This window comes from Motacilla alba, chromosome 28, assembly GCF_015832195.1.
Source record: "Motacilla alba alba isolate MOTALB_02 chromosome 28, Motacilla_alba_V1.0_pri, whole genome shotgun sequence".
NCBI classification, from domain to species: domain Eukaryota; kingdom Metazoa; phylum Chordata; class Aves; order Passeriformes; family Motacillidae; genus Motacilla; species Motacilla alba.
This window is the reverse complement of record NC_052043.1, coordinates 5,214,092-5,358,270: the sequence shown is the minus strand read 5'-3', so window position 1 is coordinate 5,358,270 and position 144,179 is coordinate 5,214,092. Positions and strand designations below refer to the sequence as shown.

The following is a 144,179-nucleotide window of genomic DNA, read 5'->3' as shown; positions in this document are numbered from 1 at the left end:
TTGTCAAAATCCATTCTAGATAAGATTTCAAAAGCTGCAGGTAAAGCTTTTAACCAGTTACCAACCGTTGAAAGTAAAGGTAGTTTTCTTGATATTAAACAATCTCCTTCAGAAAGTTTCTTGCAGTTTGTTGACTGACTTCGTGCTCAGGTTGAAAGACAAGTTCAGGACCCCAAGACACAAGTGGAAATGGTGAAAAAGCTGGCACAGAGGAATGCCAATGAGGTCTGCAGCAGGGTGCTCCTGGGACTGCCTCTCAACCCTCCACCTACACTGGGAGAGATGATTGAAGCATGTGCCAGGAAAGCGGAACTGTTCGCTGCACGAGAGCCGTGGTCAAAGCCTGCAATCCCAGTGACTGTGGCACCTGTTTCTCCAGAAGTCATGAGGACACAGATGTCACCAGAGCAGCTTCAACATATCATCTGCTTCATATGCAAAAAAACCTGGACACTTTGCCCAAAATTGCCCACAAAACCAGCAACAAAAGACACCCTTTCCTCCAAAAAACCAGGACATCAGCGTGGCCCCCCTGCCCCGTGCTACGACATAAATGCAGCAGGCTTCCCTGAGGGGAAAACCTCCCCCAAAGCAGAAAAGGGGGAGGCAGGGAAGCGGGGTGCGGGGAAACTAAATAACAGTGATCAGGATAACATCTGGCAGCCTCACAAGCGTTTCAAGCTTGTGACCACCAAAGCTTTTTTCAGGTCTACCCAGTGGACGGTCATTGGACTTGCCGGACTTGAGAAAAGATCGCCCGAGACTGGACAGTGAGTACTTTGTTATTGGGGACACAGCACACACACCCATGGAGATTGAGGTGGCTCCCATGACCATCAAGGGGGACATACCTAATCTCATTCTTCTAGCGCGCTGTCCACAGCCACCCTTCCATTTGGCCAAGGGGCAAATCATTGCCCAGGCCATTCCTGTTCCTGCAGAAATATCAGTAGATGACAAGGCCCCAGGTGTATACTGGGCGGAAGTGGTTGGTGAGGACAAACCCATTATGGGATGCAACCTGATGCATGGAGAAGAACATCTCCACATGGAAGGGCTGCTAGACACAGGGGCAGATGTGACAATCATACCTGAAAGGTTGTGGCCATCACATTGGGATTTGCAGCCCGTGGCTGGTAGAATCCAAGGTGTAGGAGGAGTCACATTGGCAAAGATATCAAAAAGCATCGTGCAAATTGAGGGACCGGACGGAAGATTGGCCAGTGTCCGCCCATTTGTCACTGACTATAAAGCTCCCTTGTGGGGTAGAGACACCATGTCGCAATGGGGGGTCAAATTGGTCATCCCTAAAAGCCCCCAGGATTTTTAGAAGCGGCCACTGTGGAGCGCCCTGCTCACAAGTTAACATGGCTGGATAATAATCCAGTCTGGGTACATCAGTGGCCGCTCAGTAAGGAAAAGCTGAAGGCGCTCGAGGAGCTTGTGAAAGAACAATTGGCTAAAGGGCACATTGAAGAGACAACTAGCCCGTGGAATTCCCCTGTATTCGTAATAAAAAAGCCGGAGAAGGATAAGTGGCAGCTCCTCCATGATCTAAGAGAAATAAACAAGGTTATTGAAGACATGGGGTCTCTACAACCAGGGATGCCCTCCCCAACCATGCTCCCCCAAAATTGGAAATCGGTTGTCATAGACATAAAGGACTGTTTATTCCATATTCCCCTACACCCGGAAGATGCACCATGGTTTGCCTTCTCGGTTCCTACCATCAATCGAGAAGCCCCAATGAAGCGCTACCACTGGAAAGTATTGCCTCAAGGCATGAAATGCTCTCCTTCCATCTGCCAGTGGTATGTGGCTTCATTGCTGTCCCCAGTGCGCGCTCAAAAAAGGAAGGCAATCATCCTACACTACATGGATGATGTGCTTGTGTGTGCCCCCGATGACATAATACTCCAAGACACACTTGACCTAGTGGTTAATGTTTTAACCTCTGCTGGATTCCAACTGCAGGAAAGCAAGGTTCAGAGGATGCCACCTTGGAAGTACCTGGGCCTGGACATCACTGCGCGGACCGTGGTTCCGCAGAAATTGGAAATCATGAACGATCCCAAAACCCTTGCAGATCTCCATTCCCTGTGTGGGTCTTTGAACTGGGTCAGGCCTTGGCTAGGCCTCACCACCGAGGACCTAGCTCCCCTTCTCAATTTACTGAAAGGGGAGAGAGACCTAGCTTCTCCCAGGGAACTGACCCCAGAGGCAAAAACCGCTCTCCAAAAGGTGCAGAAAGCTTTGGCCGAGAGGCAGGCTCATCGTTATCGGCCCGAGCTGCCTTTCAAATTCATTGTTTTAGGGAAGTTGCCACACATACACGGGTTAATATTCCAGTGGTCTGAGGGGCAGAGTGATTCACTTCTAATCATAGAGTGGGTTTTTCTTTCCCTTCAGTGGTCCAAAACCATCACACAGCCACAGGAGCTGATAGCTCAGCTGATCCGGAAGGCCAGGGAAAGATTGCGTGAGCTGGCTGGTTGTGACTTTCAGTGTATTCACCTTCCAGTTAAACTTTCTAAGGAGGGAAGGAACTCTCCTGAGAGGTTCTCCAAGGAGATGCTCGAGAACCTGCTCCAGAGCAATGCCAGTCTCCAGTTGTCTCTGGACAGCTACAGTGGACAGGTATCTGTCCACACCCCGTCACACAAGCTGTTCAACGAGGAATTCCAGCTCATAGCTCCTGAGATAAGGAGTCGCAGGCCTCTCAAGGCGCTTACAGTGTACACGGATGCGTCCGGGGCCTCCCACAAGTCGGTGATGACTTGGAGAAATCCACAGACCCAGCATTGGGAAGCTGATGTTGAGTTTGTGGAAGGGTCGCCCCAGATCGCTGAACTGGCTGCAGTTGTGAGAGCCTTTGAGAAGTTCTCGGAGCCAATTAATTTGGTTACTGACTCAGCATATGTGGTGGGAGTAGTGTCCAGGGCTGAGCAGGCAGTTCTCAAAGACATCGAGAATGAACAGCTCTTCAGATTGCTCTCAAAACTAATTTATTTAATTTCGCAGCGGGAGCATCCATTCTTTGTGATGCATGTGAGGTCACACACCGATCTGCCAGGCGAGATCGCAGAAGGTAATAGCAAAGCAGATTCCCTTGCAGCTCCAGCAGGAATGGCACGCCTTCCGGACATCTTTCAACAGGCAAAGCTAAGTCACCAGCAATATCATCAAAACGTTCCAGGTCTAATCCGCCAATTCCATTTAACAGGGAGTCAGGCTCGAGCCATTGTGGCCACCTGTCCCAATTGCCAGCTTCAGGCAGTCCCATCACTGGGTGTTGGGGTTAACCCCCGAGGCCTTGGGAGCTGTGAAGTTTGGCAGACTGATATCACACACATTCCCAGTTTTGGTCGCATGAAATATGTACATGTCAGCATAGACACATACTCAGGTGTGGTTTATGCCTCTGCCCACATAGGGGAAAGGGCTGCGCATGCCAAACAGCATTTAGTGCAAGCCTTTTCAGTATTGGGGATCCCTAGGGAGATCAAAACTGACAATGGCCCAGCATATGCCTCCAAGGAGTTCCTAGAGTTTGTCCAGCAGTGGGGAGTGGAGCATAAGACAGGCATTCCCCACTCCCCCACAGGTCAAGCTGTGATCGAGCGTGCCCACCAGACGCTCAAGCAAGTCCTGGCTCGGCAGGGCAGTTCTGCAGTGTGGATGACTCCACAACAAAAACTCTGCAAAGCCCTTTTTACAATCAACTTTTTAAACTGTTTATTTGAAAACATGAATCCTCCGGTAGTACATCATTTCAATAATAACAATCGGTTTAAGTTGTCACAGCGTCCACCAGTTCTCATTAAGGACCCAGAAACCTGGGAAGTCAAGGGTCCTTATGAGCTCGTCACCTGGGGGCGTGGTTACGCATGCGTGTCCACCCCCTCAGGCCCCCGATGGATACCCCAAAAGTGGGTAAAACCTTTCATTCCCAAAAATCCAGCTCCAGCAGACACCGAGGAGAAACAAGCAGCTGTCGCCTCAAAGAGAAGACGCCGCCGGAAAGAGAAAGAAATTTCCAAAAAAGAACTGGCTGCATTCTGGTAGACCCATGAACTTAAGGACACTCTTGAAAAATAAATGTTTTTTTTTTTTCTTTGTAGAAGAAGAGAATCTACCTCCCACCTGTCCTCGCGATGAACCATGTCCAACCATGTTGTCATCCTGCTGGACTGTTCAAAGATTGGGGACTCTCGGGGTGGTGGACTTCTATAATTAGGTCAATTCTGTTGTTTTTGTTGGTTTTTTTGGTTTTTTTTTTAACAGAAAGGGGTGAGGTGTTGTGATGCACTAGATTGTTATTTGGATGCTGCACTGGGTGTTGTGTTATACAAATGTTTCCCCCCTTTCCTCAGATGGTAGTTCCCTTGGTACGGTGGGTTGTCCCTTGTAGCACCTCCCTTCGCCCCTCCTCACTGGTGTCCCCTTGGCTGCGGCCTTCCGTCTCTGCCTCCCATTCCGCGGGTATAAATGTCCCTTGAGTTTGGAGCTCTCTCTCTTTATTCACCTGGAAACCCTACGATACAGATGTCCCCTTCCAGCTAATAAACAGGACATCAGAACCACGTGGAGAAAGAGCGCCTCTCGTCCTTTACTTCGTCCATGTAGGATCCGTGTGGGCTTAAATCCTAAGCTAGCCGGGGGGATTTACAGCCCGAAACCCACGGGTTCCTTCAATGCGGTTCTCTCTCTTTGTGAGGATTGTGTCATAAAAATAGTGTTTGTGCCTGAAAAACTCAGGGTTAAATCTGAAAAATAATCATTTGGACCTTGAAAATGTGGTGTGGGATCTGATTTTTTAATTTTTTTTTTCGTATGTCCTTGGGATTTAGATTAAGCTTCTGACCCTAATAATGAGGGAGCTGGAACTAAAATATCCCTGTGCTATAAACCCTGTTCTCGGCACAAATCCAAAACATAGGCCCCATAAAAGGTATTATGAAGAAATTTAACTTAATTGTAGGCCAAACTAGTATGTCTTAGGTTAGAAAGAAGAGTGTGTATTCTATTCCTATCTGTTAGGGGTGGGGCAGTTTTCTGATAATTTCTGTTAATTAAATAACATAGTTCTGTTAATTGGGCAGTTTTCTTTATCTCTTCCACAACCAATCCTCCCTCCAGGGAGATATCTTCTGTTATTAGTCCATTGAGTCTCACTGCATGACTGAAAAAATTACCCAATCATCCCATTGTGAGATGCTCTGCCCAGAGGGAGGAGCCAAGCATTCCTACCTAGATATAATCAGAGATTTAGAAGACCACAAGCAGCCTTTTCCCGCTAGATTCCCAAAAGACCAGCTTTCTTCTCTACTGGATTCCCAGAGGAAGAGCTGGCCCATCTAAACCACCACTAGACATTCAGAAGAAAACTACAGCCTTCTACAGGATCACTGTTCAAGAGAAGCACATCTGCCACTCCAGGAGGACTGTAGCCACCATATAATTAGACTGCTACCAGCCCCCTGACCCACAGGGTGTCAGGTTGTATTCTGACTCCGTCAGTGAGGGTTGTTTTTTTTTTTGTTTGTTTGCACTATTGCATTTGTTTGGGTTTTTTGGGTTTTTTTTTTCCCTAGTAAAGAACTGTTATTCCTATTCCCATATCTTTGCCTGAGAGCCTTTTAGTTTCAAAATTATAACAATTCAGAGGGAGGAGGTTTACATTTCAGGGGAGGTTCCTGCCTTCCTTAGCAAACACCTGTCTTTTCAAACCATAGACATAGTACTACTGTTCCCCATAATCCCTTAGGCCCCTTTAAGAAACTGATAGGACTCAGGGATGGATCTGGTTCACATAGGTCGCCAGATGACAGCTCTAGTTCTTTCCTCTGTAGCTAGTATGCAAAAGCCCAAGGTATGGGGTTTAAGAATACATGCCATATACTCCACCCCCCTGCCTCCCCAAAATGTAAGAAATGCTAGAACACTGACAATCCAAGTCTTCTGAGATGGGAACAAATCATACCCTTATTTTTAATAATAAATACTTACTACACTGTGTACCTGTAGTTACCATAAATGGAGTAAAAGCAAACACAAACAACAAGCAATGTCTTCATGTAGAGTGTCCTGGGTAACCCAAAATGTTATTGTTGTCTGCATTGATCCATGCCAAAAAATCACTACTGCCTCTTAAAGAGCCTGCAGGCTAGAACACGGGCTGGGGCTGGGCAGCACCTGGATTATTTAAAGTCGGAGTGCACAGGAGGAGCTCTATCTCTCGCCTTGTGGTTTGCTGCTTGTATTTTTCTTGCTGCTTGTCAGTACTCGCAACAGTAGCAACTCAAGAAGCTCCATTTCCCAATCAAAAAGTGCTTCAAAGTAAATTTTGCAACACCTGCCTGCAGTCACAGCCACATGCTCAGGGAAGTGGAGCGGCCCCTCTCTGTCCGGTCCACCACAGCCTCCAGCAGTGCCCAGCCGACATGAGCAGACATGGAGAAGCACCAGCCCAGCTGCCTTATTTTGCCTTGCTGTCTTCTGCCGAGAAGAGAAATCCCTCCACTAGTTCTAGCCCTTGAGTATCAGCTGCCAGCCACCTTCGCCAATGGAGCTGCCACTGCCGGAGAGATAAGAGGCTTGGCTGCCACCATTTTCCCTTTGTCTCCACACACGTGGCTGTGGGGGCCACCATCTGGGGCAAGGGATCACTCTGTCATTTTGAGTTTCTTTGTTCCTGGGAGTCCCTGAGACTTCAGCAACTTTGTAACTAGTGACTATTACTGTTAATTTTTGCCCATTGTAGTTTCACCTGGTTATTTTTTCACTTTGTGTACCTACTTGTGTTCATTTCTCCTTATTGGTGGAAAGGGACTGATGAAAACTGTAAGGGTAAGAAGCCATCTGAGGGCATCCACATCTTAAATTGTCTTAAACCAAGACATAAAGGAAACAGGATCTCCAACTTGGCTCTTAAAAAAAATCAACCCCAAGACCAATCCAATAGAATTGTACAGAAAAATTCACAATGCCAGAGGTTTATGTCCAAAATTCAGACACACAGAGAATTCCTGTAATTTTATTTGAATAAAGGGAGAGGCCATGAGGTATTTCCCTGGGGGTCTCTCAAATTACTGGAGCATGAAGCCTCCTTTTAATCCTATTTTCCTGGCCCTATCACCCTTTCTCTTTCCACATTGGCTGTGGTACTCGAGGGATATGGAATTCTTGAATTGCTTAACATATTACACCACCCACCCCACCCCCCTTTCTTTTGTTCACCATCTTTAAATTCAGGAACTTAACATGGCCTTGGTTGAGCAACATTTCCTTGTAAAACGGTAACATTCCTTTCTTACCTATTAGTCTTTGGTTTTACCAACAAGCAGGCTTACACAGACTCTTACTAAAGACACACTCATTACTTTCAGAATCACCTTAAAAGTTGCCATTTTAAAGGTTTGAACCACCTAAAAATGTAAGTTTTGAGAGGAAAGATGTGTGCTAATGTCTTTACAAATAGATTGGTGGGTGAAGATTATGGGTGTTAATGTCTTTCAAATGGGTCCTAAAGTTTCTACTGATTTTGGGCTGCAGGTTTGTTACCGGGCCCTGACAGTTTGGCTCCTGAATAGACAAGGGTCTGAACTTCTGAACTTCGGTGTAAAATAACAGATTCAAGAGGAGATATCTGGTAGTGGTTTGGGAAGGCTGTACCTTCCTAGTACCTCAGCCAATAGGGAAAGGAAGAGGGCAACATGCAGCTGGGAGTTTAGGAAAAAAGGGATGCTGCATCCTCTGAAACCTCAAGAGAGAAAAGATCTGTGGGTGTGTGCCCCAGTGGGCTCTCTCCCTTTATTCAAAGAAAGTTGAAGGACTCCTCTGTCTCCTTTTTGAACATAAACATCTGGTATTTTGTGCATTCTTCTGACAACTGGAGGCTGTGTCCAGGATGCTTCCACTCTCTGGGTCCAGCACATGGTAAGAAGAGCTGGAGGCATGCCTCACCCAGTTTTGGTGATCAGCTCCCTTTGGTGCTAGTTGGCCGGCATCAGCTGGCCAGCACCGGGTGATAGATTAGGTACCCAAGATTGTCCACAAGACAGACAAGAGGCAGACCAGAGGGGTCCATGAAGGGGTCTTCAGGGAGAGGTGAATCAGGGAGGGTCCATGAAGAGTCCATAGGAAAGGACATGAATGCCCGTAGGGGGTAATAAAGGAGAGTCAAGAAGGGTCTTGGCAAATCTCACCAGTAGGTACTTTGGGATGTGATAAACACATAGTTTTGGCTTTTGCAAATATTAAACTGGATGCTATGTGCTGTGCATTATAATATAATGTTAACTTTTGCAGAAGTAGCTATAATTGTGAACTGATAACTAATGCTTTTACTTTCGTAACTAACTGACAATAACTAAAATAACTCAGACATATTTGTGAAGTTGATTTATATTTGTGATGTTGATTTAGAGTATTTGTGGTTAACTTGCAATGACTGAAACAGCTAAACTGTCTGCATAGGCAGATAACATTTGAGGAATGGGCATGATGAGGACCCCTACTACTGACACTTCAACTATAAATAGCTGTCACCTGCTGAAACCACGGAACAGGGGACCATTGTGAGGAGATGACACACGACCCTCAAAACCACATCCAAGATTACTGCACATGCTCGAAAAAGGCAGATCAGAGGGAGGACCATGCTAAAAAATTCCTGGAACATGTAAATTAGTTCAAAGAAATGTTTGAATATGTATAACCATTTATGAATATGCATTTGACTGATGCAATAGAAAGAGTATTTAAGACGAGTTGCTATGGTTAGCCAGTGTGCCTCTGGCTACAGCGACGCACCCAGCACAGTTATGTTTTATTTATTATTTTGTCCCCTATTGTCCTTTAAAGGAAAGTTGAAAAAAGGGTCTCGACTATAGGGCTGAGAATCCCTAAACACGTCTGACGGGTCCTTTAGGAGAATGTTGAGATGGTTTGCACATTTTCCTAGAAGTAGCTACAGGGACATGGGCGCCCAGAGTGAGTAATACGATGTATGCCCAGAGGGGGCAATAAGGAGAACATGGATGGCCAGAGGAGACAATAAGAGGCACCAAGAAAGGGTCTCAGCAACCCATGCCCAAAGGGAGAATACAATGTTAGTTTGGGAAAGGATTGGTTGAAGGGGAATGTGGAGAGAAATACAGTTAAGGCAAACAGCAGAGGTGTTGTGGTGTGGATTCACTTCTATTTGTATTGTTTTCCCCGTTTGCATTGTTCTCCCCATTTTGTAATGTCCTCCCCAGTTTGTAATCCCAAACCCTTATTGATGGTTCAGCCCTGGTTTCCCCCTCTTCCTGAGTTGGTTCCCTCCAGTTCTGGGCAAGCTGCCAAGCCCGTGTCCCCACCCCGGTTCCCTCAACAACTGGCCCATTTGTTACATTTTCCTCTCCTCCCGGGCCCTGTCCATCTCCCGAAACCCTGCCCACTCTTTCAGAAACTTCTCCCTTTCCCTGAGGGTGATTGGACGGGGACCCCGGGCCCCTCCCCAGTCCACGTCTCATTTGTTTTAGTCCAGGTCAGTCATATATCACCCCACTCTGTAGTCTTCCCCCATTGGCTCGTGCAATGTATCAATGTCTGTGTGCCACCCCCTTTATATACCGATGTTCTTCCTTCCTCTTGGTCTTCCCTCGTGAACTCCCCCAAGGACAATAAAGCCTCTGGACTGCATTCACTTGTGGAGACCCTCTTTTCTCATAGCTTCATCCTCTCTTCGCCGCTCCCTGCACCGCTGCCACCGCCTGTCGAAGGCGCTGCCCTGACGCCCCGGCGCATTGGGGTAATGCCCCCCGCTGCTGGCTGCTGCTGTGCTCCCAGCTAGCCGGTGCCGCCTCCTCCCCACTGCTGGGGGAGTAGAGGAACTTCGACTCAGCAGCGCGGCACAGAGGGAGGCTATGTGATAGGGAAAGAACAGTGAGGACTGTGAAGTTCCCTGCCTTACCTTCAAAATCTGTGGTCTAATACAGGGCCAGCTGCAAGTCTTTTTCATTCCTGGCTTCCAGGAGAGGGAAAGCAGGGAGGTATTGTTCCTACCCCACCCCTTCCCAGGTCATTATGGAGCCAGAGTGGAGGATTTGGGTTTGTCTGCTTGCTATTCTGGACTTGAGATGGTCTCCGTCCGAGGCTAGGTGTGACTGGCAGCACAGGCTGGGGACTTGTGGGGGAGGCATGGGACTGAGGCGAGGCTGTGGGACAACTCCAGGAGGTCCCCAAAGCCACCACCCCCTCAGGAAGGGGCTGCAGTGGACCCCTGGGCCCATGAGGCTGCAGGACGCCCTGTGGTAGGGAAAGCCACTGTAAAATTGTTCTGTTTTCTGGCTGCAGGGGAGGCTTGGAGTGTCTGAAGGGAAGATGCAGGTGATGGAGAGAAAACTTGAATGTTTAGGGAATATTTTGACCTAATACTTGCAGTGTGTTGGCTCAGAGGGAGTACAGGGTTGCCCATGTGAGAAATGACACTCATTTTCAAAAAAATTTAAAAGGTTTATTAAAACCTTATCAAAAATATAACAGAAGACTGAATAAAGAAAAGAATACAGTGCCAGGAGCAAAGGATTTAGTCACCATGTGCTGGTCTACACAATGGATGTTCTGCCCTTTAGCCCCTCCCAAAGTCTTGTCAATCAACTCCTTCTTTACTATCCAGGGGGGGAGATCACTTTCTTACATCTCGATTGGAGGTCAGGTACTACCATAGTAAGAAGCCATCCTTCCCACATGACCTGACTACTAAGGCTATCCCATGATAACAATGCAAGGGGAAAGGGAAACATAACTATCTACAAAACATAACAGATCTACAAAACTTCTCTTAACATATACTTAATATTCGCTCTTTAATTGTGAGAGTCAACCATCGCATTACTCATCTATAACACCCAAGGGGAACTGTAACAATTTTTAGGATTATAGGGTATTGCAAGAAAATTAAAAGGTTGATTAATGCCCCAGCTTTAGCTCTCCCAGGCCCAGAAAAGGAATTGAAATTTTATATGGACTGGTTGCAAAGACTGATTTCTCCTATGTGAATTATTAATGACTGTGGAAATACTCTTAGGAAATACTACTTTTCTGGAGGTCCCATGCCCAGACTTAGGGATGGTGAAGGAATTTGCTGAGCAGAGAAAATGCATAGGCTATTTCTACTAAGTTTAGGTTATGCTGAAGGTATCCAGAATAATAAGCAGTGTGGTCCTCTGTGGTCCTCTGTGGCAGGGCTGTGCCAAAGGAATTCTAGTGCAAAAATATTTGCAAAGCAAGGGGGTGCCCCACTGTTTGCTTTAATGGTAACTGAGGGTCTGTTGTCTGCAGAGTCATGCAGCCACAGCTTTGATGATAACTGAATGCAGGATTGTTAAAGTCTGGCACCAAGCTCTGGGTGGATGACTGGCACTAGGCTGTTTCAGTGTGAAATGGAACAGGAGGATTTAGAATTAAGAACTCAGTGTCCTGTTTAACTGGTCCCAAGAAAGGAGCCTTAAAGGAGGCTTGTCTCTGTATCCAGGTAACAGATCTCCCGACTTGAGCTAGGGAAGATTTAAAGGACCCCTCTGCCATATGGGGAAAAGATGTTTGAAATAAATAGCGCAGGAGATCTTTCTCCTTTTTAATGCCTTTACTAAAAAGAAATCAGCTCTGGTTGGGAGAACCGATGAGTCATGCACACACTGCTGCTGCTCCCAGGAGTGGCACCGAGGAGGAGGAAAATTGCAGCTTTGTCCGCTGGTATGCAGGCAGAGCTGGGGCTTCATTCCTCACAAGAACATCACAAGATTCCAATTTTACAGCTTGACATTTGAGGTCCTCTTTCTAGATGACATCTTTAGGTTAGGGTGAAGGGTAAAAAGGATCTTAACAGACACTGGAGTCAGTTCTTCACCTCTAGACATCACTTAGATCTCTAAATTCCATGGTGGCTCATTGTTTTAGGGGTTTTTCTTGCTAGATTTGGTGAGGTGTTTTCACATTTGCATACTGTCATGGTTTGAGAAGAAAGTGAGTTTTTTGGGAAGCAGTGGTCAAACCAATGAGTGCTCAGATGGTGCACCTGGTTGATTGGCACCTGGTGTGGCCACTGAGGATATGGATACGCCTCTGAGAACACAGGGGTTAAAAGCAGAGGACTCCCAGGGGAACTCTCTCATGGTTCTGGTTGGTGAAAGAGGTCGGACCTCCCCTGCCCAGCTGCGGGCTGGGCGGGAGAGGGGAAGTCATGTGGCCTGAGTGAGGTAGGCCGGAGCCTTGGACTGAGACGGGGAGTGAAGGTCTATGCAGGATGGAAGGGTGGACGAACAAGAAGAGACATTGGGCAGCCCTCCACCCCCCACTTCGGGAGAGAGAGACAGAGACAGAGAGAGAGCCTGGGCCACCTTGAAATTTGATAGCACTGGCCAGGCCGAGAAGGTGGGGGCGGCAAGAAGGTGCCTGGCAGGGCCAACATGGGAGTTCTGGACAGGCAGAGCCTGAGATTTTAACCCTTTTCTGGGATGATGAAAACCTTACAAATACTGATCCTCCTAGATCTGAAGGGGAAGAGAGGAGGAAATGAAATTGAGGGAAATGGGCAAGTGTGTCGGAGGTTTGAGCAAGTGAAGGATGCTAGAAGATGTTGAGAAGAATCCTAGGTAGGAGGAGATGATGGAGTGGCCTGTGGCTGGACTCTTTTCTTGTATAGCCATGGACAGACCCATTTTTCCTGTGATGCAGAGACTGCATTTAGGGAGAGGCAATGGCTTGGAGCCAAGAGAGAGCAGTGAAGGAGTGGTGTGAACAGAGATGGAGAGGAAGATCTCTGTTCTCAAGACCCCTCGGCCTCAGGGAGTGAAACTGGGGGGGACTGGCATCCCAAAACCAGAGAGACTGTCGCTTTTTTGGAACTGACCAAAGCATCCTTAAAAGGGGAGCCCTAGAAGCACGTCTGGTCCATGCACAGTGGTGAGAGCAGTGGACATGAAAGGAAGAGGTCACGAAGGCAGATGTTCTCCAGGCGGTGCCATGAGTGACATGGAAACACAGGAGGTTTCAGCGGTGTTTCCAGGGGAAGCCTGTGGTGCAAGAGGGACTGCTCTCTCCTTAATGAACTGAGAGTTGATGAAATGAGAGATGGTGAAGGACTAAGGGTTGATTATCTGAAGGGTGGTGACTGGATGGAAAATCTAAGATTTTAATTTATGCTGTGGTGGAATTTGGGTGGGGAGAAGGAGGAAAATATTTTGAAAGGTTTTCATTTTTAATTTTGTGTGTGTTCATTTTATTATAATTGTAGTTTATTATTGTAATTTTATTATAATTGTAGTTTAATAAAGTTTTTCTTCCTTTATTCCTAAGTTGAGGCCTGCTTTGCTCTATTTCTGGTCACATCTCACAGTAGACACCAGGGAGGATATATTTTCTTGGAGGAACTGGCATTGGTCCAGTGCCAAATCTTGACACATACCAGCTCCCCACATTTGCATACCAGGTCCGATTTCACCTCCTCCTCAGTCCCAAGTACAGCAGGGAGCAAGGGGGATACCCGAGGATTTCTAATCATCAACAACAGGTAATTAAAGAAAAACTATTAACAACAGGTGATTACAACATGAAATTATTAACAACAAATAGTTAAAACTCCAACTTAGCAGCAAAAAAAAAAAAAAAAAAAAAAAAAAGACAACTTTTCTACTCATAACAGTTTATTAATGGATCTTCCAGGATAGTAGGAGGAAAATGAGTTATCTCATCTACTATAGTAAAGGGGAGGGAATTGCAAGAAGTGGGGGAAGGTACCATGCACAAAATTGTATGCCTTAATAAAAACCTGCAAACTGTATCAAGGAAAGGTGGTGACTATATTTTTACAGATTCCAAGTATGCATGTGTGATGGTACATGCATTTGGAAAGCTGGGAGGAAAGAGGTTTGTTAACTTGCAAGGAAAGACATTCACTCATCAGAGCTCAATTACGCGCCTGTTTGAGGTGGTAAATTGACCTAAAGAGGTAGAAATAAAACATGTTAGGGAACATTAAGCAGAAAGCTCAGAAGAGAAAATAGGTAATCAACTAGCCAATGGAGATGTTCAGAAAGCAGCACTTCTGCCAGAGGTCACTGGGATGCACCCTTTGCTCCCTTGTGACTCAGCTGCTGCCAGGGGGAGGTGAGAAGTGGTGGTGGTGGTGCTGTCTTTTCCACCAGAGGAGTTTGGAGATAATTAAATCAGTGGGGCAGAGGAAAGAGGAGAGAATTGTGTAACAAAGGACAGTAAACAGTAGATGCCAGGAGCTTTGACCCTGCAAATATTGGGATGACTCTTGAGGACTGGCAGAGACATTCTTCAAGATGAACTATCTTGGGTCTTTTTGTTTTAGCAAAATGAGCTACTGAGGGGTGCCTCACTAAAGTTAAGAGTGAAGACTACAAAGGAGATTGCTATGCAGGGAAATGACCTTGAGCTATATGTCCTTTCCAGAGATGTTGCGTGTATTTTGCTGAGATGCCTTGGGTGAGAGGACTTAAATATCCTCTAGTAGTAGTGTGCCGGTGGGCAGGGTGGCCAGAAGAGCTTCTAGTTCTGAAAAACACCAATCACTTGTGTTAAAATTTCAGAAGTTCAATAGTAATAAAATAGTAATAAAAATTAGGGCAATAAGAATTTGGGCAATCAAAGTTAGGACAATAAAAGACAATAACAGCCAAGGAATTACGGACGTCTGGGTGTTTTGCTCTGCCACAAAGCATGTTTTGCTAACAAAGGATTTACCCTTAAAAGCAATAGCCTCTTGCATACATGATGCAAACATTCTTTTCAAAACTAAGCGTGTTTCTGCTTAATGTCTACTTCCCCCCCTCATCTTGTAAATCAATGCCTTGGACCCTTGAAGTCTGAGTCCTCCCAATAAGGAGGCAGTAATTCTTCTCTTGAGATCTTGGTGTCTCTTTGCTGTTACCTCTATGCGAAGAATTTCTTGATTATCTTATCCATTTCTTGAGTTAGTTACAAAAAGTATCTTACATCACATAATTTCTATTTTAATATTATGCTATAGCCTAAAAACTATATTTACCACACTACTTAAAAAGATTAATACAGCATAAGTTTCCAACATAACACATATAGTATTCATTTTAATATTTGTGAAGAGACAATCCTATAATATGCAATTTTCACTCAAATAAAGTTGAAGGATCCCTTTGTCTCATTTTTGGACATCAACCTCTGGTGTTTGTGCATTTTCCTACCAGTTTACTTTGGGACAGATATATTAAAATCTACCCAATGACAACATAAATTAACAGGATAGAGTTTGAAGGCTTATGTACACTATCATCCATAATAAAAGTTTGCACACAACATTTGGACTACCTTTGGTTAAAAAGCCACAGAAAAAAAAAGTCCTCAATCCAGGTCCTGCAATACCCTGTTAATTCTAAAAATTGTTACAGCTCCCCTTCAGTCCTGGGCAACGGCACCTCCAAGGTTCCCTGGACCCTATCTGGGCCAACACACTGCAAGCATTCAGTCAAAATATGCCCTAAAACATTCAACATTTCTCTCCATCACTTCTTCCCTCCCTTCTGTGGTGGGTTCAGTGCTGGCCAAATGCCAGTTCACCCAGTAGAATGTACTTAACTAATTTCCTGCTGTGAGATACGATTACAAGGGAGGCAAAGCAGGCTCAAACCTTTAAAATGGTATAAAGAAAACTTTATTAACAGAAACAAAAAAATAAGAAAAATCAGAATAAAACCTTCAGAACACTTCTTCTCCCCTTAGCAATACCCTCCTTTTCTTCCCACTGACAATGTAAAGAGACAAAATCTAAAATTTTCAGTCAATTTACCACTTCTAAAATAATCTTTCTTCAGTTCACCTAGGGAGAGGAGTCTCTTTTGACATGCCATAGAGACTTCTCCACAAGAAAGAATTCTCTTGTGGTTTTAATTTCCATGAATAACAGCCACCCAGGAATCTGCATTTGTGAAGCCCCTCCCATCTTTGGCAGCCTTCCCACAGCTATGGACCTTGTCAGCTTATAGGGTACTGTTTTAAGGACAAGTTTATCAAAAGCAAAAGTTCTCTTCATCTATCCCTGAGATCATCTTAATGTCTGAGAACAGAGGTCTTCTTCTTCCCTAGAGGCAAAGGGTTTTCATCACTCTTCTCACTCTCTGTTCAAACTTCTCATTGAATCACAGCTATTTTAACATTTGTCTGCTTCAGCACAGATGCTTTTGCTCATATCTACGGTTTGAACAATACATCCCCTCATATTTTGAATGAGTTACAGGGATATTTCAGTGTATCGTATTCCGTCACCATGGCTTACAAGAGAATTTTCAGCCTAAAATTAAGGCATCTCCTCATTCACCTTCCATCTGGGATTTGACTCCTTACTGACTTGAGTGTGTCCATATTCGTCCTTTATGCACCTTCATTCAGTCCTTTTCTCTCACTTGCGAGAGGATTGACGTCTGTAGGTCTCATCTGTGCACTGAAATAATTAATATCTCACCCAGGACCTGGAGATGGTCACATGATCCCTGCTGGTCAGAGCTGTTCTACAACAGAGGTTTCTTCAGCTGCTGCGCTGGTGGCTGTGCCAGGATCAGTCGCATGTCTGTTCTTTTTGTTTTAGCTGTGTTCAATTCCAGCTGCGGAGTCACTCTCTGTGAGGGCTGCAGGGCCGCCTCTGGGGTCTTTTTTGGTGGCTACACTGGGAGGAGGGCCAGGATCTCAGCGGCCAGGCTAGGACCCAGCAGCCAAGGGTCTCCCCTCTCCTTGCCCTGCAGACTCTGGGGCCCAGCCTGGCAAGCTCCCTGGAAAGGGGACCCCGTGGCAGGGCCCACCCAGCCTGGCCTGGCCAAGATGTGGGCCAGGCCAGCCTTGTTACCTGTTCAAGGCTGGACGGAAAGGAGAGCTTTGCCTGGGGTCTCTTTGTTTTTTAACATGTGTGTTCACAGAGGCATGTTCAGCTTTCTAGTGGTTTAACAAAGTGTCAATATTCAGAACAAGTCACCGATTGGTTTTATGAGGCACAGAGGAAGCGCCCAGCAGCTCCTCTCAAAAAAAAAAAAAAAAAGAAAGAAAAAAAAAGAAAAAAAAAAAGGAAAAAAAAATCACTTCCATGGTGGCTCCAATGCAAAATCAGCACACCTTCAGACACTCCAAGCCTCCCCTGTAGCAAGAAAATTGAACAGTTTTTCAGTGGCTTCCCCTACCACCTCCTCTCATTCTCCCAATAGGTTCCTAGCAATGTGAGGAGGGAACCTGGCAGAAGGCAGTACAAGGATCTGGGACTGTGGAGTGCCTGGGCTTAACAGTCCCACCTACTATTCTCAGGTCCTGCACCATAACTGACAGGATAGCGGTGTTACAAGGAGACATACACAGCTCCAAAAGATCTGCCTTTAACCAAGATTTAGCTACAGGCTGCAGCCCCTTCCCTCCTTCCTTCCCTTGGAAGAGGGTATTGCTTTTTAGACACCAGTCATCCAGGTTGCTGCAGAGTAATATGGAGATGCTCCAGATCCAGTTTTCTGTATCACAGGAGGACTGGTATCCCCATCATCCCTCACAACCCTAACTCGCATTCCCAACTCCAGTCTTCAAATCTCTTCCTAGCAAACCATAATCACAACTAGGAATAATCAGAAACTCATGCTTTTCAAACCCATCTCTTACATTCACCAAACTCTCACAGGCATCCCTGTGTTATTTTTACACAAATTGCACCCGCTCATCTTTCTTACTTATAAAAACAGCATTACCACAATTGTTGTCTCTTTGGCATAAAACTCAAATTAGTTTGAGAAGTTCCTGTGTCTACCAGGAAACACACCTCTCAGTTCAGTAAGGGTTCCAGTGTGGTGAGCACCCAGCACAATAGCAGATCCTGACACCCTTAACAATCCATATCTAATGTTTTCCTCATCCCTTCTTTCACATCTATATACCTGAGATGTCTTTCTACCCAATTCCTGCAGGGACGCACTCAGCCACCTCTTCAGCCCCTGCTCCTGCTGTTTGTGGGCTCTCACCTTCTGTGAGAAACAACTCTCACTTTTAAAATTTTAAAAGGTTTATTAAACTTTAACAAAGATATACAACAAAAGACTGAATAGGGAAAAATTTCACCACTGAGAGTATCTGTAGCTACTGGCCATGTACTCAGCTACAAAAATTGATGCTCTGCCTTTCATACCCTTAGCCCCTCCCAAAGTTTTGTCAGTCAAATCTTTTTCTGCTGTCCATTGGTGGAGATTACTTTCTTGCATCTTGATTGGAGGTCAGGTGTTGTTACACCACGCCTCCCAATAACAAGCTAGTCGTCTCTGAGTGTTCTGACTGCTAAGGCTATTACAAGGGGGAGGGGAAAGAGGACTATGGGAGGACATATTACAGTAACATCACTGTACATATACATAATATTCACCTCTTAAATGTGAAAGCCAGCATTACATTACTCATCTATAACACTTTCCACAACTGCTAAACTCTCTGCAAAATCACTCACCTCCCTGGTGATAACCTTGCACTGCTCACCAAAGCTGCTCCCTGTATCTTATAATGTACACCAAAGCCAGTGCCTGTCAAGCTGCAGTGTTTAAATGCACCCCTGCAGCACATGTGGGCTGTTCTCCAAGCACCACAAACTCTGTAAAGCACCAGGTGCCAGCACAGCTCAGTGGGTGGGTACAGCTGACAGTGCTACAGGAATGGGCAGGTGAACGGAACATCCTGCCAGCCTCATGGGGTTTGGGAGGCCCCTGCCCATGGAGGTGGCAGTGTTGGACACAGCCTCAGCTCAGTCCCACACCTCCCCAACAGGTTCCCAGCCCATGCTGCCAATCCTGAATATCCGCACCTGTCTTCAGCATTCCTCACCATAGAGAAACCATCTCAGGTCCTGAGAAGCAAGGAGACAAACCCAAATCATCCACTCTGACTTCATAATAACCCAGGGAAGAGTGGGAATGTAGGAACAATACCTGCCTGTTTTCCTTCTCCTGGAAGCTGGGAATAAAAAAGCCTTACAGCTGGCCCTGTATTACACTGCAGATTTTGAAGACAGGAGAAGATGGAGAACATCCCAATCCTCACTGTTCTTTCCCTATCACATAGCGTCCGTCTGCTATTTGCCTTAACCATATTTCTCCACATTCCCCTTCAACCAATCCTTTCCAAAACTAACATCGCAACCCCTCTGAGCATGGGTTGCCTAGACCCTTTCTTGGCACCTCTTATTGTCCCTTCTGGGCATCCATATCCTCAATTACTTCTGGGAGAATGCGCAAACCATCTCAACATTATCCCAAAGGACCCTTTGGAGGTATTTTGGGATCATCAGCCCCATAGTCAAGACCCTTTTTTGACTTTCCTTTGTTGTCCACTCTGGGCATCCTGCCGTGTTTTACTCCCCGAAGTTGTACTCACCAGTGAGATTTGCCGAGACCCTTCCTGACTCTCCCTTATTGCCCCCCTCTGGGCATCCATGCCCAGTGATCCTTTCCTATGGACTCTTCATGGACCCCCCTGGTCCGCCTCTCATCTGACTCCTGGATGATCTCAGATACCCAATCAATCACCTGGTACCAGTCAGTGCCGAAGGGAGCTGATCACCAACACTGGGTGAGGTTATGCTCAAAACTAGACAAGAAAATAAAATTCTAGCGTGAACTTGGCTACAGAGCAGGTATTTGTTTATTCAGTGCTGGGAGTGAGGGAGTTTCAGTTACATTTTAGAAGTCCTTCTGTGCAACATCACAACATATCATTAGCATACTCATATTTGCATAAAGTTTTATTATGGCTTTATAACGGTTACTTTCATGCATGAGTCAGTTCCTTCTGTAGTGGTCGTCAGTCTTCTGGTGGTCTTTTGATGAAGATTTCTATAGTTTTCTTCACATTTCAACTTTTTCCCTCTGTCTTCAAAACATGCTCGGTGTTTCTTGTTTTTCAGTCTAACTTGTTTTTAGCTAATTGAGCAGTTTGCAAGTTCCGTTAAAACTTGCTATCTTGCTTGCTTTTGCTTGCGCATGTTATCTCACTCGCTCTACTCTCTTGCTTGCTTTACCTGCACATCTTGTTACAATATTGCTTGTGTTTAACCTTTTGTTATGCACCACTTAGGTTTCAAATCCCCCCTTTCTTTTTACTTTTGTGAATTCTTTCACAAATTATCATGTGTTTATTCTCTGGAAATGTTCCTCTTTTTACTCTATGTCTCAGTTTATATCTCTTCCAATCATCATAATAAGACATGTGGTTCGATGACAGCACCACAAAAAGCACTTTTGTGCTTTAGTAGATATGTATGCACACAAAATTATTCTTCCTAACAAGAAGATTCCCATGAATAATTGTTTCAACCAATTTAGATTAGGGAGCCAAGACATAAATGTCTCCCACAAGTCAGTTGACCAAGATTATAATCCTTTGTTACTTCATGGAGTATTTTTGCATGTTGCCACATTGTATGTATATCTGTTGTTATTTGCCCTAATTGATCTATATAAGTAAAACAACTGGTATTTATCAACATACAGACTTGGCCCATTTGTGCTATGTGATCATATCTAATACTATATCAAAACTGTATAATAATTTGATCTTGCCCTAATTGATCTATATAAGTAAAACAACTGGTATTTATCAACATACAGACTTGGCCCATTTGTGCTATGTGATCATATCTAATACTATATCAAAACTGTATAATAATTTATTTGCAAATAATTGCAAATGGTTTGCAATTATTTCCATCTCTGCTGAGATGTTCACTATTGCTTTTTCTAAGTGTACAATTCCTAAAGTTGGGAACAAAGCTCTGACAAAGCTGTGAAAGCCTGTATTATATCTAGTCAGAGGATTAGAAGGTATACTTTGACTAAATTGGTTTCTCCAAATTCCTCTAAGGATTCCTGTAATTAAAGTATATGATTTAGAGGTTGTATAGGTGAGACGAGATACCCCATAGTACACTGAACTGTCCAATTTCCATGTAGTTGTTTAAGGGCTATTCCATTTCCATACAACCAGCAAAAGTAATCTGGCAAATCACAGCTAGTTGTGATGCTCATGTTGGAATTGTTAGTGTGACTTGCAAACAAATAGTCATGCCATTGAGCAAATTGAACTTTAAAATCTGGTGAGCTACGTGCTGAATTTATATCTGCTATGTTTTGTAGAATGGCAGTAATTCTGATCCAATTGGTAGTATTATTAAACTGGCCAAAGTTTGGTCCTGTAAAGTTTGACTCCACATAAATAACGTATTGATTGATGAGTGATAACTGAAAAACGGGTTTTTCTAAAGGTGAACCTATTTGTTCTCATTGTGTACTAATATTATACAAGGTACATGGGCCTAATTCTATCCAATTACTAGAGGATACCCCTAACAATGGTAATTGTAATTGTTGTACCTCTCCACACAGCCAACAATCTCCTATTCCAGTATGATTAGCTACTGCTTCAGGCAAATCTACATACTTATTTATATCAAAAATTACTACAATCTGCCAAAAAGCAATAAAGCATAACAAAGTATTCATTATTTATGGCTGAATTTCAGCTTCAGTCCATCATTATAAATGATTGTTACTGTCTAAGGTACAACAGGGAATTTCTTCAGTCTGGTGTAATAAATCCAGGTAGGTTCTTCTCACACACAAATTGCAGTGAAGGTTGTCAGGACTTGAAATGATCTGTCCTGCTTCTCCTGACAAATTCTTAACGTACACCCAGTCAGCAGGATCAATCATGTGCAATTTATGATTTTGTTTCTTAGGTTGGTTTTCAAATACAATATTATACTTCTGATGCAACTGAGTGTTAATGGTTTATAAGTATTCATAAATATATTGATTAACAATCTGTGCCAGTTTTTCATCATGAAGGGCATTTGACCCATAAGATCTACCACACAAAATGTCAAATGGGCTAATCTTTCTTTTGGCCTTGGCTTTGGCTTTACCCTGATTCTTATGAGGGCAATTGGTAATGCTTGGTACCAATATAAATTTGTCTCATGACAGATCTTAGCTATTTGTTGTTTAGGCATGTGGTTCATTTTCTCTACTTGAACACTATCTTGTGGCCTGTAAGGAGTATGGAGTTGCCACTCAATTCCCAAGGCATTGCTGACAGCTTATACAATTTATTCCCAAAAATATGATCTTCTATCAGAGGATATTTCCCTATGTACTCCAAATCTAGGTATGATATCATTGAACAGTACAGTTATTACTTTTCTAGCTTTTTATGTCCTACAAGGGAATGCTTCTGGCCACCCAGAGAAGGTATCAGTAAGTACCAGCAAATATCAAAAATCCTCCTTTCTTGGGAGTTCAGAAAAGTCTATCAGCCATAAGTCTTCAGGAAAAGCTCCTCTATTAATAACTCCTTGTTCTAGCCTAACTGTTGTATTTAGATTAATCTTCAAACAAGTCGTACATAGTGATGTTACTTCTTTAATAATGTCTTGCAAACGTGGGCCTGCAATTAATTCCCTTAGGTATTGGTGTAAGAGTTCTGCTCCACAGTGAGTCTTATCATGTTCAGATGTCACATAATGTCTCTTTAATTTTCGTGGTATTATTAGTTGACCTGTTTCTAATTGTCCCCAACCATTCTCTAAAAGTTTTCCTTTATTTTCATTAATCCATTTGTAATCAGTGTATTGGTATTTTACAGGCTGCTTAGTTGATGCTACAGTAGGTATTACAGCTGCCACAATTGGTTAATTTCTTTCAACAGTGATTATAGCTTCATAATCTGCAAATTTATTACCTGCTTCCGGAAGAGTATTACCTTTAGAGTGCCCTCAGCAATGTAAAATTGCCACTTGCAATGAGAGTTTCACTGCCTCAAGAGGTCTGAGGATTTCAGTTGCATGTTTGACAATCTTCTTTTGTGCAGTCAGGAGTCCTCTTTTTCTCCATCACTGGGCATGAACAATTTCATAAGCATATTTGGAATCAGTCCAAATATAAACTTTCTTTCCTTTTGCCAGTTCTAATGCTCAAGTGAGGGCTGTCAGCTCAGCCTTTTGTGCTGAGGTTCCTGCTGGTAATGAGTTTGACTCAATTACCTCTGAGACTGTGGTCACGGCATATCCTGCCATTCACACTCCATGTCTCATAAAACTGCTGCCATCAGTAAACCAGTTGACAGCACCTGGGGGCTGCTCTTCCTTTAGGTCTGCACAGCTGGAGTACACAGTTCTGATAGTCTCTAGTCAGTCATGTACTGCAAGTTCTGCTTCCGACTTTCCTTGCAGAAAAGAGGCAGGGTTAATTATCGGTGATGAAGGGAGAGAGAGACGGGAACTCAGGGTGATGGACAAAGAATCTGAATTTACTGTGAAGTACAACTGTTTATGTAGTATTTTAGGAAGGCTAGTAACATTTTACTACAGGGATTGGGTTAATCATCACATAAACAAATTTATACATTTTTAACATCTCTTGCTTGCAGAAGTCTGATGTAATTTTCTTTTTCCAGTAAACCCATCTCTTGGCAATGGAGACAGATGGAGAGACTGACTCAATGATCAGAATCCGATTTTATTGTGGGATACAAACACTTAAACACTATTTCAGGGAGACTAGTAATGTGTACTACAATGATTAGGTTAAAATCACATACACAAACTTATGCAAATAACAACATCTCTTGCTTGCAGAGTTTAATGGGTTTTTCTTTTTCCAGTAAACCCATTTGATTGAATCTTCTTGCAATCTAGGTCTAATTTTCAAAGTTCCATTTGCTTTTGCCAAGGCATCCTGTCATCAAATCTCTTATGATAACCAGGTCCAAAGTCCATCATCTGTCTTGTGTCCTCCATCATTTCAACATCTCCCCCTTTCCTTTTGACCAAATGGTCTTAATCATTAATGGCCTTATTAATTAATCTCTGCACACATTGAAAGGTATCATGATTAATACAATTATTATCAAAATTACCACATACATACCTATCCTAAAAAGAATCTTTTAGTTAAAAACTCCAGCCATTAAAAGGCTCAGGCTTGATCTTTATAAACTAAAAGCATTCCTGATGGCAGCTGCATTACTGGATGTAATGCAGAAGTGTAATTGCACCAAAAGGTTTTATTCTTACTCACAGAGTGATAGGGAGAAACATTTTTAGACTGATTTCTTCTGTTATAAGTAATTTGGTAATTCATGCTAATTAAAACAGTGTGTATAAAGAATATGTCTGAATTATAAAAATCTTGAGAAATACTGTGGTTGAGATTGAGAGCAGCCACACAGGATGGCGGAGTTGCAGCTGGCAGGAAGGAAATTAACTTACAAACAGAACCTAGCCCGGCACAGGAGACCACCCAGCGAAGATGGCCCATGAAGATGTGCAGTACAGATAATCAGAGCCATCGGGAACACACATCTGATTCTGGTAACCCAGCAATATCACACATTGCTTCCCACATTGCTTCCTGGACAAGGTTTTGTGCAGCACAGGACACAGAATGAAACCAACATGGATATGGAGGGCACTGAAAGAACACAAAGAACTGAGCCTCAGGCTAGAAAAAGAGTTTAAGAACAGACTCTGCCATGCAGCATGTGTGAACCATGGGGGCTTGATGCGATAGAGGTCAGGCCAGTGTTCACCTAGCTCCGATCCCGAGCTCGGCGCTGTCCCTCCATTGTGTGGCTATCGGGACTGTATAGCGGTCGTGAAATAAATTCTATTTTTCATTTTTTATTAAATTGGCTAGCTCAGTTTTTACCTATAACACTTCCCATGTATTTAAAATTAACACAAAAATCCAATTTCACAGAATCTGGGAACTCTAATTCTTGGGGTTCCACCAAGGATGATTCAGGAGTGTAAGAGATCCAATTTAATATGATTTGGTTTGCTTTAAAAAAAATTTAATGTAAATATTAGTGTAAAATTCTGGAGGGGCTATATTCCCCCCTAATTTTTTGTTTTTTTTATAACATGTGTGTTTCTCGTTATGAACATGAAGGTAACATAAAAGCATAACAATATGTAATAAACAATAAACTTATACTAAGTAAAAATAAATCAGATCGTAGACACAATTAGTAGCACATGAAAGATAGAATGGTGATTTAAAACATTGCCTTATCAATTTCTTTAATATTGTACTATTACTTAGAGTCTGTCAAAATTAGCAAGCTTTATTTTTTAAAGTGAGGGCTTAGAAAATCATTCCCAGGTAAGATTTCCAAGTTCACCTTAAAAGGAGGCTTAGCTATTATAGGTCCAAAATTGGTAAGTCAAAATTACTTGAATATAATTTTTGTGCAGAAAATTTTCTCTACTATTTAAGGTCACCTTGGCCAGGGTCTAGGCTTTTAACTGGAAGAGTCTTTTTAATATATTTTAGAAACCTCTTAGTGATAGGAGTTAGAAAAATAATATATGTCTTATAAATAGCTATATAAAAATAAATGAAGGTTTGTAAAGTAGCTGGCTTTCTCGTTTATCATTAGTTAGTCAATGGTACCATAGACTAATAGGAAATGAATAAAGTAGTGCTTGTGTCGTGGTTTGAGAGGAAATGAGTTTTTGGGAGGTGGTAGTGGTCAAACCAATAGGTGCCCAGATGTAGATATTGGCACCTGGTTTGACCATTAAGGATATGGATCCGCCTCTGAGAACACAGGGATTAAAAGCGATAGCTCCCAGGGGGGATCTTCTCTCTTTTGGTTCCGGTCGGAGGAGAGTTCAGACCTCCCCTGCCCAGCTTCGGGCTGGGTGGGGGAGGGGGAAAAGGCCACGCGGCTGAGCGAGGTGGGCCCGGAGCCTTGGGCAGAGACGGAAGAGACGGAAGGGTGGAAGAGCTCGGAGAGGTAGTGGGCAGCCCCCCTTTCTCAAAAGGAGAGAGAGAGAGAGAGAGAGAGGTGCCAGTGCTATCTTGAAATTCGATAGCACTGGCCTGGCCGAGGAGGAGAAGGGGGGGGCCGACGAGGGGAAAAGTGCCCGTCTCCCCCCCCCCCCCCGCGTCGTGTGGGAGTTCGAGATAAGCTGAGACTGTAATTTTAACCCTTCTGTGAGACGATGGAAAACCCTACAAATGTTGATCCTCCGGGAGCTGAGAGAGGAGAGAGAGACAGATAAGAAAGAATGCGCAAGTGTGATCCAGAGTAGTGCAAATGAAGAAAGACTGGGAGAAGCCGAGAGAATCCTAGGTGGAGGAGATGATAGAGTAGCTTTTAGCTGAACTTTTCTTGTATTAGCCATAAATAAAACCTTTCCTGTAATACAGAGACTGCATTTTAGGGGGAGGCTGCGCCAAAGGAGTGATGTGTGCGGAGACGACAGGTAATGAAGAGATAGTAAGACCCCTCGGCCCCAGGGGGTGAAATATTGGGGGGGACTGGTGTCCCAAAATGAGGTGAGAGAGACTGTCGTTCTCTTGTGGAACTGGGCAAGGCGTCCTTGAAAGGGAAAACCCTAAGAGCAGCTCTAGTCCATGTGCAGTGGTGAGAGCACTGAACATAGAAGGAAGAAGTCACGACGTATAGTTACTGAGTGACGGGAATTTACCTGTAGTAGCACAAGGAGGGCTCCTTCTCTCCTTAATGAAATGAGAAGTGATTATCTGAAGGGTGGAGATAGACTGAGTTAATTATCTGAAGAGTGATAGACTGGATTAAGATCTAAGGTTCTGTAATAGTCTGTAAGAATTGAGTGGGGGGAGGAGAAATGTTTTAAAGGATTTTCCATTCTGCTCTGTGTGTTAATTTTATTATAATTGTATAATAATAAAGTTTTTTTTTCCTTTTGTTGCAAGTAGAGGCCTGCTTTACTCTGTCTCTAATCACATCTCACAGTAGACACCAGGAAAGATAAGTTTTCATGGGGGCACTGGCATTGGGCCAGCATCAAACCATAACAGCTTGTTATAAAAAGTCAGTGAATTCACATCATAAAATTAACAGCATAAACAATGTTACTTAATATGTCAGTAGAAATTGTCTTAAGAAATTGAGGTTATATTTTCCTAGACATATATGAAATTAAAGCAAAAAAAAGTAAAAGAAAGCATTCAATAACTCATAGCTAATAACAGTCATAATATGGAATTGTTTCTCATTCTTCAGTATTACTTATTAAAAAAAAGACAAAAAATGTTATTATTTCTATAACAAAATAGTGTTATCTTGTAATTTAAATGAGCAAATTTTGATAAAAATTCATTCAGACTTTGTCATTCACTTGTATAGCAAAGGAATTATATCTTATAACTCAAACAGGTATACTTCAACAAAACTTAAAATCAACTTCACTAAAACTTAACCTTAATAAAGTAGCTCTAAAAGAACCTAAAGTTAGCATCACTGAGACTAAACAAAAATCAATCTTAATAAGAATTAACTTATTTAAACTCTATTATTACAAAAAGGTTACTGAAAATTTGTCATGTAACAGTTAAGCATCAAAGTAAACAACCTGCAAGTAAACAACTGCACTGAAATCTTTACAATAAAATTACCTTGTTTGTGAAACAAAGATTTTTGGAGTTCACTTGAGTTAGCAAAATGAATTAAGCATCTAAATTTTAGCATGTAGAATTATGTGTTGAATTTTAACCTTTTTACCTAAGGAACCTCTGCCATAGTACAAAGGGCATAGGAAAATGCAAATTTCTGAAGCTTCTTGCATAAAGAACAATACCGGAAGAGACCAAGGGATGCAAAGAACCCAGATAAGGGGGCTCCCCTGTCTCCAAGCTGATCAAGACTGACAAACAGATAAGCACCAAAGGACCAAAAGCCCACGTGCACAGAGAAAAGTTCAAAAGTTCAGTCATGAGGAAGACCACAATCTTCAGCTTCAGAGACCACTGAGAGACCCCTGTGTGACCACCACAGCAAACAACACCTGCCCAGAAGGGCGTGGACTTATTTAGCATACAAGGCAAGAACAAGCGGGGCCAAGGGTTGCATGGCAAGGTTGTGCAATGTATTGCATATGGAATATCTTTGTGAATAAAAATGTGGGTCAGACCGAGGTTCAGAGCACAAGTTTTCACGGGACCTATCCCACTTGTGCCGGGCGCTGACATGCATACCCACTTCATAACTACATCTGGTTGTGGAGTCTATTTATTCCGCGTATCGCTTCATTAGAACTATGGAGTGAAAAGCAAGCATTTCGTAAAGCTGACAGTTAAGTCTCAAAAAATCACCACAGATGAAGTTCAAGGCTTGTCTTGAATGTGAGCTAAAGAATCTTGAATTTAAAACTGTTAGGAAAATTAGTCCACAAACATCAGAGGTTTATGTCCAAAAAGGAGACAGAGAAGTCCTTTTACTTTATTCAAATAAAGGGAGAGGCCATGGGGCATTTCCCTCGGGTCTCTCAAATTTTTGGAGGATGCAGCCTCCTTTTTTATCTTAATTTCCCTGCTGCATTTCCCTTCTCTCTTTCCCCATTCGCTGAGGTACTTAAGAGGTACAGACTTCCTGATACGCCTGATACCAAAGATTTCCCTCTAATGTATAACCCTCCCTTTTCATTTTTAATTCTTATGGAATTAAGGGGGGGGGGGGGTTTCCCCATTGTTTCTTTCATCTTTCAATGTCTAATATCATTTATCAGCAAACCTAAAGTTTATTTGTAAAAGCAAATATCTTTTTCCATTCATCAATCAGTGGAATCCTTCCCATTGTTTCTTTTATCTCCCACTGCTAGTTTTATCTACCAGCAGACCCACAGCTTGTTTGTAAAGACAAATCCACTATTCCTCTCAAAACTTATCTAATTCCTCTTAGTGAACTATGTAGTTTTGCTGTGTTACTAATATGTGAAAAGACACCACCTCTATACCATCACCTTTGAATTTTTCTAGTAACAATCCTGTTAAAAATCACAAGTTACTAAAATTAGAAGGTAAATCTCAACACTGGCTGGTGCCAGGCAGGGGGGGCACACCCTCTGCAGCAGCTTTAAAGATTGCTTGTAGGATAGATTTAAGTTTGGCTTAGTAAGAGTAATGGCATATAAACATTGAAGGCTAAACCAGAAAGAGATGTAGTTATATAGTACTAAAGAGCCGTACCAAAAAAATTCACAACAAAATACACTGTTAGAAAAAAAGCAAGTAACTGGAAATTTGACCAGGGCTAGGTGTCCCTCAGGGCCTTAGATCTGTGTGAACTGTGGCTTTTGATAGCTGGGCTGCTCCTTCCAGTGCCTGAAAGTGCCTGGGGCACTTCAGCCAGGAGCCATTGTGGGGGTGTTGAGTGTCCCAAATGACTCCTGTACAAAATCTGAATGCATAAAAATTCCTCACTGTGTTAACACATCCCTCCCCCACAAAACCAGGGGGACAGACAGCACAAAAAGTTTAACTGTGGTGATCTTCCCATCAGGCCCTGTTATTTGCACCAAGTGTTGTCTTTACAGGCTTTCATGATTCCCACCCATGCCCTGGAGTACCTGAGACACAGTCGTTAGTGGCCACTCACTGGGCCATTGGCTTTTTGAGATAGCAGTCACGTCAGCTCCTGTACCAATGAATCTCGTTAGGAGTATGTCTTTACCTTTCAGAGTCACTTTGCATTGGCATGTTGGATGCTCAGATGTAATATGTTGTGTCCATAAAATCTGCAGGACTCCTGTGGAACCAAAAATCCCCCTCCCTCTGTTCAGTTATGGGGGGTGTAGATAGGGGTAGTGCTGGAAAAAGTATGAGTTAAGATGTCTGGCTCCCAACCGGGACTACACAGGGCAGCTGGGGAGTCCATGCAGTGAGTCAGAGTCAATAGCTCCAAGGAGAACAAATAAACAAAGTATGCATACACTGTCCAGGTGGTCCAGAAACTCCTATGGGAATCAAATGAACAGATTGTTATAGGTAATAAATGATAAGTCCAAATCAGTAATTGAGAGAGCCAAATTAAAATAAAAGAAACAGAATTTATTCCGCGAATCAAAATAAAATATCCGATAGCCACAATCAAAAGGACAGTGTCGAGCCCAGGTCTCAGCACTGGGTGAACCTCATTCCCACCTCTATCACATCGGAACTCCCAATGTTCACAAAGTCCATCTGGTGAGCCTAGGTTTTATACAATTTTTCTTGCCCAGGGCAATGTTCCTCTTGTTCTTTTCTTCTCCTTCACATATTCATGTCTTCTTTCTCTGTCCAAAGTTGGAGGAAGCCTGTCTCCAGGTGGACAAAGCAGTTCCTGGGTGTACAAAAGCAGTGTTATGAATGAGTGTCAAAATTCATATTTATTAGAGTAGAAGAATAGATTCAGAATAGTATAGAATAAGGTAGAAGGAGAGTTACGTTTGGACATGTTCTCAGGGAAATACACTAGAAAAGTCAGTGCAGCAAAGCACCAACGCCTACCACACCAATAGACTCTATTTACATGTAAAAACCCAACAGAGACAGTCAGTTTCACAATTGCAGCCCCACAGGGAATGATGTCATCAGCAGCACACCTGGATCCCCTGACTGAAGGGGGGGAACACACTACTTAGAATTTTAAAACAGTTCTGGGAAACTTCGGTTTGCAAAAGAGATTTCCAGTAAGAACTGAGTATCGGATGATAAGGATATCTCTCTCGGGATGTGATTGTGTACTGTTAAGATTAATCCTGTCTAGCACAAGACCAAAAGTCAATGAATTATTCCCGAAGACATCGAGGACAGGACCACCTTCCATCAGATACCATTCTACTGGACCGGAGAAACCTTTGGAACTTGTTTGGTTATGAAAAGGACAATGGACTTCCTAGCCCGCGGCAAAAAAAATGGGATAAAAAGACCTACATGGAGAAAGCTCGTGTGCTCGCCGCACTCTGAAGCTGCCAGTGCTTAGAGTTGCTCAGGGCGTCACCCAGGGTCTATTCCCGGGCTAGACTCTGTCCGATCCGTGGCTTACCGAAATTTTGTCAATTTGCGCGAAATAAATTTTGTACTTTGTTTTTATATCATAATTTGGCTCTGGCAAATTATTGATAAAATTAAATTGGCAATCGCACCCATAACAGCAGTCTCTGGGAAAAGATGAATGTTAATTTCGACGAATGTTAATTTCAAGTTACGAGAACTAGACATTGGGATGCGGGTTCTGGGTTATCTTGATTTTGAGTCGGTATCAATCATTGATGGCTTGGGTGTTCCTGAAATCGCCCAACATTTCGGCAGTGGCTAGCTCCTTCACTTGCTAATTTGGAACCCTATTCAGTGATCACCTGCAATTTCACAAGGTAGTGAGGTAATCTTCTCTGACCCCCGGTGTGTGATTGCTAAACCTCTGAACTATTTCTGACAGGCATCCTACAGATATATTTGATTTCATACATACCCTTTTATAAGCATGAATTTATTCTTCTATTTATTACCAGATGAATCAATTAATGTGTTATTGGTTGATATATGTCCAGTCCTGTGGTCCCTGGTGTAGCTGGTCATATGTGACAGTCATCTGGCCCAGGGCTGCCTGTGGTCCGGCAAAGGCTTCTTGGAGAGACTGGGCTGAGGCTTGCGGCAGTCCCTCTGAGGCATCAGCTGGGCCTTCAGTGTCTTCGCGTGGTGCCGCTCCGTGCTTCGGCTCTGGTTTCCCGATATAGGATGTCCTTAAAAATCATACTTGGACTGACATTGATTAAGGCACTGAAGGCAAATATTAGGAGTTTTGGATCTGGTCTCCCCCTTTTCGAAACAGTCCTTTTTCAAATGCCGAGATTTCCCACAAGTTTGGGGGGTCCCCCTCCTCGAGAGCCTTTTTCTTTAGTTGCATCAATTTTTCACAAGGGTCAGGAGGGAATGGATCAGTTTCATAATCTATTGGCCCTGGATCGAAGGGGTCTCCCTCCTCACTGCTAGAGCCGAGGTCAGCGATATAAACTGCTAATGATCATGAGAAAGGATGCCTCCCCCTCCTTTGTCTGGGCACGGGTGAGATTGATGGCTGTGGCCACTCTTCAGTATGAGAGGTGCCAGTTTCAATCAGGCAGGGAGAGTCAGAGTGAGGAGAGACAGAGTGGGGTAGGGGGCTGGCAGCATCCGGCCACTCTCACTTTTTCAACATCTTAAAAAGTAGTCACCAGGATGGGAGTAAAAGTGACTTAAGGTCCTCCTTTAGGATGAGGGAGTCATGCTTGTCCAGAAGGGCAAGCATGGTTTCGCAGACGTCTCTCTCTTTGAGCATTTCCTTTCCCATTCCTTTAGTTCCCCTGGTTCACCTGTCAGTCGCAGCAGACAGGTGATTGCAGGCCCAAACGTGGTTCTCTCACCGTCATGATCAGTTCCAGGCGCTCGCCGACTGCCACCAGTCAGGCCGGTTCATTTCCTCACATGGGGCACCAATTGTCAGCAATGGAGAGAGACAAGGAGACTGACTCGGTGATCAGAATCTGATTTTATTGTGGGATACAAACACTTAAACACTATTTCACGGAGACCAGTAATGTGTACTACAATGATTAGGTTAAAATCACATACACAAACTTATGCAAATAACAACATCTCTTGCTTGCAGAGTTTAATGGGTTTTTCTTTTTCCAGTAAACCCATTTGATTGAATCTTCTTGCAATCTAGGTCTAATTTTCAAAGTTCCATTTGCTTTTGCCAAGGCATCCTGTCATCAAATCTCTTATGATAATCAGGTCCAAAGTCCATCATCTGTCTTATGTATCCCAATAGTTAACAATATTGGTCACTTTAATTTCATTATCATCAGATTTGGCCAGGACTGCTTGGTATTTTAGGAACCTTGAAGGAGACAGCCAGTGACAGCCCTTTTGTTCTGTAACAGCTTACACCATGTGCGACACTAAGTCATCTTTTGTCCTAGTGTAAACTTCCATTCCTCTTCAATGTTCACAATCACTGCTGGTACTGCCCTAAGGTAGGTGGGCCAGCCCTTGCTCACAGTATCAAGTTGTTTAGGAAAATTGACTACTGCCCTTTTGTAAAGACCCATCTGGTGTTGTGCCAGCTCCTAAGCATAATCCTTGTCTGTTGGGGAGAATGAAAGTTCGACACGAAAGTCTCACAGATATGTATGCTTAGCAGAAAGATTTTTGAATGTAGAATCTGAAGAAGGAATAGAGATGGAAACAAGTTTTGATATAGAAGAAAAGAATTGCTGAGCCAGTCTTACTGGACAACCAACGAGGCAAAGGGTATGTTAGTTAGAAGGAGGGTTTTATGACATAGAGCAAAGGATAAACCCACCTCAAACAAGATGTTTTTACCAAGCAGAAAGACAGAACAGGCAAACAAGTGAGCAGATGTTGTAAGTAGAAAAAAGGTCTCAGAATTTTCCACTGCAAGAAAACTGAAAAACAACTTCTAGCTTAAACTGTAATGTACTGTTATGTTTGCCCAATTATCCAATCACAAAAGAAAATCAAACAAAATTAAATGTAGCAGCAATTTTAATTAAGTAGCTTAAATATATATAAAATTGAATGCACTCAAAATATTGACAATATAATTTGGTTAAAATGAGGAATAATTTGGTTCTTATAATAACGCATAAGCAAAAATAACCGTGTGGGGTATGGAGTGCAGGGCTTTTGGACCACAGCCACCTCACATATAAGCTTATCAGGCCACAATTCCCCTTTTTATGTCATCTGTATGTAATCACCATCTCCTCCCATTTTCAATTCATCACACTTGTATCTCTGCCCTCATCATCACCTTTACTACACATGCTTCATCATTCTTTTAGGGGGTCGCACCACTCTTTGGGGGTCGTCTTGGAGGAAGGCCTATACTCTTCCTCATGTCCTTTCCTCCACCTTTTGGATTACACATGCGCACCAAGCTGGTATAGTATAAGCCAAAGCTAACATAATATAAGCCAATATTATGTTCCAATGTTAAAGCAATAAATCTCATATAATTAACTGCACTCATCCATGACTCTTGCTGACTGCCCCGAGATTGCCAGCAGACAATCTGGACACAGACACACTCTTGGCCCTGATAGGCCAAGGGAAGAAAACATCCTCACTTTGGGTAAACAATCTCCACATTCCATTCTACTTTGGCACAACACAGGCACAGCAAGTGATAAGAACTGTGTTTCTCTTTCTCTGATGTTCAGAGAATGTGAGTCCCAGCTATATTCCTGGGAAAAGCTGTGCCTTGCTTTTCTCCATGAGGACAAATGTGGCAACTACGACCAACATTTAGACCAAGAAAATTCAACAGACTTATTGTCTATATAAGTGTCCTAGGGTGATGTTATGATGCTTGTATCCCCATTTGTGTGTTCTGTTTATGCTGGGTATTATGTTCTGTGCCTTCAAGACTGGCTCTGAAGAGTGAATGTTTTGTTTTGGGTTTTGTTATCTGCCCGCTCCCCCACGGCTGGCGGGACACAGAGACAGGGAGTACATAGTGCGGCTTTTGCTTTTTGCTGGGCTTTTTGCTTTGCTCTTGCTCTGGCTTCTGCTTGCTCCTGCTTTGCTCTTGCTTTTGCTTTTGCTTCTGCTCATTAGTTAGTTTAGCTAAGCAGTCTGAATCTTTTTCTCTGGACTGTTTTTTTTTTCCTTCCCTTTTTGGAACTACTTGAACCTGCTCTGGACTGGGACCTGGAAACACCGAGAGCTTGCACCTCGTGGCTTGTAGCAGCCATCTCCAGCGCTGGAGGGACTGACAACAGAGCAACCACCCCCCAAGAGAGACTTTCTGAACTTGTCATCCTTTTTGGAGTGGTGAAGGAGTGTTATCATCTGGTATTGTTCATTCTGTGTGCTGGGGGTGCTGTGCCTGTTAAATAAACAGGTTCTTTCCACTTCTCTCTGGGGAATCCTTCCGAACTGGTTGGGGGGAGGGGCTGTGTGGGTTTGCTTTTTGGAGGGGCCTCCTTTTGCAGGTTTTCTCCCAAATTTGCCCTAAACTAGGACAATAAGGCACTCTTTGATAGTTTTTGTAGTAATTAGTAGATCATCTACATATTGTAGGAGTGTTTCTTCCCCAGGCAGAGACTGCCATTGTTCCAGTTCTTTGCCCAATTGAGTCCCAAAAATTGTGGGACTGTTTTTGAACCCCTGAGGTAACACTGTCCAGATAAGTTGATTTTTCCTGCCTGTGCTAGGGTTCTCCATTCAAAAGCAAGTATGTTTTGACTTTCTTCTGCAAGTGGCAGACAGAAGAAAGCACCTTTGAGATCTGTCACAGAGAGCCAAATGAGATAATTGTGGAGTTTAGTTAGCAAAGTGTAGGGATTTGCAACCACTGGGTGGATACTTTTAGCAATCCCATTGACTACTTGCAAATCTTGCACTGATCTATAAGTTCCATTAGGTTTTATCACTGGTACAGAAGTATTACATTTGGATTCACATTCTTTCAACAATCCTAGTGTCAAAAACTTGCTAATAATTGGTTTGATCCCTTTTCTGTCCTCTATTCTCAAGGGATATTGTCTCCTGAATGCTGGCCTGGCTCCTGTCCATAATTCAATGTTAATAGGGTCAGACAATTTTGATCTCCCAGGAGAGTATTCCATACTCCTGGGTATACCTGATTCATTATTGCTGCAAATAATTGCTATTGTTTGCTGGTCCTCTATCAATTGCCAACCCTAATGCTAAAATCAATTTGCCTTTGGGTACTTTAAATTTAATTTTTCCCTCTCTAAACTCAGTTGCTGTGTCTAAATTTTCAAGGTGATCTCTGCCTAACAGGGAGTTTGGCAAATTTGGTAGATAGAGACATTGATGTATTCCCATCCTTTTCCCAATTCTGTATTCTAACAGTTTTAAGAAAAAAAGCATTCTCTGGTTGGCCTGTGGAATCCATTACCTGGATGTTTTTCACTTTTAGGCATTAAAGCTTAATTTAAAACCAAAAATGTGATCCCTGTGCCTTTTAAGAATTCAACTTCTTTAAAATTCCCTACCTGTATCTTAACCAGTGGGTCCACTGGTTAAGGAAAGATCTGTGGATCCCTGTCACTCATTGTTATCTATTGCTGCAACAACAGCTTCCTGTGGAGTGTTCAGTAACTCTGGGCACTGGCATTTCCGGTGCCAGTGCTTTCTTACAATAAACACACTGATTTGGTCCTAACCTCCCTTGGGATTGATTTGAGCCGCCTCTCTTATTTCTACCTTTACCTCTGCCTCGTCCCTCATCCTGCCTCGTCCCTCATCCTGACCACGTTCTCCTCTTTGATGTTGCTCTAAAGCTGTCACTGGCTCCTGTGAGTTTTTTCTTCTCTTGCTTGTCTCAGTAGTTATATACCCTCCATGTTTCTTCTGTGATTGCTTCTAAATTTCTATTATCTGTCTCTTTTAATCTCTGTGATGTATGGGCTGGACTGTCCTAGCATCAAGGAGACTAACTGCTGCTTCCCCATTTCTGAAGCAAGATCGAGGGTTGTAAACTTTCACATTGTCGCTCAGAGCCTCTCTACAAAGTCAGTAGGAGACTCATGCTATCCCTCTTTAAAATTATACATTAATGCCCAATTTACTGCTTTCAGAATGGCATTCTCTAATCCAAATTTTACGAACTCCCAGTATCTGGTTATCAAGGCATATTCACCTGGATCATTCAGGCCCCACAGAGGATTTGTGGTAGGGAATAGCATGTTCACGTTACCCTGTAGGGCTCCACTAGCAATTCATCCTTGCACATGCGCTTTAGCTGTTCTAGTCAGTAATTGTTTTTCAGTTTCTGAATTCTGTCAGCATTAAATCGATATCACCCCAATCTGGGTCCTGGTTCTTGACTATCAAATAATGTTGCCACTTTACTGGGGTCTTCCCTGAAACTTTTAAGCTCTTCTCTCCAACTGTTCAAATCGCTAGGGGAAAAAAGTACTTTTATGCGTCTACACTGGCATCTGACAGCATCTGCATTTTCAGTGGAGTCTGTAATGGTATCTTCATCTGCAATGATGCCTCTACTGCGGGTATCCTCATCTGCAATGCAGTCTGCTATGGTGTGTTGGTTTGGCACAGCCTGGTTTTTGATAGCAGGGGAAATGACAAGCTGCTAGAAGCTTCCACCATGTCCAACAAAGCCAATCTCTGATGGCTCTGAAGATGGACATACTGGTGGCCCAGTTAGAGAAGTTGGTAACAACACTGTGATGACATATTTAAGAAGAAAATCAAAACAGTGCTCATACAATTTTTTTTCCAGGGGTGGCGAGGTGCCACTACCGGAGGCCATTCCTGGAGTGGTACACAGCAATATGCCACAGCTGCAGCCATCTCAGTGTGGCCAACAGAGAGCCTTGCCTGCCTGGCCACTCCTAGCCAGCTGTGCCATGGGCAGAAGGGCAGGGCTGGCGGCAGCTTCCCCTTCCCAGTGCCCTGCATGAGGAGAGGCATTGAACGGTGCCAGTGCCACGGCAGCCACCACTGCCTGTGCAATGGCGGCAGAGCCGCACGGCTGGCAGCAGAAGCATGACGAGCGATTCCCAACATGGAACCTAGATGAGATCAACTTCTCAGGCTGCAGGATCCTGCAGGAATCTTTGAATTTGTGGGATTTGTTGGCAGTGGTATCTACAAGCAGTAGTTCTTCTTCTAGTCAGAGAAGAGGAGGAAGTGAGGACTCTGAGGGAAAACAACATGGCAGCACCAAGATCAGTGGTAAAGAGGGGGAAGAAGTGCTCCAAGTGTCAGAGCCAAGATTCCTCTGCAAGCTGTAGTGAGGACTGTGGTGAAACAAACTGTCCCCATGAAGGGACATGTCCCTGGGGGATGAAGAGAGCCACTTGCAGCCCATGGGAAAAGTGCTCACACTGAAGCGGGTGGATGCCAGAGAAAGCCATGATCCAGTGGGAGACCTGAATAGAGAGAGAGGAGGGCCCCAGCTTCCAGAGATAGAGAGAGAGAGCCCTTGCTTCCAAACTAGAGTAACCTATCCTTAGGGGACTGCACCCCTTGGATGAGTGACCTGCACCACAACAGTTTTGGGATGATGGTTTGCTCGTGGGAGGGACCCCATGGCATAGCAGAAAAAAGACTCCTCTCCCTGAACAAAAAGAAGATCTTGAGTAAGAGACGGTCCAAAGTTTCCCTCATTTGCCTCATGACTGTCACAAGAACAGAGACTAAGACCCTGAAGACCCCGACTGGAGTTCTGGCCTGGTTGAGGTGGATGCTTGCCAAGTGATTGTTTGCAGGTGTGCTTGCTGTGCCACCACGGTACACTGCTTCGAGCAGGGACTGGCAAGGAGTGGCTCACTCTGTATGCTTACACCTGCTTCACGATCCCCACTCATCACAATAGCCCATGAATTTCCCCCACCTCTTGGCCAGATGCCACTCGCTTTAGAGAAGGTAAGTTTGGTGATTTCCCATGGAAGATCCCTCATCTGCCTCACGACCGCTGTCAAGGAGAGATTGAAGCCCCCTCCCAAGGACTGAGACTGAGACCCCTATAACTCTAACACAGGGGTGCTGGGCTGACTGAAGCGGGATGTCTGCCAAGTGTTGCCTGCAGGTGTGTTTAATGGACCAAGACTGGTTTCCCATGGGAACCAGTCCTGAAACAATGGGTCCTGCTCATTGCTGGGACTGGTTTGTCCTGTTCAGTACTAGAGTGTCTGTACTTTTTCTCAATAGACTTATTCTCCACTGTCCTGTACCTGTTCCCTCAACATACCACCCTGTTCCCACCCTCCAGTGGAAGACTATAAAAGACCTTTGAGTTAACCAAAGACTTTGCGATTCTCCCCGATGTGACAAGATGGATCTATTGGCCGTACCACAAGGATTTAGTCTTTTCATTGGTAGCTATTTCCCCCCCCTCCCCACTTTTTCTCTCTCTCTCTCTCTCTTTTATCTCCTTTCTAATCCTTCTATCACATTTGCTGTGGGCACTCAATAAAAAGTGCATTTGTTTTGATTAAGTGACAGTGACAAACTGACCAAAACCCCCACGCCCTGTCTCCCTCTGCTGTTGGTGGGAAGGAGGGAGGGGCTGGAGGGAAAAAGGTGTTTTAAAGGCTTATTTTACTTCTCATTATGCTCCTCTGATTCTGCTAATGATAAATTTATACCTTTAAATTTGAACCTGCTTTGCCCTTAGAGTGTTTTTTTTCCTCCAAGTCCTTATCTCAACCCAGAAGCCTGTCGTTCATCTTTTTCCCTCTTCTTTGCCCAACTGTAGCAGGAGAGGGTAAGCAAATGACTCTTGTGGGTGCCTGGCATTTGGCCAGTGTCAAACCATGACATATGGCAACTTAACCTTCAATACTACCTGCATCTGCAATGTTATCTGCACTCGGTTGCTGGACATAACATGTGCTACATATGTCATTCCATAGGCAGATAGCATTGCAAATCCTGTCACGTGTCAATTGCATTACACAATTCAGTGGAGACAGCAACATTATTACAGATGTACACATATAGCACACCAAGGCTAATCACTGCTCAGACCAAATATACACAATAGCACACCACGTATGGTGTTTGCCCCCTCCATACCCACATATTCCGCTCCTCTTTAGTACTGGAGGGACATCAGCCAGTAGGGGTCACTGCTGCAGGGGAATGATGCACAAGCACTCGCCGCCCAGGGAGATGCTAAGGGCACAAAGCACCTCACGCTGTACAGAAGGCTTCAGGGATTTACACAGTCCACCAGGACTGTGTGGGGCTTCAGCCAGGGGCTGAAGGGGTGGCTGGCTGTGGGGTTTCTTTTTTTCTGGTAGTGGCAGGAGGAGACACCATGGATCACCGTGGAGAGGAGATACCCAGCAATGCCACTCCAGCCTACTGCTGCCCTAGCAGCAGCTCCAGCTGAGATGATCACTACAAGATACTTACAGCCCATACTGCATTTGTGGAACATAACCAAGAGAAAACCATTCATTGTATCTGATAGTCAAGCAGCTTCAACATGGACCTGACTACAGCCTTACCTTACTCTCTTGCAGAAGAGGATAAGGAGCCACCAACAACTGCAGTGGAGCCAGTGTTTGTATCTCCAGACCCCACTGGAGAACACACTCTGCACTTGCTTTTTGCAGTGACACCACTGCTTCAGCAGTGGGCAAACAGATGTGAGCCAGGCAATATATAAAACAGAAAAAACAGAGGCAAGCCAGTCTTACTTATCAGCATGCTTCTGCTATCTTTCTGTTACTAAATGCCCCAACATCATCAGGATAAGTAAAACCTTCTAACACTGTCTTTTCAGTGTTAACAAGTAAGGCATTACTTTATCCTTGGTCCAGAGGTGTGTGTATGGCCAACAAAATTACAGCCTCCATACAGACACCAATGCAAAACCTTTTTACTTATTTATACCTTGTTAGCAAACAAAGAAATTAATGATAATTGGTTCTAAATTACTTAACTCTCATAATTAGTACTCTGTCTTCCATTGACTGTTGAATTCTTGCTTCTTATGCTAATTGGTCCTTATTTTTAGTCTTTTCAGTATCTTTTTCCTCCAGTAGTGACTTTCCAACACATATACTGAGTCTTTGGTAGCCCTTTATCTTCTGGTTTCTGTGAAAAGGTCCTTATAGTCCATAATTTCTGCATTCTAGATGTCAAGCTTCAACAATATATCTCCCTCTCCCCAGTTTTGTTCATTGAAGCATATCTGAGTTAGTTTAGCAAAATGTAAAGTTTCAGTTATTTTCCAAAGCTGTGTTCCCATAAAAGGAGCATATGACTTCACTAAATGCTGGCTAAAAGTGATTTAAGACTAACACACTACCTATAACTTACATACTGGTTATGATTAATTTTTTAAAATAATTAGAAGATAATTAAAACCATTAATTTAAAAATTAGAGAGGTTATATAATTTCCAGGATTTGGGTCTAGGAAAGGGAGCAGCCACAGGACACAGGTGTATCTGAGTATAAAAATGAAAAGTAAAAAGAAGGAAAAGAGCCTGGGGAATCAGACGTTCTAGTCAAAATGATACCTCCTGTCTCAATCCCCAAAGATCCTGCCCATGTTTTCTTTGTTTGGATGAGGGAGAATAGAGAAATAAGATAATTTTTTAAAAGAAAAATAAAAATTAAAAGAGGGCAAGACTATTATTAAGAACAACTTATATTCCGAGCTTAGGTAACTCATGTGTTGTAGGCAGACAGAGATGCTGTTGCAATTACTGTTATAAATGTAGGTATCATTTCAGACTCCATTTCTTCTGCAGATACCATTACAGATTAAGATTCCATGGCAGAGGGAAATGCAGATGAGTACCCCAATACACTTACCATCACACATACCATTCATAACTTGCATCTAAGCTCTATCTTCCAGCAACCAGGCATGTTGTGTGACCACCTGCACAGGTTGAACACATTCCTCCTACCAAACTCCCAAGGCAGAATGGTGGACACTCCTTTGAGAGCAAAGGCTGCAACTCCAGTGCAGAGGTCTGCACCATCTACCTTGGCTACTGCCAGTTTCTCCATCCAGATAGAGCTGCCAAATGGAGAGGGTTCAGTGCACTCTCATTGCAGGAAGTGAATAGCTCTTTCTCTAGGGCAGGAACAGGCAGCAAATCTACCTGCAAAGGTGCCCTGGTGGAGGACCACCTGTTGTTAAGAAAGGAAAGAGGCAGTAAGAGGGCTGTATAGTATCAGGAACGCTGAGGAGTTCTTTTCAGGAAGGACAGAGTCTGCTGTTCCAAGCACAGTTTGCAGTAGACCCACAGCATAAAGCCTAACACCAAGAGACTCCCCCAGTGACAAACATAGAAGGGAAGAGGACCAAGAGACCACATAGAAGGGAGGAGGGCTGGTATGGAAGAATGGAAACTTGGAACAGCAAGGACCTGCAGTAAGAACAGTCTTCCCCCAAAGCCACAGGTGCTCTTGTAGAACCTTTCCAGAAGACAGAGGTGCCCTTGCACAGCCTTTCGCTGATCTGTAGAAAAGATTCAGCAGGAGAGGCACTGAAGATGAGTAAGGCAGCCTCATTTACTCCCCATATAACAACCAGTAAGGCAGCATAATCTGTTCCCCATATAACAATCAGCACAACTAGGAAGAGGGTAACAGTAGAAAGAGACTTTTCTGAGAAGCATAAAAGCACTATTTACTGGCCTGCTGCACTCTCCAGATTATGCTGCTTACCATGGACTCCTAACAGAGATATCACTGAGAGACTACCATGCCTCACACAGTCCACCATTACCTGCTGCAGCTGTTTCATGTGGGTGCCAGTGAGCAGCATCAAGAAGGATTACAGGTCCCTGGGAGCAGCAGTAGCTGCTGACTCTGGAGCGCAGGTAGTTTTTTCATCAATCTTCCCAGTCTAAGCAAAAGGGTTTGAAATAGCCAGTCTAATCTGGGGAATCAACAAATGGTTACAGGGCTGATGCCACAGTCAGGGGTTTGGCTGCTTAGACCACCAGACTTTCTGATAGAACCTGGTCTACTGAGGGCAGATGCAGTCCATCTGTCAGAAAAGGCAAAGAGCAGCTTCACTCACATGCTTGCCAAGCTGGAGAAGAAGGCTTTAAACTACAGCTGCTGAGGGAGGAGAGCTTCAGTCCATCCCACTCCTATCACAGACAGCAAGAGATGTCCTGAGCCTCAAGGCATCCTGGTCCAGATGGGCCTGCCTGCATCCAGATGCAAGGACTTCTCCAGCATCATGGGCTGGAGTAATTTTGTTACCACCTCAGCCCCTTCTCAGAAGCTGTGGCCAATGTTCCTGCCCCTTTCCTCTCTGGAAGCCAATGGAATTATTTTCTGCAAGCATTTCTGCAAATTGTAAGGGGAAAACAGGCTTGAGCAGCAGAACAAGAGGATCCAGTGCCGACTGCAGTGGGCCACAACCCTTTGCTGCTGGGGCAATGCCTGCTGATCCTTGACATTTTGAGAGATGGTGATGTGGCAGTGCAGCCAAAGCAAGAGCTTTGTGAAAGGACAGGAGATGGGTTTGGCTGCTCAGGAAACCACGGCTTCCTTCCCACAACTGCGGGTGCTGATAGAGGACTGGGCAGCTCCCCACCAGCACTGTCCCAGAGCACTGCCTGGTCTGTGGGCAGGAGGAGGCAGAGCAGCAGGAGAGCAAACACTGCAAGATCTGCAGGTGAGTCAGAGTGTTCACCTGGCCTGGTTGCTCATGGAAGACACATCTGTGCACAGGAAGCTCCTTTCTCGTGTTTCATGCTCCTACCCTTCAAATCTAAGAGGTCTTACCTGGTGTTGGGTAAGAGCATATTCAGGGGGATTCTTCCAGCACATGATTTGTCTGCGTTGAGCTGGGTGTGGGTATGCTGGGACACAAACATTGCAGAAGCATGGCTTTTACAGTGGTGAGGGCAGCAATGGAGAAGGCATTGCTGTGAAGAAGCCCATCAGTCAGATTCTCCCCTCTATGGAAGAGAACGAGGAGAGCAAAAGGGCCAAAATGTCATCTGCTGGCCTCCAAGGACAAGATGGCAGTAGGTGTGGGATTCATTTCTCCCTCCCACCATCCCAGGGAGGAGATGCAAAGCTCAGAGGGTGCCAGAGGGTCTGGCAGGGGTTACCAGTTTTGCTGCAAATAGTGCTTGTGTTAGAAAACCAATGTGTAGATGCATGCCTGCTTGCACCCACACCCCTCGTTCTCCCCCTCCAGGTCATGGAGGTCCTTGCCCTGACCCTGGTTACTCTTCTGGCTCTGCTGCCCCCAGCCCAGCCCTGCTCCTCAGAGATGAACAAGGTCAAGGACCTCCTGGAGGTGAACTGCACAGGGCAGGCTCTCAGCACAGTGCCTCCAGACCTGCCTGCAGACACAGGCATCCTGCTGCTCAGTGACAATCGCCTGGAGTCCCTCTCCACCACTGACTTTCTGTCCCTCACCCAGCTTCAGGACATTGACCTGGCCAACAATGGGCTGGTGGCTCTGCACACGGGGGCCCTGCTGCTGTCCCTGAAGGAGCTGACCCTCTCCCACAATGCACTGGCAGCCCTACCTGTCCTGGAGGGCCTGCCTGCACTCACCCACCTGGCTGTGGCTCACAACCGCCTGGAGACATTGGCCCCAGGGGCTTTCCGCACAGTGCCACAGCTGCAGAACCTGGACTTGCGAGGGAACAAGATGCAGCAGCTGCCCCAGGAGGCTTTTGCAGGGCTGAAGGCACTCAAGGAGTTGGACCTCTCAGACAACCTCCTGAAAGATCTACCCAAGGAGTTGCTGCAGGACCTGCAGAAGTTGGAGACCCTCTGGCTCTCAGGGAACCAGCTGCAGACCCTGCCAACTGACTTTTTCCCAAAGGGGCACCTCTTCATGTATGTTTTCCTCACTGAGAACCCCTGGCACTGCAACTGTGACCTGCACTACCTCCAGACCTGGATCCAGAAGAATGCTGACATTGTTTATCAGCCAGAGCGGGGTCTGGAGGAAACAAAGGTGGAGGTCGCACCTGAGAAGGTACTGTGCCACAGCCCTGCTGAGCATAGGCAGAAGCCCATCATTCACTTCAAGCTTAACTGCAGCATTGTGGAGGATGCGGATGAGGAAGGAGGGGATGAATACAATTATGGGGAAGAAACAACAGGGAAAGCTACCATGACCACCTTCCCCCCACATCCATTCATCCCCAAAGAGCACACTACCACGCCCTGTGCTACTACCTCATCTTGCCTTCCTACCCTTACTACCACAAGATCTCCCCTCACCAGACCTTCCCTCAGCACGCCTTGTACCTCCACCCTTTCCCCAAACCCTTTGCTTGTGGAGCTGACAAGCATCAGAGCTCCCAGCACCACCATTCCTGTACCAGCCAGTCTCACCATGACACCCACACAGACCCCCAGCACTGCCACCATTCTCATGGCTGCTACCACCATCACCCTGCACAGACCTGCCACTCTTGACAATGCCACCTCACTGCCAACAACTATGAGCAGCAGCCTTTCTAGCACCAGTGGCCATCCCCAAACCACCCTTGCTGCCAGCAGTATCTATGGCAGTCTCATGGGATCCACTGGCACATTTCCCACCACTTCCACAGCAGTGCCTTCCACTGCCATGCTAGAGGCCTCTTCCATTGTCAGATCTCCACGTCCTCCTCTGATGTCAGTCAACACCATGCTTTCCACTCATGCCCCAACACTACCACCTCCCCTGGACACCACACACTTCACCCAACCTGCATGTTCCCCCGTACCAGCTCCTCCTCCCCTCTGCCCATGCTCCATCCCACAACAGGCTGTACCTGTGCTGCGTTTGCAGACAGGTGGGGAGGCTCTGCAGTGGGGGCAGTGGGTGCTGAGGCACTGCTGCCTGTTACACTGGGTGCTCTACCTGGCTTCCTTGGCTCTGCTGGTCCTGACCATGCTGGCTCTAGCAGGTTGGCTGACATGGATGTGTCTGGTGGGACAACCCTCCTGGCACCAGTCCCTGCAGACCCAAGAGGTGTGGTATCCACTGCTGGAATGGAGGGAGTCAGCAGGAAACCCTATGATGCATCTCAGCAGCTTCAAAATCCCCCTCCAGCAACCTACATTCTGTACAATCAAGGAAGTGGAGTTGTGCCCTGAGGTTACCTACTGCACAATTAAAGATCTAGGGATACAGCGCAGTCCTCCTGCAAGTTACTCCTTCTGCACCACAAAGGAGCTGTGGGTTCACCACAGTCCTCTGCATACATCAGTCAAGCCTTTCTCCAGGAAGCTGATGGTCACAGACCTTAACTTCCTGAGGACCCCATCTGCTTACAGCCTAGACAGGGGTGTTGAGGCCGTCGGTGATGTCAGAGTGAAATATGCAGGTAACACCATGTAAATGTGTTACACATGTCTACACTCAGAGAAAGAGATTGAGTCATGGCTCTGCTTTATATGCTTTGTTTTACAAGGGAAATATCTACTTGCCTAGGAGGAAGCCACCCAGCTCCTTCCTCTAGTATTCTCAAACAGCCTGAGGTTTCCAGAACTTAGGTATTTGGCAGAGGAAGATAATGTCCTAAACTGGTCAGTGATAGTCTGGGGCTGCCACTGCCTAGTTTTGGGGTGAGGGCAAGCAGAACTTATGTTGTGCTCTGTCACAGCTGCTTCTGCTCAAATTATGCACTCAAAGATGCAATACACTTTCCACTCAGTGCCGGGTTCTTAATCACATAATAAATATTCTGTGCCTGAATTTAAAAGGGGTGCTGATTTGATTTCACTGGACCTGCCACAAGTCCTGGCAGGGCACTGAATGAGAAATTTGTCTTCAGTATTTGGAATAGTGAAGGCAGGGAGGAAAAGTCTATGGAATCCCAGAATCCTAGAGTATCCTGAGTTGGCAGGGACCCCTGAGGATCAAGTCCAATTCCTGGCCCTGCACAGACACCACAACAATCCCACTCTGTGCCTGAGAGATTTATCTAAATGCTCCTGGAGCTCTGGCAGCCTTGGAGCTGTGACCATTCCCTGGGGAGACTGTTCAGTTTTGGACCAACTTCTGGGGGAAGAACTTTTTCCTAATATTGATCCATTGGGATGCCTCCATGATGGGGCACATGAGGGTCCTACCCCAGGTCTCAGTGAGCAGAGATCAAAGCTGGCCTCTCCCTCCCCTCAGGGGAGGTCTCCCCTCGATGTCCTCCAAACTGAATATGTCAAGTGGCCTCAACTGCTACTCATACCCTTCCCCTCTAGACCCTTCCCCATTTCTGTGGCCTCCTTTGGATATTCTTTAACAGCTTTAGATGCTTTGTGTATTCTGGCATTCAAAACTGCACACTTATACTCCTATTCCTGACTTTGGCCCCAAATGTGTGATTCTCCCTGTGGTACTGAATCATGTGGGAAAAAGCATTGCACTGGCAGGTAATAAGGAAACTGCAAGTGTTGATGCTTCTGCATGACCCTTTATGGAATGGTTGGATATGGAGGAGTAGGGTGGGAGGCTTTGAAGGGCAATAGTTTCAACTTGTAAGGGATTATACTAGGACAAAGCACTCCAGAGCTGGCCAAACTTTGTGACCACCTGTCTAGATGTCACTTAAACATTTTGGGAGGTGTGAGAATGAGGCAACAGTCACCATTGGTGGGGGTTGAATGGCTCACTCCAGAACTTATGCATAAATGCAGCAGCTGGATCCTATGAATCGTTTTTCCAGTCTGAAATGCACTTCCAGTTCTAATTGCCCCAAATATATTGTCAAACTGCTGTGAGTCAGCGTGGCCTTCTGCTAGATTAACTACTGGAGTGTCCACAGGTGGGAGCATGTGCCTGTGCTTGGCCAGCATGAGTATATCTGCTGGTGAAGGTCTGGTGTGCGTGTCCATGGACACACACATACTACATTTGTAAGGAGGTAACTTCTCTGACTGTTGGTGCTGTCCTCTAGCCACGCCATCCTCTCTATCCCTGTTTCCTGAGAAAACAATGAGGCAAGCAGCTCCAGTGCTGGTACAGTCTGAAGGCCCCAACAGTGGGGCACAGACATCTGGGGAGCAGAGGTGTGGAAAAAAATCTGTGTATTCTGGTGGACAGAAAGGTGAACAAGGTCCAGCAGTGCACCTGGCAGCAAAGGGAGGGCAATAAAACTTGAACTGGGTTAACAGAGACAGGGCCAGCAGGCCAAGGGAAGTAATTATCCCCTTTTCCTCAGAACTCTTTAGACTACAATTTTTTGTCTTCTACACGTGTGAAGCCACCCAGTTCTCTCCCCACAGTCACTACTGGTACCCCAGTATTTCTCAGAATCCCATTAACTTTGCCTCTTCTTGCAACTCCTCCCTGGAATTCTCCTACCTCTTCACACAACAAGCATTCCAGGTCACTCCAGGAATCCAAGACCTCTCAAAACCACCTAGGAGCCTCAAAGCCCCCAGGACCCCCTATTCTACCCCACCATCAACCCCCACAAATCCTGGTACTCCTAGGACTTTATTCCCTCAGGATCCCCTGTGCACCCCAAGATCCCTCTCAGTCCTGAGACACACACATACACCCTCATGCCCAGTGAACACAGGCACACAGAGTCCCAGTGCCCAGCATCACCCACCCAGGACACTGAAGTCACTGGTCTCCTGCTCTCCTCCTGTTCCTTGTGAGAAGCACCTGGATGTCTGGGTTCCCCACCAGAAACAAGAAGACCCAGACAGACAGTTCAGGAAACACTTTTATTCAACTCAAGTGTGGGGGGAAATTGAGGGATTCCTAGCTCCCAGTGAAGGGCTCAGGCAAGGGGATTGAGTATTCCTGGAGGTAGAGGGCTACATGTGGGGAAGCTTTATGTTCCACAGGTTCACAACAGTCTAGGTCATGTACCCTGAGGGTGAAGGGTTGCTGGAAACCACAAAAGGAACCCACTCTGGGAAAGGGATCTGGACACTTTTGTCCATTAGAGGTACCCATGGGTGCTAACTGCATATCCCATGGGGTGCAGAGATTACATCTTAAGCATTATTGGGAGTTTCAGTTGATCTCAAGGGGTCCTTAAGGCAGCTGGGGGCACGCAAGGCAGGGGGTACAGTGAGAACACAGGCTTGTAGGTCAGTATAGGCATGGGGCAAGGTGCCTCGGGTGATCCAGCGCCGGGTACCCGGCTGGTAGGCGTGGATCAAGTGTGTGTCCTGGTAGGTCTCATGACTGTACCCTCCCAGTACAAGCAGCTCCCCTCCCAGCACAGCTGCACCCCCAACTACATGTGCACGGGGGAGAGGGCTAAGGAGGACCCAGGTGTTCTGCTTGGGGCTGTAGACCTCAAAGGTCAGCTGGTCCCTGTAGCCAGTCTGCCCAGCCCGCTGACACAGGCCCCCAGCCACATAGAGCTGCCCACCTGCCTCCTCCATGACATGGCCAGCTCGGTGGCCATTCATGGGGGCCAGGAGTGTGACAGGTGCACCTGGGACATAGCGGAACAAGGATGCCTGACACTGGTATGCTTCATCACACCCACCCGACACGTAGAGCTCACCATCCAGGGCACATGCTGCATGCCCACACAGAGCCATTGGCAGGGGCTGGCACCTCCTGGGCAGGGAGAGAAGGAGAGGCAAAGGACAGGTTAAGCAGGGCTGTCCTGCAGTGACTGATTACCTAGGGGTTCTCTGGTGAGCCATGGCTTCATTGACCACTCAGCAGGAAACACTTAGCAACACCCAATGAGTCCCAGTGGACAACATCAGCTGACACAGAATGGATGCCCCTGCAGATGGGGCCATCACTGTTCAACACTTTGTAGTCGCCACACCATTGGTCAACCACAGTGGGCGCCATTAATGGACAACATTGGCCATCACCCCATGAACATTATGCCTATGAGAGGAATCAAACTACTTTTCTCATTGGCAGATGACCAGTAAGACCTGCAATGAACACACTGCTGGCCAAAAACTCATTTGCCACCCACTAGGCAACACTGGCCAACACCCAGTCCCCAAGGGACATCGTTTTTCAACAGCCAGTAGACCTCTCTCAAATACCATTGCAGGTCCATTCTCCACTGGAGGCTTAGTGACACAAAGTACTCAGTGGGCACCATGGCCAAGACAAGGGGCTCTGAGAGAAAAGGAAAACTAGGTGTTGGCTGGAGCAGCCTCACCTCCAGGTGTCATTGGCCAGGTTGTAGCACTCCACAGTATCCGTGCAGTAGAGCTCTCCTGAGCTGCCCCCCAGGGCATAGATGAAATTACCAAGTGCCACAGCAGCAAAGTAGCTCCGTCCACATGTCATACTGGCCAGACGCTCCCAGGAATCATCCATAGGCTGGTACCTGGGTTGAAAGGCAAAGGGGCAAAGGCAAAGGGCCTGTTATCTACAACACCATGAGCTGATGTTGGCACCGCTGAGGACAACAGCCCACCTACAACTTGCCAGTCCCATAATGCCTTGGGGTCACATGGTCACCTTGCATGGGAATATCCCTTCCTTCTGGACAATATCAAACCCATAATGTCCTGGGGCATCTCCAGATAGAAGCCTCCCACTCCTACTCCCAAAAAGCCTGTAACACTCCAAAGTAGGAGGGCACCTCTGAGTCCTACACCCAACCCTCCCAGAATGTCTTGGGGCCACTTCACCAGCTACAATGCCACAGTGTCTTGGATCCACGGGACAGCTCTAACTCTAGCTCTAGCAATACAAGTACCACATGCCAAGTCCTCTGTAGCTCTCACCTGTAGACACTGGCTAAGGTGTCATGGACCCCGTAGTAGTGCTTTCCACCCAGGACGTAGAGGTTGTTGCCCACCACAGTTACAGCATGACGGAAGCGTGGGCCATCAGGAAAGTGTCCCAGTGCCCGCCACTCAACCTGCTTCACCAGCCCCACAGCACTGAGGTAGCGGTCTGCAAACCAGAGGTGTCTGCTCGGCTTTCGGGCAGTCAGGTTGCCCTTTACTTTGTCTCCACCACAAACCACCAACACCTCTTGCAAGGAACGTACCCGGCATGGCAGCTGGGCCATGGGGGTGAAACTTGCTACCATGAGCTCACGAAGAACCTTTGGGTCAGCTACCCCTGCAGTCACAGATGGGACCTTCTTCAGCTCCAGGCTGGACATGAGGGCAAAGCGAACAGATGACAGGATCTCTTTGGCTAGATCCTCCTGGCCATCTGCATTGGCCATAAGCCACCGAGATGCTGCTTCCAAGGCTTCCAGTTCATGGAGGACATTGAGACCATCAGAGCGGAGGAGGCGGATGAGAAGGTGTGCAGGAAGATCCAGGAAGGCCGGTGTAACCACCACACAGGGAAAGGTGGTCAAGATGTAGTTCTCTGCTACATGGACCACCTCATCCAACCCATAGGCCACAGCAAAGGCCAGCACGTCAGGGACAGTTTCTGGGGTCAGGCCATGGGTGAAAACATCCAGGCAGAGAGTGAGGAGCCCCCAGGCCTGGTAGCGCAGGGAGGTCTCAGCTGCCTCCAAGACCATGGGCCATGGCCCTGCTACAGCTCCTGTGTAGGCAAAGGAGAGGAGGAGACGCAGCTCGGCTGGGGACAGCCCCGTGACCAGCGGGTCAGCAGGGTCATGGGTGGCTTCTCGCATGGGGCAGGTGAAAAGGGCCCGGAAGAAGTCACAGGAGCAGCTCAGGGCCAGTCGCTGAACTAGGAGGAAGGAGGAATAATGGTGGGAAGCAGCAGGGGACCCTCTGCAGTGTGCAGCCCCCAGAACTCAGGTGTTCTGGTCCCATGCCCATTAAAGTCCCAGCTCTGCCAAAGGGAGCAGCCCTAGAGCCTGATCCCCACCTGGAGCTGCACTGTTATCATCCCCACCAGAGGACTTGGCTGTCCCAGAGCACCCTGTCCCACTCCTCAACCCCTCATAGGGACCCCCACCTCCTGCCCACCTGGGATGACCTCGTTCCCTGCCTGGAGCTGGAGGTCACAGCCCACACCATTGGCATGGAGCTGCTCCATGGCTCTTAGTGTCTCCCACTGCTCCTCCAGGGGCTTAGGACCTTCTTCCTGGTGGTCAATCTCCAGACGCAGGGCGCAAGCAGCCACCAGCCGGGGGGCACCCAGGGCCCGGGCAGCCTCCTCCACCTCTTTCACTTGGCCATGGGGCACAATTCCACCATAGGCAAAGGTGAGTACAGCCCGCCAGCCCCACAGTGTGGCCCCAGGTGGCAGGGGGACATGGGGTAGAGGATCTTGGCGGAGTTGTCTGGTCCTGCCCTCCAGGAAGCGGTGGAAGAACGAGCTGATGGAGGCCAGGACCACAGCATGGGCCATGTCACCCTCGGGGCCCACAGCCACATCCACCAGCTGTCCTGTGGTGCGGAGATGGTCAGCCACAGCCAGGAAGTGTCCAGCATGAGCCCCATCCCGCAGGCTCCACTGGTCTGGGGCCGGCCCCTCTGCAACCCACATCTTGCCTGTGGAAACACATGGAGCAGGGTGTCAGGGAGCTGTCTCCACAGCTGGAGTCTCTGGCCCATAGCAGGAGTACTGGCTGGGGACATGGGGTCTTGCTACTGGCACTGCCACAAAGCCACTGGATCCACCACCAAAGCCTCTACCCCAAAGCCAGGGCCACCATGCTCTGCTACTGCTCCATTACTGAATTTCATGCTTCTTGGCAAAACTGCAGCTCTATAGGTGAGAACAACAGCCCATTTCACTGCCCCATAGGTAAGCCTGATCTCACCTGCTTCATCTCTGAACCCTTAGCATGAAGCTACTGACCCACAGCCAATCCTGCTGCCTCACAGAGCTCAGGCCACTGTCACCACTCAGACCTTCAGTCCTATAGCACACACAACCACTATGTGGTTCAGCTATGGGGCAATGGCCCTTCCTCAGCCATTGCCCCATAGCTGAAGCTACTGATGGTCCAACAAGCAACCAAGCCGCTGGCCCCCAGTGAAGCACCTGCCACACCTGCTCGGTGCGTGGCAGTGCTTGCTGTGCACTGCCTGTCATGTGTCACACTGCCCGTCACACATTGTGATGCGTTATGCTGCTAGTTGTCTGCAATGTTACATATCATGCTCCCCTGCACTGCATACTGTCCAGGTGTGCTGACTATGATGATATTACTGCCACCCCTTGGCCCCACCGTGTTGCTTGTCCTTGCTCAGGCCATGCACCGCAGCCCAGTGAAGCGCTTGTTGTATGCCGTGCCCCTGCATTACTGTGTGGCCTGTTATGCTGCGCCGTGCACTTGTCCCCCTTACCGCCTGCTGCTGCTCTGCAGAACTTCTGTGACCCCCTAGGAATGTGCCTGGGTAATTATAGACTGGACAGAACACGTGGCCCCACCACGAGCTGGGAGAGGCTGAGGCAGAGGGAGGTCCAAGGCCCCAGAGTCCCCAGGCTGGGACAGTGGTCACTGTATTCTCTGGACAGGCAGCAGGGCCAGCTGAAGCTGACAGGAGCTCCGTAAACCCTGTGCTACCCTGGGCCGGTACTGCTGGGGATCCCTGGCCCCTCAGGCCCCTCTCTAAACCTGGATCTTCTCCAGAGCACAGGGTGAAGCAGAGCCCCCTCTCAAGCCCTTGGGTAGGAAACAGTTGCCTCCTCCCCCACCCCCATTAGGGGGTAGACAGGTCCACCACCACTTGCTGTGCTCCTGAGAGCTGTGCTGTGCTACTGACTCCCAAAGCACTGTGGGTCTCATCTCCAGGAGGATACCAGCCCCTTGGCTCAGCCTCAAGTGCCCCCAGGAGCACCCCGCAAACACCCAGGACCCCAGCAGCCCACACAGAACACACACCAGAGGAACACAGCCTGCCATGGCTGTGACTGTGTCCCGGTATGACCGTCCCTCCCTCTGCTGTCCTCTGGTGCCCCAATCTCATCTTGTCCCCTCCCCTTGGACCCCATGTTCCCCTCTCCCACACACCTGCATCCTCCATGCCCACATTCCCTGTCTCTAACTCATGCACCCATCCCCTAATGTCCCATCTCTGTACTACACTGTTCCCACATGCCCACTTGAATTCTGTGTCCCCAAAAATGTTCTCACATCCTCTACAAGTCCATTTTTCAGCACTTACCTATCCTGCTTGTGAAATTTTTTTTCTATCTAGTTAGAATTTCCCTATCTTGTTATTTCCCATCTGTCACTGCACACCTGAGCCTCCATGTTCTGTGGCTGCTAAATAGTGAAAAAGTGCTATCACATCAAATCTTGACCTTTTCTCCAGGCAAAACGATCCAGTTCTCACCTTTCTTTGTGCATCCTGTGCCTCCATGCTCTCCATCTCTGTAGTGGATTTGCAGGACACATTGTTTGTTCATAGAAAAGTCAACCAGATATAGCTATAAGCAACCTGCTCCAGTTCTCAGCTGGCATTCAGGGGTCCTTTCCAGCCTTAGATATTCCTCACTTTCAACCCCAAAGCACTTAGCTCTGGACCTCCTGAAATGCTTTTTGGAGAAAGACCCCAGGCTCCCAAACACGTTGTGAGCAACCAACAACTTCGCTACCCCACCTTCCCTATCTTCAGCTCAGAGCCAAGCACTTCTTCAGAAGCTTTGGCTCCAGACCCTCACTGATGGGCTCAGTGCAGTGTAATCCCACACTTTGTCAAGAAGCCCTACAGGGCCCACTCAACTACAAGAACCTCACTGAAGCTACAGCATAGTGCTCACACTTGAGCACACAATACTGAGACATGGAGGCAAAGTAACTTCTGCACAGAAATCGCAGCTGGACCAGAACATGCTGCTTCCTCTTCAGCAGCTCCAGCTTTCTGCACCTCAGCCCAAATGCCAGGAAACAGCCGGATGACACCACCATGTTGTGACAACTGCTGATTGGACCAAATCTTTATTACATGATGTCCTAAGTACATACAGCATTTGGAAGCCAGCTCACAGGGGGAAAGGTGACGTTTACAGCTTGGGAGGTCCCGTCAGCCTCCAGCCCTCCTTGTTACCGATCTTCATGAGAGCCGCAGTGATTCCGAACCCCAGACATGCTGTGGTGCCAGTGAGGTAACTGTGAGCTGAAGAAAACACATCAAACCAGAAAAGATTTATTAAGGTGCAAGCCCTTTGCAATAGATCTTGATAGACTGCCATTTTTCGTAAGTCCTTTGACCATCAGCAACATTGTCTGGCCAGAGGAATTGGAAAAGTGACCTTTTTATAAAATTGAGTTCTCATGCTTATGGCTTGCAATTTGAAATACTGATTTCAGTAATCCACTGCCTCATCCCCTTAAGTGGGCAATCTTAAATGGCTCATTTGAGTGACAAAAGTAACAATCACTGCTATGAAATTTCATCAGCTCAGCAACTAGGACAAGTAATGATTAATTATATTTCATCACAATTACAACTTAGAAAAAAATGCCTCACTTCTTCAGGTTTGAGGATGAATGTCTACAGAAAACAGAGTTGTGTCAGTATCTGCAGGAGCTGCTTAAGCCTTACAAAGGCCTATAGGAGCAACAGCAGCAGGACACAGCTTATCCCTCAGACTATGTGACAAATTCACAAGGCAGATAATAGATTGTACTAGCTGTCTAAAATAAATCACACTTGTTCCCAAGAAAACACAGATTTCCACAACTATATTTTTCCTATCCTGCAATTTTAAGGTATAACTGGTAGCTCTAACTGGCAGTACTGAGTGAGCTCTCCTTTCATTCTGCATTTCACTTCATGTCCCGTTTGGTATCCTCCCCTCCTGCAGCCATATTTATTTTAGCAGGCCCACACAATGCCAATGAAACTGGCATGAATAGATACTGAGATGAATCATTACCAAAGAAGCCTGACATCAACATTCTTTAACATTTTTCCCCAATTGAAAAGTTTCTAAAACCCACAAGGGCACATTTCAACGCAGGCATTGTCCACAGTTACCTCTCACTCCCAAGACAGCTCCTGCTGCACAGCCGCCTATGAAATAGTTCAAAGGATCCTCCGGTTCTTCCCGGACTTGGGCACTGAGACAGGTACTTAAGCCAAACACAGCTCCCAGTGTAGCTGTAAAGAAGTAAAAAACCAAAACCAAAATCCTCAAGGACCAGAGAATTCACACTGAGCACGACTTCAATATTCACAGTGACTACAATGGTAAATGAAGATCCATTTCTCATTTCCCAGGGACATCCTAGCCCAGCTGCTACAGTGAGACTCAGCATTCACTCAGTCCCACCCAGCTTCCCTGGGTTTGTCCCCATGCACCACTGTGAGCTGGAGCCTCAGAGCACCCCACACCCACTGCCGCCAAACAGCACTGCATGCTGACAGGGTATGAGCTAACAGCCCTTCCAGACAAGGCATGGGGCACTCCTGACAGCTGGGGATACTGGAGGGGAGCAGCGGTGTCTGTGCAGCCACCTCCCCAGCTTTGCCAGGACTCTGCACTGTAACTCAACCCTCAAGTCCCTGTGAAGCCACCTCACAGCACCAGGCAGAGCAACCCCAAGGGCTCTGCTCTCCCTATACACTGCTAGTCCTGGCACTTTACTCCTCTGCCTGCCTGGGGCGCACAATGATTACTGGATAGTAGGAAAATTAATTGAGTTTGTTAATTATTCTTGTTTGTAAACTGACTTTGAAATGAAAAATTTTGAATTTAATTAAGAAACTGCAAAGTAGAAGCACCCTGTCCACTGAAGCACACGCTTCGTCCCATCAGATCCTACAGTGACATAATTGCAAACTTTGGCAAAGAGCTGTGTCAAGAAAAGCTGGGTTTGTATCTAATACAAACTTTTGATCATGAAATGTGAACCTGTCTGCCAGGCAGCCTCTCCAGATTTCAATTCATCTTTCTTCTGAACAACAAAAATGTCAAGGTTAAAAATTTTCAATCCCTATATAAAGGCAGCAGCTCCTGTTACAAACCTGTGCAGAAAATTAATTATGCTGATGCCAAAATCAACTAAAAAGAGCACTGCAGAAACAAAACCCCCAGACCTAGGACTGCATTTCAACTTTCCTGCTCTCCCTGCTTTGGACCAAGGCATCTGTAGGCAAAATGCACAGCTTGAGGCAATGAGGTGTGGCTCCTGAGCAGCAGACAGGACAAACTCTTCCTCAGGTATGAAACTGGTAAGAGCACCCAATATGCCTGTTTAGGATTAAGGGACTTACTGAAATCACAGTTGATTACATGATCCAGTGCCTTCATAATGACCTCAGCTCATTAGAGGAGATGCCAGATGCTGGTTTAGAGTCAAAGTACTCAAAAACGCAAACCTGGACTGACTGTGCCCTATCTCAGGGCATCAGCACTTGGGGAGAGGCAGAGGTGGCACAAACCATTGAACTAGACTGAAAAACAAAAGTCTGCTAAGAGGAAAACTGCACTTGACAAGGGACAGAGTGAGCTTCAACCATGCAGTCCCTTCAGCTCCCTGCTCCTCTCTTCAGCATCCACTTCCTCTTCCAAAGACAATTCAAGACAACTGCATAGTTTCTCCTTGTCTCTAGAACATGATGGGGAAAACCCCACGTTTATTTTCCTTTTGCCACCAAAAATATTGCATTGTTCTTTAGCAAATGCACTTCATTAAATACAACGCTTATATTATTAAGCAAAAATCTAAATTTGCTTATACTATGTTATTGCACACAAACTGAATATTCTAGAAATACAAAAAGCCAAAATTTACCTTTTACTCTAGATTGCAAAAAATATGTTACCTCACCGGCAAATCAAGGATACGTCTTTCCATTTCACTGTTCCGTCTCTTGGCTAAACAACGACCCAAGACCGGTGGAAGAAAGAACCACCGAAACCGTGCAGGGGCAGAGGCAAGGGCAAAAGCGATGGCGCAGCCACAGCGCGCACCGGCAAGGCTGGCGTCCCTGCCGAGTTCCATCCTACAGTGACACTGCCGAGGGGCCCGGCCCTTACCCATCGTGACGCTGTCCGCCGCCGCCGTCTGCAGTGCGGCCAGAGCCGAGCCGGGCCGCAGCAGGATGATGCGATACGCCGCCCCGACCAGGCCTGCAACACAGCACTGCGCGTCACTGCCCGGGCCCGGGCCCGGGCCCCGCTCGGCCGCCCTCCCGTCCGCCTCCCTTCCCCCGGTGCCCACCCGCGGCCGCGCCCACGCGCGTGGCGAGCCAGGTGCGCTGCGGGCAGCGCTCGCCCTCGGGCCCGTCCCAATAGCCCGCCATGGCGACAAGGGCACGACCGAGCTATCGCGAGAGGCCGGCGCGGCCCCGCCCCGCGAGGGGGCGAGGCCGGCTATCTTCCCACGGGCGCGCGCGCGGCGATGCGGCGGCCCCGCCCCGTCCCGGCAGCGCGCGCTCCGCACCAGCCGCGGCCCGAGCGCGCCCGCGCCGTCCCTGCCTGAGGGCTTCCTACCCGCTCCCAGGTGCCCCACCCGCGGCTCCGAGGCTGCTCGCCTGATCCCGAGGTTGTGTCCCTGCCTGAGGGCTTCCTACCCGCTCCCAGGTGCCCCACCCGCGGCTCCGAGGCTGCTCGCCTGATCCCGAGGCTATGTCCCTACCATTTGTCTTTGCTGGCTGCTTGCGGGGTAGGAAGATCGGTGTGGTTTTGTTTTGTTGTGGGTGTTTTGCATTTTTGTGGGGCAGGGGTTGTTTTTTGTTTGTGATTCGTTTTTGGTTTTGTTTTTGGTAGGGTCTACAACTCTTACTTATTGGCGCTTGAAATATTTTTATTGAATTTTTAAAGATTCTGATTTAATTCTCTGTGTCTGGACTGCTGTATGGTTCCTATTTCCTTCTGAAATAAAGATGCTTTGACAGGTTATAGAGATGCTGTATACATTGATTTTTCTACTTGTTCATAGTACACTAATAAAAAGACAACTCTCTTCTGTGCCTTCTTGGTGATGTATGGAAAATCACGCAATGAAAAGCCAATGTCCATAAAGGAGACTGAGGAGTTCGGCAATTTTATTTGAATAAAGGGGGTGAATCCACTGGACACACGCCCATGGCATTTTTTCTCTCGAGGTTTCAGAGGATGCAGCTTCCTTTTATCCCAAATTCCCGGCTGCATGTTGCCCTCTTCCTTTTCCCATTGGCTGAGGTACTAGGAAGGTAGAGCCTTCCCGAGCTGCCTTACCACATATTTATTCCCCCTTGAACCTGTCATTTAACCCCAAAGTTCAGAAGTTCAGGCTTGTCCCCCACTTGTCTGTTTCAGGAATTGGGCTATCTGGGCTCGGTAACAAACCTGCTCCAAGTTAGTAGAGACTTTAAGAACCATTTCAAAGACATTAACACCCATACTCTTACCCATTGAATGGGTTTGTAAAGACATTAGCCTGCATCTCCCCTACCAGTGACATCCCTTCAAGCAAAGCTGTTCCAGTTGTTTTCCCGACTCTTGAAATAACTCCAAGAGCTGAGTGAAGAAGCCTACAATTGCATCCTTGTTAGCTCAAGCTTTGTCACCTACTTCTTTTCCCTGTACGTGAAAAGCATATTAAATACTTGATTTCTGCATTTTCCAGGATGCTGAGTCCCCCACAGTATCGCTTTCCAATAGCAGCTCAAAACAGCTGGAGTTGGACGCTACTGCTCCGTTATCCAAAGGAATTTTTTGTAGTGCTGTATCCTGCTGGCAGTAAAGTTGGGGCTTCATGAGCTTGGCAGCAGGAAAAAAGGAAGGTGCATGGCCAGGGTTCGGTAGCTGTGCTGTGCTGTATCAGACCGGAGATGTGCTGGGGTGCACTCACAATGCGGCAGGCAAACCACCTCCATTCCAGAGCTGTCTCAGTGCCAGAAGGAGAGGGTGTGGAGTGCATTCACAACACAGGGCCTTCCACTGACCTTCGGCTTGGGCACTGCTTCCTCTGTGTGCCGGACAGCTAGCTGTTCTTATCCACAGAACCAATGCCAACATCAAGCACTCACTGCTGCTTTAATAAAGGACACATCTTTTATCCTAAGCACACCAGATGAAGGGCTGTGTGACCCTTCCAAGACAGCAAGATGGAGAAAACACTTGCCTGCAGGGTGGCAGACACTGCAAATGTTCTCTCCCCAATAAAAACCATACAGAAGCCATTGAATCTTGCACAGGGGCAAGACTACACCTGTTACCACATTTGTCCTCATGGAGAAAAGCAAGGCACAGCTTTTCCCAGGAATATAGCTGGGACTCACGTTCTCTGAACATCAGAGAAAGAGAAACACAGTTCTTATCACTTGCTGTGCCTGTGTTGTGCCAAAGTAGAATGGAATGTGGAGATTGTTTACCCAAAGTGAGGATGTTTTCTTCCCTTGGCCTGTCAGGGCCAAGAGTGTGTCTGTGTCCAGATTGTCTGCTGGCAATCTCGGGGCAGTCAGCGAGAGTCATGGATGAGTGCAGTTGAGCTTGTGAGTGCATGGCAGATTCAATTGTAGATTTATAGAATAAAGTACTTCATCAGCCTTCTGGAGTCAGATGCCTCATAATTTTTCTCTCCCCTCATTGAGGGAGTCGCCTTGTTTTGCAATATACACCATTAAGTAACAAATAGTTTTCTGGGATCCAAGCAGCTGTTAAAAGAGACCATCTCCCATGCAGCAGATTCATAATGCGTCTTCCACTGACAAGGGAGGTGGGACAGAGAATTCACATATCTCCTGCTTTGAAGCAGGTACAATGCCTGTAACTGCAAGACTCAGCACACTGCTGTCTACAGCTTTCCACTTGGCTCGTGGATAGACTGCAGCTCACCACACTGCTGGTAGTGGTTTATTCAGCAGATAAATATCCTTGGGCTGCAGACCCTCCCCAGGCAGTCAATGCTGTTAAGAGAGCTACAATAAGAGAGAACAGTTAGTTACCTCACTATAAATGGGCAAGTTCCAGGGAAAGCAATGCATAATTATTGTAACATTACTCCAAAAACAGTAACTTGGTTCCAAACGGTTTTACTGCTGATAAATAAACTTGCTGAAACAGAGTATTCATTCCCTTAAACAGGGAGAGGGGGTTCCCATCGTACTACAAGCTGCAGATAGCTGTGTTATAGATGAGTAATGTGATGGTTGACTCTCACAATTAAAGAGCAAATACGATGTATATGTTAAGAGAAGTTTTGTAGATGTACAGTTATGTTTCTCTCCCCTTGCATTGTTATCACAGAATGGCCTGTGTAGTTGGGACATTTGGGAGGGTGAGCTTGTTACTATGTGTGAAAAATGCATATTATAGGATTGGCTCTTTGCAAATATTAAAAGGAATACTGTATGTGTTATGTTGGAAAGTTATGTTGTATTAATTTTGTAGTACTGTATTAATCCTTGTTAAGTAGTGTGGTAAATATAGTTTTAGGCTATAACATAATATTAAAATAGAAACTATGCGATGTAAGATACTTTTTTAACTAGCTCAAGCAATGGATAAGATAATCAAGAAATTCTTCACACAGAGATAACAGCCACAAGACACCAAAAATTCCAAAAGAAGAGTTATTGCCTCCTTATTGGGAAAAACCTGACTCCTTCCACCTCATTCCAGACTCTGAGGAGCCAAACAATAATTTACAAGATGAAGGGGGGGAAGTTGACAATAAACAGAAAAATCCCTAGTTTGAAAGGAATGTTTGCATCATGTATGAGATATATGAATATGCAACAGGCTCTTGATTTTAAGGGTTAATCCTTTGTTAATGGTTATGCTTTTTGGGGGCTTAATGCCCAGGAAGCATCCAGACATCTGTAACTCTTTGCTTTTTTATTGTCCTTACTCTGATTGTCCAAATTCTTATTGCTCTGTTATTATTACTTTTATAACCATTTTATTACTACTAAACTTCTACAATTTTAAAACAAGTGATTGGCGTTTTTCACACTATGGTAGTACCTGACCTCCAATCAAGATGTAAGAAAAATATCTCCACCACTGGACAATGAAGAAGGAGTCGATTGACAGAACTTTGGGAGCGGCTAAAGGGTTAAAAGATGGACCATCCATTGTATGGATGAGCAGATGGTGACAGAATCCTTTGCTCCTGGCGCGCTGTATTATTTTCTCTATTCAGTCTTCTGTTGTACTTTTTGATTAGGTTTTAATAAACCTCCTAAATTTTTTGAAAGTGAGTATCATTTCTCACAAACGGGGACTGGTCTGGGATAAACGCCTTGCCCCAGGGGCCCTAGGACTTTTCAAAAGAGGCACGCCCCTTCCACAAGTTTGGCAGATTCTATCAGACTTTCTCAGGACTACCAGTGGTCACAGGTTGGAACCCCAAAGACACCAGGAGACTGAATAAAGAAAACAGGGGAAGGGGAGGTGAGTACCATTCTCATAACTATTTTTGCCCAGATTGTAATTCTGTAATTCTGATGTACAAAAGTCAGCTTGAAACAAGTAATACATGGGACCTGTCCTGGTCTGTTGAAGCTTCAGGGTATTGGACAGCCAGAAGGAAAAAACAGTAGGACACATGGGGGGAGGAAAAAACAGCAGGACACATGGGGGGACCCCATGGAGAAGGACCCTGTGGAGAAGGTCCCTGTGACCTGGGACACATGAGATTGAAGGATTTTGGGGACTTGGGAGCAGGGCAGCTGCTGAAGGGGTTGCGGCAGGGGTTGCCCATCAGGGAAGACTTGTGCTTGTGTCGGGATGGGGCTGCAGCTGAGTGGAGCCAGACAGGGCAGGGCTGCAGGCAAAGCCAGATCAGGCTGGGGGCAGGGCCGCAGCCGAGCTGAGCCAGGCAGGACAGGGAGCAGAGTGCAACTGTGGGACCAGAGCACTGAACCGAGGAGGAGAGGAACAGCAGGGATCATTCTGGTGATACAGAATTCCCTGGATCGTAGGTGGTTTTTTTACTTTTTGGAAGAGAGGTTAAGTTTTTTCTCTCTCTTCCCTTTCCTTCTTTCCTTCTTTTTTTTCCCCTCCTTTCCTTTTCCCTTCTTAGGAAGGCGGGCCTTGCTGGGAGGGCCTGTGGTTACCTGTTGAGATGGGATTGGGAACAAGCACGGAATTCCCCAAGGAGAAAGGAAGAAGTGAGGAAGTACCAATAGGGACACCCTCAGATAGCCCACTGGGAAGGAAACTAGCCCAGTGGAAATATGACCCCAACACCAGAGATAAGGACAAGCTCAAAATGATTCAGTACTGCATGGTAGAATGGACTAAAAGGGAAATTAGGAGCGATCATGCACACTGGCTGAGATGGATCAGACGAAGGAAGGATATGTTGGGCATAAAACATATATGTAAGAGCTAAAAACCATTCAATCAGAAAGAGCGTGACTACGCTGCCTGCTGGGACGGAGAGACTTCAACCTCAAAGATGAGTATGTTTAAGGTATCAGAAAATAAAGAATGGGACCCGTTAGAAAACTTGCCCTCGCCACCTCCAGTAGCCCCAACTGCAGCACCCTTGCCCCCTGATGGGTCTAGGCAAACACTAGGAACAGAATGGCACAATGAGAGGAAAGCAGATCAGGGGATGGGAACCAAGCAATAGTATTATATCGTCTGAGAAAAGTACCACTGGGTCAAATGCAGGGAGGAATTGGATTTGTAACCATACCTCTCAATTCCTCTGACGTAAGAATGTTCAAGAAGGAATTAAAAGGATTACTAGAGAACCCCATTGGATTAGTGGAACAGTTAGGCCAGTTTCTGGGGCCCAATATTTATACATGGGAAGAGATCCAATCATAATGACCATGTTATTCACACCAGAGGAAAGACAGATGATCTGGGCGGCTGGGATATGGACATGGGAACAGGAGCATGTGCGAGGACCTCCTGCGGACCTGAAAATGCCCGTAGTATGCCCCAATTAGGACCACAACAGCACTGGGGGAAGACAAGACATGGAGGAGTACAGAACATTAATTATAAGAGGTATCAAAGAAGTAGCTCCATGAAATCAAAATGCTTGTAAAGCTTTTGATGAGCAGCAAAAGAGGGAATAAACCCCAACAGAGTAGCTAGAAAGATTGAGGAAAAATATGAGGCACTATTCAAGGGTTGACCTTTGGGAATCCTTAAAATCAGAGCGTTTTAGGAAAGCAGCAAAAGACAAGCCTCAGAGATAACAGACTTGTGATTAGAGCTAAGCAGTAGCCCCATAAGATTTGTCAGCAGAAAAATTATATAAGTAGAAAAATAAGGACAAATAGAACCATGGTCTGTGTACTAACACTTGTCTAGAATAACTTCCTAAGCTACAGAAAAGTATATCTAGCAAGATATTAGGAAGTTCTAAGCTTAATAATGGAGCTCCGTGCATTGTGTTTTAAGGCTTACAAGCAGGCACTGTATTCAAAATAAGCAAGCATTGTTTTAACAAAAGGTATGTGTGCTTATAGTGGTTAGATAGAACTATTGTCAATACGCTTTTGCTTTGTGTGATTGGTCAAAAAACTTTTGAAGTGAGTTGTAACTCTAAGTTCTTTGTCTGCTGCCAGAGATGTGAGCTGCTGGCATCTTCCCATTGTCATAACCATGTAATGAGAGTGATGCTAGAAAAGAAACAACTTGAGACACGTTCCTCAGCAGTTCTGTCCCATTCATGATTTGTACACAGACCCCTGGCTAGCAATATGACCCTGATACAATGGCCAGACAGATCTTACTAAAGATAAATTTTGTCACTCATGCTTGGCCAGATACACGGAGGAAGTTAGAAAAGTTAGATGGTTGGCAAGAAAGGAGATTAGAAGATCTTTTGAGACACAGAAGGTGTATGTAAAAAAGGACAAAGAGAAGGCCAGGGCGAAAGTCAAGGTAATGGTAACCACCATTAGGGAAGGACACCAGCACGTAAAGAACACCCCGTGTAAGGGAGGGGGACCCCAAATGTGAAAAGACAGATGGAGGGGGGATGCAGCTCCTTGGGACTGTACACAAAAAAAGAGTTTGGGAGATGGCAGAACTTAGGACCAGTTTGCTTTTACTGTAAAGAGAATGGGCATATCAGAAAGAATTGCTCCCAAAGGGAAAAGGACCTGAAGGTCTATAAGACTGAGCGAAAAGGAGAAGCAGAAGACTAGGGATGTCAGGGGCTCTACCTCCTGGGGACAGAATACCATCAGGAGCCCTTGATAACTTTAAAAAAAGGTCCATAGGAGGAAGAATTGGAATTCTTAGTAGACAGAGGGGCTGAAAGAACTTGTGTTCGCAGAATTCCAAAGGGGTGCAAAAAGGGTCAAGATACTGTGCAAGTAGTAGGTACAAAAGGGGAAGGGTTCAAAGTCTCATTTATAAAGCAAGTAAAGTTTGAAGGGACAAATAAAATAGGGATTGGGAATGTCCTATCAGTTCCAGAAGCCAGGTGCAATTTATTAGGACAGGATTTACAGGTGCAGTTGGACACTGGAGTACTCCCAGAGGAAGCAAAAATGGCATTTAAGCTTCTCTAATTAAGGGAAGAAGATAAGAAAAAAATTCATAAAATGGTATGGGCAAAACTGAAAAATTGAGGTAAATTAAACATGAAACCTATGGTAATAAAAATAGTTAATGAAAACCATCCAGTTCAGGTACGACAATATCCACTCTCCCTGGAAGGGAGACAAGGACTACGGCCGGTGATCCAGGGCATACTCAAGGAGGGGATCTTGGAACCCATGTATGTCCCCCATAATACACCCATAATACCAGTAAAGAAGTCAGATGGGACTTATAGGCTTGTCCAAGACTTAGGAGAAATGAACAAAACAACAGTGAATCGATACCCAGTAGTGCCTAACCACTATACACTACTGACATCACACAAGTGGTTTAGTGTGATAGACCTAAAAGATGCTTTTTGGGCTTGCCCACTAGCAGGATAAAGTAGAGATATATTTGCCTTTGAATGGAAGGACCCTGATTCAGGGAGGAAGCAACATCTTTGGTGGACTAGGTTACCCCAAGGGTTTTCTGAATCCTCAAACCTATTCAGTGGTCAAGCACTAGGAGAAGTACTACAACTTTTCTCCATCAAACCTGAGATAAAACTTATCCAATATGTAGATTATTTGTTTCTCTCAGGACAGGAAGAAAAAGAAGTTTGGGAATCCACAATGGCGTTAAATTTTCTGGAGGACCAAGGACTTCAGGTATCAAAAGGGAAACTCCAATTTGTAGAATGTGAAGTAAAATACCTAGGACATGTGATTTGTCAAGGCACCCGGCAACTGAACCCTGAGAGAATTATGGGCATAGTCTCACTTCCATGGCCTAAAACTAAGACGGAAGTTAGAAGATTTCTAGGCTTGTTGGGATATTGTAGGCTATGGATTGAAAGATACTCGCAGGCCATCAAGTTCTTGTATGAAAAGTTAGTAGAAGAAGAGATTAGGTGGGAAAAAGAAGATGAGTAAAAGTTTGAAGCTTTAAAGCAAAAATTACTGCACTGGCACTGAGTCCTCCTGCCTTAGACAAACCCTTCTATCTGTGGATATAGAAAAAAGGTAGCTCATAGAGTACTACCCCAAGACTGGGGAGGATCCAGGAAACCAGTGGCCTATTTATCAAAACCACTAGACCCTGTCAGCTGGGGGTGGCCAACCGGCATTCAGGCAGTATCAGCGACTGCCTACTTGTAGAAGAAAGCAAAAAATTAACCTCTGGGGGAAAATCAAAGATATATACCCCACACTCAGTTAGGAGTATCCTAAGCCAAAAGGCTGAGAAATGGCTCACCAATTCCCAAGTGTTAAAGTATGAAGCCACCTTAACAGATAATGATTTAGAGCTAATCGTGAGTAACCAACTTAACCCTGCCCAGTTTTTGTATGGAGAACCAGATGAGGAACTAATACAAAATTGCCTAGAGGTTATAAACTATCAAACTAACAGATCAACCACTCAGAGGAGGGAAACGATTGTACATTGATGGATCTCCAAGGGTAATCCAGGGGCACTATTGGGGTACGCTACAGTGGATGAAGGGTTGGTAGCCATGGACAAGGGAAAGTTACCTTCCAACTAGTCAGCCCAAGCATGTGAGTTATATGCCCTAAAATGAGCTCTGGAAATATTAAGACAGAAAAGAGGAACAACATATACAGACTCAAAATATGCTTTTGGAGTAGTGCATATCTTTGGAAAAATTTGGGAAGAGAGGGGGCTATTAAATTCAAAGGGAAAGAGACTGATTCACAAGAAACTTATTTAAGAAGAATCGGAAACCTTACAATTATCAGAGGAAGTGGCAGTAGTATATGTTAAAAGACATCAGAAAGGAGTGATTCAAGAGGCATGAGGGAACAATTTAGCAGATTTAGAAGCTAAAAATGCAGCCGAATTAGAGACAGAAAAACTAATGATGGTATTAGCCCCCATGAGATAAATGCAAGAAGTCCCTGCGTTCAGTGGGACAGAAGAGGAAAAACTCCTTAAAATAGGAGCCAAGAAAGATAACGAAGGGAAGTGGAGATTAGCAGATGGGAGGCAAATGTTGAATAAACCCCTTGCCAAGAAAATGTTAGAAGGCATACATGGTACAACACATTGGGGTACTCAAGCACTAAGTGATCATTTTCTCAGGGACTGGGGCTGCATAGAAATTTCTGGAATAGCTAAGCAAGTAACTGAATGGTATGTGATATGTCAACAAGTGAATGAATAAAAAAGTCATGAGGAAAACACCCAGAGGAGGGTGAGAACTAGCCTTATGGCCCTTTCAAAACATCCAAGCAGACTTTACTGAGCTTCCCCAGGTACACTGGTGGAAGTTTTTGCTAGTGATAGTAGATCACTTGACTCATTGGGTAGAGGCTGTTAAAGCCAATGCCAATGTTGTGAGTAAAAAAGTTTTAGAATCAATCATCCCCTGATATGAGATGCTAAACAGGATTGATTCAGACCAAGGAATTAATTTCATATCTAAAATATTGCAGAAAGTTGTTCAAACCCTGGGAGTAAAATGGGAATTACACACTCCATGGCATCCAAGGAGTTCTGGTTGTGCTGAGAGAATGAATCAAAAAACTCTTCAAAGAACTCTAGTTAAGCTGATGATTGAAGTCCAGATGTCATGGATAAAATGTCTCCCTTCAGCCTTGTTAAGAATTAGTCCTGGTCAGATCTGGGGGTTTCAGCTGATGAAATGATGTTTGGGTTACCCTTTTTGACCTTGCCCCAGAAGGTTGCCACCTATGAGGAAGGGAAAGCCAATGACAAGAAATATGTTATGTCTATAGCACAAACCTTGGAAGGGCTAAGACATAAAGGGGCAATTCCTCAAACTACCACCCTGGATTTCAGAATCCTTAATATTAATCCTGGAGATTGGGTAATGATCAAGGCAAGGAGAGATCAGCCCCAAACTCCTCAGTGTATCAGCCATGCAAACTGCAGAGTAGGGATGGACTCATGCCAACAGAGTTAAAGGCCCAGTAGAAGAACCCAAAGAATAGACTATAACATCCAGACTGGGAGAAATGAGACTGACTCTCAACCAGAGACTGAGATAACCAGAAAAACAAGATGCCCAAAAAGTACAGTCAAGTTTCCACCAGCCAGCTTGAGAACTGTTTTCCTGTCTTAATGGGCGAGAATTACAAGCATCTGTTGAGAGGAAGTACACAAGGGACTGTAAGAGGTAATGGGACAGCTTCCTTAAGAACCACAAGTAAAGTAAGACAAGGAATGGAGGGCAAGACCAGATTGGTCCCTTTGTTCACTACCAAGAAGATTCCCTAGCCCTGCTGCAGGTAGCAACCCCACAGGCATGGTAAGGTAGGGGCAAAAAAGCCCATACTGGAACTCTAGTGTCCCTCAATTGTCTTTTAATACAAAAGGGATTAGAGGGCAAGACCGAGTTGAGCTCTGTACTCACCACTAAGATTCATATACTATGGGTAGGAATCCCATAGGCAAGGTAGATGGGACTCAAAGCCATACAGGACCTCTGTGATGTCCTTTTGTCCATTTCAAATAAGTGTGTCATGGGGAAACCTGAGATTTTTTTCTCTAGTTCCCACTGTCCCAGATGTTACTTTTACTCATTCAAGAGATAAAAATTTTTTGAGTTAATTGTTCAAGGCAAATGACTTATAGAAAAGGAAAAGGGGGGTTAGTTATAGATGAATAATGCAATGGTTGACTCTCACAACTAAAGAGCGAATATTAAGTATATGTTAAGAAAAGTTTTGTTGATGTATAGCTATGTTTCTCCCCCCTTGCACTGTTATCACAGGATGGCCCGAGTAGTCTGGACACTTGGGAGGATCGCTTGTTACTATGGCAACACCTGACCTCCAATCAAGATGTAAGAAAAATATCTCCACCACTGGACAATGAAGAAGGAGTCGATTGACAGAACTTTGGGAGCGGCTAAAGGGTTAAAAGATGGACCATCCATTGTATGGATGAGCAGATGGTGACAGAATCCTTTGCTCCTGGCGCGCTGTATTATTTTCTCTATTCAGTCTTCTGTTGTACTTTTTGATAAGGTTTTAATAAACCTTCTAAATTTTGAAAATGAGCATCATTTCTCACAATTGGGGTTTCTTCTATCTCAAAAACCTTTTCAAAAATAGCAGAACCATCCATCAGCAAATTGCATTCAAAACATTACCCCATCCTTCCCTCTCGGGAGCCTTTTGTAGGGCCTTGTCCAATAGATCTCCTGGCTGCAGCAGAATTTGTGCTCTGAATTCTCTGGAACAGGAATTTATCGTGTCTGCTAAATGGATACAAACAGTAAGCTGCTTTTCAGAGGACAGTGTACAGTCAGCACATGGATGCTCAGTTACCAGCAGTAGACACCCTGCAGGGGGGGGCTCCCAATGATACCTCCTGGTCTCTGGAACAGGAGAAGGAAATCAAACATAACATCACCACTTGGCTTTTCCAGTTCCATTAGAAGCTGAAGGTAAGCTACCAGAATTTGATCAGGAGTGGTTCATTTAAAATAACCCCACATTTAATTCACAGATAACCCTGGAGAAAAGGCATTCACTGCACACCCATGCAACAAAATTACCAGTGTTCTCAGTGACAAATTCAGCTTTTGTATCTTTACAAAAGGACAAGTTTTGGAAAGGAGTTCTTAGAAGTAGGTAGCCAAAAGAGAGCTCTGAATACTACCTTCAAATGAGACTTTTATTTACAGAAATTTTCTGTAAGCATTTCTTAATGAGATAGCTGTACTTTCACCTAGCAGAAAAGAATCAAGGCTGACTGTCTGATTTAGCAATTCTCTCTTGCACCTGTGTTGGTCTGTGATGATTTCACAGGAGGGAAAAAAAGAAACCCTTCAAAAAAAATTAAACCACCTTTGTAACATCCTGTCTGAAAATCTGTTACCCACAGAATGGAATAGAGTTCAATTTAAGCCAGTCAGTGGACAGAAAGACCAAGTAACAACGGGAGAAAAAGCACACAGTGAAAAGTCAGTTTAATAAAGTCTTTTATGACAAATTATAGCAATTATCGTAAATGGAATTCCTAAAACTAGAGAAGATTATGGGAAATATGGTAAATTTTGAAATATGTAACATGTTTCTAGGAAGTAAATAAACCATTTTCTACACTCACTGGGAGAGCAAGAGACCAGCTGAACTGCAGAATGGGATGTGTTAGGAGCAGTCATTTAATGGCAGTAACACCTAAGCAATGGCATCAATTGATATTTCGGGGAACAGAGAGGACCCATTACAAAGTTGGACGGTTTTTATTCCTGCAGGCTTCTAACAATCTGCTCATTTCCCACCCTAGTTCTACTGCAGGATGGCTGAGGACTCATTTATTTAGATCATTTCCTGCTCTGTCTTTCCTAAAGCAATTAACCAGGAACTGAACTAAAGAAAGATGCTGTAATGACAACATTCTCTTACCTTAATGTTTGTGTTTCCTGTGGGTGTCATATTTTTTTTCATTTTTTGCCATTTTATGGATAAGAGGCTTAGTTCTGGTTTCAGTGACATCACCATTCTAACATTTTCATGGAATCATAGAGCACGATGAGTTGGAAGGGACCCATTAGGATCATCAAATTCAGCTCCTGGCCCTGCACCCCACCCTATGACTGAACTACTGTCCAAATGCTTCTTGAATTCAGGCTTGGTAATGTGACCACTGCCCTGAGGAGCCCATTCCAGTTCTAAAATCACCCTCTGGGTGGAAAACTTCCTGATATCCAAGCTAAACCTCCCCTGACTCAGCTCCATGCTGCTTCCTCAAGCTCTGTCATTGGTCATGAGAGTGTACAGACCTTCCCCTAAGCTTCTCTCATGAGGAGGTTGAAGACTGCATTGAGATCTCTCCTTATTCTTTCTCCCCATCTCCAGGCTGACCAAACCAAGTGCCCTCAGCAGCTCCTCATACAGCTTCCCCTCTAGACCCTTCCCCATCCTTGTGGCCCTTCTTTGGACACTTCTCTACTAGCTTCATGTCTTTTTTTATACTGTGGTGCCCAAAACTGCCCCCAGAGCTCAAGGTGAGGCTGCTCCAGAGCAGAGCAGAGAGACACAATCCCCTCTCTAGCCCAGTATGCCTGATGCCATCCATGGACATGGCTGGCCCTCCTGGTTGCCAGAGTACACTGTTGAGTCATCAGCAAGCATGTTCAACTTTACTACACTCTTCAGTATTTTTTTCCACTTGGAAACCTGAAAGGCTGTACCTGTGTGGGTCAGCAGCCAACAGGTTATACAGGAATTGTCAACACCACACAAAAGTTAACAAGAGGCCTAAGGGGAAAGATGGAGCACGAGCATGATCAAGGGGAAGACTGCTGTAAGGCAACAGAGCTGGTCACCATTACCCTCCCCTCGAACAGCCGCTGCTTGGTACAGGAAACACAACGCAGGGCTCAAGATGTTCTGCTTGCTTGCTTGCTGACACAGGTTTTAATGTAATTCCCATGTACATTTTGATATGACAGTCTTACATAGATCTTTTGAGACACATGGGCATTATCCAGTTTTGCCTGTCACTGGCTTACTAAGGCTTAAAGCAGAGAGCTAACTCAGGGTTTTGCTTTGGCTAACTGTATTTTGCTGGGCAGGGCCTGAACTCAACCCACTGCCAATTCTGTTGGGATGCACAGCAACACAATTCTGCTGGGATGCACAGCAACATTTCTGCCTTCACTATAAACATTTATGCAAAGCTTCTAGCTAAAAATAAAATCTGCATCAGTAAATAGTTGCCAAAATTTTTAAAAAGCTGTAGGTGATTGTGTACCATCAAACCCCAAAGCAAGCATGCTAATTCAATATTTCTGAATCTTCATGCACTATCAATTGCATTTTAGGTAAAACACTTCAAAGTGAGACTCAGCATGGACACCACAGAGCCTGGGACCAGAAAATAATGCCTGTTTTCACAGAAGTTATGCCGTGCAGGCCAAGACACCTTATTAACTTTCCTTATGAACAAGCCGCTGACAAGAAACAGCTTAATGGTGCAAGGGTTTTTGAAAAGAGTAGTTTAAATCTGAGTATCTCAGCCATGTAAAAAGATCCCAGATCCAAAATGCAGATCACTTACTCTAAAGTCCTCAGACCTTGTGATGCAGAAACAATTGTGTGGTGGGTACTTAAGGAATCTGCCATGTTCCTGTTGAAGCATGCCAAGAGTAGGGGGTGCAGCAACAGGTCTGTTCATTGGTAAAAAACCCCATAACCCTAAGGAGGAAAAAAGAAAACCAAAATGCAAAAGACATGAGCAGACAATCCAGAGAGATCAAGATGCAGTGGCACAGCTTATCATTAGCCCTTTTCAATTGCCAGGTAAGTAATCACAGATGTTCATTCAACTGGCTACCAGGAAAAGGGCAAGCACCCTCTGTCCCAACAGCATCAGTCTTCAGTGGTGATTAACAACAGAAAACAGGGGAAGACTTGTTCTTGACTGCCAGTGAAAAGTGTGTTTCATTAAAATAGAGGCAATATGGACTGTTTTGCTATTTGAATATTAAATTTCAAAGTTGATTTTGTGCTATAACCTGGGTTTCTGTTTTCAATTCATGCTACATCAAATGCTTCTTCCCCTTTTATTTTCTTTTAGGTGATGCATTTTAGATCGGTAACCTACAAAAGAGCAAGCATGCAAGTCAGAAATTACCTATCAGCAAACTATTTATAAAGGAAATAGAACAATTTGGGGAATTTAAAGTGAAAGTGACCTGGTGACTACCAAATTCCAACCTTGCTGGACAAGAACATACCATATGTTTCCATAAGAACATACCATAAGAAAATAAAACTCAACTTTCACACAAAAGGCTCAAATGATTAAAAAACACCCAAAGCAAAAAAAAAAAAAAAAAAAAAAAAGAGGTATGGTTACAGTAGGAGTACTTCAGAATTGCACACAGAAAACCACATTTTTGCTTTTATTTGTGGTGGAACCGAATACAATAACCTTCAGCCCAAACTACTCAAGGCTGGCAGTATTACCTTTTTTCTTCATGCTGCAAGACTTCAGGAAATGGAACAGGGACAGGAAGGGTTTAGAAGTTAAATTTTCTATTTAAGGCCATTAATTCAGCAAGATTTTAAAAAATGTTCTCAACTTTATGCATGAAGAGTTGCATTGACTTCAGTAAGATTATTCACATACAGTTAAGTCAGGCAAGTGCTTAAATGGCTTGTTGAATCAAGCCATTAAATGAGAGCTGCTTTATTATACATTTATTTTAATGGCTGGCAGAACTCATTACATGAGCCTATTTTATTCTTCCAGGGACTAACAGCCGTTTTGTCATTAACTTTTCTGAAGGTGTAACCTGTATGCCTCCTGCACTTTACTGTAGCCACAGAAACAAAATTTTCTAAGAAAAATTGTATGCAACATCTATTATATATAGTGGCTTAGCTCTCCCTTAAATAGTAACAGAAAAGAACAGTACAAAACAATAGTTTCACTTTTTCAACACACAAGAGCATCTTATTGAAAAACTAAAATAAAAAAGTCTCACCACAATATAAATCCCCAAAAAATAATAATGAAATGGGAAGAAAAAAGGAGTTAGCAAAATGTCCTGCAGACTTTAAAGTCTCTTATCTCATTAAAAAAACTTTTCTGGTGAACCACAATATTTTGTTTCTTTCTGTTTACAAACCCACTAGACAGCAAACAATGGTGTCCACATCCACAACCTATGTTGGGATTAAAAGGTAAAAACATAACCTGCCCCATCTACAGTCCAAAAAAAATAAAGGAACCCAAAAGGGCAGCCAGTGAGCATAGGAGCTAGTGAGGACTGGGATTCCCTGCGTAAAGGGGAGTAGGGGTTATAAAAGCAGAATTCGAGTTGGAACTGCGTCGAAAAGTTCTATCTTGGAGACCTGCAAGACATGAACTATTGAAGAACCAGCCAAAAGGTCCCAATGAAAAGCTGTGACAAGCTGTAATGTGCCATTTTAATTACAAGGAAGAGGGGACATGGTTGGGGTGGTTGCATTTTGTGTTTTTGTTGTTTTGGGGTTGGATTTTTTTTTTTTTTTGCTCATCAATATGATGAGCTTTCAACGTCCCAAACCACATTCAGGTAGTTTCCAAGTCTGCTATTTTTTGTGTGGAATCTACTGATCCAGACCAAAAACCCAAACAAACAGAACAGAGATGCACAGTTCTTAAGTCCTGGAGCTTTCAAAACCGCCTGAAATAATTGCTGGCCTGGGGTATCCAGAGATGCCTGCAAGATGGTGTTCATAGCAGCCTTGCAAGCAGATCGGCTCACATCTGCTATGTGCTGCCAACGTTCTGCCCATCACCTTCATCATTAGGACCTGAAACAATAAAAGTAGTTCTTGGTCATAAGAAATATCTTTTGTTTCTTGCCTTGCAGTAAGAGACTCATCCCAAGTAGCCTACATAAGTCTCAGATTCAGGTGTTCAATGAGAGATGAAAGCTGTAGAATTCCTCCTCCCCCACCTTGCATATGGCCTTCTCCAGACTAAGATCTGTCTACTGTAGAATTTTATGTTCTTGACTAATCTACTTCAGGAATCCCAGCAGCATCCCAAAACCTAAAAGCTCAGTTTCCAAGCTCTTCAATCTTCCCACTGCTTTTGTTCATATTCATTCCTCTTTTTTTCCCCTTCTGTGAATCAGGATGGAGGACTGTCAAAGGCTCTATGTTCTCAGCCACAAGAAAGCAAAGCACAGATTACTTCCAAGTTGAGAGCACAAAAGGAAGCCTTCCTCAAACTGAAGACTAGTATTTTTCTTAAATAATGGTCTCCTCATGTGCAATAAAAAACATTACACTCCTTCCATGTCCCTTTGTAAACCTTCTGCTTTCCAAACAGCTCCCTACTGAAAGGTCAGTCTGGATGCTGTCTACTGATCCTGAGTCATCTCAGGTTTTATGTGCAACTCCTGGCCATGATGAAGGCAAAAATGAAATTCAGAACCACCCTTAGAAATCCTGTAAATGATAAAAAGCACAGAAAACCTCAGCTAAACTGTGGCATGTAACTCACAGGCAGCACAGGGACCTTCACCAGTTTGGAGAAGAAGCAAGGAGTAGTTGCATTCAAAAAGGAAAGCCATGCAATAGTCCTACTCCATAGACATACGCAAAGAGCACAGACTACTTTAAGGAATGACACAGAAAAATACATGGAAAACAGGAAACACCATTGTCTTTCTTACCACTTCCAACTGATCCTGAAGGTGCAATGACATCATCATCATCATCACTGTCTTCCTCATTTGACTGCGTTACCTCTGGCTCAGGTGCTACATTCTTGACTTCTTGCTCTTGTTCCACTCTACTGCGCAAGGCCAAGATCCGATGGTGCAATGCAGCATACAACTGCCCTGTATCTTTAGAGCTTGCCTGCATTTTTTAACATTCAGAAATAAGAAAAAGGTGCATGGAATTGTAACACAATAAACCATTGCTGACATAATAGACACCAGTCATGCCAAATTTCACAATATACTTTTTAGTCTTCTCATAAAGTGTTTTTCAAACCAGTCAGAATGGGCTGTGGTACACACAGCAGGACATTAGATATACAGCACTCTGGTGGTGAGAGTATATTCCCCTACTTAGTTCCAACATTCTCTGGCTAACATACCCAGTATTTGCTGATCTCGTATAGCCTTCTTCACACAAAAATCACATAGCTTTCCTGACACTTCCCAAAAGCTCATATTAAAAAGACCTTCAAATTAAAATCTTGAAGAATTTTGCTGGCCTGTCAATAATTCAACTTCACACATTAGTTAATCATAATCAAGCCAATTTTTTCATGAGGCACTGGCATAAAATTTCAATATGAGATAAAATGAGAAAACTCAGTGAACAGACAGGGAATTATTTAAAATTTTTTTGAACAGTCTCTGTTTCAGAGGGAAGAATTTTTGACAACCTGTCAAATTCTTTCATAAGAAATAGTTTCCCCAAATTCTTTCATAAAAAAAAGTTTCCATCCACCCCATCTGACATTTGAATGTGTCAACTCTGTATCTGCAGAATTCCCCTGCAATAAACTGAAATGAAAAAGTAATTCCAAATAAGATACTTTTTATCAATACTAAAATCAACAGTGAATAACCTGATGACAAATTAATTCAAAATTTTCAAAACTAGAAAAATATGGAGAAAAACTTATCCAATAATTTCACTTATTTTTCTTCATCAATGCATATTTGGTATCATTAATTTCAATTCTGGGACTCCAGATCCCAGCCCTACAAACCTAATGTCACAGGGAAAGCTGACCATTTGCTGATGCTCTCAATTTCTGATTCCTAGAAACACTAATTCATTTGCAAGACACTAGTTCTTTTGCATCTTGTGTAAAATCAGTCTAAATCAAAAGAATGTTCTCAGACCTCTCCAAATCTCCAAATCTGTTAGTGCTTTAGCAGGCATTAGGGAATGAACTTTTTCCCTTGCTGACTGTATGATCAGATCCCAAGTGTTTTAGTAATTCTGATTGCGATTGCTGTTCCCCATTTAGTAAGCACAGAAATCACTTTTTCCTATCCTGTTACTGCTTTAATACTCTGCATCAAAGGAAAATTGAAGTTAAAATGTGTAAACCTTACGTACTAATATGATGTTCTTGACATCATAGTGTTTCCATAGTGTTTCCTTTTCAGTGGGCACCTATGTCGCCCTGATTTTTTAAGATTTTCTAAGTCTTCTGATGTTTACATTTTTGTAATGAACTTTCTCACACACTTTATGTAAATAACTTAATGTTTGTCGTAATATGACACGAAAAGATGATACGGACACTGCTGCTCTCCAGGTGAACAAAAAGAGGGACTTTTATTTTCTGACTCCAACGTTTATAGTTTTCCAAAAGTGACAGTGGATTGGAGGGTGACAGTGCCACCTCTCTAATGACACTGGACAGACTAAGAGTTTATCAATTTTCTTCTTCTCTATGAAAGAATGCAAAACATAAGTTGTTTACAGAACTGTGTGTGAGAAAGTTTATTATAAGAATGCAAACATCAGAAGGCTTAGCAAAGTCTTAGAAAATCAGGGTGACAAATGTTCTGCATTATTTTATGGAGGAGAAATTTGATGGACTGTTGGTTTGTCCAGTGTCGTTGGAGAGGTGGCACTGTCACCCTCCAATCCACTGTCACTTTTGGAAGTCTATAAATGTTGGAGTCAGAAATTAAATAGTCATTTTTTACCTTGACAACAGCAGTGTGTGTGTGTCATGTTATTTCGTGTCCTATAGTAACACACCTATTCATCCTCCTGCACTGCAGACAATGACAGTTTTCCTGTGCTGAAAGTTTCACTAGATCTCATTTTGGTTAAACTACAGCATAAAATCTGTTAAATAATGACTTTTTTTTTTTTTTTTAATCAGAAAAGAATCTGCATGAAACACTGTAGTTAGAGTCTCAGTATGTGTGGAACAGATCCCATGACTCCATGGGCAACACTTTGAACAACATGGCTTCCCAGGGCAGCCTTTGATGTGGTGTTTGTTCACAACCAGCAAGACTTTTTAGACAAGCAAATCTGCCAAGTGTCTTGTCTTTGGGGCAGGGGTGATGTTAAGACAGTGCAGGGTGCAAATAAAAATGGAATGCTACCTCAGCTACAGTTTAAGTAAGCACCAACTTTAGTAGGATGGTTAAGACATAAATAGTACTCACTGATATAAGAAAAACTTTAACTCCTTGGTCCTCTGTATCCATGGCGGTGATCCGGATACTCTTCTCACTGGCTTTATCGATCTGCATCTGAGCCCAGAGCTTGGTATTTAAGATTAACCTGAGACTCCCCTGAGTCCTCATCACTAAAGCCAAGTTACAAGATCAGTTAGGTGGAAAAAGACACATCAGGAAGCTCAAAACAGTCAAGACACTTGTTACTGTACAAAGGTTTCAGTCTTTTTACAAATAAGCTCTCTTAGGCTTTTGTCACAACTGTAAATGAGGAGAATGTAGACTTGTGTGGGTTTTGGCTGGGGTAGAGTTAACTTTCTTCCCAGTCACTGGTATGTAGCTGTATTTTGGGTTTGTGCTGAACATACAGTTGACAATATAGAGATGTTTTAGTTATTGCTGAGCAGTGCTTGCACACAGCTAAGGTATTTTCTGCTTTTCATACTACTACGCTGATGAGGAGAATGGGAGTAGGTAATACATTATGGTCATAGGTTGGAGACAGGTACAACAGAAATTACCGATGATCATGTGACAAATAGCTCAGTTTCTTGTTCGGCGTCCCCGTTTACAGGGGGTTCCCATGCTTGGACAACTGATTGGTCGGGGTCTCTGCACTGCCTAGCTCCCTGACCAAGGATATGTCTGCATTCAGGATTGAATGGAATTGGCTGGGATTCTTTGTTTGAGTTCAAATCTATCTTATCATTGCTCACCTAGGGACTTAACTTCTTTTCTCTAACAAACTAGTCAAGCCAAATTGGATCTCTGTTTATGGCCAGATTTATCTGTCCAGACACATACCAGCTGCGCTGTGACAAGTATGTGGGAGGTTAGAGGCAGACACAGCTGGGACAGGTGACCAAACTGACTAAAGGGATATTCCAGACCACAAAACACCATGCTCAGGATATAAAGCAGGGGGAAGAGGAGGAAGGGAGGATATTTGGAGTGATGGCGTTTGTCCTCCCAAGTCACCATTACACATGATGGGGTCCTGCTGTCCTGGAGATGGATGCACACCTGCTTGCTCACAAGAAGCAGTGACTAATTTGTTTTGCTTTGTTTGCAACTTGCTTGCACCGCTTTTGCTCTCTTTATTGAACTGCCTTTATCTCAACCCAGGAGTTTTCTAACTTTTATACACTTCCAATTCTCCCCCTGATCCTGCTGGAGGGAAGAGTGAGCAAGCGGCTGCAAGGGGCTTGGCTGCTGGCTGGGCTTAAACTGCAACAAGGATATTAAAGATTATGAGTCATATCTAAAGCTATTTAGCCTGAAGCCTTAGAGGTTAATACATTAAAGTTCAGCAGTGGTATCTGAGCAGATAATCTCAGGCTAATGCACATTTCTGCCAGTCTAAACAATCGTGCACTATTCAAACGGACTCCCCTCATCACAAGCAATCCATCCAAAACAGCCAGATCTAAATGATGTTACCATAAATTTCTACGCAAATATTCTAATTACTAAACATGGCTTGCTTTTATTGGGGGAAAAAGTAACTGGAACATCTGCTGCAATAGAAGGGTATGAAGATACTCTCTTTGGAGGCACTATTCACTAACTGAAGCAAAAGAAAAGGTCCAAACTGCTTCTTAGTTGCTGGAGCTAATACAAACTTAAGTCAATGTTGCTGTGTGTCAAGGAAAAACCTTATGAAAATAGCATGACTGTCATCCAGTATCTCATTTCCCCTGGTTCCTCTTACCCAGTCGAGACTGTAATGTTCCATCATCTGTTGAGGCCATATCATTGAGTCTCAGGAGCCCTCGACCTCTTTCCACCCAAGACTGAGAGCTTTTATCAAATACGAACAGCTTGCACTGAATCTGTAACAGAAAATATCTCTATGGCATACTGGTTGATTGAAGTAATAATATATTTCTTAGTCACCTATAGTTGATTAAAAAAATATTCAGATTTCATACTGGAATTTTTAATTGTTTATAACTGTGGAAATCAAAACAGTCATCCTCTCTTTTGCAATAAATTTCTCAAAATATGCTGTCTGTTTTCATCAAGTTTTATTAAAAGAAGCTATATATTCTTAAAGAATAAGAGGGTTCAAGATCAAAACAACAAGTAATTTTCAGGTAAGATATAAATTTTCACAGAGGAAACTTAATGTCATAAGAGACTGCCTTATATCAGTCAATTCTTTTAAAAGCCTTAGGTACACACTGCATCACTGAATATGTTATTTGTTGCTGGGAAGACCCAGCAAATATAATGAAAGCAAAGCAAAATTCTTCCTGTAAGGAAGCAAAGGATCAACAAACATGCTAGCTCATTATCAATTGATTATCAAAGCCTGAAAAACACAAAGTCATTAATAACTGAGGTTATTAACTGAGGATTCAGAGGTTATAAAATTCAAAAGGTGTACGTATTTTTTCCAACAGTAGGAATACTGAAGGATCTTGACCTACAAGCTCCCTTTTTCTTCCATGCCAAACATCTCTATATCGCCCTCTCTAATCTAACTTCACTGTTACTGCTGAGGCTTTATACCTCAAACCATCACCCCTCAAGTTCCCCACAGATGAGCATGCACTAAGTGGAAAAGATACTTCCATTTTCATTCCCTCCATTTCTCATCTTCTTCATGTCAAAGCATCTAGCTCTGTATGTTTCTGCAACATTAACGTAGTTCTGTCTGTACAAGTCCCATTTGGAATTTTAATGCATTACATTTCACAAGAAAAAAAGAATTAAAGTTAGGCAAGAGGTCTGTTAAATTACAACATATTCATGCAAGTCAGTCCTCTATTAAGTATACAACTGCCAAAAGGTATGGTTTTTCTAAGTGAAAGAGGATTTTTATCTCTTAAGTGTCTTGTTCAATTATGTGAAGCACCCAGACATTTCTGAATTACATAAGAGACGTAACAGAAGAACCATTTAAAGACCATTTATGTCTGGTAAAAAGAAGTCCAAGAAGATACACATTACAGAGTATCATTTTGTAAGGTAATACAAGTGTAACTGATAGGCATTAGATACTGATAGTGCAACTTTTTGGCGTCAGAAGAATAGTGCATCCTGTCTGTAAGAATAAAAAAGTTATCCTTGAAAATAATACAATTCAAATGTTGAGAAACAAAATATCTCAAGGAAAAAAACAAACTATAATTGGAGTATAAAGAGAGATGGGAAAAAATACATATACCACTTAATTTTGTATGAAAACCCTGCATGTTTTTAAGGATACATTGGAGTTAGTAAGTATATTTATGTTAATGAATAACTACAATGTTAAATATATCACTATTAAAAGCAGCAGTCCAAGTCATGAACAAATAGCCTTCTACAACATCACTAATTCAATTAAGTATCTCAAACCAAATTCCTGAGTGTTTGTGATATAGTTTCTGTTTGGCGAGAAACTAGACTGCTGGCATAAATAGCCCATTCCAAATTTTAGAAAATCTTCAGTAGTACAACAATTAAAGAACTTAGAAATATTTAATTAATTTAAATTTTCTTCAAATAATGGTCTTACAGAAAATAGAAGCTTCTATGTGATGGATTCAGGAAAGTATGCTTAAGATACACCTGGATGGCTTATACACTAAAATTTATTCAGAAAAAGGCAATTAAAAAACAATGGATAACTAGTTAATAGATAAGGATCTGATATAAATATCTAAAGTTTGCATTTTAACACAAGAAAATACATTAGAGATATAGAGGAAGGCTGAATTGTAGGGAATCAGATGGTGTGCATTCACTGGATATCTGTTATGTGGGGTCAGAGACAGGGACGACACAAACTCTCAGAGATCCAGGTGACAACAGCAATGGTTTATTATGGAGGCCTGCTTATACAGGGGGTTTGAAATTTCCTGGTTTAAACAGCTGATTGGATGGGATCTCTCACTGCCCAGATCTCTGGCCAGTGATGTGCTTGCATCTAAGTTTGAACAGGGTTGGCTGATGATCCCCTGTATAGATTTAAATCCAACCTATCTGTGGACTTGTTACTATGACAAACATCCATATGAATCCCCACAAACTCAAAGCTCCTCTATCCGTTTCTTACCTGTAACACGTTACTTTCAGCTTCCTCCCCAGTAATCACTTCTACCTTCGCTAATAAACACTTCCTTGCTGTTGCTTTAGTATAGGCTGCTGCAGACTCTGCCAGTGATTCTGAAATATTATTAGCTGAACAACATTTTGAGAGTCTGAGAATGATTAGCATAAAATTTTGTAAGATATATAAAAGTCTCACACAAGTACACCAGAATTTTCAGACCTTTTGAAATGTATAGAAATCAGACTTTAATAGAACACATAAAAAAGGACTGAAATTTAAAGCAGAAGTTAAAGCTTGTCTTTTAACACTTGTTTTACAAGCATAAGGAACAAAACAGATAAATTCTCAAGAAGTTTTGTCCATACACGCAATAGTTCAAAACCTTTGCTTGGACACCTGCTTATCTGTAGATGCTCCAGCAATACTGATACTCTTGCCAGCCATACAGCTGTGCCTACATGGACAGTGCATTTAATTTTCTACTTGCATTTGGGCTTGCAAGCAGTTTACTGAAGAAAACCCATGGTTCCCAGAATTTCTGTAATATCTTGACAATTTCAAGTCATAAAATCCAGCAACCAGTCCTGAGTTCGAGCAACATGTGGGGCACCCACTCAATGCAATACATATGTGACTCAGAAATTCAGTCACTTGAAATAAAACAGAATTGTTAGAAAAAAGTTTGCCACATTTCTCCTATGTTCTCTACCAAGTCCTACTACCAGTTCTGTCAATTCCCTCAAATTTTATTCCATTGAAGATACTCCCACAACCACAGACTGACAATGAAAAAGAAAGTGCAGCCTGCACATGTTTACTATTAGAGGATCTACAACATCCAGCAACTTCCACATCCAGCCTGTATCTTTGGTTACAGGAGACAGTAAAGGCAACATAAAAATCTTATGTTTTTGAAAAGTAACAGGATATTGAAAAATACAGTAATTTAAAAAAGGATTAACTACCATTCCTAATATAGTATTTTGTTTTTCACCTTTTTCTGGCGTGGCCTCCTGAGAAGACGATTCAGACCCAGACTCTATAGCAGCATTCTCCTTATTACTCTCTGTACTACCTTCATTTGATTTTGGTGGACTCTATCACAGAAATAAGAGGAAGTAAACAGAAGGGAGAAAACACACACTAATTCTGCTAAACAGGACTAATGACCAAGTACTGAGGCTATCTCCTGTATTTATAAACCATATGGCAAAAAAAGAATCTCACGGACATCATGTTTCCAAAGTCAAAACTATCCTACTACCTTAGCCAAGCAACTGAATGGAGTGCAACCTAAAAAACAGTTCGAATTATTCTCCCTTGAACTGATACCAAATTTCAATCCTTATTTTGAAGCTTTTTGACTTGCTTTGTTCAACACAGCAAGTCAATTTCAGCTACAGCTACTCATGTCATAATTGACTGAACTCATGCTTGGTAGTTAGACAGGTCTGAACACTCAGCATTAAACATTTCCACTTTGTTCCAGCACAGGAATAAAAACAACAGCAGGAAACACTGAGGTACTAGAAGTTATTCCTTAGGTTGGTACATCATAATCAGCATTTCCAGAATCATACCTCAGTCCTGAGGCAGCTGCTTTACTGCTGGGCTTGAAATCCCATCTGGGGGGAGTCACATTACTGAACTGCTCTCAATTTTGAGAACAAACATAAAATATCCCCTAATACTTATACTCCAATAGCCATTTAAAGCTACAAGGTGTGTCATAAAAAGCTTGGGCACAAGAACCACATGCACTACAAAGAGGGCACTGAATCTCTTTACACTGAGAGTTTGAAAGGGAAATCCTGGAAAGTATTGCTGGGCAGACAACAGCTCATAATGAACTTCCCGTGCTGCACTCAAAGTAAGTTACCTTCAAGGGAAACCACTGAAAAAACCCAAGTGAGAAGTATAATTAAAGGCTCTCAAAATTCCTGAGTGAGAATCCGTAGCAAATTGCTGGCAAAATTACAACATATACGTAGTGGATACTCACTAGGACTCGCTCACTCATGTTCTGTCCAAAAACAAATTTGTTGCTAGATGCATCTGCACTGTTCGTAGAGTTCTCTACACTGAAAAAAAACCAAGAAATAAGCCAGGTTTTACAAGACAGAAAATAATACCTCTTTTATTTTCTACTACTAAAATTTCTCAGAAAGTGAGTGATTATCACTGGCTTTAAGAAAGTAAGCACTGGTTGACACAAACCCAGGTAAAAATTAATCCAACTTAACACAAGAGCACATTCTAGTTTTAGAGAACGAGAATTCTCTCAGAATGACAACAAATGATTTTTTCTCTGTAAAAATCTTCCCCTTCAGATAACTATTAACTGACACAGCAATGCTGAATGCTAAGTGAGGGCTTATTGTCTAATCATGTAACATACTTTTTTTTAAAACAGCATTCTACATGTACAGTCTTGAACTACTACACATCTTTACATCAGTTCTCTCAGAAACAGAAAGAACAGAAACAAAAGCACTTGCAAGATCATAAATGAAGCAAAGGTAGCAGGGATAAATAATGCCTTTTATCAGACTAGCTGCAATACCACAGACTCTCCAAGAAGTTTCACAATCAAATATCAGCCTTTACTTCTTCCTTACAGAATAAACATCTTCCTCCCATTAGTATTTTCATTAACAGATTTTTTATCCTATTTAGGAAGGACAAGAGTTTTATTCTTTTACAGACTCAAAAGACTTAACAAGTCATTGGTCCTGTCCCTTCCCATCAGGCAAACTTTTCTACGACACCAGCTTGCTCACAAAGTGAACATACAAAAGCAGACCATTCTGAATCAAGCCTACGTGCATTTCACCAAGTTTGGAAAATGGGGACTCACATCTACATGATTCAAGTGAAACCAAACAAGCCTTTAAATTGTACATGTAGAGTTGCTACTTCTGATTAAGGAGATTCCTAGAAAAAAGGAGATCCTCAGTGGAAGATAACTTTCCCTCCTAAGGGAATTAAATACCACAGTTCTGAGCTCCAAATGTTGACAGGGAACTCAATGTGGCCTACCAATATCTGCCATTCCACCTAGCATATTTGCAGTTTTTAAAGAATTGACAGTGTTACACAAATGGAGGAGTTTCCTTTTACAAGCTGATTACCATAATGCTTTGCCATCTCAGCAGAAAACCAGAGCCAACTCCCCTTGGAGACACTATTGTTTTTAAGACAAGTTCAAACCTAGGTTTCTTGCAATTGATTCACCATGAATAAATCTCCCCAAAGTAAAGACTCAAATAAAATGACAGTAGGTGTCATATGAGTTGAAAAATATGAAAAAATATTCCAGTATTTGAAGGCCACAAATTAGTAGTTATTGTCTGCCAAATCTGATTGAATAAGTCTGACTCTGTCTATTGGAATGACACTGACCTGGCACCAAGAGGGCAAAGGTGTTCTCTACCTCTCCAGTGCAACATCTGAAAAGTTCATCATTAAAAAGTTCATTGACTGCAAAACTGCCTACTGCCTCCTTCACGGTGAACAAGGATCTTAAAAATGCCAAATATAAAGACAAAGAAAGCATGTATTGGTGTTTTTCCTACAATTATTTCCTTGCCTCAATCTGAATTGCAGCTTATGCCAGGAGCAGAGATGTTGCTCTGCTTCATCACTCTTGGTGGGATTCCCTCTCACATTTTTCCATGAATTCACAGCTCTTTCTCTTCTGTTTTCTTCTTCTTTACACTTCTTAATTTTTTTGACTACTACTAAGCTAGCATCTTCACAGAGATACAGATTTCATGAATCAATACCTTAGCCTCAAGTGAAGGCTGTCAGCTCAGAGCTCATTACTACATAAGACAGGATTAGCAGTTTTCTCCTGGCTGCCTCACTTTACCTATACATCACGTTTCTTCTGATGTTTCTGATGTTATTGTTATTCTTTAGAAGTTCTCTCAAAAACCTCCCACAGTTAGGCTCCTACTTATTCATACAGGCCACTTTGAAAAGCTTACTATAGTGAAAAAACATTAACTTTTCTCCTTTTTATCTGTATCATATATGAAACCTACTGAACAACATAAATACAGTGCAGATCTCCACAAGAGTCTACTGGCAGCTCAAATTTAGTCCATCACTGTTTCTGATCATTCATGAGAGGAATGTCATGCTTTTTGGTTTCATGTTTCTTATGTCATGCTTTTTTGGTTTTCTGAAGAGGCTTTGGTGAGGATGTGGTCAAATAAATAGTATAAAATGCATCTCCCTTGAAGAGATGATTGAGGATTCCCCTAGATCTGAAGATTGCCATCTCATTCTGGGTCCCCACTGACCCAGTCTAAGCCCTGCATCCAATGAAGAGCAGAATTATAAAGAATTTTCAATGAAGAAAATAAAGAGTAAGGAGAACTGTTATATTGGTTTCCCTGTAGCCTCACCTGGAACTGATGTACTGTAGAAAATAGTTTGTTGCAGAAGGTGTATCTGATGTCAGAAGGCCAGCATTCTGCACATCAACAGTTTCATTGCTTTCATCTCCTAGCTAGAAAAAGAACAAGTATATATCAATAATTTTAATTACAAAATTTTCAACTCCTTCTACCTAAAGACAAAGTTTCATCCACAAATGCTTTCGACAATAAAACAAGATATGTCCCAATATTACACTGTCTTTTATCATGCTAGGAAACCTGAGCAAACCTGTCTTCAAGAGGAGTTACTAACAATCCAACTCAGTTATTCTATGCACAAGTTTAAGCCCAGGCTCAGCCTATTTTCCCATCTTTTCTGTGAAGCCTTGGTAGCATGGGAGCTGCTTAGGACCACATTTCAATGTCATTCTAACCCAAAATGTAAGAGAAAACACTGCATTCTACTGAGCTTTAGCTGTTACTCATGATTGCAGTAGATGCATTTTTTATAAAAAAGTTTCTTATATTACTTAACAGAATTCATTTATTAAATGTCCAGAAGACTAGTTTTATGAAACAGACAACTCTGCTGTGTTCATAGCTTTTAATTTTACATATATTCAAAAACTCTTAGTCAAGAGAACAAACATGTTTACCTTAACTCTATCTCGTAAATTTTGCCCAAAAACAAATGCTTGCTGTGCATTTAGTTCAGCCTTCTCAGAGCTGTCATCGTCTGAAGCATTGCTGGACTCCTTTTTCTGACATTCTGCTGCCTAAAGAAATGGAAAAATGTAGCCAGAGAAGTTGAGTTTCTTTAAATAAAAACACCTTATGACGAGGTGAGTCACACATTCATTTACAATGACAAGTCAATAACACTTTCAGATCTACAAGGCATGTTTTGCATTTAAATAGTGTCTCTTTTTTAGGTGTTATTCCTAGCAAATCAAAGAATAATTAAGGTTCAGAGGAATTTCTAACAATCATTTGGTCCAAACTCTGTGTAAAGCAGCACCAAGTTCAAACTCATATTAGGCTGCCCAAGATCTCATATCAAGTTTCCAAAAAAAATTCATGTGACAGTTTTACATTTTGTAGTCTGGTTCTGAATCATGATTTTAAAGGGTTAAGATTTTAGCTGAGGGTTAGAGCCAAATCATATTGAAGTTAGATACACCAATGATAGGTTAATGATTATTAGATGCTTAAGCTAAAGCTAGTTGTAATATTATGAGATCATTTGTAGAAGGAATGGAGCAAGTGAACCACTGTAAGAACATATTGAAACCAGCAGAACAATGCCTAGCACCTAGACTCTGTGTCAATCCATCAAGAAGCAGGGGGCCTTGGATCGTGCCAGAGGGTCACAGAGACCTGACAAAGACTTTCCTGACTTCATCCCTGGGACCACTGACCCCATTCAAGAGAAGAATTGTGCATGCGTGAAGGACTAATAACCTCATTTTAATACAAAGCAGGGATGGGAGGTGCTGGGGTTATGCATATGTATTATTTTGGGAAATAAATAGAAGGCAAAATCCTTGTGTGGTGTGGTCACTCATTTCAGGGATGACCCCCCCCATGCTGACCACTGGCATAATAAACATACTACTTTCTAACTTTAATTAGAGAATCTTTGTCCGTGACTTTTGGTTTTAACAACTCAATTGGCGAACCAGCCAAGAGGAGACTCTACTCGGCTGTGAGACTACCTTGGGACGTGGACACCCTCAGGGCGCCCGCGATATATTCCTGGAAGAGTGGGCTCCACTGCCTGGACTGTTCATCCAGCAGCAGACAAGGACCCCTGACTACTAAAATTCTGGACAAAACGGTATGTTTAAAAATTGAAACAGTTTTAAGTAGCGACCTGTAAGGTGTACGTGTGATCAAGAAAGGCCATTGGTAAGTCACGGGAGACATCCAACACGCAACTTGTGCCTCTGTAGTGTGCTCGGAAGCTGAAGTTGCAGTTGAAATGTGGTTGTCAGCAGAAAGAGTTGTTGAACTGTCATACTGAGCTCAGACTTTTGTTGCTAACAGAATGGGATTTGTTACCATCCATTTGTTGCCATTTGCTTCGCCATAGAGGGCCCATTTTGCTACCAATTGGGGCTAGCAGTCATAAGGGCAAATCCTGGTCTAAAGTTGTTACGCTGTTGTGTGAATGTGTCCTGACTGTGAGAACGATTGTGAGAGTTTTTTTGGGATGTGATGTTAGCATGACACAAGTGAGAGTTTGGACCCACGGTTCCATTTTCAGGTGACAGAAACAGTCGGGGAAAATCAAGGCAAGCGGGATGCATGACCCTTAATAAAAATCCCCTCCCCGCTGTGACTGTGTGTGTGTGTGTGTGTGTGTGTGTTTTGGTTACAGGGGACGGAATTTACTATAACACCCGGTGTTAACGTTAAAAGGGTTCAGACTCTGAGAAATTGTAGGGGTGGTGCTTTGCTGTTTGGGTGTTTATGTTTGTGGAATGTGAAATATAGAAGTTGAGTGCTTTAGTGTAGTGTGTTTGTATAATGTTAGACTGCACAAAGTGTTTCCCGTAGGCATAATATGATTGTGGTAATGAAATCGTGTTTGGAGCTGTGGTGCTTTTTTGAGGCAACACTGCTACCTTGTGTCAAAAGTTGTAAGTGTAACTAACATATTGAGTGTAAAGTAGTATAACTGGTTTGTTTGGAGCCTTTGATAAGCGTTTACTTGTGGTTTTAGGTATGGGGATTCTCTTTGTAGATGCTGATTGCTAGAATCATAAGAGGGGTAGTTTTGGTCTGAGAATCCAATCTGGCCAGACAGATAGGAGGAACTCCTCTGCTTCAGTGGTTTGGACTCAACTCATGGGATTTTGTGAATTCAGTAAACTGGTGGACAGACAGGGGAAATGAGAGTTTATTTAGAAGGTTTATATCAGACATTTGCTGGGGAACTAGTGGCTTTGGATTGGGAGCAACCGGTTGTAGAGAATTTAGAGTTGAGAAGGAGCAAATGGAATAACTTGCATTTATGGGAATTTTCCTGCAGCTTTTGGTACATCTTGAGGTTAGCATTGCGCATGGGTGTTATTGCAGTGCAAGATTTGTGCAGGACATTATTACCGTTCTTCTGCTAACTGGTACAGAGAATGTGCCCAGTGTCCACAGCTCCCTGATCAAGCTGATTTAGAATCAAGGATTTTAAAGCTGGTGTGTGGAAAGTCACATTTAGTACCTGAGAGGTGGGCTGTGTGAGAAAACTGGGAAAGGACTGTACGAATCTGTGAAGCCAGTTTTGGGTGGAAGCGAGACAAGAAGCAAAGTAGGAGGCAGTAAGGATTGGCATAGAGTGCTGGTTTTGTTAAGGAGAAGGGGAGCAATAGGAAGCAACCAGAGTAAAGAGATGCCCAAAAGTAGTCCTTTAGGCTGTATTTTGGCACACTGGAAGGAACTAGTAGGGTATGGGGGATAGAAAATAAAAGCACCCTTGTGAAATTTTCCACACAGTGGTGGCCACTTTAAAGGCTTGAAGAGAGGGTCAGATGGCCCTCAACTGGAACTCTACATTATGAGACTTTGTTACAGCTTATGTTATTTTTGAGACTGGAACAGAAATGGGAAGAGGTGACATATGCTGACATGTTTTTCTCCCTCCAGAACCACCCTGAGTGGCAGAGGAATTGTGGACTCAGGGCTCCCTCTGACCCCTTTGTATTGGCCCTGAAAAAAGATAATGAGGCTAGTAGGGGAAGGCTGAAGCAGTGATGTAGTGCATGCTCCATAAACCAACACTGCACACACCCAGACAAGGTATACCCAGCTGACTCACTGGAGCAAGAGTTGGGCGAGCTGTTTGAACCACCCCCTAGAAGGCAAGGGGGGCAGAGAGGGGCAGCAAACTTGGGAATAATCTCAACTCCAGCTCCAGCTCTTATTCCATCTCCAAAGACTTCACCCTCAACTCCAACTCCAGCTTTTGTTCCACCCCCTGACATCCCAGTCCAGACTTCAACTTTTGTTCTACCCCCTAAGACTTCATCCTCAATTTTAACTCCAGCTCTTGCTCCACCCTCTAACACCTCTGTCCCAACTCCAGCTCATATTCCATCCCCCACTCCAACCCCAGCTCCAGCTTTAAACAAAGCTATTTCAACTCCAGCTCCAGTTTTAAGCTCAGTTGAATCAACTCTGGCTTCTATTTCAAGTTCAACTCCAGCTTCTACTCTATCCCCTACCTTGACTATTCCTAAATCTTTCCAACTACCAAGCAGTGACAGTGAACAAGAGGAGCCCACTCCAGAGGATCCTATAGCATCCTGGACTCGGAAACAAACTAAGAAAATTATACAGACACCTTTGAGGGAGGCAGTAAGTCCTGAAGGGAAGACAATGTTAGTTAAAATCCCTTTTTCTAAAATGGATTTAGAGGTTTGGGAAAAGATTGCTAAACATTATCAGAGTGAACTGATAGGTGTTGCAAAGAAATTAAAGTTTTATGATTAAACAGCATCAACCTGATTAGTCAGATCTCCAGCTGTTGTTGGATGCCCTAACAGAAACAGAAAAACAACTGGTTTTAAAGGTAGCTTGGGGTTTAGCAGAAGATGCTTGTAGAAGCAGTGATATGAGGGATGTATTTCCTCTTCAGGATCCACATTGGAATGCTAATGGTGTTAGTGATATGGAAAGACTAGAGGATTATCAGGAGTTCATAGTGAGGGGCTTAGAAAGGGCAATTCCTAAAACAATAAACTGGTCAGCCCTATATACAATTAAGCAAAGTCCCTCCACAACACCTTCTGAATTTCCAGAACATTTGCAGGATGCAATGCATGGTTATACAACCCTAGATCCTGAGTCTGAGGAAGGGATACAATATCTAGTGGGTTTATTAGATGCAAACAGAAGATACAGGGTCTGACAGCGTGAGATTTAGAGACTTTGCTAAAAGAGGCATTTAGTAACTGGGAAGAAAAGTGCAAAGAAGGGATGAAAAATTATTAGCAGTAATAAGGGAAGAAGAAAAAGGGAAATGTGGACAAGCACCACTAAGGCAGGGACCACCTTGGCTAAGGAGAGATCAATGTGCATTCTGCAAGAGAGTTGGACACTGGAAGAACCACTGCCCAGAACGAAGAAAAGGCAATGAACAAAGAAGAGACCAAAAAGGGGGGGCAGTGGCTGCCCATGTTAAGGAAGACTGATGTGGACCAGAGGATCTTACCCTAGGATACTCTGGTTATAATGAAACTAGGGAACAAGGAAAAGGAAATAGAATTTGTGATAGACACAAAGGCAACATATTCGGTGTTAAATAAAGCTTTAATACCAGTAACAATGATTATGTCATGGTAAAAGGGGCAATTGGCCAATCTGAAACAGCTTATTTTTGTAGGCCATTGAAATATAAACTTGGGAAACAACAGGGAATTCACAAGTTTTTATATATGCCCAATGGTCCATCAGCACTTTTGGGTAGAGATTTATTGGAACAATTAGAAGCAAAAATAATATTCAAAAATGGAGAGATTACTTTGGAGGTTAAGGACCAACAATATGTGGAACTGTTAAGCCTGATGTTAATAACCAATGAGGCTAAAGTTGAATGTGAAGATGAGATTCATGGGAAAATAATGGATCAAGTATTTCCTGGGATGTGGGCTTCTAACATACCAGTGAAAGCGAAGAATGCACCCCCAGTGCAAATTAGGCTTAAAGAAGGAAAACAACCAGTTAGGGCCAAGCAGTGCCCTTTGAGAAAGGAAGAGAGAGAAGGGATTAGCCCAGTAATTGAACACTTTTTACAGACAGGGCTATTAAAAGAGTGTCAATCTGAGTTCAATACTCCTATTCTACCTGTTTAAAAGCCTGATGGATCATACTGAATAGTACAAGATTTAGGAGCTGTTAATAAGATAACTGAAGATTTAGACCCAGTAGTTGCCAACCCCTACACTCTGTTAACTCGTTTAACATCTGAACTAACATGGTTTACTGTTTTAGATTTGAAGGATGCTTTCTTTTGCCTTCCTCTCCATGAGGCCAGCCAGAAAATTTTTGCATTTGAGTGGGAAAACCCCAAAACTGGACCCAAAACCCAGCTCACATGGTCAGTTCTGCCTCAAGGGTTCAAGAACTCCCCAATGATATTTGGAGAACAACTAGCAAAAGATCTGGAATCTTAGGAAGCTCCATTAGAAGAAGGACAGCTGTTACAGTATGTGGACAACCTGGTAGCTACCAAAACTCAAGAGGCATGTGTGGAGTGGAGAGTAAGCCTCTTAAACTTTTTGGGCCTACAGGGGTATGAGTATCCCAGAAGAAAGCCCAGATGGTGAAGCAAACAGTTATTTATTTGGGCTACAAGGTTAGTGCTGGACAAAGTACTGTAGGATGGGATTGCAAGGAAGCAATATGCCAGACCCCAAAGCCCCAGACAGTAAAAGAACTGAGAACCTTTTTGGGCATGACTGGGTGGTGCAGGCTGCAGGTTTCTAATTATGGACAGTTAGTCAAACCCCTATACGCCTTGATTACAGAAGGAAACAGAGATCTCCAATGGACAAAAGAAGCAACACAACCCTTCAGCCAACTGAAGAAGGCTCTCATGTCAGCTCCAGCCCTGGGACTCCCAGGTGTGAGTAAACCATTCTTGTTTTCTCATGAAAAGCAGGGAATTGCTTTGGGAATACTGGCACAAGATCTGGGCCCGTACAGCAGGGCAGTCGCCTACCTCTCTAAGCAGCTGGATGCAGTGGCTAAGGGATGGCCAGGATGCCTCAGAGCAGTTGCAGCAGTGGCAGTGAACATCCAGGAAGCACGCAAGTTCACCCTGGGCCAGAAGATGACTGTGCTAGTGTCCCATACAGTGTCTGTAGTGCTGGAAGTAAAGGGGGAACATTGGCTCTCCCCACAGAGATTCCTGAAATACCAAGCCATAATGGTGGAACAGGATGATGTAGAAATTGTAGTAACTAACATTGGGAACCCAGCTTCTTTCCTCTGTGGTAGTATGGGAGAACCGGTGATCCATGACTGCCTGGAGACTATCAAAGCCACCTACTCCAGTCGCCTGGATCTGAAGCACACCCCTCTTGAGGACACTGAGACCTGGTTCACTGATGGAAACAGCTACATCATCAGCGGAAAAAGGCACGCTGGGTATGCGGTAACCATGAGACGAGAGGTAATAGAGTCTGGATCACTACCAATCAACACCTCGGCACAGGAGGCTGAAATAATTACCTTAACCCGGCCTTCAGAGCTGGCAAAGAGAAAGAAAAATCAATATTTACACAGACTCGAGGTACGCATTTGGGGTAGTCCATGCGCATGGAGTCATCTGGAAGGAAAAAGGACTGTTGAACTCACAAGCAAAAAGCATTAAACATGCACAAGAGATAATGAAACTGTTAGAGGCAGTCCAGCTACCTGAAAAGGTAGCCATCATGCACATCAAGGCACACCAAAAAGTGAGCTCTGAATTGGAAGAAGTAAATGAGGTGGCAGACAGAAGGGCAAAAGAAGCAGCTAAAGGTGAGGTAATTGTTGAGACAGTTGAGGCAGCCTTAATCTCAGATGGACAAATTTCTATTGAAGGTAAGCCAAAGAACAGTAAAAAAGAAAAAAAGCTTATTGAGAAAGAAATTTCAAGTTATGATCAAGAGGGGTGGGCTGTTACAGATGAAGAGAAAGGAAGGCTTGTGATCCCCTTTTACATGGTATGGTCATTAGTGAAAGATGAACATGAGAAAACACACTGGGGAATAGATGCCTTGTATAATTACCTGAAAGACAGAATCCTAGCCAGAAACTAGCAAAGTACAGTGATTCAGGTGACTTGCCAATGTAGCCTTTGCCTCCAAACTAGTCCCAAAAATATTCTTAAACCAAAACTTGGGCAAATTGGAAAAGGATATGGACCTGGGCAGCAATGGCAAATTGATTTTTCAGAACTACCCAGGAAAGGGGAGGTACCTACACCTACTGTGTTAACAGATGCCCACAGGTGTATCTGTTAACAGGTGTTAACAGATAACTTTTCAGGGCGACCAGAAGCTTTCCTTACAAGAACTGCTAAAATGTGGGAGACAACCAAAGCATTGTTACAAGAAATGATACCGCATTTTGGAGTCCCAGCCACTATGTCTTCAGATGGAGGGCCATATTTTATTTCAAAAATTGTGCAGCAAATTAACCACCATTTAGGCATAGACTGGGAACTTCATACTCCATATCATCCTCAGTCAAGCATTCCAGTGGAGAAAATGAATCACTTGATTAAGCAGCAAATAATAAGACTGAGACAAGAGGTGAAGTTACCTTGGCCTCAGGCTCTTCCATTAGCATTATTACAAATCTGGACCAAACCAAGAGGAAAGGAAATATTGAGTCCCTTTGAAATACCGTATGGAAGGCCATATTGAATTCAAGAAGGGACAACACCCACTCAAGTAGCCGAAGAAAGACTATACAAATATGTGGTGGCCCTAAACAAACTACTTAGAGAAATTGAGGAACATGTGGCTGGGGCTCAAAGCAGAGAATTAGATGGACCAGTACATGATGTACAGCCTGGGAATTATGTATATGTTAAGTCTTTTGCAGAGAAGACTCCGGAACTGCAGTGGGAAGGACCAGTCCAAGTGCTCCTCACCACCTTTACTGCAATCAAGATTAAGGAACAAAGCACGTGGATCCATCATTCCTGAGTGAAGAAGGCTCCCAAGAGACTCTGGAAAGTTACACCAGGTGACAACAAACTGAAATGAAAACTTTCTCGGGAAAATAAATAGGGTGTGGGTGAAATGATAAGCATAGTTTAAGAATAAAAGTTTGTAGTTATAATGGATAATCAAGTAGATGTAGCCTGGAGAGTTGTGGCATTGTGATTATCACTATAGCCACAGCTAATGCAGTACAGCTTGCATATAATGTGACTGGTATATATAAGTGCCAAGGGAAAGCCTACGACTCTGACTCCAGTAAGTCTCTGTACCAGATGCTAAAAATTACAAATGCAATTGTGTGGGAAAGGAAAGATATCTGGGGATGTGATTATGCGTTTATCAAGGATTTTTTATAAAAAATCCATGAAACTTATTCAAATTGGTTCTGAATGCTGTGATAAATGCTTAACCAATTGTCCAGAGTTTAGACTCAAAATAGAAGGTTGTGCAATCAAGGATTCTAAGATGGATTACAGTATAACTCAATTTTGTACTGCTTCCCAAATGGACAGGGTTAAAATAACTCAACCACTACCAACACTGAGAGAAACCACAACTACTCAAATTAGTCTAGAACCTATGGTTCCCATAATTACCAAAATGGGACTGTATGCTGTTAAGAAGACTGGAATTCAAAAATTGCTAATTAATCCAAAGTGGCCATTAAAACAGATAGAGATGACAATGCAAGTGAATGCCTCTGCCATTTGGCCCAAGTGTGCTCCTTTTTTAAGGACCTCCCTTATGGACTGGAGCACCTGGCTGCAGAAGCATATGCCTTATATGTCCAAACAGAAGGAAGATCTTACTGGATTATTGGGAATGGGACTAGGGGTTCTGAATACAATGGATTCAGGAGTATTAATGAACAAATTGACAGCACTTGGTGGTGATATGGTTAAATTGCAACAACCCTTACAATCTTCCTTGTTGGCATTAGGTACCAGCCAGTGGAAATTGTCCAAAATTATTCCAGAATGGGAAAATATGGACGAGCAAGATCATCAATTGATAATTCATATTTTAGGCACAGCTAGTGGGAACATTTCTTTGGTTTTTGGGTGTACACAGGCACAATTATGGATGCAATCAGTGGCAGCCTCAATCATTAGGGACGAGGAAGAAGGCATATTCCCTGCTGGAATTCGTAAAGTTGTTTGGGATAATGCCTTGGATTTAGAAAAAGAGCTTCAACCCTGGTGAGTTTTAGTTAATTATACTTATGATCCCATGATGAGTATGGTAACAGCTTTTGTTTTAACCATATATGATGCATCAGTGAGCTTGATATATCCAACTGTTTCTTTAGGGCTAAATCATGAGGGGACCATACTATATCGTTTTGAACACAGAATGCGGGCACAAAAGGTCGAAGGAATGTGGCGAACTATTAACTTAGAACCCTGCTCGACAGGAGAACAATTGGGCTTCATATGTGAAGGCAATGTAAGTGATGATAAAGATACCTGTTTAGATAGAGAGCAAAGCATTTGTCACTTTGAAATGCATCCCATTAACCAGACAATCTTGCTTGTGTATACAGGACAAGGTTGTTTCTGCCTCAGAGCAGCATGCCCCACTATAATGGTGGATGAAATCACTGTAAATGAAACTCAATTTATCTTGTGCATTTGTAACTCTGTCGAAATTGAGGGATGTGGTTTTTCCTGTTGGGCACCTGTCGTATCGTACCAACATATAAAGGCAAATTTGATCACTGTGCAAGAAATACCACCCATGCCTATAGGGACGAACTTAGCTCTGGTTACTCAATTGTTGAAGCATCATGAATTAAACAGTATTCTTAAAGAAATTAAAGATGAAGGAAGGAAAACTTTGATTACAATACACCATGACACAGAGACTATACGGAGAGTATTCAAAAGACTGGAAGAAGGTCCATCCCATCATTGGTGGGATGTGCTTTTTGGGTGGTCTCCAATGGCAATTGGCTTGCTCAATACCTTGTTCATCCAATTATTGTTTTACTTAGTATAAGTTTGATTTCATCTATGATAATACTTGTTTCGAATTGGAGATAGTTGTGGCGAGTAGTAGCTTTAACTTCAATATTGAGAGCATATGGTACAATTCTAAGAGACCCCTACTGCGCAGCTTTGCTAGATGAAGAAGAATCTGTGTATTAGTAAAAGAATTTACTAACTTTGAAGAAGGATTGGGCAATGAATCATGATTTTAAAGGGTTAAGATTTTAGCTGAGGGTTAGAGCCAAATCATATTGAAGTTAGATACACCAATGATAGGTTAATGATTATTAGATGCTTAAGCTAAAGCTAGTTGTAATATTATGAGATCATTTGTAGAAGGAGTGGAGCAACTGAACCACTGTAAGAACATACTGAAACCAGCAGAACAATGCCTAGCACCTAGACTCTGTGTCAATCCATCATGAAGCAGGGGGCCTTGGATCGTGCCAGAGGGTCAGAGACCTGACAAAGACTTTCCTGACTTCATCCCTGGGACCACTGACCCCATTCAAGAGAAGAATTGTGCATGCGTGAAGGACTAATAACCTCATTTTAATACAAAGCAGGGATGGGAGGTGCTGGGGTTATGCATATGTATTATTTTGGGAAATAAATAGAAGGCAAAATCCTTGTATGGTGTGGTCACGCATTTCGGGGACGACCGCCCCTGTGCCGCCCACCAGCGTAATAAAGGTACTACTTTCTAACTTTAATTGGTTAGAGAATCTTTGTCCGCGATTTTCGGTTTTAATGATTCAGATCAATGTTCAACTACACTAAGTATGATAGTTATGTCCTAAAACCCATCTGGAATCCACTTCACACTACACCTGCAGCTTCTCACCTGTTTGATAGACACTTCCTAATTTTATTTTCATCTTGCCACTGCCTATCACTTGAGAGCTGAGAGCTCTCTCCAATTCCCATCCTAGTCCAAGCAGAACATACTTAGCTTTTTCATTCTCTCATCACTCTTCTTTGTGCTCCAGCCACTAGTCACCTTGGTGATTTTTAAGTGTCTTTCATGTACTGTCAAGCCCCAAACTATATATGGTATTCCTGATGCCATCCACCAGTGGCACAAAAAGAGAAAGATCACTTTCCTAAATTTAATGCCTGCAGTTTTAGTAAAGCAGCCTGTAAGTCCTCTTAATCCATAAAAGGATACACTACTTATTCATGTTCAATCTATTATTCATCACTGCTGCAGAGCACCTGAAGGTTCTTGAGCTTTTTGTTCTCTCAAGAACTTTCTATTCTGCACTTCTGCCACCTGCTTTCCACAAGTTGTTTTTTGACTTCTCCCTGCACACGTTGTGGTGGCACATTTGCTGATTATTCCCATACTATAGTTCATGTTCCACTATACTCAGAGCCTTGCACTTACAAAACCCTAAAGTAGTGTTGGAAAGCAATTGCAACCTGCATGGGAATCACTCCCTCCTGCTTCTACCCTAACTTCCTACTCCATAGCTTTTAACACTGATGGGAAGTCCCAACACTATGCATGCACAAAGCCTCAGAACTGACCCGCATACAGCAGTTCAGTTTTTGGGTGTACTGTGCCTCTCAGCACAGTACACTTTCATCAGCATCAACAGCACCATAAGCAGAAAAAACCCCAAAATCACAGGAAGTCTGAGCATATTATGAAGAAAACTATATAGTTACTATGGGAACTTAGTTATTAGGGGGTACCACCTGCTCCACTGGAGAGGACACTCAGGGGGAAGATGCCTGTCCAGGGAACCCATTACTAGTCTTTATCCTGGCCAATGTAAAGTTTTCCCTTTTCTTTCCCTTTCTGATCTCCCTTCCTCCAAAACAAAATAACTGTCACCCTTAGAAGCAATACTATCAGCTATAGATCTGCTAATAAATTCTGTATGTGAGAACTTGTCTCAATATTTTTCATGCAGTATCAGGATCTCCAAGACTTGCCTGCACAGCTGCTTTCTAGCCAGTCCCTCTTCAGTCTTTGTGACACATGGGTTCTTTCACCCCAGATACAGAACTTTGCCTTTGCTAACCATCAGCTAGTTTTTCTCAGCTTGTTTTTCCAACTTGCTGAGATCCTGCTGAACAGCCCCTGCCTTCCAACATATTGACCATTTTCCCTTTCCACAGTATACTAGTATCCACAAACTTAACAAGATTTATTCCACCTCGCCAGGTTGTTTGTGTATATGTTGAACAGTCCTAAGGAATGCCTCTAGTGATTGACACTTGTCAGACTTCCAATCACTGGCTGCTACCCTCAAAGCTGCCCGCTTCAGCCAATTTATCACCCACTTTAAATTGCACCCAACCAGTACACCTCTCTCCATTTTGCCTATGACAATGATACTTCAGACCATACAAAGATCTTGCCTACAGTCAAAATCAACAAGTAGGGCTCTCTGCAAAGCAAATAATCTCAGAGAATAAAAAACCCATCAGGTTGGTCTCTGTTTTATCTATGCTGGCTGTTCTCAATCCCTTTAAGGTGCCTCATATCCTAGGACTCCTTCACCACAAAGGGAGAGGAAGGAGCTGAGCCATTTCTACTTTCCTGGAACCTCTTTCTTGCCATTTGTGGAAACACGTGCCATGCTTTCTTCTTTCCCAGTAATTGGGACCCACCACAGCACCACAACTCTCTGAGGACAGGAAGTGGTCTCACACAAGCACCCCCCCAGCTCCCTGTCCTGAGTTAATTTTGTTCCCAGTACAACACTGGCACAACACTGTATTTTGGATCCAGGATGAGAATAATCTTGATCACACGCTGATATTTTGGTTGTGGCTGAGTTGTGCTCACCCCAAGTCAAAGACTTCTGTGTCTCATGCTCTGCCAGTGAGGAGTTGCACAAGAAGCTGGGGGGGAGCACAGCCAGGACAGCTGACCCGAACTGGCCAGAGAGATATTACACACCATAAAACATCCTGCCCAGTGTATAAACCGGGGGAGTTGCTGGTGAGGGGCTGATGGCTGCTGGGAGACAGGCTGGGCACAGATCAGCGTGTGCTGAGCACCTACACTGGGCATCACTTTTTTTTGTGTTTTATCTGTCTCTCTCCCCTTTTCATTACAATTATTATTATTATGTTTTACTCTGTTTCAACACCTAAATAACTGTTCTTATCTCAATCCACTAGCTTTACTTTTTTCCTGATTCTTCTCCCCATCCCAACTAAGGGGAGGGAGTGAACAATTGGCTCCATGGTACTTAGCTGCCAGCTGGGGTTAAGCCATGACTCTCCCTCTGCACCCATGGATACATCCTGTCTGGTCCTATGGACCTGTGTACGTCAAACTGTCTAAAACAGCCTTTAATCAAATTTATTGTAATAATTTGCTCCCTCAAGCTTCCCCTAAAAAAAGGATTTGGTAGACCTGACAGCAGGCCTCTTCAGTAGAAAACAAGACAAAGGCATAGAGTACCTCATATTTTTACATTTTTTCACCGCTAGGTTCCCTTTAACATTTTGCAGAAGGCCTACAATTTTCCTTCATTCTACCTTTGCTGCCAGTACCAGTGGAAGTCTTGCATGCAGCTTTTCATTCCCTGTAATTTCCAACTCCAGCCAAATTTAGGCTTTCCCAGTTCTGCCACACATCCAGGCAATCCTTCTGTATACTTCTCAGGTGTCTTGACTGCTTTCACGAGATATATGCACATTCTGTTTCTGGATTTAAGGAGCTCCCAAGCCCGTATGTACTGGCCTCCTCCCAAACTTGCACAGTTTCATGCACTTTGGGATAAATTACTCATTCTCTGAGGTGTTTGTCCATGGAGGTAATGAGCTCTCATGAGCTCTGCTGTCCTTCAGAATCCTACCAACCAGCTCAATGAACAACCTGAAATATTCTCTCCTGAACTCTAGATCTTTATTCTGCTACTTATTAGCTCCTTCAGGATCTCAAACTCAATTTCATTGATGTTGCAATGACAGCTACTCTCAACCTTTGCATTTCTAGCCAGTTCTTTGCTGTGAATACCAGGTACAGCTAAATACCTTCCATGTCAACTTACCTAGCATATGCAAGTACGCTCATCAACTTATTTCTAAAATCTCCAGGAATATTGTGGAGGATTTCTACCAGGACATGTTGCCATTTTATCAGGTGTCCAAGTACTAAAGTTCTCCTTCAGAACCAAGGCCTGTAATTGTGAAGCTTCTAGTTCTTCAAGGGTGTTACTTACTCCCTGTACTTTATCAGTCCAAGTCTGGTGAAGGTTCACTTTGATCTCCCTCTTGTTGGCTTCCCCTCTGATCTTAATCTATAAAGCCTTGACCAATAAAGTGCCTTCCCCAAAAGCCTCTGCATTCATACAGCTTCTTTTAGCATAGCGGAACCCATTCCTGTCTGTCTTTATTTCCTAAAATATTTACATCTGTCACCTTGAGTCTCCTTCTCCAACGTACCTTGTCTTCAGAGTCTGAACTTTTCAATGTTGCATCACTTGGTGATTCTGACGTGGCTGCAGAATCTGGAGGGATATTTACACCATTGGTGCCACTGCTGAGAACTGCAACACAGAAACAAAAAAAATACGCGCACTCTCTACATATTTAGACTGTCATAAAAGTTTTCTTATGCAAATTGCATGCAGTTTTCTTGTTTAAGTCCATGGTTTACATTAAACCATGAAATGTAAACTAAAAATTTCCCATAGTATTTTGCAAGAGACGGGAGGACCACAATTCAGCAATTCTTAGCAGACTCAAAATTCCAAATGCAGAAAACCAAGTCAGCAAAATAATCTATACAAATGTTGTAAGGACTTCAATATATACAACTTCAAGCAATCATCCTTCTCCAATCTAATACTGTTCATACCCAGCAGGGTTTGTCTTCAGATTGATCTACCTGCTCAGATACTGAACTCTCACTGAAAATTTTACCCCAACACTAAGTCCTGTGTAGGGTTCAATCTGTGTCAGGAGGCACATCAAAAAATCAAGCTAGAAATATTTGGTTCTATGCAAGATTCTGCATTAACTGAAGTTACTCCTGTTTCTGTTCAACTAAACTTCCACATAACAAATGGCATCGCGGTGGAGAAACATGGGGCTTAGAAGACAGGGACTTTAAACAGTTTTTTGCATTAACTTCCACACTTTTATCATGTCTATTTCCATCAGCTACATCAAATTCCATAATTCCATAATACAATAAACATATGAATGACCAAACTTTAAAATTAAAGTTTCTATGTTCAGAATTAAATTTGTACTTAAAAGCCCCAACTGCAAATGGTCTCCAAGCCCAGAGGCACCTCTCACTGATTTAGGTACTTTACTGTTGATCAATTACCAGTAATAGATTATTACACCATGGTCAATGCTGTCATTTGAGATTGATTGCTATACCACACTCTTAAAAGTCTTTTTATTTCAAAACTCAAGTATGGATTACACCAAAGTCAGAGGCCTGGCAACATCAGACAGTCACCCTACACAAGATCTGAAGGTTCCACTATGTTATCCTTCATGTAATACAGATACATTTACTATTTAAGATGTTTCTTTTCTGAAACGAGAAAACTAGAAAAAACAAGGTGGGTGTTGAGTAAAAGCAAACCACCACACCAAACAAATTCAATGCTTTTGTTCTCTCTCTACTGTATTAAGAAAGCAAAAGCATTATTTACCCATCTGTGAGAAAGCTTTTGGCTGCGGTGCCTGTAGTACTGCTGGACGGAGCACACTTCGCTGCTGTTCCTTTGGTTTCTGGCTAGGTAGACCTGCAAGTGCAAAGTTTTTTCAAGAAGTATAAAGTTTTATAGCTGGAAAATTCAGCTTCATCTAATCTTCTCTAACTGCTTCCAACAGAACACACAATTAAAAAACAGACACTAGAAAAGCCTCTTCTCACTTCTTTTCCATCCCTCCTTACTCTGCCTCAAAAGACAGTTAGTCCCAAATAGGAAAGACTATTTCCTATAGCCTAAAAAGACACTTTAAAGTATACTGTCTACCTTATCCAGGGAAGCAAAGAAAGAAAGTGATCCAGAAATAAAAGAAATAAAAGCCAATATGTAAGAGAAATGAACAGTACACCAGCAATCCTATTTATGCATTGACATTTTATTCAACTACACATTACAAGTCGTCTTCTCTCCTTCCAATAAAGTAATTTCCAGATAGTAGTAAAATATTTTTTTTATCCATGCAATCAAACATATTGGTACTATAATAGTTGTGTTGTGTCATTTAACAACTTTTTGGCTTTTTGAATTAACCTGGCCTCTTAGGTTGTTATAGTAAGATGCACAGCACTACAACTCTAATTCTGCTATGATTCAAAAAGCTAATTGACCTTAAACAACCTAATAAAAAAAACCCAAACATTGTAACACCAACTCTAGAAGGTTATGGCAAGCCCAGAAAATTCAGTTTTCTTCACTGAAAAAGGTCAAGATGAACTCTTGATCCAACAAAATACTGCATTAGAACTCACTCATAGCAATTACTTCCATTTCAGGTCATCCACATTAAAAGAGCATGACATCAGATTATAAAACTATCCAAAGTTCAAACACTCATAAGCTCAAAACAGCATGTTCCTTTCTTAAATTTACCACTCTTCCTTCAAGTGAAATGAAGTTTCCACAGAGTTATGCAATAATAGCTTTCATTACCTGTATAGTTTTGTGTGTTTTTTTTCCCCCTCAAATTGCTAAGGAGCTGTAAAACTAATATCCTTCTGATAGTGGCTGGGTCTACATCAGTAAACAGGAAACTCTGTCATAGCCAGCCTGTAGTGCAGAACAGGCATGATCAAGGACCTGCTACTTACACTGCCACCAAAAGTGGGCACTCTCTTGACACTTCCAACTGCCCTGGCCTGGTTGCAGACTAAATACTCAGTAATGGCTGGAACTTTCTCAAGGCACTCGCTGAACACCATTTTTCTTATGGTTTGCTACCAAAGGAATCAAATTCACGGTCTGTAGGATAACTCCAAGCACAAAGAGAAGCTTGCTAAGCAGCAACAACTGGGAGATGCACTTCAGACATGCACAGCTGATCCAATGCAAAACACAGATGCGCTTATATGCGTTACACAGAGGATACGGGCACAACCACCCCAGAAAAGACAAGACTTTTTTTCTGCAGACACACAGGTACTGCCACCTTCTATTTACAATAGCTGATTGATGAAACTGCTAACTAAATAAAATGTTTGAGCTGGTTACTTTGTACTGTCACAGTAAACAGTGAACTCACCTGCACTAGGTGCCTGACCATGGATAAGTATTGGTGGCTTCAGCCGGAATCCACTACTCTTTTCCTCTGGAAGTGAAATACAAAATTACAAGGACAAAGCTTTAACACATTAGAAATAGCCATTCAGTCATAAAATTGCTCAGGTTTTCCCCATTGTAACAACTCACAAGTTCTATGAATATGCAAAGTTATTAGGAGCTTTCCAAAGAACAAGTTCTCTTCTCCTGAAAGAAACCTGAATTTCCAGTGACCATCACAGGAAATATACATCTCAGACAAACAAATGGCATCACAAGCAAGAAATTCAAAATTTTTTTCAGAAGAAACAGGAAAAAGACTGTGCTCTCCAGAGAAATGGGGCTCCTTCTGTGAAGGACTTAAGACAGATAAAAAAGGTTTTAAGTAACAATCAAACTAAAGAAAGAACAATCAAAGTTATGACTGACCATGACAGCTGCTAACAAGTATCTAACTGCTAATGATCATAAAGTAAGTTAAACTTAATTGCTTAATGATAGTTTCTTGTAATAAGTTTTTACTCATGCTTTTGTAGTATGAAGATAAAAAACTCCTTTGCTCATACTCACTACAGTTATGGTTTTTAAATTAAATACCAAAATCTCAAAAAAAAAAAAAAGTCTACAGCTCTTAAAAATTGAGTTCCTTCCAACTTACAAAGAATAATTATATTTTTTTCCTTTTAGGGGCTTAATATCTGTACTCAGAATAAGAAACTCAGCATCTTACAGTCTCACTGTGCTTGGTTATAAGCATATGACATTGATGTGCACTACAGTCACCGAACCAGAACTATGGAGACCAACAAAATCAGCAGTTCTCTCAACACAGGGTTCACAGGTCATAGCTGAACACAGTCATGACCATACCTTACGGTTCTTTTGCTTTCCAATATAAAAGAACATTTTTCTGAAGTAGATATATGAGACTTTCCCAAAGGTTTTATTGTGAGGCTAGCAGGAAAGGGTCATACTGCAGTATTCTACCATCACTCCCAAAGCATTTAACAACTTTGATATTATTTTAATTACCTCCAGCAATGGTGATGTTGAACAATGAAGTGAGCAAGAAAACAGCTCTAAGATCAGAACCATCATCACACATCCGTTCTCACAGATAGGGTCTTACTTCTGAAGTATCAGAGTACTTTAGATCATGATAAATTAACAACAGAAACATTTTTTTCAAGAAAATTGCAGAAAAATGAGGAAGCTCACCTGGTTCCGAGTCAGAATTGCCTGTAGAGGGTTCACAAAAGCTTGATGGCATAAATACATTGTTCTTTGTTACTGCAGTCAAGGAAAAAGGAAAAAAAAAAGGAAGTTGTGCATGTTGTTCTTTATTATAAACCAGTTCCCAGACTTCAAACTGAAGTAATTTTTCTAGTAGATTGTTTTATTTTGGTTTTATTTCTTCTAAATTAAAACAGCATTACAGCCGAAGTAGCAAACAAGCCATTGCCCATAAAATCCTCTCAGTGTCTCCTGACACAGAGAAAGAACAAATTTCATTTTTTCTGAATCCTGTATAAATACAGGATTCCCACTCTGAATTGTATCTGAATTAGAAATTAGAAGTGGTGTTAGTATATATAATAGCATTGCAAAATGTATAATACCATTTCCATAGGCCCTGCAGAGAGAAAGCAGAAAGGTGTGTAATGCCTGCTAGAGAGTAGGAGTGACTATCTGGACTCTGATGGACCACACCGTTTTCACCAAGAAGCAACTTAGGTTTGAACTACCCTGCAAAGACAAAACTCCTACAGAAACAGAGAAGAGCACATCAGAGTACTGTCAGATGTCACCTCAGCAACATAAGAGTCAACCAAAGGGAAAAAATGTTTGAAAAAACAGGCAAAGGACAGTGCTTCTTTTCCACCCTTTGCTGGATCCTAAAGAAGCAAACAACAGGGAGTTTGGTTGATACCCTGTCCAGCAGTTCTAGTACGTTTGGTATTATACAAAAATCACAATCCAGTTTATAAAATAGGACAATCAGAAGGAGACAGATTTCTCCAACAGATAATTTTGCATGAAGAAAAGCATAACAGTATTTACTGGCTCTTTTTTTATAAGGCTGTAGAAAAAGTTCAAGTATGTTGAAAAGAGAAATAAAGCTAATCTCTGAACACCATTCTACTAAAAAATGTGGCATTTGCCTTTTATAATTGTCTGAAATTTTCTTCTTATTTCCTTTAATTCCACCTTCTCTCTTTTTATTATTGCCTGCCATAAGTTTAAACATGACACAGTTTTCATGTAAGTAAAATTTCCCTATTCTCGAGAGAAACGTAACCCCACCAAAAAAAAAAGAAGGTGAGAAAGTAAAAGATTATCTGGAAACCAAAGCCATTGAATAACGTCAACTATATTCACAGAGGTCTTAATGAAATTTGCAATTCAAATCAAAGTTGTCACTGCTTGAGAACAACACACATCAGAAGAGAAGAAAGGCGTGGAGGAATAAATCACCACATCCTCTCAAAATTCATTAGCTAAGCAGAGGCTTGAGAAAGGATACTGGACTCCTGGAATATCCAGTATTTAACCAAGGAAGAGTTGAGTAAATTGTTTTCCTCCACTTCTTAACAGATGTTAGCATAAAGATTCTAATCTTATACGACAAAGACATTGAGGAATGCAAGTGTTAAGAGATTATGGGGAACCTGGGTAAACACATACTGTTATTCTAACAGAAAATCTACAAAACCCCATATTCATTATTTTTGTGCATTCCTTTACTAAGAGTGGTTGGCAAACAGACAGCAGCAACACTGATCACCCAATTCATGGGATGACATCTGGAGACCCACTGAGCTGCATACCAGAAAACTGGGATCTGAAAGAGAAGAGCTACTTCCCCTGACTAGCACTGGTGTGTGAATTTAAAATGCTATGCCCATAAAGTATAAGCAACTACATTTTGGATTTCAGAGTCATTTATTTCTTTCAAATTAAAATCAAAACAACTAGGCTTTTACCTTTCAGTCACATCTACAGAATGCGCTGCATAGGAGAGGAACATTTTTTTTTTTACTTCTCTCCTTCAAGGTTTTTCATCTTCTTTGTTTCATCTTAAGACAGTAGAAATAAAGTAGCAGTCTCAAAATCTGCCTCAAACACTGACATATCTTAACTAAAATAATTGTTCACCAAAGCTAAAACCTTCATATGATCTGTGAGGAGAGACGGCACAAATCAAGACTGTTCCTGTGAGTGAACAAATATCAAATGTGACCATTCCCATGCAAGTGAACTGCATGAATTTACCTCAATGAATTCACTGTCCTGACTGTGCACACACACAGGCTGTGGTCATTCTCTCGTGCATATGTCAGGTGTTTAAGAAATGCACTGAATCCTCCCCATTTTAAAAGTAACGGGAGAAGAGAAAAGAAGACTAAAACATGAGTTGAGACTTGAAAAACTTTCCTGGCAGCAGAGGAACTAAGAAAAATGTAGCACTTATATAAATTTGGAAAGAAGAAACCTGATCACAACAAATCAAGAAGATTTCTGGTTAATTCTGCAATTTAACAGCACAAGAGTAAAAGGTGAAACTACAAATACACAAAACCTTACAGACAGAAAACATTTTTTGAAATTATCTATCAGCTCCTTTGGCCTTCACAAAATTTGCTAAAATGAGTACATGGCTGCTGTGGTCTTTCTTAACCCAAAGCACAACAGACAGTAATAACACTGTTTACATGACTGGAAAATTAATGTCTAGGTAGGAAAACCATCCCTCATATATAATACCATAGCAACATTTACCTGACTGAGAAGGAGGGAACTGAGTCAAAGATGAAGTTCTCTCTCGTTTTACAGGTGGACAGTAGCTTCCATCCTCTCGATCAGATTCTGTAGAACAAAAATTATTAGAGAAAACACAAAACATCCCAGCAAGACACACACTTACAGCTTTTAGTTTTACAATAAAATCTCTTACCATCTCCATCTTCTGGACTTGATCCATCTGCAGATCTCTGAAATCAGATTACACTGATCAAAGAAAGATCCCATACTGAACATTTCAGTCTCTTCAGTTTGATCCAAATATTTTAAACATCAGTTAGGAGAATTTTTCTTTAATGTCAGTGATGCACACACAGTGTGATAATCTTCCATGACTTAAATGTGGCCATAGAGTCTAACACAGATACTAGCAAATTTAATTAATTCAAAATATTTAATTTACAAGTAAGATTCCTGAAGATTCCCAAGCACTAATATCTTTAGGGACTGTGTAACAGCTACTACAGTTACATTTTCTATACACTGAAAATTTGAAAATTACGGTTTTCAAAACTGGTTTCATTTTTAAAATATGACATTTCAAGCTCAACATAAACATACCCATTATTTGGGAGTTCATTCCAAAGCACTTTACCTAATCACTAAGTGACATTAGTTCCTTCAACAAAATTACAGCATTAGAGGAATGTCTTTCAAAGCATGCTCTATAAACCAGTACGACAGTATTTTTATTGGAATTAGTAATGGATAGTCCCCTAACATCTTCTACAGTACCAGAACCAAAAAGGAAGCACCACAGGCTACCAATTATCATAGATATTTAAAAAGTCTTTGAACAAAGGTTTTATGTATTTTCTGAGGATTTCTATGGCTCCTTCCTCCTACCTCTCTGACAGTTTCTCAACTAATATAATCTCCTTTGCTCCTCCAAAAAATAACCCCATGACACATTCCTTTCACTACGGAAGGCGATCACAGCTGCATCACATCTTCATCTCACTACAAAACATCTTAGAATAACCAAATTGCTTCGGTAAGCAAGAACCTTTAAGATCATCAAGTCTAAGTGATCCATCAGAACTGCCATGCCCAATGCTAAAACATGTCCGCAAGTGCCACATCTACACATCTTACAAATCCCTGCAGGGAAGATGGCTCCACCATTGCCATGGGCAGCCTGTTCCATGGCTGCACAAACCTTTTGTGAAACATGCTTTTCCTAATATTCAATCTAAATGTTCAACTTGAGGCCATATCCTCTTGTCCTGTAACTTGTTACCTGGAGGAACAGACCAACCCCCACCTTGGCTACACCATCCTTTCAGACAGCTCTGACATACTGGACCATCTACCTAGTTCAACACAACCCTTTCATCTCAGCCCTGCCCCAGGATATGCAGATCACTCAGTCTTACTTCAGAGATTGGCTGATAAATGGAAGTATGGTAGCTCATGGGCAGAGCCCACTGATGCCCCAAAACTCCTTCTCCACCATGATTCAGCCCACTTGGGCACTGAGAGCAGGCAGACACACAGAAAGACTGCACAAATCTGCACAGGACTGACATCTGAGGCATACCTTGGGTCTAAGAATACCAGAAAGTAAAAAACTTTCTATTTAACATTGCATACATTTAGAACCCAGATAATACTGTACTATCAGTACTCCACTAAATGCTAATCAAAAACACTTACACTGCACTTTGCCTATTTAATTACCTTTAAGGGCTTTTCTGGTTTGTTTTGCGTTCATAGAAAAAAATAGCGACCTCATTAGCACCCTAGTTGAGTACTTTTGAAACCTTTAGCATCGGGAATAAGAAGCTGCTGACAGTTCTGGAATGCAGCTCCCTGCATTCACACACCCTATCAGCCCAGCCATGTTAATACTGCACTTGATGATCTTTCCACATAATTAGTCAAGTAGTTCATGGTACTACCAGAAGGTGGTCATATTAGTCACTGACCTTGCCAACACACAATACTTTCCCAAAAGATGAGGCTAAAATAAAAAACCATGATATCATGTATTTCAGCAACCAGCATCTGAAATCAAAATGATTCAATTTTGCACAAAAGTGCTGTCACATATAAAAGCAATTTGTTTCCACTTTTATCAAAAATCCTGAAAGTGAAAAGAAAACACTTGGTAAAAAATTTGCATGAGTAGAACTGCAGATGTCTATATGCAAAAAATCCTTAAAAATAAACAAATTATTTCCACCTGAATGTCAAAAACTTAACATATGCTTCATTCTCAATGCTCAAGTAACACATCCAGAAGTCAAACCTATATGATTTGAGGCACAAGTGTCAAATCATCTTATCACTGTAATTTTGTAACTGACAAGCACAACTAATGTACCATCACCCTGTTTAGTGGGTAACAGGCATCAACATCCAAAACCAACTCTGTACTCTACTGAGGGCAAAGCAGAACAGAGAATCTGCTCCAAGTTATTTCCATGCTTCCTAGCCCAAGAGTTTTGGGAGATTAAAGCTGTGTACCTGCGGACAAATAGATGCCATAGATGTAGATTCCATGGGGGTACAGAGATCTACTGTATTAGACAAGCTTCACTTTTCTATGAAGCCAGAGATAAAGTCACCACTGCAGCCAGAATTGCATACCAGTGCTGCTTCAGAGGAAGCTGGGTACACTAGATAAAAAGCAGGGGTATATATGCATGACAAACCTGACAGACTGGAAAAGCAGCAGATTACATTTAGTGACACTGAACAGCAGTCCAGCCTCTCCATTTTACACTTGTATTCTCAACCTACTCAGTACAGACTGAGTACAGCAACATGTGCTTTACATAAGTACCCCACAAAATGGAAACAAAAGCAAGGACCAGTCCATCCTGTAAGAAACCACCAAGGTAATTAAATTTATCTCCACTCAGTTCTTTGGACTTAGATGCTGATGAGACACAAACTGGTAACAGCAAAATCCAACCTAGAATTTTCTCACTTAAGAGCAAAAGCCACTTTTCACTTATTCCCTCTGTCCCTGGCTTTCAAAATCCAGCTAGAGAAAACATATATGCCTCTTTTTATACAGGCTCCTACAATTAAGACACATTTCCAGTTAAGGAAATTAGCTTCATAAAGGCTACCAACTGCTTCTTAAAAGTCTAAGTCACAGTAGTTAACTAAATACAAACATTAATTCATCACACAATTGTTACATCAAGCTAAGAGAAGAACTTCAAAACTCAAACTAAATTGTCAGTTTTTGCTTATTTACACTAGTGAGCAGAAACAGGGAGATGAAGGGAGAATTTGAGTAAAACAGAAAAGGTCAATGCAATTCAGGGAAAGCTCTAAGAGTACACTTCTAGTGTTTATCTTTGAAAATGCATTTTAAGATGCAAAAATCATATAAAAAGGACTTCAGAGCACAATAATGCAAGTCTTCAGTCCAGACATTCTGCACATGCACAGGCATTATTTAACTGCCATGATTTGCTTAAAAGCTGCTCCAGAACCTCTTAATCAGCAGAGTCTTGCTGGGATGGCCATGTGCTGTGGGAGGTCGGTGTGGGTTAGCAAAGAGTAAGAACATAACCTATGGCCACACTAAATTCATGCCACCCCAGAAATATCTGTGACTGTGTGTACAAACAAGTAAACAAGAAATATGCAGTGTCTCTTCTGTCTTAACTCATCCATCTTCCCAGGCCCTGGGAAGACTGCATGAAAACTGACACTCCAATGAGCCAGTACAAGCACTCTTATAATGCATCAACCTTCTCTAGATTTCAAGGAAAGGGATGGTTTTGCTGTGAGACACTGGGATAATTTCAAGAGTACTCACTAGTACACGCCAGTTACATGCCCATATTGAGCACCATACAATTCGGTACATTTAACTGAATGGAATCAAGAAGAATGCTGAAACAGATGTTCTGTACAGCCACTAATATAATCCCCAACAGCATTTGTGGGTTTTAAACTTCTCTCAGAACATGGTTAACTAGGGTAAGATTTTCTGTTCTCTAAGAACAAGACGAAGATAACCACTTCCTGCTGTGTTCCTGAAAGTCTGGTTAACATCATTCTCTTGGACAGTTTTAGTAACACTGCAATTTCAAATGACAGAAAACTGAGATAAAAGTCTGTGATTATGTTTGACAGGAAAGATGTGTGATACATCTTTACAAAGAATTCCATGGGTGCGGGTATGGGTTTTAACGTCTTTGAAATTGGTCTTAATGTCTCCCCTAACTTCAAGCAGCAGGTTTGTTATGAAGCCCAGACAGCCCAACTCCTGAAACAGACAAGTGAGGGACTCAGTACAAGCCTGAACTTAGGAACTTTGGGGTAAAATGACACTTTGAAGGGGAAACATATGATAAGCAGTTCAGGAAGGCTCTACCTTCCTACTACTTCAGACAATGGGGAAAGGAAGAGGGCAACATGCAGCTGGGAGTTTAGGATAAAAAGAGAAGGCTGCACCATCCATAACCAAGAAAGAAAACCCAGTGGGGACGTGTGGCCCAGTGGACTCTCTCCTTTTTTAATCAAATAAAGTTGCAGGACTCCTCTGCCTCCTTTATGGACAATGGCTTGTCAGAGCGTGATTTTCCGCACATGTTTACCAGATATATTTTAAAATATTAACCCTTGAAGACTTTAACTTTCAGAAAAGAAACTGAAAGAGTTCTGCAGTTAATCAAGCAACAGTCTGAACATTAAGAAGTGCTTAATCTACAGCTACTAGCACCTTATCATGACAATTCAGTACTGGGTTTCAGAAATGGCCAATTCTTGGAAAAAACCCAAAACCAACCAGTGCAAGAAAAGGGTCCAGGTATTGGGTGAAGCAGCCTTAACAAAGCTTGAGCAAAGAGCACATGGCTAGGGGTGTGATGCCAGAATGAACAGTGACACCCATCTGCACCAAGAAAACATGGTCCACCAACCAGAAAGACTAGGAACACTTAAAAGTTGCTCTGAAAGACTGCATGGCAAGAGTCATTTAGTCATCCAATCCTTCAGAAAAGATTTTGCCACATCACCAGAAGAAAAATCAAATTATGAGCACTGACAGCTTTTCCACAAGATACAGATTTCCTCCCCACTCCAAACACCCAAATCCAAAACTGCTATGATGCTTGGTGCTTTAATTTGTTAAATACCTTACAGGTTGGCATGACATATCTGGTGGAAGCACTATTACCTGCTCACTTTGTCAAGCTGCAGCATTATGGCCCATAGAGGGAACAAAGAGTCCTCCTCTAACTCCTTGAGGCAAAACTATCAAATATAGACCCACTTTCTCATTTATTTAGAAGTGCTCTTGCCCTTAGCAAACACACAGTTTACACTTTAAATTTTAAAATACTTGAGGTGTCTTCTACAATTATGCTACTAGGGAGACTCACAAATTTCATTTCTTCTAATTGGAACGAGGGTTTAGAGAAGACTAACACTTGAGATCAAAGAACCAGACAGACTGTTATTTCCACTACCTACAGTGAACAGTAACGGATTCCACCTAATGGAAGGGACTTTTTCCTCTAATCCCCTCAGCAGCAGAAGTACTTGGTAGATTGACACTTACCCCTGCCAGTTCTTGTTGAATAGGAGCAAGCTGGGCTTCAGAAGCAGGACTCAGGGTAGCACTGACTGAGGCCACAGCAGGAGCAGGGTGCTCAGAGTCGCACTCACCAGCTGGTTCTGTGTGACCCAGACCATGGTAGGGGGGCTCAACCTCTCCCTGGGGGTCCTCGCCTGAATCCGACAAAGCTTTTTGCTCTGCAGGGGACTGTGAGCAGAAAAGACAACGTCCCTTCAATGCAAGGCTGCAACATGAGATTGGTCGTCCTAGTGAGAGGATCTATTTGTTTAATTTTCACTGTTTTCAGAGTACGCAGAAGGAGCTGCTTGTACCTGACAGACCAATTAAAATACATAGAAACTCTGTAACAGAACGTGCTGACAGAATTAGTTCCTATCCTTGAGAAAAGCTTTAGCTGGAACAAATGCACTCTTTTGAAAGTTACCAAAATCATGTGTCCCCAGCAAAGAGGATTTGCCAGCTACAGGCTTGTTGGGGTTTAACCCCTCCCCTCTCTCAAGGACTAAAGGACAGTTGATAGCTTTTACCTTCAGATTCAGATATGAAAATTTGACAATTGCTCTAAAGTGTCCTTCACTGCCTCTTCAGCCCACTTTTGAGAGAGGTGAGGTTGGTTATAAAATTCCCACAGAAATTAATTATTTTAACATTCACACAAGACACAGGATCCTTTTGTATTTACATGATGGTGAATTATCTGAATAGCAACACCAATGTTTCTTTCATAAATTAGCAAGTTTCAATCTATTTCAAAGAGGGAGGTGACTGGATAACTACTGCACCCTAATGGGATTTGGTATTTGCTGAACTTCTGCCCCAGACTTTTCATTCCTTCACATCATTTAATGCAGCACATCCCTACCTGTACAACAAAAGTTAGCATTATCATATTCTGTACTCATTTGAAGAACGAAAAAGTTATTAAAAGGCTTTGAGCACAAACAACTGTATTGTGATTAAGGACTGAATTATAGTCTATGGATAACATGCAGGCCAAGGATGTGCACTTGCAATCTGTGGGCTGAGCTTCCCTGCATCTTACGGTGAAGTATCTGAAGAATTAAGCAGTAAGGAAAAGATGGCACTCAAAAGGATAAAACCTCGGTTTGCTCCCAGAAAACACTTGGTAGAACGAAGAGACTAAAAATGCCCATCATTGCCGAGCTCTGTGCAAGAAAGTAAGCAAAAGCCTGAAAAATAAACAGCAGCACTTAAGACCCAAGTTCTTCAAGTAACACTTGCCCTGTTATGGTAACAAAAGCCAGTGATACATGAAATTTTATTATGCAAGAAATTACTATAATTAAGGCTCAAAATAGTAAAAATATATTTATGGGGATATTACTATGGATACCAGGTAAAAGTTCAGGGTGCTGGGGTTTTGCACAGTCAAAGTTATCTAACATTTTAATATTTAGTTGTTAATAACAGACCCAAACACTAACTTAAAAACCCCACAGAAAGAAGAGTGCAAGAAACATTTTTTCACCAAATATTTAATAAAATCTAGCAGTCTAGCCACCTATCCTTACCTTTTCTTCTGGGGAGAACAGCAGGAAAAGGCTACCTGGAGCTGGCCACAGCACTTACAATATATGTAAAAAAAAGAGCCTTACCACAAATTTACACTGACTTCTAGGTATAGTTTAGAAAATTGCTCATAATGAAGAAGAGGCAAGAACATGCAATGCACACTTGTGCTAAGCACTTAAAATTGGAAATTACAAAATATTTTGCAAGTAATTGATATCGCCACAGTTTAGAATATCCTAAAGTAGGCTAAGTAAACATCCAACGGATTTGAATAACTCCTGTAATACTTGAAATACTTACTGTCAAGCATTTTAAAAAGTGGAAATAAGTATGAATCTGACTGTCAAGCATTTTAAAAAGTAGAAATAAGTATAAATCTGACTTCTATCCTAAGCAAGACCGGAATATCTTCAAGACCCACAAAAGAAACAAACAAAAATAACTATTGTAAATCACCACTTCTATAAAGAAAAATCTGAATCCAAGATAAGAATTTCATGGCCAATGTATAAATACATTTAAAAAATAAAATTATATTAGAAAAAGTATATCAATCAAAAACTACTGTAAGTTTCAGAATTTTGTGAATTGTATATGGTTTAAGTCATGGAAGACAAGACCAACAAAGGACTCAAGGATTTATTTATCAAACCAGAACGGCTTCAGGCAGGTGTTTGTACAGCTGCTTTTTTGCTCTCAAAAAAGCATATCCAAAGGAAACCCTGAACTCTTAAAATTAATTTTAATCCTTAGTCATGCATACTATTGAAAGTGTTTCCTAGTCTCTTAGTTTCATGAATTCTGATCTAAGCTCTTTTGGGAAGTTCGCTGGAGCTGGTGAATAGGTGACTCTCTTCCTTTTTGCTGGAATATTTTGTCTGAGAAATGTGTCCCTCCTTGAGCCACTTCTCTCTAGAGAAAACATTCCCTTATAAATACAGTTCTAGGGAGACCTTGACAGAAACCTGTTCCTGCCTCTTAAACACTACTGCAAAGATCAAGGGAGAGCTGAATATTAGGAAGCCACCTACACAAATTCACCTTGCTCAGCCAGATCAAACAAATGCTATTTTTTATAACTAAAAATAACACACCCAGACTAAATACATCTATTTGGAGATTTGGCTTCCTCTGTATTGCAGAAAATAAAGAGAGACATGAAGGAATAATTAAAAGCTAAAGCTAAGATTCACATGATACTACAGTCACCAAATATAGGCAAGGAAATAATATTATTTTTCAATAAAGACTGCAACAAGCATTCTTGGACCAGCTTTTCCTCTCAATTCTAAGTTGAGTTATTTGCAACCCCTTTCCTCATTTCCCTCACTCTAGCACCTCTATCCAATGGCCTAAAAAGACAACTCTCAGTATATCTTTTCACATTTTTTACCTGCTTAGAGTCAAGGGCAACTCTTGCCTATATGCCTAACAGCCCTTATGAGCCTCTTCATATTCCTCCAAGCTTTTTCTGCACAACTGTCTCTCCAAGTACCTTCATGACTGTTCTTTTAAGTACAGCAATATATTCACAATTATGACCTCTTAAGCACAAATTTTAACTCCTTAAGTATACTACGGGCTTAAAATACAGTTCCACTGGGTATCCATACTAACAATGCTGAAACGGACTGGGAAAGGGAATGCTCCGCCCCTCCGTACACAAATTACTTCATTCACAGTTCTCTCTCTGCCACTATCCTAAACCTGTAAGTCATGGCCACAGTATGAAGAATCTTTTCTAGTCATCTGCCTCCCCAAACCACCAAAATCCAAGCATTTCCAAATAACACTGCATCAAAGCAGGACTTCAACTAACCCCTACTTTACATATCTTAAAAAAAAAAAAAAAACAGAAACAACAACAAAACAAAACAAAAAAAACCCCCTCATGATTTTGCTCTCCAGGCTACCTGGGAATGCCATCTTCCAATCACCTACATCACTTTTACAACTCTATACTTAGTTTTAAAACTCCATAGTTAAGACCATGATGACATCTAGAACAATTTAACAACATAACCCCTTATTCATTCCAGAAGCTTTGCATTTAGGACCCCCAGTTACCCGTTAAACTCTTTGTACCACTTTGGTATGGAACATGACCCAAGTATCACATAACTTACCTTCTTTCAGAGTCAATCTTAAAAGGCCAGCATTATCAATTCACATATGGAAAGCAGTACACTGATCAAAACTAGTTATACAACAAACTAGAAAAAAAGTGCTCTTTTCTATATTCTACCAATACCCCAAAACAGGCTGGTGGAGGGAAGAGGACAAGGTGCAAGCTACATCATCAACAATGGTGTTTTCAAGCGCAAAAGTTTTTTAAATCTGAGTGGAGAATCTACCTTTTCCTATACTTGTGACTAGGGAGGTCATAATGATCCTATGTGATGACAACCAGTAATTACCAGTTTACCAAGAATTCATACTAGCAGAACAAATGATACTACTTTAAAAACATTTTTGGACAAAGTGTTTCTTTACCCTACTACTGATTAAATTTGTTTGAGCTAATATACTTGCTTAAAAATGTGTCAATCCAAAACGACAGCATAATTTCACCTCAGAAATGCATGGTAAAAGCTAACTTCAGAAAATTACTTAAAGTAACCTATGGCCAGAAACTTATCATGAAATGATTTTATGGCAAAAGCTAAAATCAGTTTCAGAGCAGAAACATCAGTGTCTAATATTAAAACACAGATATAAGTTGTATCCATCAATTTAAATATTTAATTCAGAAAGTGCTATGAAAAGCACAGCTTAGCTCATGAAGAAGTTATTTGGAGTAACAGAAATACTCCATGCCTAACATAGTGAGGTTCAGACTTCGTACTGCTTTCAGATCTCAGCAGCTTGAGCTTTAAGCTGATGCAATTTTCCAACTGGTGGCAGCCCTAGGAACTCTGCTTGTCAGAAACACAATTAGCAGTGCTACTATTCAGATATTTGCAAGATTATATTTCACACTTTGTAAAAATAGTTCTCAAACAGTTAAGGAGACACAAAAATCATTAAAATGCAGACTCACTCATATTTAGTAACTACAAACTTGACATCCACCATTAATTGACATCTAAATTGAAAACCAGGACAGACTAATCCTATCGTTTCACAGAATTCACAGAATTACCAGGTTGGAAGAGACCTTCAAGATCGAGTCCAACCCATGCCCTAACACCTCAACTAAACCATGGCATCGAGTACCACATCCACTCTTTTTTTAAACACATCCAGGAATGGTCACTCCACCACCTCCCTGGGCAGACCATTCCAGAACTTTATCACTCTTTCTGTAAAAAACCTTTTCCTAATATCCAACCTGTATTTCCCTTGGCGCAGCTTGAGACTGTGTCCTCTGGTTCTGTCAGTCGCTGCCTGGTGAAAGAGACCAACCCCCACCTGACTACAACCTCCTTTTGGAAGCTGTAGAGAGTGATAAGGTCACCTCTGAGTCTCCTTTTCTCCAGGCTAAACAACCCCATCTCCCTCAGTCGTTCCTCAAAGGGCTTGTGTTCCAAGCCCCTCACCAGCCTCATTGCCCTTCTCTGGACATGCTCAAGTGTCTTTAACTGCAAAAGAAAATTCAAACCTCCTTATGTAAAGTAACATTAAGGGGCAGCATTATGAACACTGTGCATTTTTTGTCCCCTCTAAATAAAGATGTCAAATTGCAAGGTCTGATGTTTTATTCAAGTGTATACATCCTTAGCTGGAAGATGAAGTTAAAAAATTAGTTTCCAGACTAGCATGAATTTTGTCCTAGAACATCCTGAATATTTCCCAATTTCCAGTGGAGAAAAAGATCATAAAACCATAGAATTGTTCAGGTTGGAAAACTTCTCCAAGATCAGAGTTGAGCCATTCCGTCAGCACTACCAAGTGTACCAGTAGCCCACATCCCCAAGTGCCACATCCACACAGCTTTTAATTCCCTGTAGGGATAGGGACTCCACCACTGTCCTGGGCAGCTACGACAGGGCTGAACAGCCCTTTCAGTGAAGAAATTCCTAATATCCAACCTAAAACACCCCAGCGCAACTCGAGGTCATTTGCTACTGCCCTGTCCCTTGTTCCCTGCTAGCAGAGCCTGACCCCACCTGGCTCCATCCCCCTCTGAGTGAGTTGTACAGAGCAAGGTCTCCCCTGAGCCTCCTTTTCTCCAGGCTGAGGTTCCCCCAGCTGCTCCTTATGAGCCTTGTGCTCCAGACCTTTCCCCAGCTCTGTTCCCTTCTCTGGACATGCTCCAGCCCTTCAGTGACTTTCTTGGCGTGAAGGGCCAAAAACTGACCCCAGGATTTGAAATGCCTCAGTAGCGCCCAGTCACTGCCCTGGTCCTGCAGGCCACACTGTGGCTGGTACAGGCCAGGTGCCATTGGCCCTCTTGGCCACCTGGGCACACCTGGGCTCATGTTCAGCCACTGTTGACCAGGACCACCAGGTCCTTCTCCGCCAGGCAGTTTTCCAGCCACTCTGCTCCAAGCCTCAAGTGTTCCATGGTGTTGGTATGACCCAAATGTCAGACACCTTCCAAGCACAAACTTAAGTCAGAGTTTCTAGAAAAAGAACATTGTTTAACTTAATAGTAGACACTAATGTTAGTTCCAGAAAAATCAGTAAGACCACTGAATTATATCAACCCAGCTGTAATATTGAGAGGATCTGTAGATGCTGCAATGAAATAATTCTGCTCAGGACATCCAGGTTCATGTGGAAAAATAGTAGACAAACATATAAACAACCATCACAGACAGTTAACTGAATACACAATGCAGTGCTTTTTCTTCCCCTCAGCTTATTGTCAGACTGCTGTGTCAGCACTAAAAAGCCTCCACTAACACTTTTGTTTACAGAAAAAAGTGACTTGACTAGACAGACATTTTGCTAAATTAAAATTATAATTTACATTGAGAAATTACATATTCAAGTAGTGTGCTGTTTGACAACTATTTTGAAGTTACTTTTGCATTTTCTTCAAAACATTGCTCAAGGAAAAACTCCTCTGTTTACAGGATTTCCCTGAAACTTGAAGGAGGGTAGTCTTTTGTGGTAGGCAATGCACTTAACCAAGCACCTTTTATAGAAACAGTAATGGAGTTTACCCTTCTTGGGAACACTTAGCTATTAAGTCTTTCTGAAAATACAGTGAAAGATCTCAACCAGTATGTAACCTGATGCACTTTTCCTTACTTAAGTTGATTAAAACTGGCCTGAATGCTAGGTTCTGACATATACAGCATAGTATATATGCTGTTACTTTGGGCTCACAGCATCATGTTCTGACTATACTACTACTGTATCTATACTACAAAAAACAACTACTTGGCACAAGCAACAAGCTCTTAATTCAATCAAACTGCAAGAAGCACAGCACTGATACTTCTACAAGTCCTTCTCTGAAGTGTCAAATACACCACAATAAAAGCTACTAAAATTATTAACCACTCCCACTTCCCCTTTAAAAATCCTACATCTCCACACAACACACAGTTTAGCATAAGCATTTATTTCTGTTACTACTCTGAAAATTGGCATCTAACTGACAGATGCTACCACTAGACTCTCTGATCTGTTTCAAGGAACAGGCCCTATTCCCCACCCAAGCCAGACTTATTCCATGCCCAAAGCAACAGTGGCTAGCCCCAACGACAACACCACTACCACTTGGCATTTAAATAAATGTATAACTTATCTCTAACTGCCGTGCCTTAAAGATGCTCAGGAACCCACAGACTCTCTATGCAACAAAGCCAGACTTTCTGTCTGTGCCAAGGCAGAGGCTGCCCTGAATACAGCTATTTGCTCAGCACCACCTCAGCATCCTCAGAGACAGCTAGGCAGATTAAAACCACAGATGTCCCTCCCTAGATCATCTCTGCTAGCCCCAAAACACATTATCCCTTTAATGAATATATTTTTACAAATATCTTATTGAGACCTATCAGAGTGCAACAGAACTGTCTCACAGCCCAGTGCAGGAACTTGCACAGCTTAATGCGGAAGGCACGCAGTATGGAGGCAGCTGAAGGGGTGCAGAAGCAAAGGTGCATCAGGAAGGAACTTGAGAAAACCAGAACTGCTATCTTGGCATGTAAGGACCAGGCCAGGCAAAAAGGACACAGGACCATGTCACTCTGCCTGGATTGCACACTGCTATGATCAGCATCAGCGTATAGGACAGCTGCAGAGAACACTTACCATGATACAACTCATAAGGGATTTCAGAACAGTCTAAGCAACAGTGGGTGACTGAGAGTTGTTTCCTAAAAGGAAACATGATCAAAATTGGTAGTGCAAACACTACCACTCCCTTCATTCCACAGTATATGTAAACAGTCACTGTAAAAAATGTAATTAAAAGAATGTCTTGAAAGTACTTACTCTCTAGCAGATTTAATTTGATTAGCTAATATTAGGAGGACAGCAGACTTAAATCCTTCCCAAGCTGAGAAACTATTTCCAGCTCCTGCTGACGAATATGCTTACTGAACCTGTGAGAAAGCTTGAGTCTGGTACTTGTTCTAAACTAAAGAAAAGCTATCAACTGAAAAATGACTCAGTATTTCAATTCAAACATTTCTGACTCCACAGACAACAAACCAATCCAGTGATCCAACAGAAAGTATATCACATACTTCTCTTGGTTCCCATCATCTTCAACAGAAACAAGAGTAACCTTGATTTTTTTTCCCACATAAATCTTACTAGCTTTTACTATTAACCAAACAGAATTAAATACTATATTGAGATGAGGGAACAGAACTACCATTTCCCAAGGTAACTAGACACTTCACAGCATACAAACCAAAGATATGAGAGACATTTAAGTACACTGAGGTAAAAAGCAATAATCTGGACCAGTTTTCTTTGCTTTATTTTAACCCTATTATTGGAAAAACAAATTTTGTAGCTTTGTCATGCTGAGTGTGTCAGCACTCCTCTGACACATGTTCAAGATACACCTTCACTATACTTCTACTTCCACATTGGTCCATCTTCTGTCTGAAGAGCTACCTGTATTGTGAAACCATCATATATCTTCCCACTTTTAACCCTTCAGTACCTGCTTGCCCTATCCCCATTAATGGTATTAATGCTCTATTAGCCACCTTCAGCTTCACAACAATACAGAGGGCTGATCACCATGGAAGGAAGGAGTCAGGGCTAAGAACAAAACCAAAAAAAGTACCAATATCTCCTTACCTTCTGTGCTTTATCCTTCTGAAATACAAAGACAGGTGGGGCAATAGCAGGTTTTTCTGTAAAAAAGAGAAATAATTTGAGTTTTTTCCAACCGCATTCATATTGACTATTATGAAAATGTTATGTTCTATGATGCTTTTAGCAACAATGAATCCCTAAGCCAGTTAAATCTCAGTTGCACATATTGTTTCTACCAGTTCCTGGTAATAGATGTTTATACGGACTTGATCTTCAAAAGTAAAAAAGAGGGTTTTAAGGCGAACAACAAAACTATTGTCTAAAAGCCATTTCTGTTTCCCCTCCAGATCACTTACAAGCTAGTACTTGTACCATACTTTAGTACATCAGAAGGAAAAGACCCTTTGCTGCAGCAGTTCACTAGCTGAACAGATTCTTTTCCTTCCCCACTGACATGCATTAATGAACTGGAAGTTTGTTGTACACACCCACGTACCCCTTTCTTAAAGGTGCCCTAACACTGACATTTGATTACACCTATATTTCATTATCATTGAAAACTTCAGAAAGATCCTAAATCAATATTTGCAGGTCTAAAATTCAAACCGGATATATTACATATTACAGAGGAACCAGTCTTTTCTGCATAATTTAAGAACACATACGCTTCCATCTTAAAGCTCTGAATCAAATATTAGCAGGATGCTGTTTTCTAAATAAGCACATCAGCATCTAGTCTACAAGAGTAGAATTAATGTATATAATGAACATATATTTCAATTGTCCTTTGAGATTTCACAACTACTTCAGAATAAAAATATACATACACAGGGAAAGTGTGTGTGATAAAGCAGAGGTGAGAATTCCTGAGAGTTCAACAAACTGATGCATCTTGTCTATGACTTATATTTTAAGAGAAGCTGCACACACACTACGCAGTCAGCAGCCCTCCTGTATGTTTGTATATAAAGATGAGTACAATATTTCAGTCTCTCAGTCTGGGAATGGGATTTACGGAGAGCTAAATTTGCAAAGAAATTAAATTTAAAAATTCCACCTTTGCAATTATCCAGTCTTATAAACAAGTCTAGACATCTAATAAAATTTAAAAATTTAAAACTTTCAGAGCTTGAAAGGCTAGCATAAAAGAAAAAGAAAATATAAAGCTATCAAGAACTACCTTGCACAAAGAAAAAAAGAACAGTATCACAAAATCTTGCAGGATCGGTGAAGTACTTGGATCACCATATAAGGAAAAAGGGATGAAACTGTCAATTTGGGAATTGCTATATTAGATCAGTTTGGCTGAAAAAGTGGAACTTTAGTTGGCATACACAAAATTATGAAAATTATTACCAGAACTGTGCATTTAATTGTGAGGGTAGAAGAGCCTCTTTCTATTTTTTTCTATGGATCTAACTCAAAGGCATAACCCAGCAAAACCAAAAAAACTGCAAGACTGATCTAGCAAGACTGGCATAATTTGTTCTATAAAAGGTAAAATTAACCAAGAAACTAAGCTACTTATGACACCATCTTGCCTGATCTCTTTTTCCCTTTATTTTTTAAGTTCATCTATCCACCAAATACTGCTGAATCTTAAAAATGTTTATTAACAAGAGCAATGTGCAGACAATCCCTTTCAGAAGTGAAAACAATATAGACTCTTATATGTAATACCTGTCCCAAAACCCAGAGTGTGCTGAAACAAGCCAGGGATCCATTTTCATTCCCTAGGCCTCAGTATAACCTGCCTGTGGGAGGCTTCACTGAGGAAATGGCCAACCTTTTAAATCTTGAGTTCAAAGTGACAGTTATTTCTTAATACCATGTGGTATACTTGTCTTAGGCTGGAAATGGGGGTGTGTTTCTATTCCTATCTGTTAGAAGTGGGGCAGTTATCTTCTGTTAATTGGGCAGTTTTCTTTCTCTTCTCCACAAGTAATCCTCCCTCTGGGGAGATATCTTCTGTTAATGGGCCATTGAGTCTCCCTGCATGACTGATAAAATTACATCATCCCATTGTGAGGTGTGCCGCCCAGAGCGAGCAGCCAAGCATTCCTACCTGGATATAATCAGAGATTTGGAAGACCATAGTCAGCCTTTTCCACTGGATTCCCAGAGGAAGACCAGGCCCATCTACACCACCACTGGATCTTCTGAGGAAAACTACACCTTTCTACAGGTATAGTTTCACTGCTTCAACAGAACATACCTGTCACTACAGGAGGACTCCACTGCTACCAAAACCCTGACCCACAGGGTTTCAGGTTGTATCCTGACTCTGTCAGCGTTGTTTTGTATTACTGCATTGTTTCTTTTCTTTTATTTTTTAAAATTTTCTTTCCTAATAAAGACCTGTTATTCCTGCTCCCATATTTTTGCCTGAGAGCTCCTTAATTTCAAATTTATAACTCTGCAGAGGGAGAGGGTTTACAGTTTCTATTTCAGAGGAGGCTCCTTCCTTCCTTAGCTGACACCAGTCTTTTCAGACCAAGACAATACTTCAGTGCTCATTAGTGCTACTGCTACAGCAGCATGCCCTCTGCCAAACCAACCAATAGGGAGATCTACCAGAATGTGGGACTTGATTGTCATGCACACCTTACAAGAGACTCCTGCACTAAATTCCACAAATACCAAGGAGAACTAAACAAAATCTACATCCCTCTAGTGCATAACAGAGGATTGAAGAAATGAGAGAGAGAAAAACAAAGAAAAACAGATCCAACAACAATGCAGAGAAAAGCATGGGACAGCCGGCAAAAGATGGAATAAGTAGCCAGAGAAACTGATGCAAAGTAACACAAAATACAAAATGGAGTCCAGTGATTGAAAACTAAGCACTCAGGAAAAAAGAAGACAGATGTCAGAAACAGCAGAAAGCTCACATGAAATAAACTGATCAAAGAACAAAGAACAAAAGAGAGTGAAAAACCTCCAACTACTTGAGACTGTGTCCAGCTATGACAAATGAGAACGGCAAAAGGATCTAATCAAGCAAACTATGGCCAGGCCTGTCAGTCAACCCGAAAAAGGGAACACTGGTGCAACATCTGATAGTCTTTGTCCACTGAAGGAATACAGTTATCCAGTATTCAAGGTCCAAGAATCTCACTACTGCTCTTGCTGACTGAGAGACCAACTGACAGGGTCAGGAGCGATGATGAAACAACAGGCACCCACAGCTAACAACTGTCCCAGTGCTTACTCAGAGAACAGACACAGGGAAGACTTGTTCATTTGTGTCCTTTCTGAAGTCTGCAGCAATATCACAGTGCTGAAAACATCTCCCTAAGTCCAGCCCAAGGCAAGAAGGGATTACTAGACTGCTTAATCTGACCACCTTCAATAAATACTGCCTATTTTTCTAAGCCTTACTTAAATTTTGGGTCAACATTCTCATTGAAGGCATCAAAAGCAAAGTAATACTGCCCTCAATCATCCATTTCTGCACTTGGTAAAAAAATTCTACAGTCAAATTTCCCACTCAAATGCCCAGCTCCAGATTTTGGTTCCTATTTCTAGTTATGTTTTTGTCACCATATTTTACGAAAATCCCTTTGCCAGGATTTTTTCTCTTGAGAAGCTGAGAAGCCTCAGAGGAAAAGAAAAACAATAATTATCTGCTGCTGTGGAATGCAATGGGTGCATCTTTGACCAGTCCATGTGAGTTGTTTCTACTTGATGACCAATCATTGGTCCAGCTGTGTCAACTCTCTGAGAGTCACAAGCTTTTGTTATTCATTCCTTTCTATTCCTTGCCAGCCTTCTGTCTGTATCATTTCTTCTATTCTTTTAGTATAGCATTTTTAATATAATACATATCATAATATAATAAATCAGCCTTCTGAAAAAAAGGAGTCAAGATTCTCATCTCTTCCCTCGTCCTGGGGACCCCTCGAGCCACATGTTTTCAAATGCATTTACATAGAGCTCTCTAGCATTTAATGTTTTTCGTACAAAAGCACACATATCGTGTTTCCATCAACTGAACTCTCATACCAGGTTTTATGTCTGCAGATCAGAAATGAAGATGTTAGGTAGTTCTTTGGTTTTTCCAGTCAAGTGCTGGTTCAAAACAAGAATTCCACTGTTATTTGTACTAGCCACATCTGGGCCAGACAGTCATATTCTCAAGCTTTTGTTATACCAGGGTGTCTGAAGAATGACCTATGACAAAATTGATCTGCCAGGTCCACTAAACTGTCAGCAACTTAAAAAGAAAATAAAGGAAAGGAAGGAAATACATATGAAGGGAAAACCTTCTACGTTCAAACTTCAGGTAGAATGCATGTAAAGAACATGAGCTCTCCTTCACCAAGAGATGAGCAGTCAGAGCACACAGTTCTTAAAAACTGAGGATTAGACTTGTTTTTTTTTTCTTCAGAGAAGCAGACAGAAACATGGCAGAACAAAGATCTGGAGAAATGTCAATTTTCTAACCAAGTCAGTCTTGGTAAAGGTATTCAGATGAAGTCCAAGGATGTAAGAAGGAAAGCAAAACTTCAGTAATTAGCATCAGAGATAGTACCTCTCCAATCTCAAGATCTGGAACCATACAAACCTGAATGGTTTTAGGCTGTCAAATCAAATTGAATCCACAACTGAAAACCAACTGAATCTACAGAACTCCTTCCTGCAGTTTATTCACTTTGCAGATATTTCAACCTGCATGAGTAACTACAAAAACCTCAAGAGCTGAATTTCACAGGCTAAATTTCATTAACATATTTTACCATCAAGTCATTAAGTATCCATAAATGCCCTATGTGCTGTGAGAAAAACATGTACTATTAAACCTGACCTTCCTTCACAAACTGTGGAAATCAAAATGCAGAAACAGAAAATACTACCTCCATAGCTCATGCAGAGATATCGTCTTCAAGTCATATATACTATTTACTATGAGATTTTTAACCTAGATGCATGACCACTAGTAGCTGTAGCAAACTCTCCCTTGTCAACCATATTTCCCACAGCTAGACAAAACATTCACTCACAGGATACACCTCTAGCAGCCACAAAGTGTCAGACCTTTACTGCAGCAGGAAATGACTCACTGAAGAAAAATCCAAGGAGTCAAGGGCAACAAGAAAAGCCTCTGTAGATACACTGGTGGTAAGAGAAAGGCTGGGGAAAACCTGGGCTCTCTCCAGCAGGAAACAGGAGACCTGGTTTCCATGGATATGGACAGCTCAGGTACTCAATGATGTTTCTGACGCCATCTTCACCAAGAAGTGCTCCAAACCAAGTTATAAAAGGGGAAAGCAGCTAGGGCTGGCAGAATGAAGGACCACCTGCTATAGGAAAACAGGTTTGAGACCACCTAAGGAAGGTGAAGGTGCACAAGGCATCCATGAATCCGAACGGAGCTGTCAGAGGAAGTGGCTAAGCCACTCCCCATTCACTGAGAAGTTGTGGCCATCTGAGGAAGTTCCCAGGGACTAGAAAAGGGGAAACATAACCCCCATTTACAAAAAGGAAGAAAAGGCAGACTTGGGGCACTACAGGTTGGCGAGCCTCACTTCTGCACCTGCCAAGATCATGGAGCAGACCGTCCATGACCCTCCACCCTAGGAACTCTGCTAAAGGCACATGGAAAATAAGGCAGTGATTGGTGAGAGCCAACGTGGCTTAGAGCAAACCACGCCTCACATATTTGGTTCTATGACTGTCTTACAGTGTTGGTGGACAAGGGAAGAACAACCGACAGTCCACCTAGACTTATGCAAAACATTTGACACTGTCGTGAAGGACATCCCTTGCCTCTAAATTGGACAGATGGACCTCTGCCTCGATAAGGAATTTGCTGGCGGCTGCACTCAAGTTGTAGTCAACAGCTCAATGTCCAAGTGGAGACCAAGTTTGGGACCAGCACTGCTTAGTATCTATTATGGTGACATGAACAGTGGGATTGAGGGCACCCACAGGAAGTCTGCCAAGACACCAAGCTGTGTGGTGCAGCTAAGAAGCTCAACGTGCCCCAGCCACAGGCACTGGTGCACAGAAACCCACCCTGTGCTAGGCTCATTGCCCAGCATGGGCAGGAGGGGATTCTGCCCTCTGCCCCACTCAGGTGAGATCCCACCTGAAGAGCTGCTTCCAGCCCTGGGGAACAACAACAGGAGGATGTGGAGCTGCTGAAGCAAGTCCAGAGGAGGCCACAGAGATGCTCCAAGGCCTGGAGCCCCTCTGCTCTGGGGACAGGCTGGGAGAGCTGGGGGTGTTTAGCCTGGAGAAGAGAAGGCTCCGGAGAGGCCTTAGAGCCGGGTCCAGTACATAAAGGGGCTCCACAGGAGAGGGACTTTGGACAAGGAGGAATGGCTTCAAACTAACAAAAGGTAAATTTAGATGAGATGTTAGGAAGAAATTCTTCCTGCAAGGGTGGTGAGGCCCTGGCACAGGTTGCGTCATGGACCTGTGGATGGCATCCCTGGCAACATTCAAGGCCAGACTGGATGAGGTTTGGAGCAACCTGGTGTAGTGGAAGGTGTCCCTGAACAATGGAGGAGGGGTAGATGTCTTCAAAGGTCTCTTCCAACCCAAACTACGGATTCTTATGAAAACAGAAATAAACACCTGCAGGAGTGTGTATCTCCGTAGAGTTCTCAGGCTCACAGAGCATCTCATAGCACACCAGTGACAAGGGCCAAAAAAGCAGTCACCTTTTCACTGCTGAGCCCATTTTGCCTCTACCATATGGATACAGCATAAATCAGGTTGGAGGTCTCTAGTCCAATCTCCTGCTTCAAGTAGGTCAATTATGATGTCAGGCCAGGTTAATCAGGTTATTCAGTCTGGTCTTAACATCCATCTTAACAAGGACAGAGGCTGAGCAGCCACCCAGGGTAATCTCTTCTCTACTGCTCGACTGTACTTATGATGAAAAAATCCTACCACCACCACAAAAACCCAACCTTTCCTCTATTTCCAGTCTGAACATCTTATTCCATCTCTCACCTTTTGTCTTTGTCCTTTCAACACACACCACTCTGATGGGCCTGGGTCTGTCTCTCTAACAACTTCCTCACAGACCCTATAGTAAGCTCCAGATGTGCCTCTCTGAAGACTTCTTTCCTCTAGGCTGAACACACCAAGTCTCCTCACAGGATATGCAACGCAGATCACCAAATGTCTTGGCAATTCAGGTTAATCTTTAAATTTTAGAAGGAATCATGGCATGAAAACAACTTTCAAGACCTCACCAGATCTGCTGTAGCCACATTATTAAGATGAGAATTATTTTTAAAGCTAAGAATTACAACGTTTCAAACACTTTTTAAATTTACTCCAAATTACATTTAGAAATGGAATAGTGCCTGATGACATAAAAAACTACATGAGGCAGGGGAAAAAAAACCTACAGTGCAAATTCTTGGCAAGCAAGTCCTTGCTTCAATTTCAAGAAGCACTCTTCAACACCAGAAGCATACAAGTTGGGAATAGCTACTCCAACTGTAACTCTTTGTAATACATCACCTGAGAGAAAAAGTGTACCTGTGAATCATGAATAAGTGTTAAAAAGAACAGCAATTAGGCTGTTAACTGCCTTAAAATACTCAGAGTGGTAATTTGTCACTTGTGAAACACTTATCTAAGAGTCAGGAAAATAAAAGTACAAAGTTAGGTTTAATTCTGCTTATTGGAACATTGCAGGCCACAAAAAATATTCTTGGGGATTTTTTTCACCATTTACATTACAAAGAGCAGAATAATCATGCTAAATGTAACATATGAAGAGATACAGATGACTTGCAGCATTATAAAATTCAAAAGGTGTTGATAACAACACAAGATTCTCTTCCAATAGCTAACAATAGACTCAAAGCAAAGAGCAAGCTGCCACTAAGAGCTTATCTGCAGAAAGACTTCCACAAGCAAAATCCAGCCATACCTCATGTCAGAAACAACAAGAAACACAACTGGATAACATATGGCCAATCTCCACAAGAGATGTCATGATGAATACAACTGACATAGTGAAAAGAGATACTTCTGCAAATGTTACAAGTCAGAAAAGAAAAAAGTACCTTATTTTCATATCAGAGGGAAAAGCCACAAGGCAGGGCAACTATTTGGTAATGTAGATAAAATATACATAAAGAATTCAAAAAAGCGTTCACAAGAAGTATTAAAGCATTTAGATAGCCCTGTCTTGTCAATTAAACAGCTCTTTATGGTGTCTGGGTGTGAATTATTTGGACATGTCACTCAGCCTAACTTTGCACCCACTAACCCATCTGAAGTCACCATAGGGAAAAAAAATCTTGTTTCTAGAGTCTGCAGACAGTCAGTGGTGAATGACACATTTTCTCTCAAAGTAACAGCAGACTCTGTCCAAAAGCTACCATGAGACAAGTAGCATAAACTATCAGGGCAACCCCCAACCCCTCGCCCCCGCCACCAAAACAGCACAGAAACAATGCCAGCATCCTACAAGTCTGGTAAAGAAATGATACTGATTAGTCAAAAAGGAACTACTTCAGTTTGTTCACCTTCTGTGTATTTCATAAAATCATAAAATATGCCGAGTTGCAAGGGACCCATTAGGAACATTGAGTCCAACTCCTGGCCCTGCACAGGTCTCCCCGGGTGACTGAACACTGGAAAAAGAGTGAGGCTCCAGAACAACTGCAGTACATCTATGACATCATTGTGTGGGGGAACACAGCGGCAGAAATGCTTGAGAAAGGAGAGAAAATCATCCAGATTCTCCTGAAAGCTGGCTTTGCCATCAAGAAGAGCAAAGTCAAGGGACTTGCTCAAGAGATCCAGTTCCTGGGGGTAAAGTGGCAAGATGGACAGCATCAAATTCCCACTGAGGTCATCAACAAGATCACCGTGATGTCTCCAACAAGCAGCAAGAAACAAGCTTTCCCTAGGCACCATAGGTTTTTGAAGAATGCACATTCCTGAGTAGAGCCAAGAAGAACAACTCAACCACAAGAACAACAGTTTCCAGTGGGGCCCTGAGCAGCAACAAGCCTTTGCCCAGATCAAACAGGAGATCACTCATGTGGTAGCCCTTGGCCCAGTCAGGACAGGATCAGATGTGAAGAACATGCTCTACTCTGCAGCCAGGGGCTATGGTCTGTCCTGGAGCCTTTGGCAGAAGGTGCCTGGGGAGACTCGAGCTCAACCACTACGATTTTGGAGTCGAAGCTACAGAGGATCTGAAGCTAACAGAGAAAGACATTTTAGCAATCTATGAAGGAGCCCAAGCTGCCTCAGAGGTGACTGGCACTGAAGCACAACTCCTCCTGGCATCCTGACTACCGGTGTTGGGTTGGGTGTTCATAGCAAAGGTTCCCTCTACCCACCATGCCACATGGAGCTAGTGAATTGCCCTCATCACAGAGCACACCTATACTGGAAAACTGAATCACCCTGGGATCTTGGAGATAATTACAAATTGGCCTGAAGGTGAAAACTTTGGTCTCACTGACAAAGAAGAACAAGAGCAAGTGACACATGCTGAAGAAACTCCACCATACAACCAACTGCCAGCAGAAGAAACACATTACGTTCTTTTTACTGATGGCTCTCGTCGCATTGTAGGGATGAAACAAAAGCAGAGAGCAGCCAGATGGAGCCAAACACAACAGGCTGCAAAAGCTACTGAAGGAGAAGTTGGATCAAGTCAACTTGCTGAACTCAAAGCTATTCAACTGGCCCTGGACATTGCTGAAAGTGAGAAGTGGCCAGAGCTCTACCTCTACACTGGATGGTAACCAATGCTCTGTGGGTTTGGCTGGAAAGGTGGAAAAAGGCTAATTGGCAGTGTAGGCAAAAACCAATACGGGTGGCTGAAGAGTGGAAAGACATAGTTTCTCTGCCCTGGTAGCAATCTGTGAACATCGGTCATATAGATGCCCATATTCCCAAGAGTCCAGCTAATGAGGAGCACCAAAACAATCAGCAGGTAGATCAGGCTGCAAAGATAGAGGTGTTAAAGACAGACTTAGATTGGCAGCACAAGGGAAGCTGTTCCTAGTTCAATGGGTTCATGATGCTTCAAGTCATCAGGTGGCAGAGATGCCACCTATAAGTGGGCACAAGACAGAGAGGTGGATTTAACCATGGACAGTATTTCTCAGGTTATCCATGACTGTGAGACGTGTGCTGCCACCAAACAGGCCAAGCAAGCGAAGCCCCTATGGTATGGTGGGTGGTGGTCCAAGTACAAGTATGGGGAGGCCTGGCAGATTGACTGCATCACACTGCCCCAGACACGCCAAGGTAAGCACTATATGCTCACAACGGTAGAAGCCACCACAGGATGGTTGTGGTGTAAACCTACCCTGTGTCTCATGCTACAGCCTGTAACACCATCCTGGGCCTTGAAAAGCAGGTCCTTTGGAGGCATGGTACTGCTGAGAGGATTGAGTCAGACACTGGGACTCATTTCAAGAATAGCCTTATAAACACCCAGGCTAGGAAACATGGCATTGAGTGGGTGTACCATATCCCCAGCCATGCACCAGCTGCAGGCAAAGTGGAGAGGTACAACGGACTTTTAAAAACCACCTTGAAAGCATTGGGTGTGGGATCTTTCAAAAACTGGGAGCAGCATCTAGCAAAGGCCACCTGGTTAGTTAACACCCAAGGCTTCATTAACCAAGCAGGCCCTGCCCAATCTGGACCCCTGCCCCTGCATACAGTAGACAAAGTCCCAGTGGAGCATGTCAGAGGTTTATTAGGAAAGACAGTTTGGATCAATTCTGCCTTGAGTACAACAAACCCATCTTTGCTCAGGGACCAGGTTACACATGGTAGATAATGCAGAAAGATGGAACAACAGGACACATACCTCAGGGAGATCTGATTGTTGGGTGAGAACTATATGTAAATATCACTGTCTGTTGAATGTCACTGTCATTGTCTGTATATAGCTGTATATGGTGCATATGTGTATATAAACATATGTGTGTGTTGAGTTAGAATATATACTAGCTTTGGTAGTAAGCTGATGACATGGGGTAAGGGATGAAATGTCCTGAGGTGACTTTATGATGTTTGTATACCTATTAGTCTGTTTAGCCCAGAAATAAATTCTGCACCATTTAGACTGGTTCCAAGAGAGAAGAGGGGGAGAGAAGAAACACAGAGCTTGTTATCAGAAATTGCACTTGCTCCCCCACATCCTTCTCCTGGACTGTGTTGTCTCAGCACAGACAGAGCTATCCTTTGCTTTCAGCTAGTTTTTAGCTCGCTGAGGCAGACAAGTTCCCTAGACTCTGTTTTTTTTTTTTTTTCCTGGAACTGTTTAAACCTACTCTGGACTGAACACCCAAAAGAGCACTGGCAGCTCACACCTGTGGCCCACCAGGCCAAGCCTGGGCTGCGGCATTTCCAGCACTGGAGGGACTGACAGGAGACTGAGTGACCAGAGCTACAGCCCACGATGGGGACTTTCTGAGTTTGTCATCTCTTCAGAGTGGCAAGAGATTTTATTGTTTAATACTGTTAATTTTTTCTGCTGGTGAACGCTTTGCCTGTTAAATAAACAGGGTTTTTTCTACTTTTCTCCAAGGAAATATTTTCATGAACCAGCTGGAGGAGGGACCATTTGAATCTGCTTTCTAGAGGAATCCCTTTGGAGGTTTTCTCCCAAATTTGCCCTAAACCAGGACAACAAGGCACCCCAAAAAGGGCACCATGTGATAGAGCATTGTCCAAACACTTCTTGAACTCAGGCTTGGTGCTGTGACCACTGTCCTGAGAAGCCTTATGTGCTCAACCTCCCTCTGGGTGGAAAACCCTTTTCTGGTATCCAACCTAAACCTCCTCTGACTCAGCTCCATGCTGTTTCCTCAAGCTCTCTCACTGGTCATGAGAATGTACAGACTGGTACCTGCCTCTCATGAGGAGGTTGAAGGCTGCATTGAGGTCCCCCCTCAGTCTCCTCCAGGCTGACCAAACCAAGTGCCCTCAGCAGCTCCTCATACAGCTTCCCCTCTAGACCCTTCCCCATCCTTGTGGCCCTTCTTTGGACACTTCTCTGCTAGCTTCATGTCTTTTTTATACTGTGGTGCCCAAAACTGCCCCCAGAGCTCAAGGTGAGGCTGCTCCAGTGCAGAGCAGAGAGACACAACCCCCTCCCTCACCCAGTTGGCCTGATGCTTCCCATGGACACGGTTGGCCCTCCTGGCTCCAGGGCACTGCTGGCTCAGACCCAACTTGCCATCAACCAGAACCCCCTGGCCCCTTCCTGCACTACTGCTCTCTAGCCTCTAATTAATTTAAGGCAGTTACATGCAGTAAATATGTTATGATTGTGAACTGTATGCTCAGCAATTTCACAAAGCCAAGTAAGTTGCAGACACCTCCTGAAAGGAAAATGTGAACACATCCATCAAATTTCAGCCCTGAGAAAAAATTGTATCACCTTTCAGCCATTGAAAAGATTAAGTAATTAATTCCCCACACAAGGGGAGCCTGTTGTCCTAAAAATACAGCTTCAGCAGTAAGTTATAGACAAGTAAATTACTAGTTGTGTTTTAGCCACAAGTTAATAAGAAAAGCATTCTGGTTCCCATAAATATACAGGACCAACAGGAAGGTGCTAATTTTCTTTGGTATTCTAGCTGGATTGTCTTAAAACTGACACTTCACACATGTGGCAGAGAAGTACCAAAGACTCCAAAGAAAGTTTCTAAGATCATTCTGTAACTACTTTACACATTAGTACAAATAACAATTGTGCTTACCAGTCTAAACCCCTGGTTTTCAATAATCACCCTCACAACGACAGTCCCCAAAACCTTTATTACAATGTCACTAAATCTTTGCAGTAAAGTCGACCAAACTTCACACAGCTAGGGAGAAGCTACTCTCTCCTCCTCTTCATTAGCTCCACACTTATCAACCTATCTCCCACCATGACAGGCAATGCCAAGACCAGGATCTGTTCCTAGGAAACTTCACAGTACAAACTTCTTCAGAAAGTGGCACTAGGACTATGTCATCTTTTAGCCCCCTTCTGTGCAGTAGAGGACCCCCTTAAATCAACAACCTTCTCTTGCCAAGATACAGTTGGTCATCACTCCAACATAAAGAGGTAGAGGAGCAGTTTCACCGACTCACTAGAAACAAAGCAAAAACAAGTGGATGAAAAAGATTTGAGGAACAAAAAGAATGAAAAAAATGAGGTAATTATTAGAGGAAATGCTTGTAGCTTTGAAGAAATGCATCAGAAAGATCATCCATTAAAATAGTTTGAAATTGCAAAGGACATTGGTAGAATGGTTACTTGGAGGTAGTACTGACAGCTCAGCAGTGAGTTAAGACATTCAGTAGTTTAAGAGAGACATCAGAACCTAGAAGATAAAGATGTAATGTACTGTTGGAAACAGAAACACCAATCAATGAATTTAAAGATGGGTGTCATGGTAAAAGTTACAGGTCAAAAGAGATTTATATTAGAAAGATGAGAGGACACAAGCCACACAAATCTCAGCACTTTTTAAGGCCAGGAAAAGGTTTGTAGCACTAATCAAACAGGTAAAAATCTTGAGTCTCATATGCATTAACAGATATTAAAAGCTGTCTGTCCACTGGACTGTTTAAACACACCAAACAGAAACAGTCTGCAAGAATGACTGAAACCTCACTCTAGGCACTTGTGTCGACTATGTGTCAAAGAATAATTAGCTTCACACCTAAGAACAAAGTATGATTGAGACAGCACTGTTGTGCAGATCAATCAAGATTCAGGAATGTTAAGAACTTTGCTGTAATCACACTTTTTTGTGAACATGAACATTGAGCTATCAAATGCTATAAACAATAGAAGACCAGTACGAAGCAGAAGGTCAAAGAATTATCGGTACCAAAATAGTTACTTCACATATTTAGATGAAAACACCTGAGCACAAGGAAGTAAAACATTCACTTAAACAATGGAAAAATAAAACTAACTGATGTCTTTAAGAATGAGGCTAAAACAGTCACCTGAGAAGATCCTTGCCAAGACAGAGACTGCAAATAAGGCAAGTAGAAAGACTACAGAATTCTCCAAGTTCCAGCAGAAAAATGCTAATTCCGGGAAGTACATATATTTACACTGTTATACAAAGAACATACACCTCAAAAATGGCACTGAAAGGAACAAAACTACCAACAGCCAATGATATTAGAATGAGGAGAGAACAGTTCCAAAGCAAGCTTATCTTACTTCATCTGAGGAAAGACTGTATCACATTCTTATTGCAAGAAGAAACAGAACAGCAACAGATGAAGGTGACAACTCTGGAAAGACAGGCGAGTATAAACTAAAGAGGTTTACAGGTGATGTAAGTCTCTGGAGGCAGGAAAGGATCATAAGGATGGGATCACACTCCCCCTTGCCATCCCAGACAGTCTACAAGACCCTGCAGAAAAAGAGAAGTAGAGGTAGAAATACACGACAAGTCATCATCAAAAGATGTAATAAATATTGGTAAACTGTTGAGCTTAATGTTCCCCAGCAGAAAGGGGAGGTAAAGTGAGGGGCTTGCATGACTTAAGACAGGTATTGCCAAGCTTCTGGTTCTAAGACGACAAAAGAACCCATTAAAATTTATTATAAGATCATCATAATGGCAGTATATAAATTAAATAATAAGTTTCTCACAAATAGTCATTACAGATTTGGCTACTACTATTCTTGAGACCACTTATCATGCCTCCTCAGGCACTGACAACTCACCTCAAGTCTGGAAGTCAACAGCCCAAGCCATGCCATACCACACCACAGGATTTGTTAACTTAAGTGTAATCGTATTTTTAGCTGTTTGAAGGCTTCATCTTCAAAGGCTGCACTTACAACATTTACTTGCTTCCTGTTGTTTAACGTTGATAGCAGAACAGTAATTGCCACTGACACAGAGTTCCAAAGTAAGAAACAGTCCTGAAAGAAGGGGCCTCACATACACTTTCATTCACCTCCCTCTGGGCATTTCTTTCCCTCTTCCATTAGCTGAGAGGAATGATGAGACACAACAGAGACAACTGGGCAAACTAGCTTTTGCCAAAACACTGAGAGACATATGTCATGCCCAAAGGCAAAATATAGATGTCCACTGCCACTTAAAACACCACTGTACACACCTTGGGGCAGAAAATCCAAATAATGCAGTATTGCAGCCCAGGTTCTTCTAATGGTCTTTGGAAAAAAAATGAAGCTACTTTTCTAGCCCACCTCTGATGTTTTCAGCTCAAAAAAATACAATGCATCTACTATGATACCCTGCCTTGTTTTGCATAGGCCTTCAATCGATCCTTGAGATAAAGAAAGGATTACCGTGAGTGTAAACAAAGGAAAGATTTGCAGTGGTACGAAAGCTGTGGACAATAACTTCAAAAAGCAACTGGACAAGGCGGGGCACAAAGCGACTCAGAGCCGGGGCCAAGACACAGCGCTCGCTACCGCGCTCCAGGGGCCGTGCCCAGCGCCGGGCCCGCTGTCCGCGTCCAGGGAGCACCAGCCCCGGACCACCGGCCCCGGGAGTCTCCGCATCGCGGGCCCGGAACCACCAACCCGCGGGAGGCACCTAAGGACGAAGGCCTCAGCCTGGCTTCGTCTGTCCGCGCCTCGCGGACAGCACGGTGGCCCGACCAAGGCGCTCCCTTTGTCCGGCCGCTCGCCCTACAGGGACCGGGACGGCCGCGGGGAGGTGGCGCTCCCGGACCAGCCCCTGAACGCGGATCGAGGGGCCAGGCCGAGCCGGGCTAGACAAGGCTCACGGCAGCGCAGGGCCACCGTGGGCCGGAGTAGCGAACCCGCAACTCCCACCTACCTTCGTTCGCCAGGTCCGCCATTTTACTTCCTCAGCCGCGCCCACAATGCATCGCGCCGCCGGACGACGCCGCTCACCGCGGGCCCCGCGCGGCGCGCACGCCCCGATCCACGGCCGCTCGGGACGGCGCCGCGCATGCGCGGAGCGTGAGGCTGTCCTGGCGGAGCCGCGGCTCCGCGCGGTGCCCGGTCGGTTCCCGGGCGGTTCTGCTGCTCCGGGCGGTCTGCCCAGCGTCTCCGTCGGCCGACTCGTTATGGGCCCCTCGTTGGCCCGATCGCTCCCTGCGCCCCGCGCACCGTGTGTACCGCGGCGATCGGAGCGATCGGGCCGGTTGCCCGCGCGTCTCCGTCCCGTGCGCGGCCTTGCCCTCTGCACCTCTTCCCGTGGCTGCGGAGCCCAGGCGGGCAGGCCATGAGCTGCTCCTGGTGCCACGTCCTGTGCTCAACAGCAGCTGGCACAGGGGGTCGAAACTGAGCAATTAATGGTTCTCATCTTACCCCTAGTGATTGCTTCAAGGTTCATTTAACAACAGCATGCGCAGTGCCCTTCATTTGACTACATCCCCCACAAGCTATCACACTAGCCTATGGCAGAATCCAAGGGCCAGGCGCCTACTAGGAGAATTGTCCATCAGGAATATAACAGCAAAACTTGTTACAAATAAATGAATGGCACTAATTAAAAGACAACAACAGCAACAAAAAACCAAAACAAAAAAAAAAAACCCAACCAACCAAAAAACAACAACACAAAACCACAAAAAAAAGGAAAAAAACAAAACAAAACAAAAAACCCCAACCAAACAAACAAAACAAACAAACAAACAAAAAACTCCCAAAAAACCCCAAAAAAAAAATCCCAAATCAAAAAACCAGAATCATCACAGAATGGTTTGGGTTCCAAGGAACCTTAAAGCCCATCTCATTCCCCTCATTTCCATAGACAGGGACACCTTTCTCTAGAGCAGGTAGCTCCACGCCACATCCAACCTGACCTTGAACACCCAGGGATGGGTCAACCACATCTCTGGGCAAGCTGTGCCAGGGCTTCACTGGTCTACCAGCCAAGAATTTCTTGGCAGTATCCCACCTAACCCTGCCCTCTTGCAGTGGGAAGCCATTCCCTCTTGTCCTGTCATTCTAGACTACTGTCCAAAGTCTCTCCAGCTTTCTTGAAGCCCCTTTATGTACTGGACCCGGCTCTAAGGTCTCTCCAAAGCCTTCTCCAGGCTAAACACCCCCAGCTCTCCCAGCCTGTCCCCAGAGCAGAGGGGCTCCAGGCCTTGGAGCATCTCTGTGGCCTCCTCTGGACTTGCTTCAGCAGCTCCACATCCTCCTGTTGTTGTTCCCCAGGGCTGGAAGCAGCTCTTCAGGTGGGATCTCACCTGAGTGGGGCAGAGGGCAGAATCCCCTCCTGCCCATGCTGGGCAATGAGCCCAGCACAGGGTGGGTTTCTGTGCACCGGTGCCTGTGGCTGGGGCACGTTGAGCTTCTTATCCACCTGCACCCACAAGTCCTTCTCCCCAGGCCTTTTCTCAATCCTTTCTCCCCTCAGCCTGTGTTTGTTCTTGGGATTGCCCTGACACATGTGCAGGAGTTGCACGTGGCCTTGTAGAAGTTCACAAGTTCCACCTCTCCAGCCTGTCCAGGTCTTTCTGCATGGTATCCCTTCCTTCCAGCATGTTGACCACACCACACAGGATACCTATTTTTAAATACAAAATATCTATCTGTAAATAAATGTCCATCTTCAGCATATTATGGAATATTTCTGTAGATCAGGCAATACTCTTTGGAGTTTTATGATTGCTAGTGCAAGCTGCATTATCAGTTGAATTTGCAAGACAGTGGGCACAGGAAATCCACGTGTTTTCTGAAGCATGTTAGGGACAAATTCTTACCACACTTGCTAGACAGGCCATCTAGTTCAACTGGACACCCAGCTCATGGTACTCATGACCAAGAGAGGAACGTTTGGGGACATGATAATCAATGGTCATGTTCATTGCAACAACCATGAAATTGGTTCAAGGTTCTCAGAGGAGTGACAAAGATAAATGGCAGACTGCAGCCCCTTCAAGAGAATGACTTTGGGTTATTCAAGTGAAGTGAGATTCTGTGAGTTAGCTCTGAAGGACAAAGGACCTCAAAAGAGCTGACAGTTTGTTAAGGACTTCCTCCAAGCACAAGAACAGTCTGTCCCAGCAATCAGAGGAGTAAGTAAATGTGTTGGGAGACAAACTTGGTAAACATAGAACTTGTGAATGAAGATAAAAAAGCTATCCATGGGATGGAAACAAGGACAGACTACTGAAGTGGAATATAGGAATACTTCTTCAGCATGCAGAGATGGTATGAGGAAATCCAAAGGTCAACTAGAGTTGACACTGCCAAGGGACTTCAAAAGCTTTCCTGGTCTTACTTTCCACCAAAGAAGTCCTTTCTTTCCACCAAGTCAGTTTTGCCAAGCTCAGGTCTCTGAGCTTTGAGACAAGATTCAGAGACAATATCAAGTCAAAAATCTTTTGAGAACTCTCAGCCCACCTGAGTCCATGGGACCCAGTGGGCTGTGTGGGAGGGGGCCGAAAGCTGGCTGATGTTACTGAACAGACACTTTCCATCAGCTTTAAAAGGTCCTGGAGATCAGTGAAGACCATGTCTGCATTCCAGGGGCACTTTAAGCAGCAGGAGGCTCTGTTTAACCTCTCACTCTCCAGCTACCAAGGCAGAAGAAAAATACCATTAAGAGTCTTGCTTTTCACCTGAGATAGGTCCTGTCATGCTTCCCTGGTTTAAATAAACTTACCACTAGTCAATAAGGTACATGGTCCTGAACAAGTCATCCCTGTTTTCCCTGAGGGTAGAACTCCAGCCATGGAATCCACAGATATCTGGGGCTGCAGCATTTGTCATTTGATCCCAGATGACTTAAAGCTGATTTTAGCATATCCTCTGATCGTGACCTGAGACTTTGAATAGCTTTGCAAGATTTTTTTATTTTATGCATGTCCACTGGGAGCTTACAGGGCTGGACATTAGTGCTGGCAGATGCATGATGTCCACATGGCAGCCTGAGTCTGTGTGTGGTTCTAGACCACCTTGTCTATGCCTTTTCCCTGGAGAACATTTGGTGCAGACAATTTGCAGAGAATTTAGCCAAAATAATTAGCATGTTTCAATTCACACAAGAACTTTAATTTTAAGGGATATACAGCATGGCTGTCTTAGCTCCAGTCTTTATGGAATTAAGTTCTTTTCCCAAAGCAGACATGTCCTACAAACTGAGCCAAACACTGGTCTTGAAATGTGAGAGTCAGAGTAATTACTTATTATGTGTCTAAAAAACAACAATTGCTTAAGTACTTATTCTGATACAGATATCCATTACAGAAAATTTCATTTTAGAACATTAAAACCTATTAAACTTATAAGAAACTGTGAACATGCTTTTATAATGAAAATGTTGGGCAACTTTAATTATAGGAATTGCTGTCCTGTGCTTCTCTAATGAATGTGTGGTACTAGCATAGTGAGTGATGTGACCTATTTAAGGGGAGTGTTTTAGAAATAATGTACCTCAGAAAGTTGCATACACTGAAGAACCAGCAGGTCACAGTGTGTTCTCTATTCATGTTCTAATTAGAGCCCATACTTCTCAGAATCATTAACATAAGAGAGGAAAATTAACAGTTTTATCCTAACAGTGTTGGGAGGTTTCTGATTGTGATTTAATTTACCTTCAAGTAAATCTGTAGTAATACCAGGATAAATGTGATTCTAGCAATTTATTATTTCAATAAAAAGTAAACTCCATCTACACCAACTTCACAGTTCTTGTGACTTTTAGAAATTAATTACAAGAGTTATCTGTACCCTATGAGCTTGTCAACTTGCTGATATAACTAGAATCTATTTTGGGTGCATGCCATTAAGATACTATAAATGCCATACTTTCTGATTAGTACTATTGTTAGGTCAGTATTTCTAAGGGGACATGGCCTAAAAGTCACTATGACTTTGACAAATTAAATATTTTTGCATAGCTGAGCTCTCAAAAAAAGAAGAAAAAAAAAAAAAACAAAACCAAAACCCCACCAAAAAAAACCCACACAAAAAATCAACCAAACAAAAGAAAAACAAATGAACAAACAAACAAAAAACAAACAACAACAAAAAAAAACCCACAAAGGCAAAAAGCCACCACCTCACAAAGAAAACCCCAGCCAAAACCAACCCACTGTGTTTGAAGACTTTCTACTTCTGAGAGCATAATTTGGATGGACTCAGACTCTGGAGCATTCACAGTTGTTCCATAGCATGACAGTGGCATTTTGATCCATTGTCATAAGCATTCATCAGCAGAAAAAAACAAAAACAAAAACAAAAACAAAAACAAAAACAGATGCTCTAGAGTGAAGACAGCACCACAGGTAATCGCTCTCTCATTTCTAGCTTTATCACTCCATCAGTGTCCTGGACAAGAAGGCAGTTTCTAGATGCTCACACCATGTAGGTCAGTTAATATTCTATCTTGTCTGCTTCTGGTAGCAGACCTGGATCAAGCAGAAAGCTGTACCTGAGGCTTCCAGAGGTCCATTCTACCCACATCTCTATGTTTTTCAGCAGTACAGTTATTCTTATTAATTGGGAAATATATCCAGGACTCTGTGTAAGTTAGGTTATGCTGGAGTTGATTCAGTTGAAACCTATTTTTTAACTTGTTTCTGAACTGATGAAGTTATTTCTCAGATAACTCATTCCTTACAGCATGGGGGAGCTGGCAAGGACAACCAACCTTAAGAGGAATAGTGCTTCCTTTTTCAACAGCAGCATGGATTTATGTCCCACTCAACTAACCAATGTCACATTCTTTCCCAGTTGCCAGACCATTTCTGTGGGTCTTACAGATCCACTTCCGAATATTTTGTTAGAGTCTTGCTCTCTCTTGTGGCAGCTCACACCTCCTGTGACATCATGACCCTGAGCCAGAAACTGCTATATTAATGCTACTGGGTGACTGAGCAGTGGCCAAGCCATGTATTTTCAAGCACTTGTTTGCTGGAAATTACAACAATAAAGAAAATACATCTGTTAACCTGCTTTCAGGCAACATGCAATGTGAAGCCAGTGGTTCATCCCTGGAAACTAATAGTTGCATGTAATCCTAACCCAACATTAATCGGGGTGGGGTCGGCCACGCACCCCACGTCTGAGGGTCTTTAACAACATGTCAGTGATGCTGGTTACCACCATTAATGCTTTCAGAGGTTCTAACTCAGCAGGGTATTTCAGAAAACAAAAAGCATTTGTTTCCTTCTTTGTGAGGACTGAATCATAAATTTTTCCCTGAGGAAAGGGAGCCATCAATCTTCCTCCAACTGTAAGGAAAGACATCATCTTGTGACAGTTTTGAGGAACCAACCAGCTACACAGCCTAGACCCTGTCTTTACTCTTGACATATAGTGCACTTTCAGAAGGTTTTCAGGTTGTTATTAAATTCAGTTCCTTCTAGTATCCTCATCTGCAAGGATTTACAATAATTTCAGCGTGAAAATTCACAGGGTAAAATACTTGCTAAAGGGGAATGATCAGTATGTCCTGTGAGTGAATGGATTCATGAGTGAAGCTACTCACATGCTCAGCACACTCTAGAACTCAATCTGGCTTTTTAAATAATAAGGGGATATTTGGGGGCTTACTCAGCCTTTCCAGGAATTGTATGCAATTTCAACTGCAGATCTTATAACATCATGGGCCAAGGCACCACTGACAAAAGGGAAGGTTTTATCTGTTAAGCCCTTTGTGTGTAACCAAGAGCCCAGCTCAGTGAAACTTCAAAATTCCAATGATGTCCCGCTGGCACACAGCTCTGCTTATCCAGGCATCACTTAAGGGCTGCTCAAAAAAGCAGCTTGGTGTCCTTAGTCCATGGCTTAGCCCTCCTCCCTGGCTGTGGTGGGATCTCCAGCACCCACTAGATGGTGATCTGGGATAACAAGAAGGGAGCTTATGAGGCCCTGAGAGCAAAGGACTGTTCGACGTGAGGGACTGAAGGGATTTGTCAAAACACAAGACGTTTTTTCTCAGAGGAAGCAAGCTGAGTTTTTACACGTTGTGGCCTGCTTCTAGCAAAGTGCATCTGTGCAAGGGCAACTAAATCCACTCACAAATACAAAGAAATGCCTTAGAAGCATTCATAGTCTAAGGTTCACTTCTCCAATTAACTTGCAATGTCAGTGCTGCTCCTGAGCTGTGATTCTCCAGGTACACTGGCCCAGGAATCTAGAGCCTGAAAGCATGAGCGAGGCTGTCAGTAATTAGGGCTATTCAGGGCCTGAACTAAAAAGCTGAGAAATCTCTCTCACCACCCTGCATTGCTGGGAAACCCTGGCAGTTTGAGCCTGTTCCTGGCACAACCTAAGAGCTGAAATGCAAACAGCATCTTCCTCTGCAGACAGCACAGTGTACAAGAAAAAGGGGACCTGCACTCCCATTCCCTGGCAGCATTTTTTTTTACTAGGACTTTGTTTTCTTCAAGTGATTTCCAAAGCTGGTGGAACAGTACTGTTATATGGACTGAGGTGGTATATTCACTGAGGTGATGAATCTTTATCCTTGGAGAGTTTCAAATTTAGCTGGATCAAGTTCAACTGAATAACCTGATCTAACTTTGCAGACAGCTTTGT

The 144,179-nt window shown here is 43.1% G+C and overlaps 4 protein-coding genes across 5 annotated transcripts; 1 reads left to right on the top strand and 3 right to left on the bottom strand.

Moving 5' to 3' along the window:
* The first annotated feature begins 42,935 nt into the window (after nucleotides 1–42,935).
* Nucleotides 42,936–46,038, top strand: LOC119712512 (platelet glycoprotein Ib alpha chain-like). The gene is made up of 2 exons (XM_038163818.1): nucleotides 42,936–43,019; nucleotides 43,551–46,038. The coding sequence occupies exon 2, from the start codon at nucleotides 43,554–43,556 to the stop codon at nucleotides 45,699–45,701; it is 2,148 nt and encodes a 715-aa protein (XP_038019746.1). The 5' UTR covers nucleotides 42,936–43,019; nucleotides 43,551–43,553; the 3' UTR covers nucleotides 45,702–46,038.
* Nucleotides 46,039–48,015: 1,977 nt separating this feature from the next.
* On the bottom strand, nucleotides 48,016–53,959 carry KLHL33 (kelch like family member 33). The gene is made up of 5 exons (XM_038163538.1): nucleotides 52,538–53,959; nucleotides 51,209–51,736; nucleotides 50,033–50,966; nucleotides 49,459–49,629; nucleotides 48,016–48,887 (listed from the first exon to the last, which is right to left on the bottom strand). Exons 2-5 carry the CDS (start codon nucleotides 51,729–51,731, stop codon nucleotides 48,311–48,313), a joined length of 2,205 nt encoding a protein of 734 aa, XP_038019466.1. The 5' UTR covers nucleotides 51,732–51,736; nucleotides 52,538–53,959; the 3' UTR covers nucleotides 48,016–48,310.
* A 145-nt stretch (nucleotides 53,960–54,104) lies between these two features.
* Nucleotides 54,105–57,527, bottom strand: NDUFA11 (NADH:ubiquinone oxidoreductase subunit A11). Its single transcript, XM_038163541.1, has 4 exons — nucleotides 57,367–57,527; nucleotides 57,183–57,275; nucleotides 55,178–55,300; nucleotides 54,105–54,313 (listed from the first exon to the last, which is right to left on the bottom strand). Exons 1-4 carry the CDS (start codon nucleotides 57,446–57,448, stop codon nucleotides 54,201–54,203), a joined length of 411 nt encoding a protein of 136 aa, XP_038019469.1. The 5' UTR covers nucleotides 57,449–57,527; the 3' UTR covers nucleotides 54,105–54,200.
* Nucleotides 57,528–69,562: 12,035 nt separating this feature from the next.
* On the bottom strand, nucleotides 69,563–138,157 carry RANBP3 (RAN binding protein 3). Of its 2 annotated transcripts, XM_038163539.1 has the most exons (18): nucleotides 137,494–138,157; nucleotides 121,754–121,809; nucleotides 112,991–113,194; nucleotides 107,615–107,651; nucleotides 107,440–107,526; nucleotides 104,878–104,949; nucleotides 103,643–103,708; nucleotides 102,064–102,156; nucleotides 100,835–100,938; nucleotides 86,379–86,498; nucleotides 85,750–85,853; nucleotides 83,340–83,418; nucleotides 82,332–82,434; nucleotides 81,341–81,465; nucleotides 79,007–79,127; nucleotides 77,284–77,426; nucleotides 74,800–74,986; nucleotides 69,563–73,930 (listed from the first exon to the last, which is right to left on the bottom strand). In XM_038163539.1, the coding sequence occupies exons 1-18, from the start codon at nucleotides 137,513–137,515 to the stop codon at nucleotides 73,887–73,889; spliced, it is 1,767 nt and encodes a 588-aa protein (XP_038019467.1). In that variant the 5' UTR covers nucleotides 137,516–138,157; the 3' UTR covers nucleotides 69,563–73,886. The 2 variants fall into 2 exon arrangements, with proteins under 2 accessions (XP_038019467.1, XP_038019468.1); XM_038163540.1 differs by lacking the exon at nucleotides 112,991–113,194 and having other exon boundaries at nucleotides 137,494–138,154.
* Between the last annotated feature and the right edge of the window lie 6,022 nt (nucleotides 138,158–144,179).

Coding starts and splice junctions, on each gene's coding strand:
- LOC119712512 (XM_038163818.1), top strand. CDS start 43,554: ATGGAGGTCCTTGCCCTGACCCTGGTTACTCTTCTGGCTCTGCTGCCC.
- KLHL33 (XM_038163538.1), bottom strand. CDS start 51,731: ATGTGGGTTGCAGAGGGGCCGGCCCCAGACCAGTGGAGCCTGCGGGAT. Junction 50,967..51,208: donor AGGGAACGAGGTCATCCCAG/GTGGGCAGGAGG, acceptor CCTTCCTCCTAG/TTCAGCGACTGGCCCTGAGC. Junction 49,630..50,032: donor ACCTTAGCCAGTGTCTACAG/GTGAGAGCTACA, acceptor CTTTCAACCCAG/GTACCAGCCTATGGATGATT.
- NDUFA11 (XM_038163541.1), bottom strand. CDS start 57,448: ATGGCGGGCTATTGGGACGGGCCCGAGGGCGAGCGCTGCCCGCAGCGC. Junction 57,276..57,366: donor GCGCGTGGGCGCGGCCGCGG/GTGGGCACCGGG, acceptor GCTGTGTTGCAG/GCCTGGTCGGGGCGGCGTAT. Junction 54,314..55,177: donor AGCTGTCTTGGGAGTGAGAG/GTAACTGTGGAC, acceptor TGTTTTCTTCAG/CTCACAGTTACCTCACTGGC.
- RANBP3 (XM_038163539.1), bottom strand. CDS start 137,515: ATGGCGGACCTGGCGAACGAAG. Junction 77,427..79,006: donor AACATTACAGTCTCGACTGG/GTAAGAGGAACC, acceptor ACTTGGCTTTAG/TGATGAGGACTCAGGGGAGT. Junction 74,987..77,283: donor TTAAAGTTTTTCTTATATCA/GTGAGTACTATT, acceptor TAAAAAATGCAG/GCAAGCTCTAAAGATACAGG.